The sequence below is a fragment of the Spermophilus citellus genome (assembly GCF_964194105.1).
Source record: "Spermophilus citellus genome assembly, chromosome: X".
Lineage (NCBI taxonomy): Eukaryota > Metazoa > Chordata > Mammalia > Rodentia > Sciuridae > Spermophilus > Spermophilus citellus.
The window spans coordinates 3,116,348-3,260,526 of record NC_138190.1 but is presented as its reverse complement, the minus strand read 5'-3'; the positions used below and the strand labels follow the sequence as shown (position 1 = coordinate 3,260,526).

Here is a 144,179-nt window from a genome sequence, read left to right as displayed (position 1 = left end):
CCGAGGTCCAGATGGGGCAGACGTCGGGTCAGCTGAGGCTGCTTCCTGCTCCCAGAGGGTGCCTTCTCCTGGGTCCTCCATGGTGGAAGGGCAGGGGGCTCTCGGGGTCTTTGATATCATTGTCTTAGGAACTAGGGATTGAGTCCAGCAGTCCTCTACCACTAAGGGACATCCACAGCCTTTTGCCATTTTTATTTTGAGGCTGAGTCTTGCTCGTGGCCTTCAAACTGGTCATCCTCCTAGCTCAGCCTCCCCAGTAGCTGGGATTACAGGTGAGCCCCACTGCACTTGGCTCTGGGGTCTCTTTTTATAAAAGATTTTACCATTTGAATTTGGGGAGGTGCACACATTGGAAGAAGAGCACCATCCATGCCCTGGGACCCTATCTGGGAGCTCCCACCTGCTACCAATTCCCCCCGAGGCTTCCTTACCCCCTGACCACCAGCCCCAGAGACGTGGCCTCCAGCCTCCAATTCAAAGTCAACAGCTTCACGGACCTCGACCAGGTCTAGGGATCCGAGTGACATTCCTACCACGCATTGCATATTACGGAGGTGTCCTTAGTCGACTTGGAAAAGTCTGCAAAGCTCCAAGTATTTTTGCTACAACAAAGAGGAAAATGACGCTTGTTTCCTGGTGCCAGACGCGAACCTTTGCTCACTGCGGACACCAAATCGGCACCTTCTGTCCACTGGGTCTATTCTCGCTCACTTTGCGCAAAAGAAATGGCTCCCCGTCGAACCCTAAGTTGGTCTCCTCGTTTAACAACGATCCTCGAAAGAAACGCTAATTAAATTGTCTAAAAGCACGCACACCCTTCCCCTAGTTCACACTCTTTAGATAGAAAACAGTGAAGAATAGAATTTTCTCCCTGCTGCTTTATACAGAAACACACAGTAAACCTACGACAATCAGCAATTTTTGATCAGATAAAAATCAGAAATTGCAAAGCAACGATGAAACTCTTTGGAGATTTTCATCTTTTTTTGCAATTCTTAAAAATGAAGCTGGAATTAGGGAAGGAGGTGCATATTTCAGGACCGGAAATGGCTGCAACATTTCAGAGAATAGCATCCCATTTCTTCCCAAATACTCATACCAATGGGTACGTGATTTTTTTTTTTTTTTTTTTTTTTTTTTTTTTTTTTTTTTTTGCAAATGCACGTTGCATAATAATCCTGGGTTGGCTGCTGACATTTATCGTGTCCTCCAAGTTCCTTGCCAATTACGACACTATTTGTTCCCCAATCGTATTTCCAGTTGCATGAATTTAAAGACCTGCGGAGCCATGGATTCCTTTGGTGTATTTCTTGGTGAGCGTGCGACGTGGTGCTTACCTCTTAGTGTAAGGAGCTCCGGCCTCTCAGGCTGCATCTTCCTGTCCCCGTGGAGAGTCTGTGCATGATGCACGTGGTTTTAATTTTCCTCATTAACATTGCAACCAAGAATCGGTGACACTGAGGAATAGCTTGGTTGCAGACGCAGATGAGATGCACCTTGCAACGTTGTATCGGTGACAGATGGGACACTTTCATCTCCATCCTTCAGCTAAGGACCCAGATTCCACGCTGAATACTCCAAAAGAGGTCACCAGGGATGGTCACAAAATTGCGCTGGATGTCGAGGCTCATCGTAGCCTCACTCTGAATTGCAAACCAAAGCTGAGTTGGTCCCGGATAAGACGCTAAGTTCGTTTTGACACTGAACAAATTAGAAGCAGAAGCATTCAAGATGGGAAGAAAAATACAGCAGATTTTCCATATAAAAGCCATTTATAAAAGTCAGGACACGGCACAGATTCAAGAGCAACCCTGATGCGTAGGAAGAAGTGACTGAGTCAAAACTAGAAGTGAATCCAGCCGAGCCTGTTGCTGTCACGATTCAGATTGGACCACAGAACAGGGGTCCCCGTCAGCATGCCTCGGCAGAAACACAGACCACCCACCCCCTTTTTTGTTAAAAAATTAATAAAGCCATGAGTCCCATATTTTCATATTTTCTAAGTAGGTAATAGGACACAGTTATAAAGATCATTGGATGGAAAACTGATCAATCTGATGATCAATAATCGATGATCAATCCACCTACGTATCAATAATCTCTCTGTCTCAAACATCTGTGGTTGATTTCTTAACTACCGCTCCACCATGATCTCTTCTACACATCTGTCACCTGTCTATCTATCAGTCTGTCTGTCTATCCATCTATCCATCCATCTATCATCTACTGATCCTGTCTAGGTATCTATCCATCTATCTCTCTGTCATCTACCTATTCTGTCTATCATCTGTCAATCATCTATCTGTCATCTATCCATCTATCTATCATCTATCCATCCTGTCTACCTATCTATCCATCTGTCTATCTATCTCTCTGTCATCCACCAGTTCTGTCTATCATCTCTCTATCTTCTATCATCTATCCATCCTGTCTACCTATCTATCCATCTGTCTATCTATCATTTATCTGTCATCTACCCATCCTGTCTGTCCATCTATCTCTCTGTCATCGACCCATCCTGTCTGTCCAGGGGGCTCTCCCACCCTGGGTGGGGCTGCTCCTGGCTCCTGGTGTGTGGGGCCCAGAGAGGCTGCTCCACCTCCTGCAGCGCACAGCACAGCCCACCCCAGAGCACCCCCAGCCCCAGGGGCCCTTTTGGAATTAAGATATTTTGTTCTCAATTAAGAAATCTGGTTTGATTCAAGGACAGCAAGTTCCCCTACCTGCTGACTCCCGGGAATTCCTGATGAGCAGCCCTGACCAGGACATGTCCGGTCCCATTTATCTCAAAAAGGACGGAACAACCAGGACTCATCACGGCTAGTTTTCTAAACTTTATAGTCGGGCATTTTCTCAGAAGGGGACAGAAGCAATTCATCAGAGAATTAAACTCTATTTGTCTCCCTATTTTCCCGGTGACAGAGCCCCTAGAGTGGATTGGCTTAAAGCCGCACAGATTCATTACCCGGGCGTCCGCAGGTCAGGACGGTCACAGGACGGGTCTGGCTCAAATGCAAAGAGCTGGGAGGTTCACTTTCCTGTTGGAAAGCGGAGGAGAAAACCCATGGATCCCATAGACAAGGACAAGGTTCAGAGGTGAAACGATTAGACTATGAGAGGTGTAGACAAAAAGTGGATTAATCCACTTGGATGGACTCACTGGGTGGTGACTGCAGCAGGTGGGAAGTGGCTGGAGGAGGGGGTCCCTGGGCTGTGCCTTTTGGGTCTCTCTCCTGTCCCTGGTGAGCACAGCTCTCTCTGCTCCCTGGTGTAACCTCATAGTGGATTAATCCACTTGGATGGACTCACTGGGTGTAGACAAAAAGTGGATTAATCCACTTGGATGGACTCACTGGGTGGTGACTGCAGCAGGTGGGGTGTGGCTGGAGGAGGGGGTCCCTGGGCTGTGCCTTTGGGGTCTCTGTCCTGTCCCTGGTGAGCAGAGCTCTCTCTGCTCCCTGGTGTAACCTCATAGTGGATTAATCCACTTGACAGCAGTGAAAAATGAGATTCAAACAGTGTTGTTATCTACGAGTCGGTGAATTTCTGTGCACCTCCTCCTGTTATCCCCTCATTCCTCACCCGGCTCCTTCCCTGGGACGCCCTGGACGCTGGATTATCCCCGGAGGAGACCCATGGGCCAGGTCACAGGCCCTTCCTTCTATGATTCCTACCTGATCAGACTCCTCTCCAGAACCAGGAGGTGCCTGAACCACGTTCTCTTTGCTTTTTCGAGTATTTCTAAGCCCTTGTCGTGGCTCAGAAAGGAAACTCAAGACACACCCATCAACACTCCGCAATTAACACGGAAGCTCTTTGACGTGACTCGGATGGAATGATTTCTACCGTTTTCCTGTATCAGCTGCCAAAATTTCATTTCGCGCACAAACACGCTCTTGTGGATGTATGTGCTTTTAAATGGAAATCGGATCACGCTGTAGATGTGGCGCGTTGACCTGTTTTCCGAGCTTAGAATAGCGCCCAGTTCCCTCCGTGCTTAAGGCCTCACTAATTTTCTGAGGCTGGCCTCTAACGTGCAATCCTCCTGCCTCAGCCTCCTCAGTCGCTGGGGTTACAGGCATGGGCCGCTGTGTCCACCTGTATTTTTTATTAGGACTCATTTTGACAGAATCATAAAAGCATGGAGTATAATTTACTTGGATTCAGTTCCTAATTCTTCCTTTTCTCTCCTCTCTTCTCTGTCTCCCTGTGCCCTTCTGTCTACTCTGTTGATTTTTTTTGTTATTTATTTATATATGTACTTTTAAAAAAAATTACTGCCCTTTAGATGAACATATGCATATGGACAGTGTCGTGTGCACATACGTAAAAGTTAGTTCACATTCATCATTTTCTTTTTCCTCCTGTACAAAGCAAATTCCTCCAGATGAATTTTCAGACATTTCAATCAACAACTTTGATATTTTGAATGGATTTGCATCCACTTGTCCTGAGGGGAATTGAAATCTTTACAATACTCAATATTTATCGTGTTAAGGTGTGTTTTCTGCAACGTCTGCCCGTGGAATTTAGGGATTCAGCATTTCTTCACAGAGATCCAAAACCTTTCCTATGGATACTGGGTGAATCCAGGGAGAGGCTACTTGGCTGAATTGTGGATCCTGTTTTCTTCCTTTCTATTTTTCTATTTATCATTATTGTGCAAAAAGGTATTTCACCATTCAGTTTCTCCAACTGGTTATCATTGGAATAAGAAAAACAACCATGGTGATGAGTTTTGCAGTGCTGCACGCTGGTAATCTCAGCAATACGGGAGGCTGAGGCAGGAGGATCGCCAGTTGGAGGCCAGCCTCAACCGCTGAGTGAGGCCCTGAGCAACTTAGGGAGACCCTGTCTCAAAATAAAAAAAAAAATAAAAATAAAAAGGGGCTGGGGACGTGGCTGAGTGGTGGATTAATCCGCTGGTGGATTAATCCATTGGCGGATTCCTAACAGTCTGTGCTATTGGGAGGTTTCAGGATTTGCAGGCAACTGGTCAACCTTCCTCCGCGCCATGATTGCAGTCAGCCCAAGACCCAGGGCCCCTCATCCCCCTCCTCCCATCCTGGAGCTAATGCAAAATGTCCCAGAAGCCGCCGGACAAGTGATAAGATCCCGAATGGGAGGCAGAATCAGGTAAGGGACCCCAGCTGCCTCTAATTAGGATCTCGGCAGAGATTGGCACCACCGCAGGACAGGACCCTCCATCACCAGAAAGAGCTGTCAGAGGGCCAAGTGCCGCTGTGTCCGTCATTTCATAGAAATGTTTGTATATTAGCTATTTTAATTTAAAAAAGTTTCAAATAGTTGCTTTTCTTAAAAACGGTTTGCATGATTCGGGTGTTTTAATGAAATGCTTTCTATCAACGTGCACGGGATTGATCTGTCATATGTAAATTTCATATTATAATAAATAAATATGAGTATTCCCAGGTTATTTTAGTGAAATGTTTTATATTAACATGCCAAGGGCTGATGGGTCATATTTTGCATAAATCTGATATAATGATAAACACATATTCACAGGATATGGTTGTTTTAATGAAATGATATTAACATGCAATTACTTTTTATATTGTATTACCTGATAGATAAATTTAATATGACAAATGCTATTTGATGTACTACTAACTAAATACTGTGACGTGGTTTTTATTTCTAAATGGAACTGGCATTCAAAATGTTTTGGAGTTTCTCCGCCGTCTTCGAAATTCACCTTTATTCAGCACATAATTGTGTGTGTCTATGGGATACGGGATCAGGATCGGACACAGGTATATAATAAAATCAATTAGTATTTTCATCACCTGAACCTTTTATAATTTAATTGCATTTGGAGCCCACAAATTCCCTTTTTCTTTTTTAAAAATATGTTATAACGCGTGATACATTGTTATAAACCACAGTCCTGCTCATCTTCTGTAAGAGACCAAATTTTTTTTCATACCTGGGATTGAACTCAGGGACACTCGACCCCTGAGCCCTGTCCCCAGCCCTATTTTGCATTTTATTTAGAGACAGGGTCTCCCTGAGCTGCTTTGGGCCTCCCTTTGGCTGAGGCTGGCTTTGAACTCACGATCCTCCTGCCTCAGCCTCCGGAGCCGCTGGATAACAGACATGTCCCTCCGAGCCTGGCGAGACCAGATATTTTGAGGGCTGCTGAGCTCAAACATTCCCCCTTGCTCCCTCCAACAAAAAAAGAAGCATGAAAGTATCCTCTTCGCCTGCTCAAGTGTGTGGACTTGAGATTATGGGTAGACCCTGGCGTGAACTTGAGGGAGACCCTCGCTCTTTGCCTCTGGGGATGCTCCAATCTCGAAGGCAGAAAGAACTTGCAGAAAACTCGGAAGATTCGAGCATCTGTCTCCCGCGCTCTTGGGGGAAGGTCAGAAAGGACGATGAGCATGTATCCAGCGAAGGCAGAAGCTGAAAGGGAATTGGGAACGTCCTAATCCAGCCCATAACACTTGATGGGATACCAACGATACCAGGGAGGTAGCATATACCGGGCGGAAACATTGGCCTTTTTCTTCTGCGGTAAGATAATTGCAGGTGTAGACGGCTAAGCCGCACGGCAGTGCCACTTTCACAGAGTGTTAGAATGACACGGATGGGTCATCACATCAGATGACCCTCTGACTCCAGAGCTCAGTCGAATCTGCCTTTGCTTCTCGCGCCTGCAAAAATGTCCGCGGGGAGACTTCTGGCATTTCCGTGAGTCCACGGATGTTCTATTAATAACCTAATTATCTTGCACCATGAGACAGGGTCTGGCTCAGCTGCCGAGGCTGCCTTCAAACTTGCCATCCTCCTGCCTCAGCCTCCTGAGTCACTGGAATTAGTTTTCAAAAGACCTTTGGGCTAAGTGGTGGCGCCTTTTGTGTCAAACACGCTTCTAGTTTGTCAAACATAAAAAATAATGCGATTGATCTCTAAAGAGGGCATTTACTTCTAAATTTATCGAAATGAAGCTTTAAAGGATTTGCATTTTATTCTGCTCTCTAAGCGCCCAGAGATTTGATTAAAATTTGATCTTCTTTGCTATCTGCCAATTTTTTGCAATTATTCTCCTTTTTTTTTAAAAAAAAAATCCTTGAAAAAACAGAACGACGAAATACGTGGATAAAGTTGAAGGGGTTTTATAACCTGGAGATCTTCTCAGCTGTGTGAAGAGACCTATTTTCCCTTCAAGGAAACAACAACAACAACAAAAAAACATGCCTTCTATCGAGGAGTTGCAGGATTACAGGAAAATACAGTTTCCTCTCAAATAAATGTTGGCACAAAAGCAAAATATCTGTGTCATGAAACAAGAGCAGACTCCAGGCAGCGGAACCCACTTTAAATGAAAGCCTTTTGACACTCCAGGAAGGAAACGCACACAACTAAGATCATTTCCAACCAAAACAAACCATTTCCCAGAGACAATCTGTCAATATTCCCAAGAGAAAAAGAAAAAAAAAAGCAAAAACAAAAATAACAACAACAAAAAAAATAGCATTGTTGGGACAGAATAAAAGGTAGCCCAGATGCTCCGTCTCCTGTGAAGAGAGTAAACAGGAACTGGGTGGGGGGAACGGAAGAATGGAAAGTGCGTTAAAATCCTTGAAAATACCCAACATAGGCAACCTCCCAGTGCACCCCTGACGACGTTGTATGGCGTTGGGCATAGGAAATTGTTCGCTTGTGAAACTCTAGAAATCATTGAGGGTCTCACGCCGGCGGGCGCTTCACAGTTACTCTCTGATTTGGTCCCCTCCCTTCAGAAGGGCACACGCCCGTTGGTGGGCATAGCCCGGTGCCACAGGGATTCACTGTCCCTCACGGGCCGTAGGACATCTCCGTCTCAGGAGCCACACGTCACACGTGATTGGCAGCAAGTTCTGTTCCATTTTCTAACCTTGAAAGAAACGGAATGGCACAGGGCAAAGCCCGTTGGATATTTGAAAGAAGTTTCTCAGCCTCACTGTGTCGAGGGGCGGCCCTGTCAAAAGGTCCCCATTGACGGGCAGATAACGCGGTTCACTGGGAGCTCGCGATCCTGGAGGGTCCTGAAGGAGGAGAGCACCAGTCGGCAGAGCCTCAGTAGAGATGCTCAGCTGGGGAGACGTGCCCGTGTGGATATTGAAGACAGTTGGACGTCCATGTGCCCGTCCGCGTGACATCACTGTAACAGAACACCAGAGAAAAGCAACTTAGGGGAGAAAAAAAAAATTCATTTTGATTCCACTGTGTGGGACCTTAGCTGAGGCAGAACACCATGGTGGAGGGGTGGAGAGTAGGAAGAGTGCTTAGCTCTTCCAGCATCTCAGGGTGGTCCCCTTCACACGTGAGTCGGGTCTGTGTGTCACGTGCACATTCCCATTGACCTTGTTCGACTTTTTGTGTCACGTGACTATTCCGGAACCAGTCTCTGTGCTCAGGGTGGGTCCTCTCCTGGTTGTCCAAGGTCTAGGTGGTGAGTCACACTCCCCAGTTGTAACCGGAGCCACATCCCCAGGAAATGCATTCTCCAGATCCACCCCTTCACCGGCAAATGTCATAATCGACCCAGCTACGCCACTCCCCGGTCTATACCCAAAGGACTTAAAATCAGCCCACGACAGGGACGCAGCCGCATCCGTGTTTATAGCAGCTCAGTTCACAAGAGCTAAACTGTGGAACCCACCCAAGTGCCCTTCAGCAGATGAGTGGATAAAGAAAATGTGTTGTAGATACACAATGGAATATTACTCTGCCATGAAGAAGAATGAAATGATGGCATTGGCAGGTCAATGGCTGGAGCTGGAGACTCTCATGCTCAGCAAAATAAACCCATCCCCAAAGCCAAAGTCTGAATGCTGTCTTTGACGTGTGGAAGGTATCAGCTCCAATCCTATATCTCAAGCAGGGCTAAACGAGGAGGAAACTCCACACGGTGTATGAAATGTCCGAGGACTGACGATCATCGGGCCTGGAGTTTCACGACTACCATTTAAATTTCCCCATCAAAGACTTTAAAATACTGCGTGCATTTCCAGGCTCCCGGAAGAAGAAACCGGAACCCAACTTAATGCCACGTGAGGTCGCCCTCATTCAGATCAACACGCACATTAGGTTCTGCCAACATCGTATTTTTCTCCCGTTATGAAGTCTCAACAAACCGGAGCCTGTGGAGTCTAAGAAGAGGAAGGAAACAAATTCCATGGGATTCTATCAGCTTCTCTTACTGAGTCACGGGCGGAGGAGCGGATGGTGCACTCCCAGCCCAGCCAGGGAACTTTTTCCTGAGTGCCTTATACTCCTCCATCCTTAGCAGTAAGCATGTGGTGGACTTTGTTCAAGAAAACACTGGGTCAGAAAACCAAAATCCACGTGACGTCCCCCATCGTCCTCAAGTCTTGGGGTTTCTCTCCATGGGTGCATCTGGGTACCAGAGAGATCCATGTGGAGCTCAACTATGTGGATCGGCTGAACGTGGAGACAGGATCCATGAGAAAGTAGAGAGAGTTATTTCAGAAACAAAATGGCACCCTTGGAAAAGGTACTGGGATCCCGCCCTTTCTGTCTGTCTCTGAAGAGCGGGTTTTCTCGACCACATCCCACCCGCCATGGTGTCCTTCATTACATGAAGTCCAAAGGCACAGAGCCACCACGAACACCCTCTCTAAAAGGATGATTCCAAATCAACCTTTTTTTCCCTTACAGTGGATCTACCTCAGGCCATCTGTGACAGTGCCGGTAAGTGGCCCAGCACACCCACAAAGCTATGCCCTTCACTCTCCTTCATCTGCTCAAACCTGCGAGTCCTGTTGTTCCTCTAGGGAAGCCCTCAACCGCTGAGCTCCACCCCAGCCCCTCAATCCTCTTGTTTTTCTGATCCTCGTTTGTATTATTCTTTGGGGGAAATGGGAAAACCCCGGTTCTTGCCCTAAATCCATGTGGCCAAATATTTCACTTATTGTTATGGTCTACAAGTCAGGTGTCCCCCAAAAGCTCATGTGCGGGACAATGTGAGAGGGGTCAGAAGTGAAGTGATTGGGTTATAGAGAGGTGTAGACTCATAGTGGATTAATCCACTTGGATGGACTCACTGGGTGTAGACTCATAGTGGATTAATCCACTTGGATGGACTCACTGGGTGTAGACTGAAAGTGGATTAATCCACTTGGATGGACTCACTGGGTGGTGACTGCAGCAGGTGGGGTGTGGCTGGAGGAGGGGTCCCTGGGCTGTGCCTTTGGGGTCTCTGTCCTGTCCCTGGTGAGCAGAGCTCTCTCTGCTCCCTGGTGCAACCTAATAGTGGATTAATCCACTTGAATGGACTCACTGGGTATAGACTAATAAGTGGATTAATCCACTTGGATGGACTCACTGGGTGTAGACTCATAGTGGATTAATCCACTTGGATGGACTCACTGGGTGTAGACTCATAGTGGATTAATCCACTTGGATGGACTCACTGGGTGTAGACTAATAAGTGGATTAATCCACTTGGATGGACTCACTGGGTGTAGACTAATAAGTGGATTAATCCACTTGGATGGACTCACTGGGTGTAGACTCATAGTGGATTAATCCACTTGGATGGACTCACTGGGTGTAGACTCATAGTGGATTAATCCACTTGGATGGACTCACTGGGTGTAGACTAATAAGTGGATTAATCCACTTGGATGGACTCACTGGGTGTAGACTAATAAGTGGATTAATCCACTTGGATGGACTCACTGGGTGGTGACTGCAGCAGGTGGGGGGTGGCTGGAGGAGGGGGTCCCTGGGCTGTGCCTTTGGGGTCTCTGTCCTGTCCCTGGTGGGCAGAGCTCTCTCTGCTCCCTGGTGCCCTGTCCTGAGCTGCTCTCCTCCTCCAGGCCCTGCCGCCATCTTGTTCTGCTCCCCTTGGGCCAGAGCCATGGAGTCAGCCACCAGGGACTGAACCTCAGACACCAGGAGCCCCAAGTAAGCTTCTCCTCTTAAAAATTGTTCTTGTTAATTTTTTATATCAAAACAGTGAAAAACGGACCGAAACTATTAGAAAAGACAGATTTGAGCCATTGGACCCGCCGTTCTTCCCGTCTGTTCCTGAGTCCCACCTGCTGAGTAGATTCCAGTGGGTCTCACAAATTCAGTGATAAATCATATGGAGCAAACCTCGTCATCGTAAAGCAGCTATCCATGGGTGGAAATCCTGTATCAAATAACCCAATCAACAAATGGGCCAAGGACCTGAACAGACACTTCTCAGAGGAGGACATACAATCAATCAACAAGTACATGAAAAAATGCTCTCCATCTCTAGCAGTCAGAGAAATGCAAATCAAAACCACCCTAAGATACCATCTCACTCCAGTAAGATTGGCAGCCACTATGAAGTCAAACAACAACAAGTGCTGGCGAGGATGTGGGGAAAAGGGTACACTTGTACATTGCTGGTGGGACTGCAAATTGGTGAGGCCAATTTGGAAAGCAGTTTGGAGATTCCTGGGAAAGCTGGGAATGGAACCACCATTTGACCCTGCTATTGCCCTTCTCCGACTATTCCCTGAAGACCTAATAAGAGCATGCTACAGGGACACTGCCACATCGATGTTCATAGCATCACAATTCACAATAGCAAGACTGTGGAACCAACCCAGATGCCCTTCAATAGATGAATGGATAAAAAAATGTGGCATCTATACACAATGGAGTACTATGCAGCAATAAAAAATGACAAAATCATAGAATTTTCAGGGAAATGGATGGCACTAGAGCAGATTATGCTTAGTGAAGCTAGCCAATCCCTAAAAAACAAATACCAAATGTCTTCTTTGATATAATGAGAGCAACTATGAACAGAGCAGGGAGGAAGAGCATGAGGAAAAGATTAACATTAAACAGAGACATGAGATGGGAGGGAAAGGGAGAGAAAAGGGAAATTGCATGGAAATGGAAGGAGACCCTCATTGTTATATAAAATTACATATAAGAGGTTGTGAGGGGAATGGGAAAATAAACAAGGAGAGAAATGAATTACAGTAGATGGGGTAGAGAGAGAAGATGGGAGGGGAGGGGAGGGGGGAAAGTAGGGGATAGGAAAGGTAGCAGAATACAACAATTACTAATAGGGCATTATGTAAAATTGTGGATGTGTAACTGACGTGATTCTGCAATCTGCATTTGGGGTAAAATTGGGGGTTCATAACCCACTTCAATCTAATGTATGAAATATGATATGTCAAGAGCTTTCTAATGTTGTGAACAACCAATAAAAAATTAAAAAAAAAAAAAAGAAATCCTGTATCCATTTGAGCATTTTATTCAGGGTTTAAAAGACATTCACGCTGGGCACCATGGCACACACCTGTGATCCAGCGGCTCTGGAGGCTGAGGCAGGAGGATCGTGAGGTCAAAGCCAGCCTCTACCAAAGGGAGGCCGCAAGCCACTCAGGGAGACCCTGTCTCTCAATAAAATGCAAAATGGGGCTGGGGACGGGGCTCAGGGGTCCTGCGCCCCTGAGTTCAATCCCTGGTACCCCCCCTCCCCCCAAGAAAAGATTCTCTTGCATCCAGGACCCAGCCACCCCGTCAGCTTGTGGCTTCTGTTCATTTTCTTTTGTTTGTCTGCACACGGTCTTGACCCAGAAAAGCAATTACCACTTTCCCTCTGTCTCTTTTACTCTTGGCCGTTTTTAAATCTTGTCTCTTTCCTGCAGAATCGGGGCCGTCCAAAATGCAGGAGAAAACCAGGGACCTCCGACGGTTTGGTTTGCAGCCCTAGATATGGGCCCCCTCCTGTGCCCACCTCAGCCAGGGCTGGGCTTGCAGGGAGCCAGTGGAGCCTGGGGAGCCTGGTGGCCAGGATCCTGACCCACAGGCACCTGAGTCCGATGACCTGGATGTCCCTGGCTCCTGGAGATGCTGGGGGTGGGATCCTCAGAAGAAAATCAAGGGGAGGGAGCCCTTGTTGCATTTTTGCAAAAGGGACTTATGTAATTCTGCAGGTTATTTTTAGCCTCATTTCCACCGCGTGAAAAATAACCGGGGAAGGGACTGAATTAATAGCGAGCGACTCGCTTCCTGGCAACACACTGAGCTGTGCACGGGGCGAGGTGCCTTCTGTGGGCTGAGGGCGGCTCTGGGAGTGGACAGTCCCTGCCTGACCAGGTCCCCCTTGGCCACCCAGGTGGCCTGAGAACCTGCCTGTTGTTGCAGCCAGACTCATGGTGAGGGGGGAGGTGCAGCTGTCAATCAAGTGACTTTCAAGTTTGATTGTTGAGGGACCCAGCGACGCTGCTTGCTGCGTGGCGTTTGATGAGTGTGAATTCCGTGCAAGGACGGGGCTGCTCTTGTGCATCCTGCCGCAGGGGGAGCCTCTCTTTGCACTAAAAACATTCCAAATCCTTGCTCGGAGGTAGGTTGGAATACGCCATGCAAGATTCCGACCCAGGCTCGCCCGACTGAGCTATAAAACACTGGAAATTCTTGTACAAACTCATTGCAATTTTTTTTTTCTTGCACTGGGGAGGGAAACCAGGGGGTAGATAAGCCCTAAGCCTCCTCCTCATCCTCTCCCCCCCCCTTTTTTTTTTTGTATTTTTGAGATAGGGCCTCACTAAGTGGCCCAGACTGGCCTTCAACTTTCGATCCTCCTGCCTCAGCCTCCAGAACGGCTGAGAGTACAGACAGGCACCATCACATCCGGCTCTTATTGCAATTTTGAACCGTTGGCCAATGTCCCCCAATTGATGAGTCTGCACTTAGGCAGGTGCCCATCAACCCAACTATTCCACAGCATTTTTTTTTTTAATAGGATGTTGCATTTCCATAAATGCAAGGTCACTTTGAGCCTGATTCTTCGAAACCATCACGCCTTTAGCTTCACATTGCACAGAAGCGGCCTTGAATTCTGCAAGCGGGTCACTTTCCCCATGCTCTGGGGTCTGGCGGAAGCACTTGAACTTCAGCGTGGCCTTCTGTGGCCTCTCACAATCAGGTGAAGGAGACTCATCGCGAGTTGATTTGTGCAACTCAGAGAATGTCAGGTGTCACTCAAAGGGAGCAGACCATCTTGAAAACACCTTAAAACCCCTCATGCATCCTTGGGATGAGCACCGGATCTTCTGCAGGTGGCGTTGAAATCCGCCCCGGGTCCGCAGACTTTTCTACAGCGGGCGACTTGATGACGGAGCACACCATAAATCTCTCCCTTCCCGTCACAGAGGGACCTGGAGTTGAACGTTTCACCTCTGGATTCCAGCGAAGCCGCTTCCCAACCATCTTGAGATTCCAAGTTATTTGCAGAGATTTATTTCTTGCAGAATTCAAGTGGCCTGACTTCCCACCTTATCGTGCAGGGAGTTGGAATCATCCTTCAAAACTCGGAACTGGCTTTGGTCATGGAATTGGGACATGATTACAATTCGCTTATTATTATTATTATTATTATTGTTATTATTATTATTGTTATTATTATTATTATTGTTATTGTTACTGTTATTATTATTGTTATCTGGAGCAGGGATGGACCCCAGGGGGGCTTAACCACTGAGCCACACCTGGAGCATGTTCATTTTTTATTCTGAAACAGGGTCTTGCTAAGTTACTTAGGGTCTTGCAAAGTGACTGAGGCTGGCCTTGAACTTCAATCCTCCTTCCTCAGCCTCCCGAGCCGCTGAATGTAAGGAGTGCACCTTGGAGCCTGGCACAATCATATTATTTCTAAAGAAGAAATTTTAAAAATATGTCTACATGTATATTTATATATTATATAAATAAATATATACTTGTATATCATATAAACACATAGATTTGTATTATTTTAAGAAATAGTATATATATTATTAGCATATATTTATACTTAAATTAGTCTATGCACTTTATTTAAATCACTATGTATAATCATATTGTTATGTATATTTAAATCATCACATGTAATGATAATTTAAATATAAATAATAATATATTTAACCTCATTTCTCGAGGTTGATGATGAGAAATGAGTTTAGGATGGGAACTTGGAAATTGAGCCTCAGGTCAAAGTGGACCTTATTGGCAAGCATCAAAGTCCCCAGAAGATAGGCACGTGTCCCCCCCCCCCCCTCCCAGAGTAGAAATCGATTCTTTCCCCTTCCTTTTGGATCCATTCCTTCTGGTGGACACAATGTTACAATGTGCGTGAGACAAAGTTTCCCATCGACATGAATTTCTCGTCTAGGGAAACGGGGAACAAAAAAGTGTTCTAGTTAGTTTCTTTTTCCTGTCATCAAAATAACTGACAAGGACAATTTTACAGGAGGAGAAGTTGATCTGGGGCTCATGGTGTCCGAGGTCCAGTCCCTGGTGGCCGACTCCATGGCTCTGGCCCAAGGGGAGCAGAACAAGATGGCGGCAGGGCCTGGAGGAGGAGAGCAGCTCAGGACAGGGCACCAGGGAGCAGAGAGAGCTCTGCTCACCAGGGACAGGACAGAGACCCCAAAGGCACAGCCCAGGGATCCCTTCCTCCAGCCACACCCCACCTGCTGCAGTCACCACCCAGTGAGTCCATCCAAGTGGATTAATCCACTATGAGTCTACACCCAGTGAGTCCATCCAAGTGGATTAATCCACTTTCAGTCTACACCCAGTGAGTCCATCCAAGTGGATTAATCCACTATGAGTCTACACCCAGTGAGTCCATCCAAGTGGATTAATCCACTATTAGTCTTCACCTCTCCTAACCCAGTCATTTCTCCTCTGAAGGTTCTTGTAGTGTCTCACACATGAGCTTTTAGAAGAAGAAAGTTTACTTGGGGTTCACGGTGTCTGAGGTTCAGTCCCTGGTGGCCGACTCCATGGCTCTGGCCCAAGGGGAGCAGAACAAGATGGCGGCAGGGCCTGGAGGAGGAGAGCAGCTCAGGACAGGGCACCAGGGAGCAGAGAGAGCTCTGCTCACCAGGGACAGGACAGAGACCCCAAAGGCACAGCCCAGGGACCCCCTCCTCCAGCCACACCCACCTGCTGCTGTCACCACCCAGTGAGTCCATCCAAGTGGATTAATCCACTTATTAGTCTACACCCAGTGAGTCCATCCAAGTGGATTAATCCACTATGAGTCTACACCTCTCTATAACCCAAAGTATCTCCATCATAACAAAAAGCAAAACATAACCAGGAGGACCCCCACCCAGTGGGTCTCATCCCTGTGCTGAGTGTCTGGGGACAGCCCATTGTGACCCCTGACCCTGGAATACTATGCAGCAATGTCTACTACCCTGACCATTAACAACCAATGCTTCTTATGGACACATCTGCAGGAAGTTCACCCCCGATCCCAACCCAAGTCCCTCTGCGCAGGTGGTTCCACTCCCCTTTGGCTCAGGTAGCCCAAAGAAGGGGCCTCGGGGGACTGCAAAGACAGGACCTTCCCCGGGAGATGCCGGACTCTTCTGCTGGCCGCCCTTGGCCACAGGACCCTGAGCCCCTGGCCCCGTGTTCCCATTGCATCTTCTCAAAGTCACAGCGGCGCTGAGCTCCGGGGGTCCCACTTTGCTTTTCCTTACGAAGCCTGCTCTCCTGCCCGACCCTCCTTGGAAGCCCATTACCTGAAGCATTTTGTGACAGCAACGGACACCTGAGCAATCCAAAGTGGAAGTTCTCCCTCGCATCCTCCCACCTTGTTAGTGCTCCAGAAATTCAGCCTGAGCCTGACGGACAGGTGTGTCCCTCTGGGGCTCTGTTTCAGGCCAAAAGAGATGGGTGCCTCGGGAAAGGACTCACAGGAGTGGCCCTGAGCCGAGAAACAGTGGCCGAGGGCCCAGGAGACAGTCGGAGCTGGAGAGGGAACCCAGGTCGAGTCACAGTTTTTTCCTTTACTTTCTTTTCTGAGTTCGCTCTGAAGCTGCCCCACATTCCCACATTTAGGTCATAAACCAGAATCTCTCTCTGGGTGACAGCGAGGCTGGGTTGACATGAGGTGACCTGGTGGCATTTACCAATTTTTTTTTTTTTTTTTTGTGATTTTAACTGACTCCATCATTTTTTTTTTTAAATGTGGCAGATAGAATCTCTGATACAAAATTGCCCTGAAAAATGCGAACGTGAGGTCAGCAGGGTCACACCTGCCCGAAAACTCAGCACCTCGGGAGGCTAAGGCAGGAGGATAGCAAGTTAGAGGCCAGCCTCCGCCATAGAGCAAGGCCCGAAGCAGCTTTGAGAGACTTTGTCTCGAAATCAAAAAGGAAAATTGCTGAGGATGCGGCTCCGCGGTCAAGGTCCCCGTAACCCCAACAAAAACAAAAAGCGTATGTATATGTATCACACAGAATATTCCTGAAGACCACGGCCACTTTGAAACAAGTATATAACAAGGTTTTTAAATAATCAGAACTTAGTACGTCATGGATCTAAGTAATTGGCATCGGTCCATCGTCCCTTTTTACCTCCAAAACAACCGTTTTAGGTTGATGTGGTAAATCAGTATTTCCTTGTGTCTCATGTAAATGTTAGCAATGCTGAGGTATGAAAATGAGAATTTTGCTACCTGATTTATGATATTAAAAGCGATGGCTGTAACCCTTGGTCTTTTGAAGTCTCTATATGTTGGGAAAAGACATCAGTTGACATATGAATCCTACGTAAATACGAATAAATATACAGCACATACATGCATTTATATGTTTCTATGTAGATATTACCTAGATACACACACATGTGTTCATGCATTAATTGACAGACATTTAATCGAAATACGTCTCTATATAAATACATGAATACATATATGCATATATTCATATATGAATTTATTATTGTGTATTTCTATCTGCATATATGCAAATATTACATGTTTCCATAAATACAGATACATGCATATATAAGTCATCTACAAATGTGCATTTATATATTAATGCTTGTATATTTATGTATTTCCATATAAACACATTCTGTATTTACAGATCAAAAATTCCTTTATCCATACTTCTGTAGGAATTTATATAAAAATGCACAAATATATGTTTGCATTTAGATTTATATGATTTTTAGAATGATTTAGATATGATTTTAGATTCATTTAACTGCATTATCCTCTCTCCCTCCCCCTCCCCCCCCCAAAAAAAAAAAAATTGAAAAAGAAAGAAATCCAGGCAGTGAACATAAACAAATGGAAGTCCGTCCTGATTGGGACCCACCTAGACCCATGTGTCCACCGTTTTGTGCAGAAACAATCGATATATTTTATCGGTCTATACTTTATCAGCATCTCGTCCAGCCAGTCTTCAACACCCGCTGACCAGGGGTTCCTTCCCTATCTGGCTGCTTCCTCGTGGCCAGAGCCCACCTCTAACTGAGAAAGTGAAAAGACGAACAATTTCCCCCCCTGAAATTAGTGTCCCAAGTCAGTGGGACCCTGAGTTAGCCACAGGCGACATCATCCCGGGTGGGCCTGGATTAATCAAGCGAAGGGCCTGACGTGGTTTCCTCTCTCTCTGAGGTGAGAGACTATTTACAGGCCTGAGAAATTGCGGGACCAGGTTCCAGACACCCCCCGGGGTTAGGGTTTAGATATGAGGTGCCCCCCCGGCCCCCCGTAAAGCTCTAGTGATATTTTTCCCAAATAGGCAATTATTCTGTGATCCAGCAGCTCACCTCACGCTGCAAACGCGGCATAAATAGCTGCTATATTTTCATTATTTAGGGAATGATGATAAGAAAAAATAATCCCTGTGCATATTTAATAGAAGCTCTACATACCTATAAATATGCATATATCGATATTTTTATTTTTTTTAAATATTTTTTTTCCTGCATTATTAATTTTTTAAAAAGATTTCCCGGCAGAAGGGTTTGCAAGCGTGAGCGACTCAGCCAGAGGGAACGAGGGCTCAGAGTCACCGCTGCGGGCCACCTACCCCGGGGGGGGGGCCAGTGCACCCCTTTCTAGTTGGATCCCTTTAGATACAAGGAGCTCACCCCATGTCCATCGGGTGTCCAGCCTTGGGGGCCTGCAGGGAGTGCTCATGACTGACAGGTGTCCGTCAGGGTGCCCAGAATCCTGGACCTGCTTTTGGAACATGGTGACGTGGCCGGTTGCATCGAGCGAAGGAGAGAACTCTTTCTGGATTCTTTCTGATTTCAACGCCAGGTGCCCCCCCGCCCCGGACGCTCCTGTCCGTCCCGGTGATGTCTCAATATGGTCACCGCCGGGCGACCTCCGTTAGTTCCCACAAAGGCCACTTGGCTCATTGATTCAAAGCCTTTGGCATTGTTCTATGACAGGGACAGAGAGAGAGAAATCAATGTGCTCACTTCCAAGATCGATACCCGGCCGAGGTTTGGGGGTGAGCGACCAGAGCGTGTCATCAGAGAGATCTCAGGAAGAGAAAGATGTCGTATCCGATCCTGTCACACGACCCAGGCGAGGTCAGAAACTCCAAGGCCTGCGTCTTTAAAGAAGCCTTCTCCCTTCTAAGGACAAGTCCATATTGGGCCCAAGAAGGAGAAGGAATAAAAAATACAGCCAGGAGCGGGGGTGTGATCTCAGCCCCTGGGGAGGCCGAGGAAGGAGGATCGAAAGTTGGAGGCCAGCCTCGGCGACTGAGTGAGGACTTTAGCAACTCGGCCAGAGCCTGTGCACAGCAGCTGGCCACCGTCATCTGTGGCGAATGATCCCCCTGTTTTTACCCACCGTGTGCACTTTTCGCGGGTCGGATCGCAGCGTGGGGCCGTCTCTGTGGAGAAGCGGGGCGCGGTGAGCTCAGCTGCAGACTCTGGATCCTGGACGTCCCCCTTGTAAACGGGCGCAGAGCTGACGAACATCTATTTATTTTTAATTTTTAAAAATTTGTTCTAAGGAGTTCTGTGTGACAGCGTTTGTGCACCTTGATGTGTCACACATAAATGGGGTGTGATTTCTCATTTTTCTGATTGTACATGTTCTACACTCACCCTGGTCCTTGGTCCTTTGTGCACACAGAGTCACAATGTCCATTCATTCTCCTGTCCTCCCTACCCCACACCCCTCCCCTCCTTCAATCCCTTCTGCCTAATCCAAAGCACCTCGATTCTTCTCTAGTGTCCCCCCTGATTATGAATTAGCATCTGCACAGCAGAGAGAACATTTGGCCTTTGGTTTTGGGGGGACTGGCTGACTTCATTTAGCATGATCTTCTCCAGCTCCATCCATTTACCTGCCAATGCCATCATTTCATTCTTCTTTAGGGCCGAGTAATATTCCATTGTGTAGATATACCACAGTTTCTTTATCCATTCCTCTGTTGAAGGGCCCCTGGGTGGGTTCCACAGCTTGGCTATTGTGAATTGAGCTGCTATAAACACGGATGTGGCTGTGTCCCTGTTGTGGGCTGGTTTTAAGTCCTTTGGGTATAGACCCAGGAGTGGGACAGCTGGGTCACATGGTGGTTCCCTTCCAACTTTTCTGAGGAATCTGCATCCTGCTTTCCATAGTGGTTGGACCAATTTGCACTCCCAGCAGCAACGTAGGAGTGAGCCTTGTCCCCACAACCTCACCCACCTTTATTGTCACTTGTATTCTCCATAACTGCCATTCTGACTAGGGTGACATGGAATCTCAAGTAAATATCTGGGAGGGGGAAATAAAAAGACACCCTTCTCCACTTTAGCAAATCAGTGTTGCATACTCAGCAAAACAAAGTAGCCCAGACCTGTTCTCCACAGCCTCCCTTTGGAGGCTGAGGCAGGAGGATCACATGGAGGCCAGCCTCAGGAACTTACCAACACAGACAGACACACACAAAAAACCAAGAATGGCTGGGGATGGGGCTCGGGGGTAGAGCCCCCCTCCATTCAGTCCCCCGTACTGGGAGGAAAAAAAAAAAATCTCGAGCGATTTAAACAGATGAATATGTAAAGTCAAGTCTATTTCTGACTTTCGTGGTCTTAAAAGGATCCTGCAGTTTCAGTCCCGGAATCGCTCCATGGCAACTTGAAATCACAAATTGACTCCTGACCCGGAGGACGACCCCCGGCTCACATTGGCTGTGTTTGGTGAGATTCAAGGAAGACACAGATGAGGAAAAAAATGGAAAAAAAAAAAAAAGGTGCTTTTACGGGCTACAAAGGTGACCTTCTTGCTGCTCTTCCTCGACAGCATCATTTCGTCTCAGGCTGTAATAATAATTGCATTAGAATCAGCAGCTTCCCGTGTGACCCCCGTTCTCCTAATAAAAGGCACGATGAGAATTCAATGAAAAGCTGAAAACCAGCAACGGAAGGCCCCTTAGATGTTCTGCGTGAAGCAATTAAAGAGGAAACCACGTGGGTTTGATTTTTTTCCGCTGAAATAAGATGATCTTTGGAATCCGTGGGGCGATTTTTGAAAACATCAGGGTTTTTGACAGGATCCTACACAGTCTCCTCCACCAAGATCTGCCCGCCCCCAGGACTTCAGACCTCTAAAGAGAGAGTCTTGCAAATGCTTCTTTGCAACATTGTAAATATTTGGGAGTCCCGGTGTCCTCCCTGCAGCTCAGGAGGCTGAGACAGGAGGATCGCCAGTTGGAGGCCAGCCTCATCGGGTGTGCACTCCGCCTGCAGAGTGGAACTTGTTTCAATGAAGGACTCCACTGTTGAACGACTGGCGGGTCATTTCTTCTCCTCTGATGTGCAGGGGGGGGAATTGCATGCACCAGTCCCCGGGGGAGAGGGGGGTGGAAGAGCTCAGATGTCGACGTGCAAAAATAAACATTTTTAAATTGACTTCTTCCCGGCGTCTTTTGTATCTCGAGTTTCCCAGGAAACACTGTGAACGATTATTATTTTTTTTTTATCTTCTATTATCAACAAATAACTCCTTCTATCCCAATGCCAAACCAGGGATCTTGGCAAGTTGTTTAAAAAGGGGAAAAAAAAAATGGAACCCGTTAAAGCGGGTCTTGATTCTTGCAGCAAATCGAGACCCGATTGCTGGCTCCATTTCAAGATCTCACGACACAAATAGGGTGTCACGGAGTCGCGGACCCATTGGGATCACCCACCCACCTGCAGGAAAAAAAAATAAATAAAAATAAAAACAAGAGAGAAAACAGAACTCCAAACCGCTGTGTTCTCTGATTTAGCCGCAAACCAATCCGGCAATCCCCTGTCTCTGTTTTTTCATTAGGTACCTCACAATGTCTCTCATATTAATAATCAATTCTTGCCCACGAATCGGCGTTGAAAGTCCCAAGGGCTGCACCCAGGACCTCGAACTCATGTCCCGACAGATGGTCCAACGTTCAGGTGAGGTGCACCGCCTTGTGGTTTTTGGGGTGTCTGCAGATCTTTCTATAGTTCCCTCCTCTCTGCCTTTCCCTGGGGACAGGTGGGGTTCAGATGCTGGACGATGATGGACAGAAAGAGTCAATGCTTCCAGAGAGAGAAATCCATCCATCCATCCATCCGTCAATCAATCAATCTAAAACCCACCCAGGTCGACAGGAAAACCAACTGCGCACAACTCAAAGTCACCCCCGGGCACGTGGGCACACGTCTTCCTTTTAAGCCCCGTGACCAGGAAACCTGTTGGACAGGAAGGAGCTCAGGGCTGCAAGTCGGCTCTGAGCCCTGCAAAGGGCCGTCCCCCTGGGGGGCCAAAGGGAGGTGACGTGATGGTTATCCACATGACACCCCCCCCCCAAACAACCCGCTCCCTGCTCAGGGGCGACCCACCCCTCCTGACAACCCAAACTCGGGATTCACTGAGATGCCGCAGGGTTGGGGTGAAAATGACCAAAAGTGCCAAGTTAGGGGAAAATATATAAACACTTACATAAATATGTACATTTAAAATATATATGAATATGTGTGATATATTACGTTTATATGATTAATAGATATTATATAATTCTTGAATATTCTAGAAATATTCTATATTTATATAATATAACATGATATACTTATATTTTAGAAATATTATATATTCACATAATATATTTATATTTTAAAATATTATATATTTATATGTTATAACATGATATATTAATATTTTATAAATATTACATATTTATGTAATATAACATATACTTATATTCCACAAATATTATATCTTTATATAATGAAACATATATTTATGTCATATAAATATTTATAAAATAAATAGGAATCATATTTATTTTATAATTTATTTATATTTATTTATTTTATGATTTATTTATATTTATTTTATAATTTATTTATATTCATTATTTATTTTATATTTATTTCATAGATGTTTATATAATCAATATGAATCTACAATATAATACAATTTATATTATATTAATATAAATACATTATATATAAATATATAATATAACATAGTTTATATCATATGATGTTTACATGCATTTATGTGTTTTTTTATATAGGAATAAAATATATCTCCAGTTACTAGATAAATATAATATGTAAATATATAAAGTTTTAGAATCATACATATTACATATTTAGATGATATATATTCATTGATCTTTCATATTTCTAGATATTATATGTAGTGTATAAATATTGTATTTCATATAATATGTATGATATCTAGTAAATGTGTCTAATAAATGTCTTTTGTATATTAAATATGACAAATCTTTAAATAATATTCTATTTATATTATGATGTTTAATCCGCCGAATTCACCACGATTTCCCACTTGTCATATTAGGCTATTTGATAGTATCAATTTAAATAATATTCTATTCATATTACTTATGTATGTAAAGCATATAAATATGGATGATATTTATGTTGTATAAATATATCATGTGTAAGTATATCATATATTTATAGGATAAATCCAGTAGGTAAATAGATATATAGATACGGATAATTCAATATCTCAATAAATTCTCGAGTGTGCACATAGATCCTAGCGTGCAGTTTTATCTTATCCCAACGACCTTCGATAATTTGTCCCTTGGCTCATTCCGTCCGGCCTCCAGGGAGTCTCTTCAACGTATTTTTTCTGGGTTGGGCCTCGCTGGTTGATGATTCTCACCACAGATGTTTTCTACCTGCATTTGTTTGCACATAAAAAGGTACAAAAATAAAAAGTACAATTGTGCTGTTTTTTTTGTCATTTTCCTATTTATTTATTTGATACTGGGGATTGAACCACGGGGTGCCTCATGACTGAGCCACATCCCCAGCCCTTTCTATTCATTTATTTAATTTTTAAAATTTTGAGTCAGAGTCTCGCTCAGTTGCTCAGGGCCTTCCTAACTGGGTGAGGCTGGCCTCCAACTTGCCATCCTCCTGCCTCAGCCTTCCTCCCGAGCTGCTGGGATTATAGGTGTGCCACCCGGCGCCTGGCTGCCTATTTATTTTTGGCCGCTGACAGTCCCTTCTTTCTCCCCCTGGCGGATGGCATTACTCCATGAACAAGTCACACCTAATAGCTTAATTGATGGATGAGTTTGCGACCATGAGGTGGGACCTGGTGGAAGGAAGTGGGTCCCTGGGGGTGAGCCCTGGGGGGCTTGTCTCCTCGCAGGAAACCTCCTGGCATTTCTAGTGTGGATAAGAGAGAGCTGTGACCATTCTGGAAGGCTTTCAGGAAGGGTCCTATCAAGGAGACACAAAATGGGATACCACCAAGAAAAGTCTCCGAGGACCGTTTCTGAGGTCCTAAAAATTGAAAGGTAAAATATACGAGCCCTCAGCTTCTGCCAGGCAGGGTTGGGTGCATGAGTCAGCTTTACGTTCCTGTGACAAAATACCTCAGGTGATCCGTTTGCAAGAAGGAAAGGTTGTTGGGCTGGGGATGTGGTTCAAGCGGTAGCGCGCTCGCCTGGCATGCGTGCGGCCCGGGTTCGATCCTCAGCACCACATACCAACAAAGATGTTGTGTCCCCCGAGAACTAAAAAATAAATATTAAAAAATTCTCTCTCTCTCTCTCACTCTCTCTCTCTCTCTCTCTCCTCTCTCACTCTCTCTTAAAAAAAAAAAAAAAAAGAAGGAAAGGTTGGTGGAGGCTGATGGAGGCTGATGGTTCGAGGAGGTTCAGCCCATGGCCGGTTGGGTCTGTTGCCTTTGGAGAAAAGTAGCTCACCTCATAGTATCTGGGATGTAAAGACGAACTGGAAGGAATGGAGGCCGTTTTCTCTTGGGGAGGCACGCCCTCCCGGAGCTAACCTCCACTCATGGCCTCCACTTCTTAAAGACTCCACTGTCTCCCCATAGCACCCAAGACTTGGGACTAAGCCTTTAATACGGAGGCCGTTGGGGACATTGAAGACCTGAACCACAGCATTTGCGTTCTCTGCTGGAAACATTTTCATGAGCTGCAATCAGTCACCATCGAGGGCTGGAACCTCTCATTTGAAAGCTCTTCTGGAGAAGAATCCACATTCAATACGTGTTCATAAATGATGACTTTGCACACTTACAGTATAAGACAAAATATTATATAAAAAAGACTGTGCAAGATGGACGCGGTGGCGCACACCTGTCATCCCAGCGGCTCAGGAGGCTGAGGCAGGAGGATGGTGAGTTCAAAGCCAGCCTCTGCCAAAGGGAGGCCCTGAGCAACTCAGGGAGACCCTGTCTCTCAATAAAATGCAAAATAGGGCTGGGGACGGGGCTCAGGAGTCGAGTGCCTCTGAGTTCAATCCCTGGTACCAGAAAATAAAATAAAATAAAATTTTGACCTATTGTAGCTCATCTTTAGTATCATATATATTTTTGCATATTTCATACATTTTTGCAGGTGCAAATTTTCAAATCTGGTTTTCTGCAGCCCCCTCCCACAGAAGGCTCAGAGATCAAGCCAGCCCCCGCCGTTACCGTGACAGTTTGTTTACTGCATCTGAACATTGGACTCTGTCACAATTTCTTGCTTCGTGTTGGTGAAGAAAAATATAAAGTCGATTTTCCTAGTCTCACCATCTGTATGCAAGAGCCACCTCCCGTCATCATTCTGCAAAGGTCAGTTTGACAATTATTCTATTTTTTTGCCTTTCGAAACTCTCTGTTTTAACAAGCTTTATCTCGAGAACAGCTTTAGAATGAAAGAGGGAAAAAAAATAATTCTGTGCATAGTTGAGACGGGGGCTGCCTACGGATTGCTGATGGGTAGCGTCTTTCCATCAACATCCTATCGGCGCGAGAATCCGCCACCCGACGTGGACATTTCATAGATATTAAGCAAGATCCGCACCCGAGTCCCTCATTTTTATATTTTATTCATTTATTCTGAACCCAGGGCCTTGCACACGTTAGAAAATCACCTTCATATTGAGCTTGATTTCTAGTCCTTCTTTAAATATATATATTTTTTTTGATACAGAGTCTTGCTGAGTTGCTTATCTCGTGCCTCAGTTCACCAAGTAGCGGAGATTACAGGGATGCACCCCTCTACCCCGGCTGCCTGGCTGAATTTTGACTGAATGCCCTTCATGTGGTCCGGCCACCCACGTAGGAGTCCATAACACACAAAGGCACCAAGAGTGCATCAACTGGAACCTCTGACACGGGGAGCCCCAACCGACCTTTTTACTTGATAACTTGATGGTCTCTGGTAGTCCTTATAGTCACGCAAAGCTGACTGACACCGTCAGGGTGAAATGATCTCCTGGGAGTGAGATTCCCTCCCCATCTCGCAACAACGGGTCGATAGTTCTGCCGTGTCTTCAAGGAAACGAGCGTGGCCTGTTAGCGACTGGGCGTCAGATTGATGGTGCTCAACCTTCTTTGCCATGAATCCAATTAAGTACAAAGCCCCAGTCGAATGCATTTTCTGTTTTTTTTTCCCTCCAAATTCAAGGCTAAGTGTGAGACCCACATATCAGAGAAAACATTTGGCCTTTGGTGTTTGGGGATTATCTTATTTCCCTTAGCATGATACTCCCCAGCTCCGCCCATTTTCTAGCAAATGCCGTCATTTCATTCGTCTTCATGGCTGAGTAATATTCCATTATATATATATCACTGTTTTTTTTAATAGGCTTTCAGATGACACCCCTGCGATTGGAGGAAGGGACCCCAGGAACTTCCTAGTCGTTATTGTGCAGGGAAAGAAGAAGACCCTGTGGGCTTTCCACTGTCCTGTACAGAACGCTGGCCCCAGGTATTTGACCTAAACTAGGGATAAGGAGGTGTTCCTCTGACCAGAGGGGAACCGTCCCTCCCAGCTGAGCTGATGATGTGGCTCATTAGGAAAAGAGAGATTTAACCCACAAAGCCCATCTGTTGAAGCTGAGCCGATTTTGCTAAACTTTCTTTTTTAAAATATAGATTTCCTGAAATATCCTGTAAGGGGAGACAATGAGGGAAGATCACAGATTTTCCCCGTAGATCTCCCTGGATGGGTTTGGAGCGATCCTTCCCGTCTCTGTAGGCAATCATCCATCTGCCCATGGATCTCTGTATCTGCCAATCATCCATCTACCAATTTCTCTGGATCGCCTCTGTCCATCCGTCCGCCCATCCATCCATCTTTGCACTAACTGTTCATCTGCCACAGGTGTATAATATTCCAGTCCACCCATCGATTCTACCTAATCACGTATCCATCTATAAGTACGTTTGTGTCTCTCACCCATCGATGGATATCTCCAACACAGGATTCCTGCCCCAACGGGGACCATTTTACCCATTTCTCCGACGCCCCGTAGAGGAATTAGGGGATTCCACAGCCTCCTTATTGGAAAATATACATTTTAACCTATTTCCCTAAAGCTTTAAATAGCTTTACAAAATGCTCTAGATAGAAAACTCGTGGGAACAGAGAACTACGTCCCTTCTGAGTCACTATTTGCACATATATAAAAAAAAAAAAAGGACGTCCATTAGCAGAGTTTGAGAAAAACCTCATTTAAGTGATTGACGCTCATTTGAAATTCATGATCATTCAACCTCGACCGGTTCCACGTTTGCTTTGGATCATTGAAAGGGGGGAAAAAAAAAAGGTTTGTTTAGCAACTTGGGGGTATAAAATGAGATAGAATGAAATTTGCTCAACCTTAAGAGAGCAAATACGCGGAGACTCCGGTTTTATTTCTCTTATTCGGTCCGTGTGATTAATTATCCGATATCTTCATCTCGTGGCGAAATCCAGTGCGGGAACAGAACCATTTAAATATTTTCTGATAAACTGAGAATGTCCTACGCCCTGGTCATGTCTCGGCTGCATGGGGTCGACGGATAAAATCGGTAAACGGGTAAATATGAGGCAGACATCATACGTTCAAGGTTGTTTCCGTTCTGATTTCTTCTCAAATTTACTGAACTGCATGCTCAGAACTTCGGGTCTCATGTCAGGATGACTTACAAAGATACTGATCATCAGCAAGTAGCGGAGATTTTCCCCCCAAGGATCTCATGCATGAGCCAATCCCATATGAGTGCGTGTTTCCTGTCTGTACATCTGGCTCCCCCAATTTATTGCTTCCTGTGACTGTATTACACATACCTGAGATCATCAACTTACAGAGACCAAAGGTTGATCTGGGCTCACAGTCCACAGTTTAGGTCCTGTTGCTGCCTAGTATATAGTAGGAGGGTGTTCAGAGGCAACATCTCACCCCATGGACACAGAGGACGACACTGTTCCCACAAGTCCTGCTCCAAGGGCAGACAGCAAAGGTGCCATCCAGCCATCGATGGATCCGTCCACTGATGAGGTGAGGCCCCTCAGGATCCCATCACCTCCGATGAGCTTCACCTGTGCACCCGGAGCAAGACTTCAACACAGGAGCCTTGGAGGGACAGTTCCGGGTCCAAATCATAACCTGGATGAAGGACGCAGTAAGATGGTAGCACCCGGGAGGGTGGCGAGCGTAGCCCAGGTGATTCATCACCTTTCTCATCTTCTGTCCCAGGAAAGGTCTCTGCTACCCAACCGACCGGCCACATCAACCTCTCAGGTTTACCCACAACTCTCCCTCCCAGGGGCCCCCATGAGTGTACTCAGAAATGACCCCTTGCCCATGCCGGGCGCTCTCTCTTCCCTTTCTTCTCTCTTTCATTCTCTTCTTTATTACCCTCCTTCCTAGCCCTTCTTCTTCCCCTTCCCAACTCTTACTCCTCCATCTCCACCTCCACCATCTCCTCCTCCACCTCCACCATCTCCCTCCTCCACCTCCATCATCTCCTCCACCATCTCCTCCTCCACCTCCACCATCTCCTCCTCCACCTCCATCATCTCCTCCTCCTGATCCATCTCCACCTCCACCATCTCCTCCTCCTCCTCCTCCATCTCCTCCTCCTGCTCCATCTCCTCCTCCTCCTCCATCTCCTCCTCCTCCTTCTCCTCCTCCTCCTTCTCCTCCTCCCTCCATCTCCTCCTCCTCTTCCTCCTCCTCCATCTCCTCCTCCTCCATCTCCTCCTCCTCCCTCTCCTCCTCCTCCATCTCCTCCTCCATCCTCCTCCTCCATCTCCTCCTCCTCCATCTCCTCTCCTCCTTCTCCTCCTCCATCTCCTCCTCCTCCTCCATCTCCTCCTCCTCCTTCTCCTCCTCCTCCTTCTCCTCCTCCTCCATCTCCTCCTCCTCTTCTCCTCCTCCATCTCCTCCTCCTCCATCTCCTCCTCCTCCATCTCCTCCTCCATCTCCTCCTCCTCCATCTCCTCCTCCTCCTCCTTCATCTGCTCCTCCTCCTCCTTCATCTCCTCCTCCCCATCTCCCCCCTCCTCCTCCTCCTCCTCAATCTCCTCCTCCTCCTCCTCCTCCTCCATCTCCTCCTCCTCCATCTCCTCCTCCTCCTTCATCTCCTCCTCCTCTATCTCCTCCTCCTCCTCCTCCTCCATCTCCATCTCCTCTTCCTCCATCTCCTCCTCCTCCTCCATCTCCTCCATCTCCTCCTCCTCCTCCTCCTCCTCCTCCTTCTTCTTCTTCTCTCTCTCTCTCTCTCTCTCTCTCTCTCTCTCTCTCTCTCTCTCTCTCTCTCCTTCAGGAATTCATTTCTCTAGGGCATGCATCCTTTCAACGTCTCAGGAATATTTATTTTCTCTGCTCTCATCCCTCCCTGCCTCCACCTCGCTCTCCATATCTCACCACCAAAGCAAACGTCCTAAAATGTAAATCTGATTTTTTCCTCCTTTTCCCACCGACATAAAATATGCTATTAGCTCCTCAAGGGTAACTGGAAAAACCCGAGCTCTCCCGCAGACCTTCAGCGCTCCACATAATCCCACCTCTGTAAATACTCATCCCTTCTCCCAGGCTCAACTCCCCCGGTTTCCAAACACCCATCTAGATCTGAGGTTGAACAATGTCTATCTTTCCTTCCTTTCCTTCTGAACGCAGTTTTCCTCTGACAATTCTCCTGGATCATTTCTACCTTTATGGGCACCAGTGAACCCATATATCACCCAGGACCTCCTCAACATCTTGAGATCCTGATACCTTTTCGTGGTTCCGAGTCCATTATCCCCCGGCTGTATGCTTTCTGAAAACCCTGGGTTACAGTTTAGATGTGAGATGGGCCCCCAAACCTCCTGTTGGGGACAATGCAAGAAAGTTCAAGGGTGAAAAGACCAGATTATGAGAGCCTCCACCTAATAAGTGGATTAATCCACTTGGATGGACTCACTGGGTGTAGACTAATAAGTGGATTAATCCACTTGGATGGACTCACTGGGTGTAGACTAATAAGTGGATTAATCCACTTGGATGGACTCACTGGGTGTAGACTAATAAGTGGATTAATCCACTTGGATGGACTCACTGGGTGTAGACTAATAAGTGGATTAATCCACTTGGATGGACTCACTGGGTGTAGACTAATAAGTGGATTAATCCACTTGGATGGACTCACTGGATGTAGACTCATAGTGGATTAATCCACTTGGATGGACTCACTGGGTGTAGACTAATAAGTGGATTAATCCACTTGGATGGACTCACTGGGTGTAGACTAATAAGTGGATTAATCCACTTGGATGGACTCACTGGGTGGTGACTGCAGCAGGTGGGTGTGGCTGGAGGAGGGGGTCCCTGGGCTGTGCCTTTGGGGTCTCTGTCCTGTCCCTGGTGAGCAGAGCTCTCTCTGCTCCCTGGTGCCCTGTCCTGAGCTGCTCTCCTCCTCCAGGCCCTGCCGCCATCTTGTTCTGCAAAACTTAAGTCTTTCCCCTTTTCCTTTTGATACCAGGGATTGAACCCCGGCCTGTTTCACCTCTGGGCCACATCTCCAGCCCTTTCTATTTTACTTAGAGACAGGGTCTCACTGAGATGCTGAGGCTGGCCTTGAATTTAGGATCCTCCTGCCTGAGCCCCAAGCCACTGGAATGAGAGGCACACGCCCCCATCCCAAGCTAGACGGAGGTTTTTGAGATGAAACTGGGCTCTGATTCTGCTGGAGGTGGGGTCTCTGCAGCCGGGAAGTGTTGGGGGGGCTCAGCGTCCGTTTCTTCTTACTGGATTCTTATGAATTTGCAGAAGGACTCCACAGACCAGGTGGTGTGCGTGCAAGAGGAGGATTTATCCAAGAAAGACACAGGAACAGAGCTCTTGAGTTTCAAGAGAGGACCCCATAGCGGGTTTCCCCCACCTGAGCACGCCAGGCTAGGGGTTGAGTCAGCCCTGGGGTCTCTGCTACTGGTCCAGATTTGGACTAATCGGCTGTGGCAGTGCATGAATGCTATCCATCAGCTCTGGAGTCCCGGTTTCCATTCAGGTCCGCCCCACTCCCATTTTCTCACTGCAGGTCAGGAAGCAGGCTTGGTGGCCTGGGAGCTGTGTCTCTAGGGTCACGGAACGGGTCAGCCATGTATGGATCCAGACCTCTGAAACCATGAGCCTGCAAATGAACTTTTCCTCTCCAATTGCTCTTATCAGCCAAAAAAGCTGAAAAAAATATCCAGCAACTCAGGAGGCTGAGGCAGGAGGATCCCAAGTTGGAGGCCAGCCTTCGCAACTTAGCAAAATAATAAAAAAATAAAAAAGGGGCTCCCGGGCATGTGGCACAGTGGTTAAACACCCCTGGATGCAATCCTTGGTATCAGAATGCAAAAACAATTGGGAAAAAAAAAAGGTTAGGTCACAGATATATTTTCAGTTCTCAAGACTGTGCAAGAGTTTACAAAGTACTGAAGGAATTTTTAAGTCAGTCAGTGAATTAACACATTCTTGCAAAGTTAGCGTCCATATTGGTCATCTGAGAATGTCATTGCTGTGCAGGGAAAGCCGCACTTCTTACATAATAATACATTTATGATGGCTTTATTTATTAATGTGACATTACCACGTCAGTGTACCTTGACTATCTATCTATTAGAAGAGAGATGACTTTAAATATCTAATAATAGAAAAGCAATCTGCACTAGATGTACATATTCAAATATGCATATGTTTGTGTTATACAGAAAAGCAATAGGCGATTTTTTGTATATATTCATATAAGCATACACATTTGTAATACGCATATATTTATAAATATTTATGTACATTATTTGTTTTTCCATTATTGGATAGATATCTACATTTATATTCTTGTTTTTGGTGAAGAAGGTTTTTATATTGTGTGAGCCAGCTTTCTGGCACTGTAATGAGTTACCCGAGACCATCAACTGATCAAGAAGAAAGGTTGACCAAGAATCACAATTGCTGAGGTTTCAGTCCCTTGGCCCCCATTGCTTTTGAGGCTGTGGGGAAGTAGCTCATCGTGGCTGGAAGTGTGTGGTGGGGCAGAACCACCAGGGCTGCTAACCAGGTGACCTACCTTGTGGCCCGGAAGCAGAAAAGAGGATCCTACAGACCTCTCCAAGGCCACACCCCCAAACACCTAAGCTCCTCCCACCAGGCCCCACCCCCAAAGAGCTCCCAGGTGGAAACCAACCCTTGAACCTAGGGGCCTCCTGAGGACATTTCAGGTCCAAACCACAGGGGAGCTACATGGGATCTCTGTAGAGGTCTCTCCCCTAAGATCCACAGAAGGTGACCAGCTTTCCAAGGAGGCTGACCCAGCAAGGATAGAGCCCTGGACACGAACCTTACAATATGGTGGACCCTGCGACCCAGGAGTCCCTCTTGCAAGAATTTGCAGGGAACCCCCCCCCACCACCACACACACATGATACCATTATATCAACTCATTTTTGCAGATTGGATGCTTCAATTCTCTGTTCTCAACAGAGGCAATTGTGTATTTCCCTTCTATAAATGAATTACTGCACTGTCAAAAAAATTAAGAAAATGTGACCTTTATTAAGACTTGCCACATCCTGTTAAGTATGCACTCAGCTAATTATCACCACCTGGCTGCGTGATTCACGTCACCCCCTTCATTACTTGCAGATGCAGGAAGGAAAAGAGCCGGAAATCATTTAAACGCACCTCCAAGGTTATCGGCAACTTGGACCCCAGCAATCCAGCTGAAGCACCTGTGTTCATTCCCCCAAATCGGATAATGTCTGCTTCAACAGCTTCTAAACCCACTTCATATGGTGTCCATCGGTCGTCAATTTCCCGTGACCCGACATGAAATTCATTATTCTCTCTCCCAACTGGAGATTGGCTGAAAAGGAAGAACTCTTTAGACCTTGAAAGTGAACTGGGCGATGTTTCAAAGTAGGTAGCAAGCCAGACCAGACGTGGTGTTACTCGCCTGTCTTCCCCGAGGCTTGGGAGGCTGAGGTAGGAGGATCTCAAGTTGGAGGCCAGCCTCCGCAATTGAGCAAGACCCTTTGCAACTTAGTGAGACCCTGTCTCAAAAATTTAAAATAAATAAATAAATAAGTTAATGAATCGATTTTAAAAAAAAGGGGCTGAGGATGTGGCTCAGTGGTTAAGCACCTGTGCGTTACCTTCTGACCACCAGGACAGCCGGGGACCCTGACCACCGACAGTTCAAGATGCCCAGTACAGAGGGTATTTCGAGGTTGCCCGGTAGCCCCCCGGCTGGCTGGACGCTTTTGCTGGGTGGCTTGCTGTGTGCCTGCTCTGTGCCCACCTGTCTGCCACCCCGGGCTCGGGGCTCTCTCTGTCACAGCTGGTTTGCACTGGGATTAAGCTGCTCTTGGCGTGAGGTTGTAGCCGGGTGGCTGTGTCTCTCTAGTGATGGAGGCAACTGCGCGCCTCTATTGGCTGGGGCGTTTGTAAATTTCATTCAGCCTGGTCCAATGGCTGGAGGAGAGGGCTGCAGACAGCGGGACCTCTCGGCTCAGTCTCTCTTTCTCTCTCTCGGAGCCGCTCCTCTCGCCCATCTCTGGCTCTCAGCACAGAGCCTGGATTCAGCCCCGGCTCTCGGCTGCCCGCCTGCTGCCTGGACTCAGATGCTGCTTTCTTCTCCCTGGTCACGGAGGAGGAGGAGGATGGACAACCCAAGCCACTGAGTCTCCTCCCAGGGTGCTGCCCGTGGCCCTCGAATTCCTTTGGATGAGCAGATGGAGTGGCTGCCCTGGCTGCCTACCGCCTCCTGAATCAGAAGCCTGGTTCCCTGGAAAAATCTGGATGTGCCAGGAGAACCCTTATCAGCCAATGCAGCTTCCCCAGCCCCAGGTAGGTACCATTCTAAGATGTCTCTCTCTGTGTCGAGATGTGCCTGGGAACATTTCAACTTGCGTCTCTTCTTCTCCTGCCACAGGAAGGTGGTGGTGGTGGTGGTGTGGGCAGACTCTCTGCGGACGTCTCGGCGGCGTCCTTTAACTGGGCATTTTCATTTATTTCCTTCCCTTCCCTGGATGGGGAGGAGAATGGGGACAGGAATGTGTCCCCATCTGTCGCTCCATTCCTTAGGTGTGGGTGGGTGTGTGTGGACATGTATGAACAGCTTCTCATGGGGAAGGAAGGCTGCAGGCATGCAGCGTCTCCATAGAAATATTTGCTTTTATGGGGGACTGGACAGAAAAAGAAGAAAATGTGTATTATGTGTTTTTTTTTTTTTTTTTTTTTTTGGACCAAGGTTGTTGGGATGCATTTTGCTGCAATCAGCTCTTGGAAGGGCTCTGCTTGGGGGTGTGTGTGGGGGGAAAGGTTGTGTGATGTGTTTACAAAGTGGCAAAAGCCTGACATACAAATAAACACACGCGTGTGGCGGAGAGGAGGGGGAAGTGTGCGTGTGTGTGTGTGTGTGTGTGTGTGTGTGTCTGCAGTACAGAAGCGAGGACCGGAGCCCAGCGCCAGTTCTCTGCAAGCCAGGACTGGAGGAGAAGGCTGAGGCTTGTCTTGCAAACTGTGAGCCACCACGGATGGGGCCTTTCTCTTTCTTGAAGAAAACTATCAGCTACCACCGCCTGGGGTGCCTTTGGCGCAGGGGTTCAGGGGCGGGGGTGGGGGAGGCTAACTAGACAGAAGAAGGAAAATCAGGCTTGGCTGGGTTTGCATGGAGCCATCTCCCCCCCCCCCCCTCCCCTGCTGGCCTCAGTTAAGATGACGGCTGGTGTGGTGCACGGAGTAGCGCACGTGATTGATCCGGACCTGGCTGGGCAGCCATCCCGGGGGCGCGCTGGAGACCGAGCCCAGGGTGGCTCAGCGCTGGTTTTTTTTTTTTTTTTTTCAAAACCGGGGAGCAGGATCAGGGACCTTTCTTTCCGTGGGTGTGGGTGCGCGCGCGCCAGGGGGTGGGGGGTTGGGGGGGAAGGAAGCAAGTCATGGGAGGGTGTCCAGGGGATTGGGGGCAGGTGGCTGGTGGGGTGGCTTCTTTGCGAGCCTCGGAATCTGGCCTGGACCCCCCCCCCCTTTTTTCTTTTCTTTTTTTTTTGGAGGGGGTAATGCAGCTACCGCGCCGAGCAGCCTCGCGGAGAGGCTCTGAAAGAGGAGAAAAGTTGGAAGCGGAGGGTGTCGGCGCCGGGGTCTCCAGGGAGCTGGGGCCACCGTCCGTGTGCACCCAGCAGCTCCGCCACCAGTTGGCAGGGCGCACGATCCGCCAGTCCCCCAGGCGGAGAAGGGGAGGGGGTCTCCAGAGGTGGAACCCCTCCTTGGCCTCGGACCACACGACCCACAACCCCCCGTCGCAACTGTCCCGTGCTTCCTGTCGCCCCCACCCCCGCCCCCACCTGGCCTCCCGGCCTCCCCCCCCAGCCTTCCCCCGCCGGCCTCCCCCCAGCCCCAATTCCCGCGCAGCTAGGCCCCCGCTGCTGGTGGCGAAGATCCTGGCGGACACGGGGTGGTGGCGGGGCGCGGGCTGAGGAGGGACCACCCGGAGAGGCGGGTCCCGCAGGCTCCCCCAGGCCGAGGCCGCGGCGCGCCGAGCCTGCGCCCGCACTCGCGGGGCCTGACCTGCGGAAGCGCGGGCGGGGGCTGGGGCGGGAGGCGGGGGAGGGAGGTGTCGCTCGGCTGCAGATGATGCGGGGGTGGGGGCCTCGCCGTGGGAAGAGAGGCCCAGGTCCCCGCCTGCGCGGCGCCCCCCACCCGGAGGCGGCTCCCCTCTCCAGCTGGACACCGGTCGCCTCCCCCCCTCCCGGGGCCACTCCAGCCTCCGAATCGCAGCCCCGCTCGGCTCCCTCCCCGCCCGCAGCCGGTCCCAGCTCGGTGGCCTCCGCGAGATCCGGTAGGCTCGGGTCCCCGGGCCCCCCACCCCGGCTTGGCGCACGCCCCCTCCCCGGCCCGGTCGGGCCGAGCGCCCCGCGCAGCCCTGGGCCCGGGCGCGCGATCCCGGCGCCAGACACTGCGCCCTTTCTTCCCGGCGCTGCGGGGGCGGCAGCTGGGGGACCCGCGGAACCCCCGGCCCCGAGGCCTGGCCGGGACCACCCTGGGGACCGAGGCCTCGTTTCCAAGGCGAGGGGCGCCCGAGGACGTCCTTGACTCCCCTCTTTCCCTTCCCCAAACGCGATTTTTTTTTTTTTTTTTAATTTTCTGGCTGCGGGTCTTTTCCTCCGGCCTCTTCCTGCGCCTGGCCCCGCAGGTGTGCGACTCTTTTTTCATTCATTTTGGGACCCGCCGCGGCGCCGCTGTCCTCGGGAAGGCCGGGGAGGGGGCCGGGGAGGCTGCGCGTTGGGGGTCCGGCGGCGGTGGCGGAGGCAGGTCGGGCCCCCGCCGTGCGCCCTGCTCTGCAGCCTGCGCGGGCGCCGGGCGGGCGCGCAACGGAGACTGACACCCAGCGCTCGCGGAGCCCGAGGTGCGCGGGGAGAGAGGATCCCCATCTGTCATCTGTACCCAACTTAAGACCTGGGGGTGGGGGGGGGCGAGGGCTGCCTGGGGAGGGGGCTGGAGAACTTGGCAGGTGCTGCTCTTGCCGTCCGACTCCACAAGGTGGTGGTGTGGCCTCTGCATTCGGTCAGTTGTGCGGAAAGGGTCCTCGGTGTGCCCATCCTGGGCTTTGGACAGGGTCCCCCTGCTCACCGTGTTCAGAGGCCAGGAAGGAGCTGCCCCCTGGGTTGTCCAACCGCGGGGCAGGGCGCGCACGATGGATCAGCCATTACCGTGATTTTTTTTTTTTTGGGGGGGGGGGGATGAACTGCAAAGAGACAAGACAGAAAAAAAAGGAAAAGAAAAAAGTTTAGAGAGACCTCGTTACCCGCAGGAAGCACAATTTTGAGCCATTTGGGTGGGCGTCCTGCGGGGGAAAGGAGAGGGACGTGCAGACCCCCCTGGGCCACACTGCGCGCACGCACACCGCCCAGCTCCGGGGCCTTGCAGAGAGAGAGCAGCCGCATGGTCTGAAAGGAGACGGGATCGCGTTTTCCTGAAGGTTGGCACAGCCCGCTGCGACCATCAGATGGCGAACAGATCTGCATTTTCGTGGGGGCCGATTTGGCCAGTGGAGAATTAGTTCATGCCTTGAGTTGGCTGCGGGGAAGACGCTAACAGTAATCCTCTAAATCCCGAGCGTAGATTTTCTCCCGGTGCGTGGAATAGAACCGGGGGTGGGGGGGTGGGGGGTGGTGGCGTGTGGGGGTGCTCATGTACAGGGTTGCACGAATGCTTTAAAAAAAAAAAAAGATTTTTCTTGCTCCTGCAATTCAGGACTTAAGAATTTCCCCCGAGGCTTCTGCAAATATGCATGTACTCAGTGTTCTGTCACTCAAAAGAAATGCAGGGTGTGTGTGTGTGTGTGTGTGTGTGTGTGTGTGTGTGTAACAGTCTCTTCTCCAACATGCAAGAATATAATCAGGGCCAATTGTAGCAAGTGGAAAATTACTTCATCAGTTTTAAATCACTGGATTAAAATCAGAGCTGGGATTTTTTTTTTTTTTTTTTGGAAGCTAGAAATGATTTTTTTTTTTTTTTTTTTTGAGTATGGGTTGAAAGAAAATTGCATTTCGGTCATAATGGCTGGGCTCAGATGCTGTTGGGAAGGTGCTTGGATGGATGATTCTGGGGTGGAGAAATGGTGGCTGTCCTTTGTATTTTTCATAGAGTATTGTGGCATATGCCCCGTTTGTCCCTAAAGCCAGGGCACCTGCTCCTTCCTTCCTCAGCAGAGCAGAGATTGGTGATAACTCTGGGATTGCTACCTCAGGGAGAGGCAGCCGATTTCTGGATGTTTTTTAGAAAAGTGAAAGTAAATCGACTTGGGTGTGTTTGCAAGCTCCTGGTTTTTGATCTGAGATGTGGGCAGAGGATGATCAGCATGTGGGTTTTGTTTTTTTTTTCTTTATTTCTCAGTTTAGGTTTTACTCATTTTTTTTTTCTTTGTAGTAATCTGCAGAAAGCTCCTTGATGACCGGTGCACAATCTCGGGAGGGCCTTGTGGATTGGCACACAGCCGCGCCTTTAAGAACTCTTTACAATCTTGTGCTTTTATTCCTGGACCCCCGAGGAGAAAGGTTCTCAGAAAAGCAAACATGCAGAGGACCTCAGTTTAACATCCTTCTTTTTTAATTGGAAACCCTTCTTGGATGGTTGGGGACATAAATATCCACTCATCCAACTTGTTGACTGAATTTATTGTTTTCTAATGACAAGACTCTTACACTGAAAGCAAAGTATCCGGTTAGAAAAAAATGATCTTTTTTGCCCAACACAAGGAGAGTTCATTTCCGTATATGAAACTCAAGTGTCAGTTAGGCATATGATCTGTCTGTCTGTCTGTCTATATTTATTAGGACAGGACATTTTGGTATACAAGCCACAGGGTCTTCTTTCTGAATCACATTTTCCTTTTGACAATATATATATATCATCAGACCAAGTGGGAAAAATAACCTTCAGTGTAGTTTGAATCTGTTTCCTTTCTTTTGCGTACTTTTGCAACTGATGGTTTTGAAGAAATACTTAGATCCATGGATAGGAAGGGTTTCCTTTGGCAGAGGGTTACGTTGAATAAATTAAAGGACCATTTTAGCTCTCCTAAAATCAACTCACCCATGGACAGGGGCTGTCTTTTCTGACTTCAGTCACTCTGTGATGAGCTCACCTGTCGGGGTGTGTGGGCCGCACACCTGGGCTGGGCAGAGGCACACCTGTCCATGGGGATTGATTGGCCCATTGCTTCTAGACTGCACCTCCTTGCATCTGAGCAGATATTAGGCTACTCTTCCTCCCAGAAATAGTGTATGAAGGGGAGAAAATGAGACTCGGCAACATTTAAAAATTATCTATCTATTGATCCATCGATCTATAGATCAATGTGTATATAGGTCTAAATTTCTATGTATGGATCTATCTATGAATCCATGTATCTATCTATAGCTCTAGGTATCTATGTATGTTATCTGCAGATCTCTATATAGTTCTATGCATCTATATATTTGTCTATCTATAGATCTATCTGCTATCTATTGATACATTGATCTCTATAGATCTGTTATCTATTTATAGATCTGTCTATAGATCTATCTACTATGTAGGTATGGATTTATCTATCTATGTGTCTATAGATCGATCTATTACTTATCTAGGTAGGGATCTATCCGTCTATGTATCTATGTATTTATCTATAGTTCTTCCACTATCTGTTTATAGATCAATCTATCTACAGCTCTATCTACCATCTAGGTATGGATCTATCTATCTATGTCTCTGTACATCTGTCTACTATCTATTTAAAGATTGATCTCTATAGATCTATCTCCTATCTATCTAGATAGGGATCTGTCTATCTATGTGCTTATAGATCTATCTGTGGTTTTCTTTAATCTATTCCTGATGGTTCTACAATTTCAGCAGGTGAAACTATACAATGCATCTCTGGGATCTCCCTGGGTGGAGGATTCCAATTCAAGGACTCCAGTGTATCTTTTTGGATTTTGCTAATGAAATGGCTCTTTAAAAATGGGGGAGCGATGACCCAGAATCTTCTCTGGGTTGCTTTATTTAAAATGCATTTTTTAAAAATAAATAGTGACTTGGCACCATATCAGAGCACCATTTTTGGGGGGTGGCTACCAGGCCTTCTTAGCCTCTCCTATTAGTAGGGCATCTTTTTGGTTTGCAGAGCCTGGCTGGGACCCAGAGCTTAAATTGCTCACCCCAGACCTGCAGCTGGAGGAACAGCATCCCCAAGGCCTCTGCCCTGGGCTCCCTGGGACCCCTGCACCCTGCTGCTCTCTGGCCTCTGTTTGGTACTTGCTGTCCCGGTGCGGGGGAGGGGCGCACATTTGCAACACAGAGCTCCATTCTGGGGCCTGAAATCGGAGCCCCGTCATTTTGAAACCGCCAAGAAACGAGGCTGGTTGCAAGTTGCCTCCCTTGATGGGTTTTTGGAACGTTTACAGGAGGGATCAGAATTCAGAAATCCATGATTGGCACCGGTAGGAACAGTCCCGCTGACTCCAAGTTCCGCTCTGCAAAGTGCAGACAGGGCCCTCTGTGTATTGTGATGCTGGCCCGAGGAAACGGTCCTTGTCTAACATTTCAACACCATCAACACTTGGTCCCCCCGGGTTCCAAGGTGCATATCACATTTCTTGATGTTCCCACTGCGGGCCTGTGCTAATGTCAGATTTTTGCTCCTTAAACAGGGCAGGACTCGGAATGCAGGAGCTAACTCAGAAAAACAGACTTTATTTATCTACTTATTTATTTATTTTTATTTTTTTTTTGCACGAATGAGACATGTCACTGAGCATTGCTTTCCTAAATAAGTCAGCTCTGCACATGCGACATCAACGCGTGTCCTCAGCAGGGCGTTACATACGTGCAGGTTGATTTACACACCTGCATGCACCTGTGGAACAGCTAGAAGGTATTTCTGGCATGAAATATTTTTTTTTTCTCCACCATTGCATCACATCAGGTAAACTCAGAGTGTGTATCAGAAGGAAAATTAATTAATTTAATTAATCATTTTTTTTCATCTTTATCCACCCAAAGTGTGATACTCAGAGATGTCTCCCATAGATTGTGTATGATTGACAGGTGTGGTCCTCATTTAGCAGAAAGATCTCCGTTCATTCATTATGAGCCCTAAACAGAGTTCGAGGGCTTAGGGACATGGAGGCATATATAACGCTGCGTCTCCTTTGAGCATTCTCTTTGAATATTTTTTTTAGATTTTTTTAGAATTTTTTTTTGATGTTTCTGGACCTTTATTTTATTCACTTATTTGTATGCGGTGCTGAGAATCGAACCCAGTGCCTCCCACGTGCCAGGCAAGTGCTGTCACTGCACTGAGTCACCACCCCAGCCTGAGTATATTTTATACAAAATACAAAATCAGTGAAAAAAAACCCCATTTATACTGTTTATTTAATCCACTTATAAATAAATAAATTTACACACAATTTACAAACTTGATGGCAGCGTTTATTATCCATCGACTTATTTTTGCAGGATTGAAGGCAGAACTTTGCCTTTTATCTTAAGTAGCTGTGCATCCAGATTCTTTGCAAAGCCTCCATATAATAGTCTAGTTTATATACATTTAAATATTTAAATGTACATTTCCTTTAGAAACACGATTATATGTAAATGTCCAGCACATGCAATAAGACTTAAATACCATCACACACATGCATCGTATTTAATTATAGTGTATTGTGTCAAATAGAACTTATCTAGACATAAAGTGTCATATGCAAGCATCATATCCTGGGTAATCGCCTATAAATATAAAACAGTACCATTCACATCACTATTATTGTGTGTATATATTCATAATATAGAAAAACAACAAACTTTGGAATAAATGTGTAATCAAATGGGTATACGTATAGTATGCAGATGTATAGAGTTAGAAAACTTATATAAGGAACAAATAAAATCTGAGTATATATAATATGCAGAAAGATACAATTAGAGGGATTTATATAAGTATGTAGTGAAATCTGAGTATACATAATATGTGGATGCATATAAATATGCAATAAAATATATGCATAAAATAAGATATATCTATGTGTGTGTATATACATATCTCTATATATACATATGTTATATATATATTTATATAATATATAGATATATATTTATAGATATTTATAATATATAGATATATTTGTATATATAATATACATATATATTATACATTTTTTAATATTTATTTTTTAGTTGTAGTTGGACACAATACCTTTATTTTATTTTATTTATTTTTATGTGGTGATGAGGGTCGAGCCCAGGGCCTCGCACCTGCCAGGCGAGCGCTCTACCGCCGAGCCACAACCCAGCCCTGATATGTACACATAATATTCACATCATATATAGATGGTGCCAAGACGGACACTGTCATGCACTTTGTTAAAAGACCCGTGCATGATGGATGGATAGATGGATGGACCCCTTTGTGGCTACAACTCAAGTTTAAGGAGCCCCCAGAGATTAGGAAGGACTGACCAGGAAGGAGTGGGCACAGCAAGCCTTCAGTGGCCCCGGTGTGCAGGGGATGCTGGTCCTGATAAGCCTTCCTGGCCCTCTGCTGGACAGAGTCTGCTGGCTGAGTCCATTCTGGGGCCTAGCTCAAGATGGAAATTCAATATGGCGGACGTAGGGATGCAGTTGCCTGGCTCTGGCAAGGAGGAGTCCAGTGGAGGAGGTCCATTTACCCTGATGGAAACAGCTTCCCACTCTTGCATCTGTGGCTTTTTTTCTGAGCATCGTTTCCAATCCAGTGACAGCCCAGGGAGCAGACTCCAGCGCTGCCCGCATAGGAGTGACCGGGTCCCTGGGCTTTTGAAAATCCCGCTGCTTAAAGTTGGTGAGGTGGAACGTCTCCCAGGAAAAATTCTTCATGGTGATCCCGTGAAAGAAATTTGAAGGCACGGTCGTGATTGGTGGAAAGGGCTCCCCCAATCAGGAGTTTGTTCTGAAAGGGTCCCCAGGGTCACATCATCTTGGAAAGCATCCTATGACATCGTCCTGTCTTGAATGTTACTCCGAAAAGAGATGCTCTGGGGAAGGGAGGTGACCTGTGATAATGGCTTGAGCAGATACGTTCGAATTAAAATGAGTTTTCTGTAATTCATTCATTCCCCATTCGTTGTGGACCAAGCAGTAAGGTTTTGAAGGAGACTAAACTACTTACCTTTGGTCCATTTTTAACCATGGACCAGTGCCAATGGGTCCCTTCTTTGTAGCAGAAAGAGAAAGAGGGACAAACAAACAAAAAAAAATTAAATCAGAATATTGTGTCTTAGAGCAAATACGTTTTATCAGGATTTATCTTCCATTGAGCATGTGAAGGGGGATATGGGTCTCATCTCTTGGGCGCCATATTGAATATTGCGCCATATTGAATATTCAGGAAGATGGCGGCTCCTTTTCCAGTTCCTAAATCTTGTTTTTAAATAGTTGGAGGTGGAGGCCATATTAGCTCACGTAGCAGGGGTTGTGCTCATCATTTTCAGAGAGTAATGACGTACGGTTCGATTTTAACTTCTTTAGCAACACTGGCTGCTGGGTTTGGTTAAGTCAAGATGGTGTAGCCTGTCGTGGTCCCAGGGAGGGAGGAATGGCGCTACCTGGCCTCCTGAATTAGATCAGAATTACACATATACACATATGTAATATCGTATATATGCAAAAAATGCAAATACATACATTTGCATTTTAATGGGTTTATCAGGGGCATTATATTGTACTTAACAGTGGGATTCCTTAGACCTTATGGGTACAGGCACGTAAATCCATCAATCTCTGTTCCCAGTAAGTTTCCTTCTCTTTTCCTGGTCAGCTTGTTGTAATGGATTGACCTCCCTTCTATCACGAATATTTCCATTTTACCTGACGTGGACCATGTATGCGCACAGTTCTTGAGGGTTCGGAGGGACCAGATGGAACCCAGTCGGTGGGGACCGAGGATGGAACTTCTCGCCGACTTCACCAGGGAGAAAATGGAGCACTTGCCCAGAATAAGAAAGTGGAACAGATTTTTGGGAGAAAATAGTTAAATGTGTGGAGACAAAGAGCATTTAAAATAAAGGCTCAAATGTAAAACGAAGCCCAGGGAAACTGAATCCACTGTAGCCTGAGCACAGATTTTTGGAAAAAGAATAACTCAAGAAGCCAGGTACCAAGGGCAGATCAGGTACCTGATCTTCCCTGAGTGGAAAGGAAAGTTGGTGTGTGTGATGGTGTGGATGCGAGGTGTCCGCAGAACTCAGGTGAGACACGATGCAGGGGGGCAGAGGTGAGATGCATAGATTATGAGGTGTAGCCTAGTCAGTGGATTAATCCACTTGGATGGACTCACTGGGTGTAGACTAATAAGTGGATTGATCCACTTGGATGGACTCACTGGGTGTAGACTCATAGTGGATTAATCCACTTGGATGGACTCACTGGGTGGTGACTGCAGCAGGTGGGGTGTGGCTGGAGGAGGGGGTCCCTGGGCTGTGCCTTTGGGGTCTCTGTCCTGTCCCTGGTGAGCAGAGCTCTCTCTGCTCCCTGGTGCCCTGTCCTGAGCTGCTCTCCTCCTCCAGGCCCTGCCGCCATCTTGTTCTGCTCCCCTTGGGCCAGAACCATGGAGTTGGTCAGCCACAGACTGAACCTCGTCTCCTTTACTTTGTTCATTTTTGGTCCTTTGGTCACAGTGAACAAAAATGTTGTCTAAACCAATCTCCTAGAATATTCAAGTGGAATAGAGGGTAAGGAGCAGGGAGGGAAGCAGAGGAGGTGGTTAATTTGTCCAGAACTGTGGTTGGAGAGAAAGGAGAACTTCCAAAGTTCTACAGCACAGTAGGGTAACTATGGTTATTAACTAATTGCATCTTTTTTATGATAGTCAGAAGTCAGGGTTTTGAATGTTCCTCGCCCAGAGCATAAAGCTCTGAGGTCCTGGGAATTCCCACGATCCTCATCTGATCATCACAGTGTGTACATGCACTGCCATGTCCCACTGTACCCCATAAATGTGGACACTGACCACGTGTCAATTAAAAAAAATATTGTTGGGGGTTTAAACTAGTCAAAGACCAGTTAGAAAGTAATTGTGTATTTGTATGAGTGTTCACCGTGAATCTTTTTAAAGATTTGTTCTTTTTTAGACACTCAGGACAGTAGAGTGTATCTCGACCTGTTATATATACACGGAGTGTAACTTTCCAGTCTTGTGGTTGGACCCGACGTAGACTTTCACAGGTCGTGTGTGTTCCTATAGGAGCATAGGAAAGCGATAGCCAGTTCATTCCACCATCTATCCCATTGCCATCCCCCTCCCTTCCCTTCATTCCCCTCTGTCTAATCCAATGGAATACTTTCTTCCCCTCCTCCCCTCTTTGTGAATTAGCATCTGCATATCAGAGAACATATTCAGCCTGCGGCCTTTTTTGAGATTAGTTTATTTTGCTTAGCATGATACTCTCCAGCTCCATCCATTTATCAGCCAATGTCATCCTTGCATTCTTCTTTATGGCTCAGTAATATTCCATTGTGTAGACATACCACAGTTTCTTTATCCATTCATCTGCTGAAGGGCACCCAGGTTGGTTCCACAGTTTAGCTCTTGTGAATTGAGCTGCTATGAACATGGATGTGGCTGTGTCCCTGTCGTGTGACGGTTTTAAGTCCTTTGGTTATAAACCGAGGAGTGGGATAGCTGGGTCAAATGGTGGTTCTGTTTCTAGTTTTCTGAGGAATCTCCATCCTGGTTTGCAGATTGGCTGCCCCAATTTGCAGTCCCACGAGCCACGTAGGAGGGAGCCTTGTCCCCACGTTCTCACCTACACTCGTTTTTCTTGTATTTTTATTTGTCTAATTGCTGGAGATGTTGAATATCTTTTTTTCCCCCATAAATTTGTTGATCAATTCTATGCCTTTTTCTGTGAATTATCTTTTTATCTCCTTAGCCCATTTATTGATGGGGTTATTTGGAGTTTTTTTTGGTGTTGAGTTTTTTGAGTTCTTGATATATCCTGGAGATGAATTCAGCATCTATCTCAATAGTTTATATACACACGTGTGTGTGTGTGTGTGTGTGTGTGTGTGTGTGTGTACATGTACACGCACACCTCAATTTTCGATTTTAAAATTCCGTCTTCAACTGAAATCGCCCAGGTCATGATTAATGTGGAATAGTTTTTATTTTATTTTATTTTTGTGGGAGAGTCTTTGACCGGAGGAAGGACAGAACTGGGATTTCCAAGTGTCCACGAACATATTAGCAAATGCACCCCAACCCAACTGCCACCCTCAAAAATGCATTTAAACACAAGGTTTTTTTTTTTTTTTTTTTTTTTTTTTTTTTTTTCGCAAACCTGCAGACACACGTCAGGTGCTATAAGAAAAGGCTCGGATTCATAAGGATGAACAACTAAAAACTGAGGTGCCTGAATCTATTAGAGGATAACCACAGGCATTTGAAGGCTGCATCGTGTGCATTAGCCTTACTATTCATGTATACAAACGGCTCACCTGTGTGGAGCCTTTGACTCCCTGGGAGGGTGTATCCAGCGTTTTCCTTTTATATTGTGGATTGAACTCAGGGACACTCGACCCCTGAGCCCCGTCCCCAGCCCTATTTTGCATTTTATTTAGAGACAGGGTCTCCCTGAGTTGCTGAGGGCCTCGCTTTGGCTGAGGCTGACTTTGAACTCACGATCCTCCTTCCTCAGCCTCCCTGAGACTCCAGGAGTGCGCTAGGGTGCCCAGCTCCGTCAAGAACCTTCCGGTTCTTTTGCTGAATCTTTGCACGGTACGCAGTTAACTTTTCTTATGGAAAGGAAAAAAAAATAACATGCAAAGAAAGTTGCAGTAGCACATTTGAAAGGATTTCTGTTCAGGGTGAGGCTGAGACGGCCATTTCCATACCCAGGCTCTGCCTTGCCCTGAGCTGTGCGACCCGGAGATCTCTGATACTTAACCTGGTCCTCTGTCCAGGTCTGTGCTCTGTAAAATATTCCAGTGATTGCAAGTTGGTCAGTGCGGGCAGGAAAGGATGGTCCAGGAAACTGGCCTCTACTTCAGCGAGTGGGTGTGGTCACTGCTTCTGTTCTACATGTCACGGGCGAGGACCAGTCAGCCTCCGTTTTTCCCTGAGACTCCATATCCTGTAAGAAATGCTTCTTGGAAAGCCCCGTCTCTGCACCCCCTAATAGTCACCTAGCTCAGTCAACATCCTTGGCGACGCAAACAGCAACTCTTATACAATGTAGAATCGTTCTCTTTGGTTTCCGTTTTTTCCCCGGGCAGTGCACCTCGGCGGAGACTGATTAACCATTCTCTAATTTTGATCCACTTCCCTTTTGCTGGCTTACTACTATGCCAATATGGACAGTCCCCTGGGAAACCCCAAGGCACCCATTGCATTGTCTCCTTACCTGCCCAATGCAGCTGCTGCACCTGCCTCTTTGCGGCTACGTCACCCCGGGTGTGGGTTTTGCCTTGAAATATCCTAAAATGCTCAGCCTTGGGGCTGTTCCTTGCAGAGACAGTTAGGGGTCCTGCAGGGAGCCGTGGTCAGCTGGCCAGCTAAATAAAACCTCTTCCATCTGGAGAAAACTGGGGACTTGGTGTGTTTCCTGAGCACCTGCCCCGCACCGTACTCATGAGCATATTCAATGTGAGCCCTCACTTGTGTTTAGTCGGCTACTATTTATTCCTGTCGACGCATTGCCACGGGAGAGCTGCCCTGTTGCACACCATGCGCACTGATCAACCTGGATTCAGTAGCATTTCACCTCCTGCCAATCCCCACGTGTCCAGCAGCTCTGGACTCTTGCGCAGCTCTGCTGAGACGCATGATTGACCTGTCCTAGGGGTAGACTGGTGATGGCTCTAGCGAGATCCTTTCTCCCAAGTTCCTATATTTGCATTTATTTTTAATCCCGGTGTGTAAGGCTGCGTCTATTGATTTGATTGATTCTCTCTGGGTCGACGTGACGTAGGGTGCACTTGGACACAGCACATAGGTGCAGTGTGACTTTCCAGCCTTGTGGTGGGGCACGACGTGGGCTTTCTGTGGTCCTGTGTTCACATGGGGACGGAGAAACTGCTGGTTTATTGCCCTTAGCTGGATCGTCTCCCACGTGTACTAGAATGAAATGCAACCCCGTCTCTGTCACCCTGCCCTAGACTCAACTCAAGGTGCTTCAGGGTCCTAGGAATCAGGCCAGAGACCCTGGACCTTCTAGAAGAAAAATGAGGCCCAACTGTCCGTCATGTTGGCTCAGGGAGAGACTTTTTTTTTTTTGTACCTGGGATTGAACTTGGGGGGCACTTGACCCCCGAGCCCTCTCCCCAGCCCTATTTTGCATTTTACTTAGAGACAGGGTCTCCCTGAGCTGCTTAGGGCCTCCCTTTGGCTGAGGCTGGCTCTGAACTCTCCATCCTCCTGCCTCAGCCTCCAGAGTCACCGATGATAGGAGTCCGCCCGGCAGCGTCTCACCATCTTGCAAAATGTTCATGAATTTCACTTATTTAAAAGGCCCTGCTCTCTCTCTGACCCTCTTAAGAGCCCTCAGAGTCTTTATCAGGGAACCTGCTTCTCTCCCAGCTCGGGGCTTCCTCGGAGATGCCAGCTGTATACCTTTTATGTCTGCAAAAACGACTGAGTTCTTCATCTGTCTTCCAGTTCTGGTCCTCAGAGGAAAGAAAGACCCACTATGACTGGATCAGAGGTCCAGCCGGCAATCTCAGAGGCCAAAGGGGACAGATTTGCATTCACTGGGCAGAGATTGGACTGTGGCTCTTTGTCCAAACCGAGGGATTTGCATAAGATCCTTCTCTTCTCCAATAGGTCGGTCAAGACTTTTTTTTTTTCTTTTTTCTTTTTTTTTCTTTGATGATTGGTTTATATCAGGTCGCTGGACCACGGAGAAACAAAGATCAGAATTAAGAAATTAAAAAAACAAAAACAAAAAAACAAACAACAAAAAAAAACACCTGTTATCTCAGTGGCTCTAGAGGCTGAGGAAGGAGGATCACAAGTTAGAGGCCAGCCTCGGCACTAAGCAAATCAGGGAGACCCTGCCTCTAAATAAAATGCAAAATAGGGCTGGGGAGGGGGCTCAGGGGTCCAGTGTCCCTGGGTTCAGTCCCTGGTACCCCGTCCACCCCAAACCTTGAATTTTTTTCATGCCACAATTGTCCCTGAGATGACGATTTCTAGTCACCCGAGAACAGCCTCCTATTTGACAGACAGATGGGCCTTTCTGCCCCCCCCCCACCTGGGGGGTGCCCTGTGGGTCACAACTCTGGGTCACCTCCTTGACTTTCAAGGGGTTTCATCCTAAATGTCCTTGAAACGCGCCTTTTCTTACCTGGATGGGAGCCAGGTCAGCATTTTAACCCGGGTGACGTTGCTCGCCTACGTGGGGGACTTTGTTTCTGCAGAATTAAAATGAGCAGCAGAAATTTCAGGGTTGGAAAACTGAAGCCCGTGGGATTCAGAGGGGATGATCCCGGGAACCCGAGCTACGAAATTTAAGTCGGTTTTTATCTTTTTCATTTTGTTTTTTGGAGGATCTTCTTGCAACAATGTTTCCGTTTCTCTAAAGACAGGAAGCTTCCGTTTAAAACACTTGGAGCTTTGCAGAGAGCTTGGTGGGCTCTGCGCCCATTGCACAATGTCACCACTTTGCATGTTTTAAAGTGAAGGTAGCGTATTGGTTGTGCATGCTCATCGGGCTCCCTGTGATGTATGCATATGGTGGTTATATATGCACAGAGCAGGCCGGGATCAAATCACACCTTTTTTTCTTGGTACCAGCGATTAAACTCAGGGGCACTCGACCCCTGAGCCCCGTCCCCAGCCCTATTTTGTATTTTATTTAGAGACAGGGTCTCCCTGAGTTGCTGAGGGCCTCGCTATGTTGCTGAGGCTGGCCTCCAACTTGACATCCTCCTGCCTCAGCCTCACTGGCCATGGGGATTACATGGAAGCCCTGACTTCTAAACATGAACCGCGGATACTAAACTATTGTTGATTAAATCAATTATCATGAAAGGGTGCTCTCTAATGCAATGTTCGGACGTGTAGCCCAAATGCATCTTCCTCCCAAAACAAGATAGAGGGACCTGCGCCCGAGTCCTTGAGACATGCTTGCTGGTCAGTGGCTCTCTTGCATGTCACCGGTGCTAGGCAGCCTCTCTGGCACCCACCCTCTGAAGGCCCCTAGGAGCCCTATCCTCAGGTTTGATGACCCAAAAGGTCTCAGGACATTTTCCGATAGCTCTTGGGAGGCCAGATGCACCCAAATTAGAAATCTGTGTTTTAAAATCAGGGGCTTTTCCTGCCAGGTTTGACCCAGGGAATTTCACTGTCTGGGGGGATTCTCTTAGGCACCATAGATATGGTGGCATGGCCGGATCAATCTTGCAGACGGTGCAATGAGAGATAGCAACGGCATCGGATCGGAATTTCCTTTTTAAAATAAAAACAACAACAACAACAACAACAACAACAACAAAACACGGGACTCCATGCATCCCACCAGTTGTAAAGAGAAAAATAAAATAAAATAAAAAATAAATCCCGCAAAATTGTCGATGAGAAAATGCACACTTGATCGTCACTAGGTTATCTAAGATCGGGCCAGATGGCATAATAAGTAGAAACAGAGGACAGGGGACGGTAGCGTCTTGGGACATGGCAGCGTGCGACTTCCAGACTTGCACCTGTGAGCCGTGGAGGTGAGCTGTCAATCACTCGGAGCCAATAGCTGCACAGAAAATCAAATCTCAGACTCTTTGAAAACGGTGTGATGTGGTCGGAGCCGTTAACGCTGATGGATTCCAATGAGGTTCTCCGAGAAAATAAGATGTTTTCCTGTGAAGCGAAGGCAAGATGGAGCCGTGTGCAAAGCGTGTTCTAAAACCCCGTTATTTGAACCCGGGAGGCTCTGAATTCAAAGCAGCCCCCCTCCCCCCACTATAAGGTGATGTGACCTTTGCCATCGGTGACTTGGGAATTGGTGATTCTGCATTATTCTCTCCATTTCCCCGATAAATGCACATTTTTTTTTTTTTTGCATTTCTTGTTTGCTCCCGTAGGGAGGTGTGAATCTGATTATTTTTAGCCCAATGGTGACAAACTTGGGAAAAAAAAAAAAAACTATTTCATTTAAAGAGCCAAGTTGTCCTCCGTATGCAGTTTTTGTAAAAATCCTAAACAGATGCAGAGACACTAACGAAGAAGCATTTAATGCACTCAAACTGGATTGGGATCCTGACTGCTGTATTCTTTTTCTATCCACGTTGCTTTTTACGTTTTGCAGAGCGATCTGCATTATTTCGATAAAAAAAACACTCAAAAACGTAAATGCTCTCCTTGAGTACGTTGTGAAAACTTTGCTTATATTTTGGAAACAGGGACAGTAGTGCTAACATGTTCAAGCCAATGGATGCCCAAGGTTGGAAACCACATTTTGCTTGAATAATACTTTTTAAAAAGAAAAAAAAAAATAGCACTAGACTCTTGTTAAATGAAAGAGGAAAAGAAAAGTCAATTTAGTAAACAATTAATCCACACCATGTTTATTTAGAGACAGGGTCTCACTGAGTTGCTTAGGGCCTCCCTTTGGTGGAGGCTGGCTTTGAATTTGCGATCCTCCTGCCTCAGCCTCCCAAGCCGCTGGGATGACAGGCGTGCACCATGATGTCCAGAGACTAGTGTCCTTTTGAGAAAAGACACTCAGTGTTGACACAGTCACATGCAGAATGCAGATGGTCCCGTGGCTATGTAGACAATGGGCACAGTGATGTGTTCCCCAGAATGGAAATTCCAAGATGGCGGCCACCACTTGGAGGTGAAGGATACCAGGAAGGGTCGTCCCCTAGAGCTGTCCCAGGAAGACTGCTCTTTCTGACACCTTGAACTCGGACTTGTGGCCTCCAGGATCTGGAGAGAAGATGACACACCCAGCTTGTGGCTCTTGGTTCCATTCACCAACACCTGCAGGATTTTGCTTATAATTTCATTTTGATTTGAAAACATCCGATTTTCGAGTGGAGACCCCAGAGCTTCATGTTGTGTGGGGTGGTCCTCGTCGGTAGGCATCAGGATTTGGGGACCTTCACTGTGGTGTGCTGAGGCACCCACTCAGTACAGAGTGCTTTCTGGGGACGAGGGGGGTGTCTCCCATTTTTTTTTTAGTTTAATATTTTTTATTAGCTACACATGACATGACAATGATCCTGGCAATTCATACATTTAAATCATTGGGGTATAATTTCTCGTTTTTCTAATTGTGTCACGCACTGACACACTGATATCCATAAACCATAAAACAGGGGCTCCTGGTGTCCGAGGTTCAGTCCATGGTGGGCCAACTCCATGGCTCTGGCCCAAGGGGAGGCAGAACAAGATGGCGGCAGGGCCTGGAGGAGGAGAGCAGCTCAGGACAGGGCACCAGGGAGCAGAGAGAGCTCTGCTCACCAGGGACAGGACAGAGACCCCAAAGGCACAGCCCAGGGACCCCCTCCTCCAGCCACCCCCCACCTGCTGCAGTCACCACCCAGTGAGTCCATTAAAATTATGAATCTACAAATGGATTAATCCACTGATTGGATGACAGTTCTCATAATCTGATCATTTCCCCTCTGAACATCCCTGCGCTGTGTCACATGAGCTTATGGGGACACCTTATATCCAAACTCTAATAGCAACCGATGATCAAATTACTCAACCCTTTTAAAGTGGATCAATACAACTCTCTTGAGCTTCTGCTGGTGTGTGATGCACTTTCTGAAATGCAGCCATAATGATGAACACATTCAGCCCTCGGCGCCTTACCTGACGGGCATCAGGCAGCCAGCCCCCTCATGAAGTACGTGATCTTGTGTAGGATTAAGTCACTTTCAACCAGTGTCCTCAATGTGTGTGTGACATATGACTTTCATCAACATGGCTCAGCCAATGTGCCTGACACTGGAGGAACATGAGAAATCCTAGTAGGGGATGTGGCCTGAAACTCAGGGCTCATGGGAGGGTTACAAAGGAAGCTAGAACTGAGAGTTGAGGGAAATGGAAATGAAGAAACAAAATGGCGGCATAGAGGAGGAAATGAGGGTAATCACATTGTGGTGTAATTTTGGCATCTTCCACATATCACAGAAAATATTCAGCCTGTGATTTTTTGGGGGGATTGCCTTGTTTTGCTTAGCGTTGTATCTTCCAGATCCATCCATTTTCCTGTAGACGCCATAATTTCATTCTTCTTCAAGGCTGAGTAATATTCCATTGTATATATGTACCACAGGTTTTTTTTTTTTAATGCATTCGTCTGTTGACGAATTTCTCTAATTGCTAGAGATGTGGAACATTTTCCATATGTTTCTGGAGCATTCACATTTGCTCTTTGGTGAAGTGTCTGTTCAGTTCCTTTGCCTGAGGGAAGTCACTTCCATGGGTCACGTCCAGGGATCACCCTTTGAGAACTGCTGTGCACGTGGATCCTTCAGTGTGTTTCCAGAAATTGTCGAGGTCTGTTTCATGTTGTGTCCCTGACTTGGGGGAAGGAGGCTTTAATCACGTCTGGATCTCAACGTTTGCCATGTTTCCTTTATTGATTTATAGGTCGTCTTTATGTTTGCTGATGACCGATTCTTGAATATTTATCGGTCCTCTGCTCTGTGCGATGGATGGAGAGGGATGTATGGATTAATAACAATGATCGTAAAACTCATCAACGGTGTGGGTGATATTTATTCCGCTGCAGCCTCCCGAGGCTGCCTCATAATTCAAAACACTAAAGCCACTTAGAGGTGGCAGATCGTTCCTTTGTGCAAGGATTCTATCCGTTCCAGACCAAGGTCTGGCCACTCCTGGACACATGCAGCTCCTGCAAAGACTTGGGAATCTCAATGCACAGACTTCAGGAGCATGTTGTGTCCTCTGTGTCCATTGGGAAATGAGGACTGGGGATGGTGGGCGGTTACCATTGAGGGTTCTGCATGATGTTGCATCCAAAATGGTTTCAAGATGGTGTTGTAGAGTCTCACGCACGGATGGGGTCCTTGGCCAGGGATTTGGGTTTTGGCCACAGTTGGCTTTCTAGAAAACGAATTTTTAAATGATTTTGGAGGGGACACATGCTCACTTGTCCACCATGCCACTAGCCCATCAGACTTGACCCACTTCCATGGACCTTCAAGACTTAATATCTGCAGACCGCATGCTCATGGGGACCCATCCCGAGGGCCAGACTGTCTCAGAAGCTTTTCCAAAGGAGGTGGCTTATTAGCTATGCCTTTGGGACCTATGGACCTTGCTCAACGTCCAAAGGAGAAGCCGTGGGCACATGCCTGATGGTACCAGGTGTGGAGTTGATGATGCATATGGTGGCTGTTGGATGCATGCCGTTGGCGTTGGCCCATGGAATGGAAATCATTCAAGATGGCGGAACCCAATGGTGGAGCACGCAGAGGTGGGAGAGCATCTTCAGGCTTTTGAGGAATTCATTCGTTGATGAAAAATCGATGAATTCATCCATTCAATGTTGGTGAAGGGGGAGGCAGCAGGTAGCGGCGCCCGTTGAGATGGAAGGCAGGAAGCTCATGGTGGATGGAGTTGGAGGTCCAGCCGTGGATGCAGCTGTGGCCGACAGGTTGGGAATGGGGAGGGCGCGTCCCCTTCAGAGGCTGCAGAGCAACGTCTTGGCTGGACACCAAGACAGCGCACATCTGCGGGAAGTTGGGGTGAGGTGTGCAAAGTTCACAAAGAGTGCGGAAGGCCGTGGAGGTCAGCCTCGGAACCTGCTGTGAGATGGGACCAACTGGATAGATTCCTGGTTTTCAGGAACGTGTGTGTCTTCTGAACGTGGCCAGGTGACGAGCACCAAGCCTTCTCCAAACATTCTGGTCACCCTTCCGCGAATACGTTCACGTCCCAGCCCAGAACCTTTGGGACAGGAACTCGGAACTCTAACTGAGAAACGTGGACTTCCTCGCCTTCAGATATAAATTGCAATTTAGATAAATCTACGTCCAAGTAACTTTATATCCGTTAATTCCTCCCACTGTTTAGAGATAAAGAAATATACTATTTGTGTATACGTAGATAACATGAAATATTTATATCCTTATATAAATATGGCTATATAAAAATATGTGAATGTATATTGTAAAATATTCATACACTTGTATATATGTATGTAAACATATCCTTATATATAAGTGTGTAGATATATACTTCAAAGTGTGTAAATATATACTTCTAAGCGTATAAATATATACACCTAAGTGTATAAATATGTACTTATGTAAGTTCATAAATATACGCTGCTAACTCTATAAATATGTACTTATATGTGTGTGTGCATATAAATCAGTATATTTATGGTTATATATACTTATGTAAGTATATGATAATTTATAATTATATTTAAATAGGAATATAAATATATCCTTGTATAAGTATATATCATCATACAAATACATGTACATACTTAATAAGTATAAATATAATATAAATTTATATTATATAGTTTAATAAATATGATTTATATTATGTTATTTTATAATAATTTATATTATATAGTTTAATATAATTCATATTATATTATATTATAATAATATATATATAGTTATATATATAATAATATATATATATATTATATTATATTATAATAATATATATATATATAGTTTAAATTAATCATATTATAAATATATATATATAAGTAACTACATAGTGCTATGTATGTCCTTATTTATTTACTTGAAATATAATATATATTATGTACACTGATGGTATTTAAATATATGCTCTATAAATATTTACTTGCAATCATATAAATATAGACTTATGTGAGAATATAAGTATATATGTATTTTTTATCCCTTAAAAATATAAAAATATCTAGTTATTGTTTTACATCATGAACAGAAACACACATTGGCTATTAAACGTGTTTTATTTTATTTGCATCCTATTTTTTCTCATGTATATCATGGGTGACAAAATGACCATCGTATTATAAACTCATGAAAATCGCGTGGTGGGTTTTTCCTTGTGCGTAGACTTTGGATCAACGTGTCACTGCATGTTTTACACATGGACCTTCTGACACTCTGGGTCCTTGACTCCCACCCCGTCTCTGGTCTCCTTCGGTTCTACTCATGGAATTGACTTCTGTGACCCTCTGCTCCTCCTGGGTCCCCCAGGATGGTGCACCCTGCATTCCAACCTCAGTCACCGCCGCCTCCTCCTCCTCCTCCTCCATCTCCTCCTCCTCCTCCTCCTCCTCCTCCTCCTCCTCCACCATCTCCTCCTCCTCCATCTCCTCCTCCTCCTCCTCCTCCATCTCCTCCTCCTCCATCTCCTCCTCCTCCTCCTCCTCTTCCTTCTCCTCCTCCTCCTCCTCCATCTCCTCCTCCTCCATCTCCTCCTCCTCCTCCTCCTCCATCTCCTCCTCCTCCATCTCCTCCTCCTCCTCCTCCTCCTCCTCCTCCTCCTCCTCCTCCTCCATCTCCTCCTCCTCCTCCTCCTCCTCCTTCTCCTCCTCCTCCTCCTCCTCCTCCTCCTCCGTCCGACAAAGCTCGGCCCGACTTCCCTCTGTGCTGGGTCCAGCACTCCAGTGCACCCTCCTCCCGTCCCGGGCCAGGCTCGCCCTGTCCACTGCACACTCAGTTCTCACAGATGCTGTCCTCCCCACTGGGTCTGCCATCTTGGATCCGCACCCTCTCTCTCTGTTCTGCTCCTGATGTGACCACTTGGGACTTTCCACCTCCCTCCGACACCTGCGTGGCCTCTCTTAGGCTCTCTTGCCATTGTCCTTCAGATGACCTTGGCTGCTCTTGACCGTCATTCCTCAAAGCCATTCTTGCCTTCATCCTTGGAAACAAGAGATAGTATCAGGCCAGTTTGCCATTGAGAAACCATCAACAAACCTCCACCTTTTCCTACCCCTGGTCCCGACCCGATGGTCACACATTTAGACACAGCTTCCTGAATTCACCAAATTGCTATTTCTCAAAAACTCTTCTCTAACTTTTGCATGAATTATTCAAATTATTTATTTTTTGGGGGGGCATAATGGGTACCCAGGATTGACCCCGGAGCCCCCTCCCCAGCCCTATTTTGCATTTTATTTAGAGACAGGGTCTCCCTGAGCTGCGGAGGGCCTCCCTTGGGCTGAGTCTGGCTTGGAACTTGCTATCCTCCTGCCTCAGCCTCCTATCGAGGACTCTACTTCCAGGAGGCTTGCACAATAACTAAGTGCAGCTTGTAAAGTCGCTGTGAGAGGCAAGTAGTTATTTCTACCTGTTTGACATTCCTCACGGTCTTGTGTTTTTATCTCTGACCCATCTTCCATTTCTCCTTGTCAGTGGTAAATATTTCATCTAGGACAGTTTTGCACTGTGCTAACCACGAGCCCCAATTCCTGTCTCTGACCTCTTGGTCTTTGCCCGGCGAGCCCCCTGACCTGTCCCCAGCCCTGTCTCCTACCTTTCTCTCCTGCTAGACCCACCCTCTTCTGGTTTTGAGGTCTCAGAAGCCGTGCACCTCAATGCAATATGTGCATGTGGCACCTCTCCTCTGGTCCAAGGGAGGCATCCGGCCTCCGCTGTAGCAATCTCCAGATGCTCCGTAGATAGTCACTGAGAAAATGAGAAAGATCAAAGTGTGTGCTCTCAGGACAACCGTTAAAAACTCAGCCATCCGTTTTCCCAGCCACACAGCCAAGCCACAGAGACCGGGGGAGAAGCCGCCTTTGATCATTGATCCAGCGTGTCCCCTGTCACCTAAGGGGACACAGGACCTTTGTTGATCCCTCAGGGTGGTGTTGGGTAACCATCGGGACCTACTGGAAGTGTATGGATCCCGGGGGATTCATTTCTCAGTGCCTCCAGATGGTGTCTGACTTCTCACCCTTTGATTTTTCTGTTTGGTATTTTAAAGGCACAAGGACCTTTCACCATGTTGCTGACTCCATGCACGGGTTAGGAAGGACCCTCCTCGCAAACTGATGGGCTTCTGTGATTTTCTACTCAAATTTATTTTCATCGACGTTTTTTTTTTTTAAAATTATCTATTTTTTTTCTATTTTGTTAAAGAGGGTGCTAGAATGATTTTGTCATGTGGGTCCTTCTAGCCCAGGTCTAGATTGCTGAAAGTGACCCATCGGAAGAAGGTCAAGGATTCTGCGCTTTGCATCGTTTGTATTTTATAAAGGACCTTGCGTCCCCCTCTCTATGTGGGTGTGCATCAGTGTGTGCAGGTGTGTGATGGCGTGTGCACATGCAGACTTCACGTAGGTGTCCGTCACGGGTGACATTGGAGGCTCAATAGCATCATGGCAAAAATCATCCTGTAGGTTCAATATCCCACTGCAAATATCCAAAATCTTAGAGGCTACAGAATGAAAAAACTTTTGAGCTCTGACTCGACTTCACAAGTGCATAATTGCACACCAAGAATCTCCGTTTCATGCACAAAATTGTTGCAAATATTACCCGAAATTAACTTTTGGGTTTCTGTATAAGGTGCACAGAGAACATAGATTAATTTTGTCTTTGGATGCATGACTCAAATCCAAGATATCTCAGGATGTATATGTCCATTTTCCTAAAACAGAGTCCAGGCAATCAGGAGCATGCAAATACTCAACATTTTGGATAAGGGACGGTGCACCCGTAGGGCTATATGAAAAGTCCACTTTATATGCATGTCCTCCTGTGTGAAAATACTGATTTTTGTCTTTCTCTCTTGTGTTGTAGGAGTCTTCCTAACCAGCTCCCGGGGGCGAGTTGGAATGGCTGTGCACATCTCCGTGAATCCCGCATGCTGGGGCAGTCAAGATGAAATTATATGGAGAGGCTTATTTGAAACCTTATCGTAGGTGGGACACATCATTGCTGGCCTCCACCTGTGAAGGTCCTCTGCAGGTGGGTACCACCGTGGTCATTCCCCATACACAGACTTGCCATGAGAATCCGCGGACCATCTGACGGTCACACTGGCTGATGTATTAGTAGTTTGTACATAGTGGATGAATTCCACCTTCTCCCTCAAGTGCATGGAGACTTCAGTTGTGCAATGGCACACGATGCAGGCTGGATTGAGAGCGTGCTTGTATGCATAAATCCGAAGCTTTTTTTTCTTATTAAATACATTGCAAATGGGATGTGTGTGGCAAAGTACAGATTTTGTGTGAAAACAAGAGATTGGAAAGTGTGCTTAGATATGCACTTTTAGGCAAGCGATTACATGGTCAAATCTATCTGTCTCTGGGGGTTCTCCAATAGGCTACCAAGTCCAAATGGCTTAATAAAATCCACGAGTCTTTTATTCTAGAGAATTCATCCTTCAGCCTTTGGAACATTTTGTTAACGGAGTCTAACAGCTTAGCTCAAAAAAAAAAAAAAAATCAGTATTTGTGGTGTAATGCCACGGCGTGTCCCACCCTGAATCATGTAGCAGACCAAAAGGAAGGTGACACTGTTTGAACGAAGGAGTGTTGACGTGAACACTGAGCACCCAAGTGTCAGACCTATAAGGACAAAGAAGACACTCTCTGACTCTGGTGTTTGGGGTTTTCCCCACACATAGAAATCATTCTGGAAGAAGGTCCAGAATGTGTGAGCCAGTTTTCCGTGGCTGTGACAAAACACCCGACGCAGTCAACTTAAAAGGACAAGAGGGTTCTTTTCATTCATGGTTTCAGGGATTTCAGTCGCTGACCACTTGGCACCATTGTTTGGTTCTTTTTTGTTGTGGAACATCATGGTGGAGAGTGTGTGGTAGAGAGAGCGACTCATCTCATGGTGGCCAGGAAAGAGAGAGAGAAGAAGAGGAAGAGGAAGAGGAAAGAGGGCCCTGGAGGGAAGGGCCAGCATCCCACAGTGCCTTTATAGGCCACACCCCCAATAACCTAACTTCCTCTCACTAGGCTCCGCCCCTTAAAGGTTCCACCATCTCCGCATAGCACCAGAGACTGGGGACCAATGTTCAATACAAGGATTATGGGGTGCATTTCAGATTCAACCCCTGAATTCCCACGAAGAATTATCCTTTAAGAAGAAACAAACCACAAGAGAGGATTTTGAATGTTCTCATCTCCAGGAAATAATAAATATAGGAGGTGTTGTAGAATAATTACCCAGATCGGACTATTTCAAACTGTATATATACATGTGTCAGAATAGTGCAGTATACCTCACAAATATGTGCAATTATTATGTGTCTACTAAAAATGAAAAAAAAAATGCACATGTATTTAGGAAGTACTTGAGCACATGTATCAGGGAAATGAGACCCAACTTCAGTGAGAATAGTCTAGTACCCTAATGAGCAACAGAGAGGGATTGAGGTAGGAGAAGTGGAGGATTTCCTGTCGTACAGGGTAAACACTTTGAGGTTAATCCTTCCAGAGAGAAGTTGTGTGCAAGAACACGGTTTTTTCTATGGAGTCTATGTAGACGGCACAGCTAGACATTAAGCTGTGATGAGCACATTTTGTTTTAATTTTTGCAATGTCCCATCTGAAAGTAGAAGAGACACACACACCAATGTGGTTTTCATTTCCAGCCAATGTGGGTACTTAGGCCAAGCTATAAGCAAAATCAATCATGCCAAGAAATAGAAAGTCAAGCCTAAGACAATAATTAAGGCTTTCATCCATCCGGCACAAATCATGCCCAATCTCATTTTTTTTTCTTTCCTTTTTGGTCCTTGAGATTGAACCAGGGCTACTCTGTCAGTGAGATCCATTCCCAGCCCTTGTTTATTTCTCAGTCTGAGTCACCGTCATGTCAAATGGTTGAGAGCCTTGGGAAATCAATGAGGCTGGCCTCACACTTGTGATCCTCCTGCCTCAGACTCCCAAGTCGCTGGGATTTCCGGCATGTGCCTCTTCACCCGACCAACTCACACTAATTTTTATAGAACTTTTCTGAAATACCCATATAGCATTTTTTTTTTAACTTGATAACTTGGAGTTTAACACCATCCTGTGGTTAGGAACAGAGTGATGTGATAAAATGGAAGTAGAAGCAATTTCTAGAGATATTAGGAATGCTCTTATATTTATTTAGATGAAAAGGTCGCTTGATATCTTGAAAACTCCAAGATCCTCGTTAGGATTCTCTGTTTAGACGTAGAAGGTTTCGGGGTAGCAAAAACATCCTCTGTGCAGAGAAGATTCCCCGGTGAGATGACCAGGGAAAGCGCTCAACAGTTGTGGGACAGGTACTGGACAAACAGACAGCATTTTCAGTGCTGTGGATTGCAGAGAGCAGGACTGTGTGCGAGTGGGCGCGTTCCCATCCACCACCCTAGGGAGACCTCTCTGCCATCCAGGATCAGACCTGGGGATGTGTGAGGGCTCGGGTTTGCATCGGCTCTTCTTGCTAGTTTTCTGAAGATGATGAGTTCCTCATTCAAAGTGGCTGGAAACAACATAGATATACAGTATATTCTAAAGAATGCATTCACAGTGCCAAAATCATGATGGTGAGCCACTTGTGTGGCAATGACTTCAAGGTGTGCTTGCAATCTGTGCGTGTATGTGCCAATATTGTGCAACAAAGACCGCAAAGTAGGCATGGCTCTGTCCTTTCTCAAGTTCCTTGACGGACTGAGGTCCCAGTCCAGAATGACCAGCTGGTTCCTCTTCAGCAAACCCTAAGAAAATTCACAAGGAACCCAATATCGGCTTTGAAGCAATCATGGAGTGCAGAAACTATGTTCCTCTTTTCTTTTCTTTTCTTTTTTTTTTTTTTAGGGAGAAATGTGGTGACATGGAAAAGATCATCAAGTAGCCTTCCATGAAGGCATTTTGAAAGGCACCCAGGCTGAAGGACAGTGTCATGGTGAGTATTCACAATCCGTGGGGGCCAATCCAAGATGGCGGCCACCATGGTGCTGGCTACCCTGTGGGGCTGGAGAACCAGTGCCCATCTGGACTGTGGGCTTTTTTGGGGGGTTGATTATGGACAGGTTTCTGCATGGAGCTGAGGCCAGAGAGTTGTGTGCTTTTTTACTGTGACATTGACCACTTCCATTCTTCTCTTGGGTTGGGAGGAGAGTTTCCAGAATGTGACCTTGACCTTGGGTGTTTATTATTTTTTTTAATATTTTTGCTTTCTTTTCTTGACAAGAGGAGATAATTGGATACCTAACCTGTTGCCTCCTAAGAATTGAAAATGCTCTGCTCCGGGTCTGTGCTCATGTTTCTATGACACCCAAGTTTTCCAGGGAAGGGGAACCATGCTTGAAGAATTCTATCATATCCCTGTGAACGGGAAATTACCACTAGTGCAGAAAATGCCTGATCTGAATTAAAATACGTTGGACCCTTTGTATCCAATGTTTCTGCTCCAGATGACGCATCCAACCTCAGATCAAAAATATCTGATAAAATTGCGTTCATACTGAACACGTACCACAGTTGGTCATTATTCCCGAAGCGGTACAGAATGATGATATTTACGTGGCATTTTTAATACATTATTATAAGTTGTCTAGAGATGGTTGAGTGTGTTCTGGAGGATGTGTGTAGGCTATGAGACTGTGTCGGCTGGAAACCCTCGGTACTCAATAATTGCATATGGCAGGTCTTCCAGATGAATCTGCTGGCTGGAAGTGTACACATGCATTTCACTTGAATCCCACAGAAATCCTCATAGAGGTACTTCTTTTAGGGTCCGTAGCTTCTTCCCGCCAACCCTGTTCCCTGCAAATGAGTCTCAGTGCTTTCCATTTCAGAGGGATCCAGAATGTCAGACACATGTTTCTGATGCAGGCTGAGGTCCACTGAGACCTCAAGATCCTTTTCGCGATCTAGAAATCTGCAAACAGCATAGAACCCAAGCAAAGAGAGCTGGGTAGGAAATGTTTATGGCGTACTCTTGTTAGCCATCCGTAGTAGAAATATTTCATGATTCAAATTCTGGACTCTTTTCCCCAAACTCAAATATTTGAAAGGATCATGTTATGTTTTAATCTATTCCAAATCAGTACTCACGGCTTTTCATGGTTCAGCTGCCAACTCCCACCCTACACAGGCAGCATCTATGACTGTGTTGCTTAAATATGGGTTTCTGGCCAATTTTCTCATCAATTTTTAGGCTACAACTGAAACATACCTGTCAAAATGGAGACGTCCAATGTGAGAAGATGATTCATCATCTGTTTTTTTTTGTGTGTGTATTTTGTATACATTTTTATAAATTTTATCAAAGGTATTTATTGAGAATTCCACGAATATAGACATTCTCATCAGAATATTTATATATAGAGAGAACCAGGAATTTTAGGAATTCCACTGTCTTGATGGAATCAGGCTGCCCCCATACAAAAGGAAAATGGTAGCCGTAATTGGAAAAAGGGGCTCTGCCCCATGGGTGAGCCATGGCTCCTACTTTGAGACCTAAAGGGAGCGTCACATAAAGTGCACAATCAGGGAAGCAGAGAGGATCCTCTGCATCTAGAAGGGTGCGTTCATTGTTAAACCTCAGGCACGAGGTTGGGATCTGCCGTTGAAACCAACTGGGTTTGATCAGCCAATGTCCACAGAAGGTTACTTGCTGCTTCTTGGTCTCCGCTGTGATGGGTCTCACCTTAGGGCTGTGCGGTGGAGAGGCTGTTGTGACGTTCTGAGTTGAGCTTTGGTTAGTAATGGGTCTGGATGGACAGCCAGTGGACGGACAGCTCAGCTGGATGGACGGCCAGTGATAAATGATGTGTTCTTGCCTCTCAATCTTTTTGTAAAAAAAAAAAAAGTGTACATGTTGCAGAATCATCTTGGTCATGCATTCACACATATGCATACAGTAACAATGTCTATGTCATTCTATTACCTTTCCTATCCCCACGTCCCCTCCCCTCCCCTCCCATCACTTCCCTCCACCTAATCTAAGGTAACGCTATTCTTCCCTAGTGCCCCCCCTCCACCTTATTGTGAATTAGCGTCTGCATAGTAGAGACAATATTCAGCCTTTGGTTTGGTGGGATTGGCTTATTTCATTTAGCATGATATTCTCCAGCTCCATCCATTTATTGGCAAATGCCATCATTCCACTCTTCTTTAAGGCTGAGTAATATTCCATTGAGTATATATACCACATGTTCTTTATCCACTCATCTATTGAGGGACACCTAGGTTGGCTCCACAGTTTAGCTATTGTGAATTGAGCTGCTATAAACATGGAGGTGGCTGTGTCCCTGTAGTGTGCTGATTTTAAGTCCATTGGGTATAAACCAAGGAGTGGGATAGCTGGGTCACATGGTGGATCCATTCCCAATTTTCTGAAGAATCTCTATCCTGCACTAATTTGCACTAATTTGCAGTCCGACCAGCTGTGTGTACCAATCTTAAGAACCTCCTTCAGTAAGCACCCAAAACTCCCTGACTGTTTAGTTAGAATAACTTCCATTCAGCGGTCCCCAGATGGTTCATAGCATCAAATTGCACAGGAGGAGCACGGAGTAGGGAGAAAGCGTGAATCTGCATCTTCTGATCTCTCTGTCTCTCTTCTTTCAAAGCCACTGGTGCTCAATCATGGGGGATCCAGTCTATAATGTATAGTGTGTAGCAGAAAAATGCATGTAGCTGTGGGTGAGGACATCCACGTCTACTAAGTCTGCTCCCAAGTGGCTGAATTTCCATGACTAGATTTCCAATTTGTGTAAATCCTAAAGAGTTTTGATTCATTCCCTTGTAATGTGAACAATCAGAGGTTATAAAATCAGAACAAAAGCAGCCTGAGAGTTGCAAATAATTGACTCCACGAATACTTGAAAATTTCAACTTATGCCATTTTAATAAACTTTTCTATGCACAGTCGACCAAACACGTTCTGATTTCATAATCACTGTTTAGGGAGTCAATTTTCCCTGGGTTTCTATGGTAGTTTGGAATAGTCTTGGAATTACCTTTTAAGATTAATAGTTTGGAGTATTTTACTCATTTTTTTTCATTGCTGTGAACAAAAGACCTGATAAGAACAACTTAGAGGAGGAAGAGTCTCTCTGGGGCTCACAGTGTCCGAGGTCCAGTCCCTGGTGGCCGACTCCATGGCTCTGGCCCAAGGGGAGCAGAACAAGATGGCGGCAGGGCCTGGAGGAGGAGAGCAGCTCAGGACAGGGCACCAGGGAGCAGAGAGAGCTCTGCTCACCAGGGACAGGACAGAGACCCCAAAGGCACAGCCCAGGGACCCCCTCCTCCAGCCACCCCCCACCTGCTGCAGTCACCACCCAGTGAGTCCATGCAAGTGGATTAATCCACTTATTAGTCTAAACCCAGTGAGTCCATCCAAGTGGATTAATCCACTATGAGTCTACACCTCTCACAACCCACTCATTCCACCTCTGGACCGTTTATATGGGCTCATGGTTTCCAAGGCTCAGTCCCTGGTGGGCTGACTCCATGGCTCTGGCCCAAGGGGAGGCAGAACAAGATGGCGGCAGGGCCTGGAGGAGGAGAGCCACTCAGGACAGGGCACCAGGGAGCAGAGAGAGCTCTGCTCACCAGGGACAGGACAGAGACCCCAAAGGCACAGCCCAGGGACCCCCTCCTCCAGCCACACCCCACCTGCTGCAGTCACCACCCAGTGAGTCCATCCAAGTGGATTAATCCACTATGAGTCTACACCCAGTGACTCCATCCAAGTGGATTAATCCACTATCAGGTCACATCTCATAATCCAATCATTTCACCTCAAAACTTTCTAGCTTTGTCTGACACTTCATATCCAAACCACAACTGTGATCTTCTGTTAGGATTAATTTTATTGTAATGAGAACATGGTCTGATTCAAAATTGATGGTCAGGGAAAAAAAAAAAAACATCCCTTCCTGGTGTTCCTGAAACCCTAGCTTCCATTTCTAAGTCAGGGAATCCAAGGGTGTCCCAGGAGAGAGGACGTCCAGTATTATATGGAGCAACATGTGTGCTGATGTGGAGGATTCTGGGGAGAAGGCACTTCTGAGACCAGCCAATTTGAATGTTGAGATCCTTTATAGTGCATTTAGTTGCACACATATTACCCAATGACGTCTTTTACTGAACCGTTTGTGATTTAATGTAGCTGTGCAAATCAGTCTGACACAGGGACCCTTGAGTTGTTTGGAATCCAGCGACTGAATAAAAATCTGACCGTATTCAAATGCTACTGCAAAGGCATCTAAGATGTGAAGGACATTTCCAACTCAGAAAACGGGATAAATTGTGCTTGAAATATCTGTCTGGTTCTCGTGATAAATCCCCTCCACTTAGTGGGAGAAAAACACATAAATTCAAGAAATGAAAAAAAAAAAAAAAGATGTTTTCTCTTTTCCTAGCTGTGGAGTCTGTTGGAATTAATAAGAGTATTTTGTGTTCTTGGAAATAGAAAGACAAGTTGAACACAGCTTTTCAGCTAAAGTGAAGTTTTCATAGTTACCTTTTAAAGTTAGCACCCCATGGGCATTTTTTAAAAGGTGTAACTATCAGGAGCTGGGGTGCAGATCAGGTGTGGAGCACACAGGCTGCACAGTAGGTGCAGGGTCTGGGGTCTATCCCTAGCTCTGCACAGGCAGAAAAAAAAATGTGCACAATTACAAAAACTTCAACATTTAATCTTTTTTATATAAACCACAGAGGCTGGATGGAGGCACCCCGAGGTGGATACGTGATCCTTTTTCTCTTTCCTTTACTGACACCCCATGAGGATAGCAGTCCCACATTTGAAAGCTGAAAAATGTTTGCCAAATAAATGGGAAGGACACTCTGAGATAATCAAAAAGATACTGATGAAATGAAAAGAGAAAACAAATATATTATTCCATTCATTCTTCAAAGCATTTCCTCCCACTATTTCTCATTGTTTATTGCACTGAAATGAAAGCTCATGTGGCCATTGTTTATTTGGCTACCACGAAGGAGAGTTTCATGTCCCTTGGTTGATGATCCTGAGGTCAAAAGTCCTGAAAAACCAATCCTTTGGGTCTGTCTGCTCCTCAGGGACCATTTCTCACAAAATCCCAGAAGGAAGATGGCGGACACAGGACTTCTGCCAGAGCAGAGGAGGCCCAGGATGGAGGCCCCTGGATTCCCTCAGGCCCAGGCCTCTGGGGGTCAGGACCTTGGGATGCTGTGTACAGGATGGAGCGAAAGGAAGACCATCCTTCTCAAGGGGGTGACTCTCCTTAAGGGGAGACTTGGCTTTGTTCTTAGCCCCTCCCACTAATGAGGTCACTTCCTATCTGCCCTGTTTTCTTTTAGTCCCTCCTACTAATGAGGTCACTTCCTATGTGCTCTTTTTTTTTCAGTCCTTCCCATTAATGAGGTCACTTCCTATGTGCTCTGTTTTTTTTCAGCCCTTCCCACCAATGATGTCACTTCCTGTCTGCTAGTCTCCTTAGATATGTTGCATCTGGGAGAAGGTAGAATGGAAGATGCATTTAGTAGCTGATTGTTGATAGGTGTTTTCATCCCATGCAGAAGCCCAGGTAGCCTTTGTTCATTCAGGGAGGAAAGAATGGGTAGTGAGAGCTTGAATTTATCCTGGCAAACATTTTAAACTGTGCTAAAAGCCAATTTCCCTTTCATTTTCCTTTATTCTTATAATTATGATCATTACTACCTTGGAATAATAAACTTTATTAGACCTAAACACTTAAAAGGAAAATCTGTAGGTAGCTTTGACTGAACAAGATGGGGTTAAATCTGGTATTTTTCTTCTCATTTTGATTGGAAAAAAAAAAAAAAAAAAACTGTTGTTCCTCCTTAGGAGGAGCAAAATATTGACAAAGATGCTCTATAATTAATATAAATGTTATGAGCTCCCCCCCACCCTGCCCAAAGATTCAATTAGGTGTAAATGTGTAGCAAATGTTAATATTGCTGCCCATGGTTTGTATTAAAACCATCTATCCTGAGCCCATGGTAATCCAGTTAGTAAGTACAACTGATGTCTTGTGTCTCTTGTATTTTTGCAAAATAAAATAAAATGCTTTTTATGGTGTGAGTCCCCACCCGCCCCTGTCCCCAGGCAAAGGGGTACATATGAGAATGGAAATTTAATAAATAGGTGCATCTGGTTAAATGGATCATCTTGCACTTTTTATAAGTCATTTATGCATAAGGTAATTTTGTTTGATCGCCGGAGGAGAAAAATGAGTTTGACTTTGAGTAAATGCTAACGTCCCCGTACATATATAGGATAAGCCAAATGTGGCCTGATTGGCAACCCAGCTTTTGCAAAGAAATTTTATTTTTTTTAAGAAACCAACTATACTCTCTCATTTGTGTTTTCCTGTGTCTCTCTGTCACCACAGTCCCAGAGTTGAAAAGCTTCCCTAAAGACCAAACGATTTTCCCATCCCAAGATGTTTATTATTGACTGTTTACAGAAATGTTGGCCAATCCATACTTTCTGGCATGGTTGGATCTTTCTGTGGGTGTGAAGCCGGATCATGGTGAACCTCTTGGGTTCACAGACTAATGCATCTATGCATGAATTATTAAGTGAGTCAATATTATTCACAGTGAAATCTATCGATTCATCTACTCTAGAGCTCAGATAAAGAGGGAATGTGTGGATGAATGGGGTCTCCAAAGACCCTGGAATCTTCCATGTGGATTCGTATGCACCAGTTTCAGATGTGGTGGTCTGGTTGCTGTTCACTCTTGCTGGAGACTGGGGTTCATTATCAAGCAGATTGGTCATGGGGCGCCATCTTGAATCTTTTCTTCTTGCTCCAATACCCTTGTTTGATGATGCAGAAGAAGGGATCCCATCTGTGATGAAGTGGAAGCAGTCACTGGGAGTTTTATTGTGTTTTGCTGAACTGTTTAATGAAGCCCATGTCGCACAGTTAAAAATCACAGGGGTTCCCTCATTTCCTTTCTTTGTGAGAATTGGAGAGAGGTGATTCTGACTCAGCAGGCGTCCTTGAAGAAGATAATTAGTATCAATGGGGAACCGGGTGGTTTTGTCTTTGCCTGGTGTGTGTGGTTCGATGTCTCGCCTGGTGTGCGGTGGACCTGTAGTAAATATTAACTAAATATATTACAGATACAGATGACGGAGGATCAACTACCTAAAAATCTTCCCTTCTTTCTTCACTCTCCACAATGAGTCTGGAAAACACACCATCCAAAATATCGTGGGGTAATGGGGAATGCCACTGTTAGGACTTTGCTGAAGCACCTTGTAGCATTATCTACCTGGAAAACATGAATTTGTTCTTCCTGGAATGGGGGTCCCTCTTTCCCTTAGGGGAACCTCTGCTGTTTTCTTTTTTTAGGGAATTGGAAATTCTGATAGAGAACATTCATGCTGTCACTCGGTACCATAGGGCCGTCCATGTAGGAGATTTTCTCTGAATGTGTTGGTGAAGGCCAGCTGACCTCAACTCAATCATTTAAGGGGAAGTAGAACACATTCCACTTGGGGACAATTTGCCATGAAGTTCATGTCCTGGCCGAGCAGCTCACGTTGAGTTAGTGACCTTGCACTAGTTCCCTAACCTCTATCCAGCTGAGCAGGGAATAGAATGAGCCTGGGCAATACCAGTTTTGTCCACCAGGGGCATGGCGCCATTTTGTGCTTGAAGCTTAAGGTTCTGCGTTAAGGTTCAGAGATGAACAACCACATGAGTGGAGTCCTTTCATCTTCTTCAGAAAATCCTTCTGAGAGTCTTTCCCATTGGGAGGGGAAATAGAATCATGTTGACTCGTGTTACTTATATTTCTGTTCCCCTTCATTGTATAGTCATAGGAAATTTTCTTCATTGAATATTGAGAATCTGGTTGGAGAAGAACCTCAGTGCAATATTTTAGGGCACATTTCTGGAGGTGATTTGGAGCAAATGAGAACTGAGTCTGAGACCTCTCTCTTGCCACCTTTGTCCTGGTCCCGTATGTGCACAAATGAATATTACGCTATTTAGCATTGACTTCTCTGTACTTAACTCTTCTGAGCGGACTACAATTTTAGCTGCTGTATTTTCTCTCTATTATTTAGAATATGCAAACCTTCTTTGGGGAATGCTTAGTCTTTCACTTGTCTTTAGGGGTAATTGATTGGCTTTTTCCAGATTATGCCATTCTTGGGAAAAGGTTAACCAATAAAATCTGGCCAATTAAAAATCTCAACTAATTTAATTCTTTGGATACAATGTCATAGGCTACACTTTTAAATGTTTAAACCAGGTACACATGCGTCTCCACTTAAAATTGGGTATTCTCCTCAGGAAACCCATTTTAAATTGGAAATACCATCTGTCTATGGCTCAAAATGAAACTGAATACCAAGCTGAAACAAATATTTCTTGCTGGTAATCTCACACTTAGAAAAAGCACATTATATTTTAAACATCTTATTCACAGTGCAACCACAGAATTCATCTTCTGGTTTGACCACTCCTTGGCATTCTTTAAGATTTCTTTGGTTAAGTCTTAGAATAGTTCTCTGAAGCCAGGTATGGTGGCACACACCTCTAATCCCAGCAACTTGGGAGGCTGAGGTGGGAGGATTACAAGTTGGAGGTCAGCCTCATCAACTTCGTTAGACTCTGTCTCAAAATAAAAAAGTAAAAAGAGCTGGGCATATGATTCAGTGTTATTTATTTATTTATCTATTTATTATTATTATTATTTTGGGGAGGTACTGGGCGTACCCCCACAAATAATAATAATAAATAAATAAATAAACAGGAACATGTCTCTGAAATGATGTGGCACCAACCATTCAATTATGTATTTCAAATGTCTTTAAAGAGGAGAAATAGCACTGAAATCGTAGTGACTGCTGGAATATCCAACCAGAATCTGACACTTTCAATGATCCATTCAAGTCAACCTCACCAACTTGCCAAATGAGCAGACGATACTTGAAGTCATTCTCGGCAGAGGTGCCATCTTGATTTTCTGTAGTGGAACCAATTGGCTGTGACAATTCCTTGAGAGGGAATTGAAGTAATTTGTTCCTGGGTTTGCATGATGTGGGGAAGCAATTTCAATATTATTGGACTGATGCTTTGCAAATTCATGCACCAAGTGGTATGTGCTCTTTCCCCAGGTGTCTTCCACCAGGTGCATTTAGTGGATCCCTCCAGGGGGTGACCTTCAGTTGAATCCTCTCTCCTCTTCCTTCTTGGTTGCTCTATCTCCCCTGTGACGTCCATCCCACCCTCAGTTCATGGTGGTCCGTGTTTTTGGAAGAGTCACCCATGTGAATACAGATGACGCCTTGGATGGCAGGTCCCGGGGCTTCCTTTTCTAGTTTATGCATGGCCTTTCTCTGGGTCTCTATGTTCTCTAGGAGGTGGGTCGAACCACAGGGTCTTCTAGAACCAGAAGTACTCAGTCTCAAAGTCCCTGTCTCTGTCAATGCCATCCCCTGTCTCTTAGCTGCCCTTTCTTCCAGTGACTGAGCTCTTCAGGACTCCATGCACAGCCGAGGGTCACATGTCAGGTAGAATTTAATGACTCAGGTGATTATAGAGACAATTCCTTATTCAGGAGAACACCTGCATGATAAATATATTAGTGTGTGTGTGTTTTTTTTTCTGGTTGTAATAGCACAATACTACAGCCTGAATGAATACAAAAGAAAAAGAGGATTATTTGGACTCACTTGGAATTCCAACATCCTTATGGTTTGGATCTGGAATGTCCCCAAAGCTCATGTGTTGAAAGCATGGTGCCCAGTAGAACAAGGCTCCAAGATGAGATTTTGAGCAATGATTGTGTCCCAAGGGCTCTGACCTCATCAGTGGATTAATCCACTTGGTGAATTAATCCACTTGATGAATTAATCCATTGATGATGGAATGGACTTCTGGGAGGTGGGACCTCGTTGGAGAACTAGATCATTGGGGGTATCCCTGGAAACACATTTTTCTTCCCGAATCTCCTTGTCTTCTGCTGCATGGCTTCATGAGCTGAGCTGCTTTCCTTCTCCACACTCTTCCGCCATGTTGGTACCATGGAGCCACCAGCTGTCTGGATCCACTGAAAGCATGAGCCCAAATAAATCTTCCCTCCTTCAGGTTGTGCTTCCCAGATATTTTGGCCACAGAGATGCAAAGCTGATTGAGACCAATGTCAAGGGCTGTCTGGTGATGTCCTTCTGAACAGACAGGTGCCTCTCCTGATGTGGGGAGAGGCAGGGAACGTGTGTACCTGTGTCTCTCTTCTGCTCTCCCTCCTCCCCCTCCTCCTCCTTCTTTTTGGTACCAGGGCTTGAACTCAGGGGCCCTCGACCCCTGAGCCCCATCCCCATCCCTACTTTGTGGCTTATTTACAGACAGGGTCTCCCTGAATTGCTTACGGCCTCCCTTTGGCTGAGGCTGGCTTTGAACTCACGGTCCTCCTGCCTCAGCCTCCTGGACCACTGCGATAACTGGTGCGCCACCATGCCTGGCTCCTCTCCTTCTTTTAAAGCCACCAGATGCTATCATGTGGCTGCACCCTGATGACCTTAACTAACCCTAATCACTTCTCCAAGACCCTTCCTCTGAAAATCAGTCAAATTCACTTAAATGTCTTAATCTGTAGGTAACCGGTGGTCAATACCTCGTGGTCAATGCTTTCCTGTTGGGTAGCGAGTGAATTGTGTGCCTAATGGTAGGATCAGGGATTCCTGAAGAAGGCACTAAATGCTCGAGGGTTCTTTGTAGCATCTCATGAAACGTTTAAACACCCCCAAGACAGGTCCAGTGTTCCCAGCACCCTTAGTGCCCTTCATGGTACTAGCCACCGATTCCCAGGGCCAGGGAGAATTCCGTCCCGTCTTGAGCCCAGAGACAGATGGTTGCTGTCATTTAGAGAAACAGCAGCAGCATCTGGATGCTCCTTAATGCAATATTCTCCCCCCACCCCCCGCCGTGAAAGATGCTTTCCTTTCACCTCCGGAAAAATGTAGAGCATCGTCGTCGACACAGACAGATAAGTGGGTGCTGCTAGATCTGCCTCGGCTCCGGGGAGATGCTGAAGACGAATGCTTTGCAGACAACATCCAGAAACGAAAGTTTTACATTTTCTGTTTTAAAAAACGCTGTTGGCTGTTTGGACCTTGGGAAGGTCACGGGAAGAATCGCTGAACTTGGGTTGCTTGCAAGGTCTGATCGCTCTCTCTCTTAAGGATAGGCAGAGCTGATTTCTTTTTCTTAGCCCAATTCGGTGGTTGGTCTGTGTGTTTATGAAGAGCAAAAATGTGCATTTGTGGACAGCAAACTGCAACCAACTCTCGGGCATTGAATCCCAGGGTGTTTGATTTGCATTTTGGAGCTGATTCTGGAAGAAGCCATGGTTGGCATTGATGGTCTTCAGGGTCACTCACTTAGCCCCTTTATTCCCAGTTAACCTCGCTGAAGATCCACAGCCACCAAAGGGGGACCAGTTGGCTAAGAGCTCACACTGAGTGGTCTCCAGCTAAATCTGGTGAATTGATGGAGACCTCCTTGGGGCTGGACATTAATTTGAGCAGGTGTCCACTAACAGCTGGACCAAGGAGCTATATGCAATCAGGGGACAAGGACCAAGAAGGAACTAAAGAAAGGGGAGGGAGGACAATTTGGGGACCTCATGTCACCGCAGTAGGAGTTGGTAACAGCCCAGCTGCTTCTCCATCTTCTGTCCGCAAGGGACCACTCTCTGGAATCGGGGTGCGGCTGCCATTTTGGAATTGGCTTCTTGCTCAGTGAAGAGACCACCCGCTTTCTCCAGCTGGGGGTCCTGAGAGAGTTTGCTGCGGGGGTCCCATAAAAATATATCATACAAATGTGTATATTTTACTTAAGATGGACACTCGGTAATTGATCTTGCATTTTGAGGGACTCTTGTGATACCGTTGGAGTCACCCAGATGACCCAGCGTGATCCCCCCACATCAGGGTCTGTTGATTGGCATATGAACCTTCTTTCCTCTGTGTCACATGTCGGGAGAAAGGGGACGGCCCCTCTGCCCTCTGAAGATTCCCAATAGGCTGGTCCATAAGAGAAACTGGCACCGAAATCCATAGGATTTCAATGACCTTCAATTTCCATGACCTTCAACAGGGTCTTCAATGACCTTCACTCAAACAAGGCAGGTGGGAGGACCCCCGTTATGATCAGCTCCACACACAAAGTTGGGTGGGAGAGTAGGACTGTTAAACCATACGGCCGGCTTGGGGAAAAGGGACTTCTGGATTCCCTGACCACGTTGGAGAAGATGAATCCAAGCATCCATGGCTTCCTTCAGGGGTCTATGAGAGTCAGGGTGTTTGGTTCGTCAGCTTCTCGTCACCGTGGCTGAAATCCCTGACAAGAATCCTATAGACAGGGAGGAAGATTTATTTTGGCTTAGGGTTTTGGAGCTTCCATGGTTGGCTGGCCCCAAGACAGAAACAATATGGCGGGCGGAAATGATGGAGGAAAGCTACTCAGCTCAGGGTTGAGAGGGTGGGGGTCTGTAGAGGTTGGGGACAACGTAAACCTTCCAGGGCACATGCCCAGGAACCTGACTCCTCCACCTCTGTCCCAGTTCTCAGTAGTCCATTCAGCTGTCAATGGATCAGTCCATCAAGTGGATTAATCCACTGACGAGGTCAGAACCCTCAGGATTCAGTGTATTGCAGTGGAATCCAGTGTTTTCCATATTTGAACCTTGGTACCTCAAGGACCAAGCCTTCAGCCTATGAGTTTTCAGGGGACAATCCAAATGCAAACCATCCCAAGAGAGTTGGAGACGTTGGGGGACCGACTTTGATTCCCAGCCCGCCTCTGAGTCCCTTCCTTTTGGGATACAGTTTCTGAGTAGGCAGGAAAGAACTCCGTCACGGGATTTGGGGATTCATAGGTGGACATCTCTGTAGGATCACGATTCTGCTTAGCTCACGATTGCAATCTTCATGAAGCTGATAAAACTGCACCTTGGGGGTTCAATGAGTGAGTTAGACATTGATGGGCAGCTCAGTGACCTTGATGGGCAAGTCAGTGGGACAACAGGTAAAACTTGGAGCCTACATGTAGCCACAGCTAGGCTGGGACTTAGGGGTGTGCATTTGGGGCTGGACCTGCGGGGGACAGCGCTTCCCACTACAGTCTTGTAAATCCCAGCCTGGGAGGTTGCCTGCTGACCTTCCTGGGGAAGGAGCAGATACGAGACATTGGGCAGGAAATAAGGCGGAAAATAGGGTGACATGAATCTATAAGCCCTGAAACCATAACGTGCCAAAATGTTGAGCAATTTTGGTACAAACACGAGGCTCCGTTTTCTTCAAAAATCGAATTTGCATTCCTTCCCGTTAGTTTTTTAAACAGACAGACCTTGGATAATGCTGAGAACTCAAGATGTCCAGAGAGTGGTCTGCTTGGGATTCCTCATGGAAAAATGTGTCTATATATTTGCCGAGGGCTAAGGGTCATGCATGGCTTGTGAGGGATCGCATCCTACCAAAGGGCAGAACCTACCGTTCTTGAATCCTAAAACAGAAGGTGCACTGGGAGAGAGAGAGAGCCCGTGTCCCAAGTTTTGCACTTAGCAAAATTATGCTGCAAGATGCGGCGGGCGAGGGTGTGCTTGCCAAAAGGGCTCCATCAGAGCTATTTTTAGAGTGGCATTTCCAGTTTGGAAGACTGGAAGGTGGAAGGAGCGGCTTAGAAGTGCCCATTTCTCTGCAGACCGGCCAACTGCAGTCAGTTCTTTGCTCAGGGACCTTGTAGGAAGCCATGCAAACTTACATGGGATTGGGTAGCTGGACGCTGCCCGTCAATGTCACTGGGTTGCCCATTGAAGTCCCTTTATGTAGGGTAATGTACCTTTCAGGGCTGAGACCATTGTAATAGGCAATTTGTGTCAGAAAAACGTGCATCTCCTTCTTTGCTCTGAAGGTAAATATTTTCAACACGTCGGCGACCCCTCTCTGCTGGGGAAAATCCATAAGGTCTCATTTTCTGTATGTGAAACCCTAAAATTGGAAACTGAATCCCATGATAATGTTTAGAGAGAAACTATTGAGTTTGGGTTTGCAGAGGATCTTGCTGCTAGTTTTGTGTTTTAAATCCAAGGGTCTAAGACGAGTCGGGATTCAGATTACAGTGTTGGCTCTTGTTGCAAAAGAGGTGTAATAGGAATTCTTTCGCTTTGATGGGCAACTGTGTTTAGTAATTTCTCTTCTGTCTTCTCCCGAGTCATTGTGTTCCCTTCCGTTTACCGATAAAGAGGGATAAGCATCGGAACTGGTCGCATATACATGTATGCGGCTTTCCCACCAAGGTGAACTTTGCTTGTGCCACCTCCCAGCCAGGAGCTGTGGGTGGGGGAAATGTCAATCACAAACTACCTGAGGCAGGCGAACTTCCTAACCAAAGAGGTTCACTCAGCTCACACTTGAGAAGGTTCCAGGGCACGATGCTGGCCTGGGCTGAGAAAGAGGTCCCACCTCGAAAACAGGAAGCCAGAGAGACACTGAGGTCCAAGCACCCCTTCACAGGGTGGCATCCAGAGAACCTAAGTACCTTCCACTTAAGGGCCCAACCTTAAAGATCACACCTCCCCACATCTCCATGCTGAGGACCAACCCGAGGACCAACGCTTGGGCACATACCCCAAACCCTATTCCATCCATAACCACAGCTACATGCACTCATTTTTTTTTTCTTGCATTGAATTTTGAAAACAGTGTCACTCCACGGTCCCACCCCTGGTAGTACCTTAGCGTGTTCCTTGACTTTAATTAGAAGGCAGGGGGGACAACTGGATGCCATTCAGTAGAGTGGAACGTTCTAGTTCCTACAGGTTTAAACCAGAGCCTCTTTTCATCTTTAGTTCAAAGACTCCTGGCTGGAACATGAAGCAGCAGTGGCCCTTATCGGCCCTTTAGAAGAATAGTGGACCGCAGAGACTCACACTGTGAACTTGAGTGGATTGGGCGGTAATTAGTGAGGCAAGCCCAGGAGTTAATTAAGGGAGGTTCCGAGATGGAGAAGGGCCACTTGTGGTTAGTTAGCTTTATGACACTGGGATGAAAATACCCGAGGAGTCCAGCAGAGAGAAGGAGCCGTTTATGAGGGTTTCAGAGATTCAGTCCGTGATTGGCCGACTCCATGGCTCTGGCCCAAGGGATGGCAGAACAAAATGGCGGCCGGGCCTGGTCGAGGGAAGCTTCTCAGCTCATGGTGGCTAGAAAGGAGGCTCTAAGGAGTCCCTAAGGCACGTCCCCTGTGACCAGTCTCCACCAGCCATGCCCCACATGCTAAAGTTACCACCCATCCGTTCCATTCACATGGATGGAGTGGTTCGGTTGTAGCTCTCTCGGTCCAATCATTCCACCTCAGGGTCTAAATCATAACACCAATATATTCTGAGTCCTAACCTTCTCTCTTGGCTCCTCCATTTATTTCCCATGCATTTAAAAATGGTTTGCCTCAACTCTACTGGAAACATATTTGCCAGATAAAAATGAAAACCAAAGGCAATCATTTTACACCAACATGGGGGAAGATGGAGCCCAACAGCACTTGGTGCCTCAAGGTCTCTCTGACAAGGCTTTGGGTGGTGTTTCATGAAACTTGCTTTTTAAAGAAAATCTGAAGGGCTGAGGATGTAGCTCAGGAGTATTGCACTTGACTCGCCTGCAGGAGGCCCTGGGTTCAATTCCCGAAAACTACCACCCACCACTCCACAAAAATAGAATTTGTTAAAAATCTCTGAGCTCCGTTGAGCTGGCGAGAACCCAGGTTTTCATTCATTGTGGTCAAACTTTACCTTATTCTTCAGGAAACAACAACAACAACAACAAAATGCACTTTGGAGAGAGAAGACTCTTAGAAGAAGGACCCAGGGATCTCCCTCTTGGGAAGCCTGAGTCAACGTCAGGTTGAAAATGGAAATAATTACAGACGCTTAGACCAGGAAAGGCGAGTTAGCACCTCTTCCCTCTCCTTCTCAATTCCAACTGCAAAGTCTTGGACGATCTGCAGGTCTAAATGGGATGATCCTTTTCTTGGTAAATGGAACTTTCAGGGACGTGAATTTTGTCAATGGTGTTTGAAAGCCATTTGAGTAAATTACTCCTGCATGGAACTGAATGTCCTCCCATTGAGGGAGGAAGCCAGTCTACCCACATTGAGCTCAGGAGTCAAGAAAGACAGACCCACGCCCTAAAACATTTAGGGATGCTTCCAGTAAGAAACTCGATTCAGTAAGTATTGGGGGAAAAGAAAAGTTATCTGGAGGTAACACAGATAGTACCAATTAGAAGCAAAAACAGAAACCTGAAAAGCAACCCCAAACCCTGTGATTTGTAATTTGTAAGAGATACAAAGTACCAATCCATTAAAAAAGATGGGATTTACAGGAAGGTAGATTGATCAAATTAAGTTATGAATATGGCTTAATGAATCCCATGATTATGCATAATTATGATGCCCCAAGAAAAGATGTAACCATTTAAAAATCAGGATGGGATTTTCATAGAAGTGTCACAAAATAGCCAGGTTTAAAGACGACATTGGATAATTAATGAGACTATCTTCCTCGATGAGATAGAAACCAAAGAATTGCAAATAAAAAATTGTAAGGCTCAATCTGGGAATTTGATTGATTCCCACAGTGTATTTCAAAACAACGATCAACTAGAAAGCCAAGAACCAGAAATGATTTACGTTCCACTTTTTAAATGTTCTCGGAATTAAATGATCTATGGTTCTGGGCTGTAGGGCACACCATAGAGGCCCACCACAGCAAATGGGAAAAGACACATCCCCTGTGACCAGCCTCCACCAGCTGGTCACATGGTTCAACCACATGGTTGAAATTTCAAAATGGCAGAGAGTCATGTTTTACACATTGAGGCTTTGGTTCATAGATGGTCGGCTCGTTCTAGGATGTTCCCATAAGATTACAGCATATAGTGTGCTTTTAGCTGTCTCACATTGTGCAAGTGCACTTCATGTTGTTTGCAGAAAGAGCAACATGAGATCACAAAGTGTGCCTCAGGACATATCCCCATGAAGTCACACATTGGGACTGAGAAACTGTGGTATTAGGAGGAAGAGAGCTGAAAGAACTCAGGTGCCCGTTGAGTATCGGGTGCATCCTGGAAGGAGACTGGAGGAAAATTTAAAGAAAAGGAAGAGACATTTAATATTATATATTTAAAAAAAGGTAATTGAGATGAGCTTTAGTTCTCTTGGAACATTAAGAATAATTGGAGCAATAGACAAGCAGAAAGTATGCAAATGAAAATGTGCACTGGTGACTGTCTTCAGATTAATTATAATTAGCATATTACATGTGGCTCGGCAGTGATTGATCATTAGCTTCACTGGGACAATAGAGTTAATATGGAACAGTGAGATTGCCAGAATAATTTTATGGCTGTATTGGAGAGCTAGAGAGGAGGAGGATTAAAGGGTGGTGGGTGCCCATTAATAATTTTTCGATCATATTTTATAATAATAGACCAAGTAAAAGTAACATTGCTTAGAGGTTAAGTGGAGGACATTTATTTTTGCTTTGGTCTCCTTGTTTGTCAGTACTGTGGATTGGACCCAGGGGTTGCTCTATGACATTTTATTTTGAGACAGGGTCTCCCTAAGTGGTTGAGGTTGGCCATGACTGTGAGCTCCTCCTAGGTCAGCCTTGAAGGTTGGTAGGATTTCAGGGCACACCATGGTTTGGATACGAGGTCTACACTGAAAACCTCTTGTGTTCATGCAGGAACGTTCAGAGGTGAAAAGATTGGATTTGGAGAGCCCTGGCTTCATAGTGGATTAATCCATTTAATGGATTAATGGATTAATAACTGAATATGCTACTCAGTGGTACCTGTGGGCAGGTTGGCCATGGCTGGAGGAAGTGGATCACTGGGGGTGTGTCCTTGGGGACTATATCCTGTCCCCGGCTCCGGGTTCTCTCTCTGTTTCTGATCCTGGGCTGCCAGGAGCCTTCCTCCTCCATACTCTTCCACCATGAGGTTCTTCCTCACTCAGACTCAGAGCAATGGAGCTGGCTGATGAAGGGTTGAGATTTCTGAAACCAGAAGTCCACCTGACCCTTCTGAAGGCTTTTGGCTCCTAAGGACAGATGAGGTCCTAGGGGAGGGATTTGTCAACCTGGAACTGCTAATTATTTATTGTTTCAATTCCTACGTGGGCTTCTTTATGGGACAGTTTTATTCCAAAAAGGAAATAAAATGAAGCGAGACCCAGATTTTTTGGGGGTGTATGAAAATATCCTCCTAAGGACACTGTTTCCAAAATTGGCCTGCCTTCTGGATGCACCTGGGCTAGATGATAAATACCCAAACTTGTGTGTTTCCCCAAGAATCTCTGAGTTGTCAGTGACATTAGCCAAGTGACATTTTTCTACAGATGCTCCTAGAGTTTGAGAGTTTGAGTTTGAGAGTTTGAGAGAGTTTGAGGACCGCAGACCCCGGTAGCTTGTATGCTTGAACTTGTGTCCCATTCTCTGCCCCTAGATGAGGTGCTGTCAGGATAATAACAGGGACTTACGTTGAGCACACTCTGTGTTTTCCATTGGATCATGTGATATGCTCTTTAGGGAGGCCACGTGGGTGGCTGTCAATCACAAGTCTTCTGGGAGCTTTGGCTCTTGTCTTCCCTCTGTTCCACGTCTCCTCCTGTGCCTCCTGCTCTCCAGGTGGTGAGTGGACCGCAGTGTCCTAGGCTGTCAGTCTGAGTTTGGAGCAGTGGCCTCCCAAACAGCTCCCTTGTGATGAGTCATCTGCATCCTGAGGCAAACTCATCATCCTCCTGCAGGGCTGACGTGAGCAGCTCGCACTGTGGCCACTGTGACGTGGTCTCATCCGTGAGGCTGTTCCTCACGTTGCACATCTCAGAAGAGTTTATCCTCCATTCCCGTCAGGGCTGGAGACGCCCTTCTTCCCTCCCACCCCAAGGACCACCCCCTGGCATCCCCACATCCAGACACTTTCCCCCATAAGGGACCATCTCATGGAGAAGAGTCTCCATGATCCTGCTCCTCAGGGGTCTTCACCATGTGTGAGTGGTGTCCACCCATTTTACCTCCTTAGAAGGACCTGGAAGCTCATGCATGGTGGCTGTTCTTTCAGGGAATTCCCCCAAAGCTCCAAATCTTACAAAATAAATGGAGCTAAAATGGTGAAATATATGCAAAGCCCCATTGAAAAATGGTTAGTCATTTTAACGACCTGTTATGATTGGGTTCGGAAATGTCCCCAGAAGGTCATGTTGGAAGGCATGGTCCTCAGTGTAGCTAGAGTCCGAGGATTCATGGAATTGGCTAAGATGCTGTCCTTCTCGGTGGATTAATCCATTTTCCGTAGGAATCCACTGGTGGCTGAATGGACTTGGTGGTGGTCACTGTATGCAGATGAGTATTGGCTGGAGGAAGTAGATCACTGGACACTGGTCACTGGGGGTGTGCGTTTAGGACTATATCTTGTCCCTGGATTCTTTTCTTCTTCTCCTTCTCCTTCTCTCTCTCTCTCTCTCTCTCTCTCTCTCTCTCTCTCTCTCTCTCTCTCAGAAGGTTTAATATGACATGTCCTTCTGCCATGTTGGTTTTGCCTTGGAGCTAGCCCACTGTAGACTGGATACTCTGAAACTGTGAGCCAACATAAACCTTTCGTCTTGTGAGTTGTTGTTCTCAGGTATTTGGTCACAGCACTGAAAACTTGAGCAACGCATGATATGATAGAAAAATCACCTTCTCCATCTCCCTCTCTCCTTTTCTCTCTTACCCACACCAGCACAGGCTTGAAGGGAATGAGTCCACACAGACAGAAACCAGCTGTTTCTAAATGAGAGTCTCGGTCCTGCCACAAATCCACTAGGTTTTCCCAGTGACCTAATTAATCCAAAGGGCACAGAGCAAGGCGGCAAATCCTTTTATGGGTTTTGCCTCAAATCCTTTTAGACTTCTTCAGCCTGGCCGTGTTCCAACCCTTGACGTCCCAGCAAGAACGGGTTTTAAAAATGGCGCCCTCCCTGTGGGCACATGTCCACGGAGTGGAATGTGACATCAAGGTTTTCTCCATGTGCACCTTGCGCAGTCTGGGGCTGTCCAATTGCACAGAACACGCAGTCGCAGAGACGTGTTGCGGGCTCATTAAGCATGGGGGACACCGGACCATCATGGCAGAGGATTTAATTGGGTTTAATTGGGTTAAGAGCAATAGGCCAGGGTGAGAGAATAGCTCTTAATAAGGGGTCTGAAAATAGCCAAGGAGAAGCATTAATTGCATAAAATTTGTGACATCTGCACAAAAAAGAAAAAAGAAAAAAAAAAACCTTTTATATCATTCTGTGTGCAGGAAGGGGTGACTGTGTCTTTAAGAAAATCAAAAGGGTTAATTTAAAGGGACCTGCTCCCTCATGTGGACACCAGGATTCAGCCCCACCCTGTGACCTCAGCCCCTGCGGCCCCCAGAGGCCCCGACTCTGAACCTCAGTGAACCAGGTTCCGTGTTGGGGATCAGATGTCCGCACAGGGAACCTGGGTGCAGGGGACAGGCCACCACACCGTCACCATAGCAGGTGACTTGGTCCCTCCAGGGTGCAGTGCTCGGGAATGCTGCCTCTCATGTCCCCCTGGGTGGGGGCTTAGAGGAGCAGCAGGTGGATGGGGGCCTCCGTCGATTCTTCTCAGTCCCTGGACCTCCAGTGGTCAGTGGGTCTGATGGTCACTCGGGCGCACCTGCTGCTTCTGACTGTTCCCTTGGCCTGTTAATTGGCGGAATTCGGGATGCAATGGTTCACAGGGTGTTTGTGTGAGATCGAGTGATCATTTTGCAGTTTTAAGCACGGTGTATAAATAAACGCCTTTTGGTTCATGGAAAAAAAAAAACAAAAACCTAGCATCGTCCCCAGGATCTCTGTAGAGGGTAGCCATCTGGCCTGGGACAAGGTCCCCGTCACATTGCACAAGTGACATGGGTGCACGTTCCATTTCCTGGTCAGAGAAGCCCCAGAGTTCTGATGAAGTCTCCCATGGGGACCTCTTTGGGCTGTGTGGACGGTCCCCGTGCGGTGGCCTCGGGTCACACCCAAGTGACCTGCAAAGGCGGTGTTAGGGCTCAGGCGGGGTGTCAAGAAAGCTCACGCAGGAGACAATGGACCGAGTCCTCTGCAACCGTGAGCCCTGAGTAAACCTTTCGTCCTGTATAACTGTCCTACTCGGGTCTGTTTGGTCACAGCAACGGAAAAGCCTCTCCTACCTGGAGGAGAGTGGGCCAAGGCAAGACGGGCCAGCGTGGGCCGTAGTCTCCTTATCTCTCTTCATTTAAAGAAATCTGCGTGGCCTGAGTGTCTTTGTGTCCGTTATTAACGGTTATTTGCTGCAGATCGGGGCCAATGTACGCTCCTTCCAGTGAGTTTTGCCTTGTGGACACCTTTGTGTCACCGATTTTTGGACTTTGCCTATTCCATTAGGAGACGCTCTGAACGTTGGGAATGCAAACCTCTTTATAATGATTCTCAGAGACGCACTGAACACTGTTACCCACGTGGTATCTGGGGGAGATCCTACACCTGGGAGTAGACACGTAATCTCGTCCTCATGGTCCCCAAAATATCTAAGCCGGGTGCAGTGGCGCACGCCTGTCAACTCTAGGGGCTCGGGAGGCTGAGGCAGGAGGATCGTGAGTTCAGAGCCAAAGCGAGGCCCTAAGCAACTCAGGGAGACCCTGTCTCTAAATAAAATGCAAAATAGGGCTGGGGACGGGGCTCAGGGGTTGAGTGTCCCCCTCAAAAAAATATGCATATATTCAGGTGCCAACCACCTTCAGCTCCCGAGTCCCTCCATCTCCAACCTCCCAGGTTAAGCTCCAGCCCAGCTGATGCTCAGTGGAGGCTCCCCAGGTGGGAGGACTTGGCCCTGGGTCTCCAATATTCCCTTTGGGTCCTCAGGATCAGCCCTACCCACCTGGTAATGGCTCCGGGAAAGTCTTTTACGAGGAAACCCTGGGCAAAGGGCCGGCCATCTGGGACGGCTCCTTCTGTTGGCAGAGGGGTAGGGGGACAGAGCCCCTCGTCTTCCCAACGGGCTCCGTAAAACTGGACGCCGTGACTTTGCCTGAAACCAGCCAAGTGCAAAAATACAAGTAAAAAAAGGATTGCTTTTGAGTACCCCTCCTGTGAGGGACAGGCAGCGCCCAGTCGCTCCTCTTGATGGAGTCCTTAGTGGGCGAGAGGAGGGTGGGGTGGGCTGGCAACGGTACCTGCCCCGGAAGCTGGTCCGACCATGCCACCTGGACATGTCTCCTGCTAGATTCCTGCGAAAGTCTTTCTGCATCTTTGTTCCCCCTGGTGATTGGATCCTGCTGCACAAAGGCCGTCTCCACGCCGAGTGTCCGTCATCCGTGACCTCTGCCCCTTGGCGGCTCAGAGTCTTGCCGTGATGCAAACATTTAGGGAGGACCCAGCTGGACTGTGAATGCCCCTCTGTGAGCGCCCCTCAGACTGCGAGTCTCAGACGGGTCCATCTCTGGCTCGCAGCCCCTGACCCTTCTGCCGCTCTCCGGGCAGAAGCCCTGTCCCCTGGCTCTGGTCAGCTACTGGACTTGTTCATGCATCATGAGGGCCCTCGATGCCCGGATCTGCCAGCCACGTCCACTGTGGCAGGAGAGGCTGGGAGGAGACGGGCGAGCGACTGAAGTGGCACCCGACTGGGCGCTTTTGACCAGGGAGGTCCCACTGATGTCCAGTGCGTCTCCTCCACCCACACGGTGGCACCTGCAGTACCATCCGCAGCGTCTGTCTCCCCATGAGGACGTGCAGGTGTTGGAGGTCGGGACCCCTCTCCGTAGCTGCCCCGGGAGCCGAGTCTAGGCCAGGGCTGCAGATGGTCAGTCTGACCATCGTCCCCTCCTGCCTCATGGTATTCCATGCATGGACCACGTTGGGTGCCACTCTATGCAGGTGGCAGGTGGCCCCCCGCACACAGCTCCTGCCCAGGCCACCTGGGGAAGCAGAAAGCCAGCGTCCTGTGGAAGAGTGGCACCTGTGTGCACACCCAGAGTGGGTGTGACGTCCACTTATATACATATAGTGTGTGTGTGTGCATATGTGTGTGCGTGAGATACGTCTTTATAAAAACTAATACGAAATAATGTTGTGTCTTACATGGATACAGCACAGGAGTTCTATGTACAGTGTATGGATATATGTGATGTGTATATAGGATACAGAATGGATACATTGTATCGTGTGTGACAGATACAGAATTACTTCATGTTTCTTTATACATAGTTTATTATACATATTAATTTATATTAGTTCATACATATAAAGAATTACTTCATATTAGCTTATACGTATATATATATATATGGTAGTCATGCACATTGAAAAGTGTACATAAGATAAATTTTAATATTTTGTGTGTGAATATTTTGGGTGAATAATTTATATGTGTGTATGTGTGTGTATGTGTGTGTACGTGTGTGTAAGTGTATATGCATGCGGTGTGTGTGTATACATGTGGTGTGTATGTGTGTATATGTGCATGTGTGTACCTGTGCATACATGTGGCATATACGCGTGTATACATGTGTGTATGTGTGTAAGTGTGTATGTGTGTATACATGTGGTGTCTATGTGTGTATGCATGCGGTGTGTATGTGTGTGTGTATGCACGTGATGGGTATGTGTGTGTGTATGCATGTGGTGTGTATGTGTGTATGCATGTCATTGTATGTGTACGTGTGTGTATGTGTGCATATATGTGTGTATGTGTGTATGTGTTTGTATGTGTATGTGTGTATATATGGTACAAATATATAAAAAAATAATATGCAGTAATGCTGCATGTATATATGTGCCTATATACTCAGGTACCTGTACACACATACATATATGCATGCATTTGTACATATGTGTATACATACACATGCATAAATATGCAAACACACATTGACCAATATAATAATAAGCTATTGGGCTTCTTTTCGTAATATACACCTAATATACTACAATACAGTATGTGTAATTAGTTTTTATATTCACACATATTTGCACTTTAGGTATACACACCCACATGCAATATATCAAAACTTGCTGTATGTAATTTGCACATGCATATGTAGATGTACTAAGTTCAAGTGTATATATGTGTATATGAACTAATGTGAATTGTATACATATATGCACACGACATATGTATGTATATATGCACATGTATGCACTATATGTGTATTGTGTACATATATGTGCACTATATATAATACATGCCCGTGCATTATATTTAATGTACATATTTATGTATGCATATGTATGTGCGTGTACATATATTCACACACACACAGATCATGCTAACCACTGGGATACCACACTTTGGGGCTCCTATATATAAGACTATATAATATGCAAATATATCATATATAATAAGTGATTATACATCATGTATAATGTGCACATAGAATAGTGTATAATGCAGCAGAGACTTTCTATATCTATGTATCTGGATGTTCGTTTGGGTGTGCAACACAGTAACGTATCCTGGTTCCTTTTCTCTATGGACTGTGCATGCGCCTACGTGATAAATTCACTTGTAAAACCTCGCGCACTAGATCCACGGAGCTGTGTGAGCAGAAGGGACTGGGTTCCATAAGGGGTGCGATTGGGAACTGGGGACAAACCCGTGAGATTTCTCTGGGCGCCGTGTGTGGATTCAAGCTGGTTTAAAAGAACAAGCGGGTTTTCAGGGACACGGAAGCCTGGGTCCCTGTTACCACTCTCTGTTGCCGTCCCCTGTCTCTTAATTATGCAGAAATTGGATGCTGGCCTGGCACACATCCAAACGTCGCCAAGATGGACGGATGGGAGGGTTCAAAGATAGAAGCGAGCGCGCCCGTCAGCCTCGGGTGGGAGGCTATTTTTTCACTTTTCGAGTTGCAATCCCAATTCTGAGTCCGTTTTCATTCAACCCCAATTAACCAGGTCTCGGATGGCGGATACCCATGCAGTCACCCTATCCCCAGGGTGAAGTTCTCAAAGAATGCTATTTAGTTGGGCGTGGTGGCTCACGCCAATCATCCCAGTCACCCGGGAGGCCAAGGTGGGAGGATGGCAAATTGGAGGTCAGCCTCAGCTACTTTGTGAGATCCGATCACAAAAGGAATTGGGGAGGTAATTCAGTGGGAAAGTGCCTCAGATTTCAATTTCTAGTAACCCCCCAATATATATCTGTCTGTACCCACACATACATGAAGGTACTTCTTGCAAAAATTAATGAGCTGTTTTCCATCTCTAAGACACCATTTCCGTTTACAGTACGGTTTACTGGTGCACAACCTCATCAACTGTCTTAAGAATGAGGTAATCAAATTATCCAGGTCCAGACGAAGGAAGCGGGTGCGATGGGCACCCAGCATGTCCGCCATGTTTTTTCATGGCTTCTTCAAAGCTCACCATGAATGTCATCCAAATCCACCCTCCGTTCTTTGCAGCGTGTGCAGTATGAAGAATTAAACCCTCTGACCACACATTGATGTCCCCAGAAATCGGGATTCAGGGGTCAACTCTTTGACCAATGGCGTCTCCCAGCCACCAGACCTTGGCATGCTCTTGGGATGCGCCATCTTGTTTAGTGACATCCAAAGAAGCTCCGATTCAGGGAGGTGAGACGGGATGTCCATGTGTGTCTGCCACTAAGTACCCCAAGGAGCATTCAGGTCCCCATGAGGGGATGTACCTTTTGTGGCAGCTCATCAATAGCCACACGTCATGGCGCCCGATGGCCCTGGGTGTACGCTCCCATTTCTCCCCACAGTGGAGACACTTGGAGAGAGATTCCCTTAAACACTGGAGCAACGTTGGGCACCAGTCCACCCACTGGACCTTGGGCTGCGGGTCCTTTCTTAACGTTGAGGGATTTCTTTGCTCCTTCGACGATGACGTGTTGAGTTCACGGCTTGCGTTTGGGGCTCGCGTCCAGCAGACGGGGTGGGTGTCACTGTGAAGACCAGTGGCCTTGTTGCTAATCTCTACTCGGGGAATCTGCTCTGAGCTGATTCTCACCGAAGAAGAATTTCCGACAAGGACCAACCAAGGGTAGAGGCTCACAGCCTTCTTTCTTTAACCTTCTCTACTTTCTCTCTTTTTTAGGTTGCTTTGGAGTCTTCGTGAGGAGTTCTTGTTGGATGGTCACCATTGCCCTGGACAGCGTCCCCCCTGTGGAAATCGGGCTGCAGGATTAAAGGATCCTTGCCCCCTGGCGATGGGCACCCAACATGTCCGCCATGTTTTTTCCTAACCTTGGGCTTCTCCAAGAGCCGTGAGTGAGGTGGCCTCTCCTGGGTGGCCTCTCCTGGGTCCTGACTCCCCGCCAATCCCTCTCTCCCCAACTGGCGTCCCGTCGTCACTCTCTCTCCCTGGACACCTGTCCCTTGAACACGCTGCGGATGTGCCCGTGAGCCATGTCGAGGCCCAAGGGATTGTTATGGCTCCCGTTGTTCTTCACCCCTGTCTGCGTCATGCTCAACTCCAACGTCCTGCTGTGGATCACCGCCCTCGCCATCAAGTTCACGCTCATCGACAGCCAAACCCAGTACCCCGTCGTCAACACCAACTACGGCAAAATCCGGGGGCTAAGAACACCGTTGCCCAATGAGATTTTGGGTCCCGTGGAGCAATACTTGGGGGTCCCCTATGCCTCGCCTCCCACCGGGGAGAGGCGGTTCCAGCCCCCAGAACCCCCTTCCTCCTGGACCGGTGTCCGGAATGCCACCCAGTTTGCCGCCGTGTGCCCTCAACACCTGGACGAGAGGTCTCTCCTGCACGACATGCTCCCAATATGGTTTACAGCCAATCTGGATACTTTGATGACGTACGTTCAAGACCAAAACGAAGACTGCCTCTACTTGAACATCTACGTGCCCACAGAAGACGGTAAGTGCTTTTCTTATGGCCCGTCCATGCGAATTTTCCTCCAACCTTTCTGCTTAACTACGTTTCCGATGCAGGGTGTAGTCATTATAGCAACGTATCCCAGGTCTCATGCACATTTACTGAGTCACTAATGGACCAGCCAAACTGGAATTAATGACTGTGATTATTTTAATGTATTCATTTCCAAGAATGGTTTACAGGCTTTCACTACCGGTGCTAATTAGCATGAGCCTAGAATGTTCTGTGCTAACCCTCCCTGGGTCATCGGGGAAGAGATGAATCTATTGTAGCGTTAAGGAAATTATTATCCTTGTGTTTGAAAAAAAAAAACGGAATGAGACAATGGATGTTTGTTTCTGCTCTGAGGACGTAAGATATTATGATTGTTTTTTGAGTCTTGGGAATGGATAAAAAAGATGGTTTTTACTATCCAAGAAATGGGTAGGACATAAAGTGGTTATTGTTCACTGTTCAGGATTCATCTCATCCATGTGAATTTGGATTGTTTTTTACTTTTCTCCTGTTCACCACAGTCGGATGGCAGATGTAGGTATTCAGAAGATTCCCCGCTACCTTAGGTAATAGTGGGCAGCTTTGAAGAAGGACTTCCCTTCCACAGAGCAGCAATAACAATCTGTGAAAAATAGAAAACAAAAAAAAAATAAAATAAAATAAATTCAGGCGACTAAAATGCGGGCACCTCCATATCTGTGTGTCTTCCAAATCCACATTTTCTCCGGAACCGCGTTCCCTGGCTACTTATTCATTTATTTCCGTGCGCCATTTCTCAGGAAGGAGAAGGTAAAATCGATGGAGATCTTCTTGGAGCCGCAGGAGTTCGCTCATGGGGCTCGTGACGCGCGTTGGTCTCCATCTCGTCCTTGGGTTCTCCGATGGAGGGTGCGTTTTCCCCACTGTCTCTGGGAAACATTTGGCGGACGGTCTAGCGTCCACGTCCCTGGACACTGTCCCTCCCTGGTCCCCAACGTCCCTTGCTTGAGTGCTGCGGTTCTTCCCCCATCGCGATGCTAGGAAGCGAGTGTCCCCAGGCTACAGGAAAGCCAGGTTGTGGGTCCCGGGTGTCACCAAGAACGACCCACAGGGACAATCGAGAGGACCGTCCCTCGTGCCGTGAGTGCTCTGTGGCTTCTCGCCCTTGTTGTCACGGTGACAGACGCGCAATGACCAGGTCTGAATGTGACTCGGGGCTCAGGGAGCTGAGCCTGGAAGCCCCGGTGTCTCTGCCCAGACCACCTTGGACCCAGCAGGACACCCGGCGAGAAAAGCCGGCAGCCTCCTGGTTAGAGAACCCGTGTCCACCACCATCTGACCGGGACCCAGAACCTTACGGCCGTCGTTCTCAGGTTCAGCATGGCCCTGGAGCTGGGGGGAATTTTTTTAAAAAGACAGGAGAATGCGACCTTGTGGAAAAGCAATTTCTAGTTCACACGAAACCCGGTTCTGCTCACTGGGCGCTCTGCTCTGCGCGGGGCCATGTGCGTGTAGGGTCCCGACCCGGGAAATGGAAATCTTATAAGGGCCCAAGAAGATGAATGGGTTTCCCCAAACTATGTGAAGCGTGGACTTTGGTGAGAGTTCAGAGCCAGAATATTTACACACACACACACCCAGGCCCCACCAAAAATCCACACAGTCTATCAATCAATCCATCAATCAATACCCAATCAACTTTTTTGCTCCTGTGAGCAAAAGACCTGAAAAGCACCATTTTTAGAGGAGAAAAGTTCTTTTTGAGGCTCAGAGTTTCAGAGGTCTCGGTTCAAAGATGGCGGACTCCATGGCTCTGGGTCCAAGGTGAGGCAGAGCATCATGGCGGAAGGGAAAAGATGCTCAGGACGTGGCCACCAGGAGACAGAGAGGTCTTTGTTTTCTCACCACAGGGACACTTGAGTGACCACCTCCTCCTGCCCGACGCGACTTGTGCACTTGAGTTAATCCACATCAGTGGATTAATCCACTTACTGGATTAAGACTCTCATAACCCATGTACTCCGTTTTTTTTTCTGCAAAAACAGAATGATTGTACCAAGTTCCCTTTAAACTAAAGCAGGTCTTGCGGAAGGGGGTGTTCACTGGTAAAAATCAGGACCTACTCAACTGAGGCTCGATTCTTGAAATTACCCATTTTGACGAATTCCTACCTTCTAGGTGTCGAGACGTTATTCGCGTTTTTGCAGATGATTCATTTCTCCTTGGGGGCCAAGGGGCAGACGGACTAATTAGCTTTGAGTCACATATTTAACCTTCTGATAGTTGTGCGGAGAAGGTCACGGTGCATCAGCCCCACGGGGTACAGAGGGGCACATGCGAACACTGCTGTTAACAAGAGAAGGGATTTAGCCAGGATCCGCTCAGGGTATGGGGGACAGAAGAGTGACCCCAGGGGGGCAGGAATTCAGAGGACGGCTTGGACGTTTGATTAGCTAAGCTCCAAAAGTCTGAGTCTCATGTGAAGAAGAATAAGTCCCTTATTAGTTCATAAATGAGGGGTGCCATTGGAACTCCCAATGACTGTCAATCAAGAGGTCGATGAAGGCAGACATGTCAACTATAGGGACTTCCTCATTTTATTGGGGACTCTTGCTTTGTTTAGAATCAGAGTTAAAAGGTAAAAGAGGAATATACCAGGTGCAGAGGTGCACACCTGTCATCCCAGCTGCTCAGGAGGCTGAGGCAGGAGGATCTCTAGTTGGAGGCCAGCCTCAGCCAAAACGAGCCCCTGAGCAACTCAGGGAGACCCTGTCTCTAAATAAAATGCAAAATAGGGCTGGGGACGGGGCTCCGTGGTCATTTAGGGGAAAAGTGTTTTCCAGAGAAGTGGATGGGGTGTCCACCTGGCTGAGCCGTACCCTGATGGCGTTACGAGATCCGGACGGGTGATGCGATCAGTGGACATTGTGAATGTACAGGTCTAGGAACGTGAACCAGCTGGGTCCGGATCCCTGCTGTCCTGACTGCGTGTTGGAAATGTGCAACATGGGAGTCATGTTTCCACGCCTGCAAGATCCTCCAAGGTCAGTGGCTCTGGCTGGAAAGGTCTCTATGGCTTGCAAAATGGTGACCGTGAAAGGGAGGCCGCAGGACTCCAGAGAGGTTGACCAGCAAGCGTCCACTACATCAAGGCAGAATGAGTTTGGGTCTCATCGACGGCATTAGATCGACAATCAGGATTCAATTTCTAGCACAGTATTCATCCTTTCAAACCCCCCACCCTTTCTGAAATCCCTACGAACATCAGATCATTGGTCTCCAAGGGACCGAAATCTACCCAGACTCCATTGGCCATGTGGGGGAAAAGATGACCATTCGTCGGAGGGCCACTTGTTTGCTGTGACTTGTTGAGATTTGGATATGAGGTGCCACCCAAAAGCTCTTGGTGAGACCATGCAAGAATGTCCAGAGGTGAAGTGATCAGGTTATGAGACACTTAACCTGATCACTGGATTAATCCACTTGGATGGACTCACTGGGTGTAGACTAATAAGTGGATTAATCCACTTGGATGGACTCACTGGGTGTAGACTAATAAGTGGATTAATCCACTTGGATGGACTCACTGGGTGGTGACTGCAGCAGGTGGGGTGTGGCTGGAGGAGGGGGTCCCTGGGCTGTGCCTTTGGGGTCTCTGTCCTGTCCCTGGTGAGCAGAGCTCTCTCTGCTCCCTGGTGCCCTGTCCTGAGCGGCTCTCCTCCTCCAGGCCCTGCCGCCATCTTGTTCTGCTCCCCTTGGGCCAGAGCCATGGAGTCGGCCAACCACGGACTGAACCTCGGACACCAGGAGCCCCAAATAGACTTTTCTTCATCTAAGTTCTTCTGCTGCATCTTTTGGTCCCAGCCATGAACAAGCTGAGTAAAGCACAATTCATTGCAAATTTAGAGAATCCAGATTCGGGAATGTTATGGGTGTGACTTAACCAAGACGTGACTGGAACCAAGAAATCCAGAGCCCCCCACCTCTTCCTGCCTGGTTCGTGGCTTCTCTCCTTTGAGGGCGGGTTGAGCCTCTGCCCTACAGGAGCCGAGTGTTAGATTCTGTGGTTCTCAGCTGCCCAAGTGGGGGACACAGTGTTTTTAATTCCATTATAAAAATTCCAGGAAAGAGTGAGTGTGTTTTTTGAATTGGGGGTTGAACCCAGGGGCTCTTAACCCCTGAGCCACATCCCCAGCCATTTTTTAGTTTTATTTAGGGTCAGGAACTTGCTAAGTTGCTTAGGGCCTCGCTAAATTGTGGAGGCTGGCCTTGAGCTGGCTGTCCTCCTACCTCAGCCTCCTGACTCACATGGAAGAGATTTGATTGGCCGGTTGGCTCAGGCACCCACACTGGGCCAGAGAAAGAGTGGGAAATCTGGGGTGCTCGGGTGGAACAGATGGAGGGAACATGGGTGGGTGGGGCCGTTCTCATGATAACAAGGAACAGGGTCGATTTAACTTCACCACCCAAGATATTTCCTAGCACCTATTCTGTGCTGAGCATGTGGAGCTTACATTAGACTCAGAAATCCCTAATTCTGAACAATACCAGCCGAATACTAGTCCTGGGAGGGTGTGCAGATGTCCTGAACCCTGTGAAGGTCACCTTTGATGGCCCCTGGCCTTGGAATACTGTGATTTCTGTAATGATCTTAAGCAGCAGAAGGAGAAGAAGGTTGCGGGTGGAACTAACGTGTGTCCATCAGCTGAGCTCAAAATCAGGACGCGGTGGTGCCTACGGGTAATAGCAACTCGGGAGGCTGAGGAAGGAGGATGGCAAAGTTGAGGCCAGCCTCAGCGACTTACCCAAATCCTGTTGATAAAAAGATAAAGAAGGGATGGGGGTGTGGCTCAGTGGTTAGGCACCCCTGGGTTCAATCCCTGATACCACAAAAAAAAAATGTTGATAGCATGAATAAGCATTTCTACCTTATTAACCTTGGTTACTTAACAGTAGGTGTTTGCTTGAAGCTCGTGAAGGTCAACTGAATGTCAACTTCACAAATGATCGTAGCAAAACCTTGTGGGCAGCCTAAGTCCCCCTTCTAGACCTAATTCCTGGGACCTTTGGGGGCAGCCTGCTGTTGGGAGTTGGGATGGGGGGTTGCAATTTAAGTTATCCGGCTTCTTCTCCAAAGCCTCAGTTTCCCTGAGAGTAAACTGAGTTGGATTTGGTGGCTTAATGGGTTCGTCCCCCTAAAGCACAATCAACTACTTTCCAGACACACAAGCCCTTGCTAATTGGATGTTTGTGGAGTGCAATTACCAATAAAAAAGGGGATTCCCCCAATTCCACCTAAGCTGCCCGGACGGCCCCTAGTTTCTAATTAGGTTGCTTAATTCATTGCAGGAAAAAAAAATGTTCATGATTTTTCAAATATAGCAACAGAATGACAAGAAATGAGACCAAAGGCGTTTCATCTTGGAAGTTTGTGTTTTCACAAAAACCAAATTAGGGGGGATTCTCATTTTTTTAAAGGAAGCTGGGTGTTATTATCATACTTTTTTTTCCCCCTAAATCGGGTCATTTTTGCGTTGTCGAGTGGATTTTTGGCATTAGGTTGGACTTAGAGAAGTTGATCGTGAAGACGGCGTTAAGATGGGTTTCTCGGAAGGCAGCCCTAGAGCCCAGAGGGACCGAGTGGCCAGGTCTCTCTCTTGCAAAGTTTTCATGAGCAATGAATTTTATTTTTCATTTCTGTGAAGTCTCGAAGAAGCCAGTGTCGTGCGCTCGGCGGCAAAACCATCGTGAAAAATGAAGAGGTCACCGTATCGGCAGGAGCGAGCCTGTGTTAGCCCATCAACATCCACAGGAGGTTCTGCAAAAATTGGAATCAACCAAAGTGACCCAGAAAAGGGACGGTGCATGTCACCGTCGACCGCGGGTCCTGAGACACGTTGTTCTAGAACACGGCTCCAGATACGGCGCTCGGGACAGTGCGTCCTCTCGGGTGCAGGCTGGTCTGCAGGATTGAGTGACTGAAGAGGGTTCCTTTCTAGAACCTTCTGTATGACTAAGTTGTCAAAGGGCACAGCTGGCTTGGACGTCGACATTCATGTTACACATTCTCTCGCTCTTTCGGCATTTTAAAATATTTACAGTTCTGAGTGATTAAAAATAACAATAATATTATACGTGTTCTGGGAAACTGAGACAGCGAGGGTCCCCCACTGCAAGTCTCAATTCTTGGGACCAAGTCGGAAAGATGTCAGACCTGTCACTCAGAGTGACCAGCAGGAGCGTATTGAAGGGGTGGAAAGGGGAGGGGACACTCTCAAGGGACAGAGGGGTCCTCTCAGAGGGGACAGGGACAGTGCGCCCCTCCTGGCCTCCAGTTTTATTGGGGTCCCAGGGAAGTCCCCAGAGAGCCCCGCCCAGGTCCCCTCCTGACTTTGACGGACAGCAGGGTGACCTCCGACTCTCCAGTCCCCACGGCCATGGCCACTCTGGGTCCCCCTGGCCCCTGCTGCCTGGTTCTCAGTGGCACCTGTTCTTGCAGATTTTAGGGTTGGAGGAAGGATCCTCCTCCCCCTGGGTCCGGACCTGGTCTGCGTCAGGGTCCCAGAAGTCCCCCCTTCGGGGTCCCCTGGCTCCTCTCAGGGACATGACTTCCCGCCTGCATGTCCCCTGCAGGTCACAGGTGGTGTGTGAGGAAGGTCGGGGAGGCTGTGCCCGGAGGCCAGGCAGGGCTGCAGGTCCAGGGCTTCTGGGAAGGAAGCTGTGGGGTCAGCACGGGGGGCCATTGATAGAATTGTTCCCTGAACCTTGTATCCCACAACCCAGGTCTGTCTGTCCCCATCACTGTGACTGGTTATTAGAATTCTCGTGACTCTGGGATCAGCTGCCATGTAATAAATCAGTAGACAACCACAGCACCCTCCCATGGCTTCCGTTTTATGTTGATTGACTCTTCCTCTCAGGACCTCATCTTGGGTGGAAGGTGGAGGATTAGAAACTGGTGGCAGATAGATTATAAGTAAAAATAGTGAAAGATTTCTGACCCATCTTGACACGTATGTGCAAGAAGTCGTCTCCTACAGTCACAATGAGCCCATTCTCGCCAACCTCCTGGACACCCCGATTCTTACTTATCACCTCTTTAGATTCACCTGGATATAAAAAGTGCAAATTGGGAAGCGGGGGAGGGATCCATGTTGGATACAACATGAGGGTGACCCGAGTGTCATTGACGGAGCACAGCACCTGCTTGTGCATATCAGCCTTGTGAGCTGGCAAGATTCCTACGTGAAATTTCATGCAAAATAAATTGGGAGGTGAGCTGTGCCTCTCGGTAGACCCTGCAGTAAGTAAGGTTCCATCGAGGGACAGGAGGTTCCGCTTGGTGACATCTTCTTGCCTGCCATTTAAATTGTCTGTCCAGCTGCATTCGACCCAAATGCTTCCTGACTCCGTGGGCAGCACCTTTGTGCATGAGACTCACAGGAAATCAGCCTCCACTGAGACGATCCCCAGTTTCCAACACCCAGTCTCCGTCTGAAGTGGAGAAATCGTCCTCCGGGACATCAATGGGGACTTCAATAGCAGAAGCCGCCCGTCTTCCAAGAGGAGGAGCCTCAGGGGGTCTTTCAATCCCGTCCTGTTCACAGACCGAGTTTCCCTGCTCATTAACCCTGGGGTGCTCTCAGCAGAGATGAAATGTCTCCCCCCCCCCATACGGGCCACCAAATGCTGCAGTCTGGCTGGGCACAATTCAGGAGCCACTTGTCAAAAGAAAGGAACTTTATTTTTAGAACCACACACGCCAAACAAAACAGCTCCTCAGGAAAAAACCCTCAGAGCCCAACTGCCACCACCGGCTTCCCACAAGCCTCTCCACCTCCTAGACTCCTCCTGCTCTTGAGGCTGATTGGCTGGGTCATGTGGGCGGAGTCATAGAGTCACCCAATGAGCAGCTCCTTGGTCTGAAAGGGCGGGGAAACAGCCCAATGAGCATCACCACAGAGGAGCCAATCAGCTGGCAGCTGGAAGTTTGCTGGGGCGCTGTGAGCCAATCAGCTGGAAGTTTGCTGGGGCCGAGGTCAGCCAATCAGCTGCAAGTTTTCTGCAGCCGCTTTGGCTGTGGCTCTCAACAGAGCTTCATTATAATCAGGATTTTACAAGCTGCTCTTTGCTCCTGGAGATGAGTGGCTTTGAAGACCAGGGCGTTTGCAGAGGAAGGAGGAGGTCCTCTGTACTCAAAGGCACTTGGATTGGTGGCTCTCTTTGAACCAGAGCCATGGGCATGTTTTGCAGGGCGACGGATACATCCCCCTGGTATTTTCCCCAACAGCTGCGGATCTTCACCCGCTCAGCCTCATGGCAGAGATGGAGTCTACGGGCGTCTTCCCTCAAGATGCTGATTTGTGACTCTGGACAAATTCCACCTCACGCCCCTTCCAGGTCACCCTCTGCAGCAGGCTGACCCTGGTCACTGCATGGAATTGCACAAAGCATCCTGATGCCCCAAATACACATGTTTTTATCCCCTCATTCGTCTCTTTAAGTCATCAGTCAACTCAAGAGTTCAGGCGGGATTTTTAATTTTTTTCCGACATGCCTAAAACACATACTGATTTTTTTTTTTTTTTTGAGCCAGAAGCCACATGCTTCTGTCATTTTTTTTAGGAGATGATCTGATTTGCAACCTGATGCAGAAAGCAAGAGCAAGTGGATTTTCTCTACCTGCCATCTGCACACATGAAGACAGAGCCCTTTGTGACTGAGATTCCAACCTCAGGATTACCAATGCACACTAAGGACCCTCCCCACACAGGACATGGTTGGTTGTCCCCACATGTCAGGAACCTCAGGTGTTGGGATGGGAGGTGGCTGAAAAGTTTGATGCAACTGGCAACAGGTGAGAAATGCAGTGGAGAACACGTTGACCACTTGGAGAGGGAAACATTCTCCCTCCCCCCAAAATTAGCAAAATCTCATAGTTTGGATAAGAACAAAGTGTATCTGTGGAAAAAGCTTCCTCTGGATGGAAGAGACATGAGCGGCTATGATGCAAAGTCCCATGGCTTGATTGCACCTGGTGGTGGTGACTTGTTCTAGGACCCTGTCCAACCTGGGGGATGGGTTTGGTTGGTGGATCCCCAAGGTGGGCTTCTTCCAACTAAGTGACATTACTCTTGTGGAATAACCCTCCCCCTAAAATGTGGCCAGGTTCTAGGCCTTGATTCTAACCTGTGGGACGTTTATTTGGGCTCATGGTGTCCGAGGTTCAGTCCCTGGTGGCCGACTCCATGGCTCTGGCCCAAGGGGAGCAGAACAAGATGGCGGCAGGGCCTGGAGGAGGAGAGCAGCTCAGGACAGGGCACCAGGGAGCAGAGAGAGCTCTGCTCACCAGGGACAGGACAGAGACCCCAAAGGCACAGCCCAGGGACCCCCTCCTCCAGCCACCCCCCACCTGCTGCAGTCACCACCCAGTGAGTCCATCCAAGTGGATTAATCCACTTATTAGTCTACACCCAGTGAGTCCATCCAAGTGGATTAATCCACTTATTAGTCTACACCCAGTGAGTCCATCCAAGTGGATTAATCCACTTATTAGTCTACACCCAGTGAGTCCATCCAAGTGGATTAATCCACTGATGATGTCACACCTCCAATAACCCAATCCTTTCCCTCTGGACATTCTTGTACTATTGCACACATGAGCTTTGGGGGGACACCCCATGTCTTTCTCAATCACTGAAATTTCAATGGGGATCCCAACTCTGTTCAACACTGATGCTTCATGGGCAGGACTCAAAGTAGAAGACCCAGAGAAGGTTGAGCCTCGACTGGTTACACTGAGATTCTACCTTCAAACCATTCCCATCAGCATCCTGTGAGGACTGACATTTTGAGACCTATTAAGTGTAATCACTTTGAACGGTTTGGTAGCCAGTGGAGGAAACTCGGGTCAAATTCATAAAAGGGGAAAGAAAATGTTCATTCCACCAACTTCCTCAGAGTCCTGGAGTCTCTGTGACTTCAACATGGAGCCCAGAAGTCCCATCCTTGCCCTTGGTCACCTGAGTTGGTCCATCTCTCTTGCTCTCCGTGGGCTTTCTCAGAGAGACTGTGTCCAGCTGGTGATCCAGATGGTCACCTGTGTTCCTTTACAACATCATCCCTGAGCCCACAAAGGGAAGGCTGCCCATGGTGCACTTTGGGTCACATGGCAACTCAACCAAGGTCAGTTTCCAGAGAAAAGAGACCGTTGGACGTGAGTTCGCTGCCCAGTCCTGCATGGAGAGGGGACTGGGTAAGTCCACCACGATCTAGCTCAGGGTAGATGAGGACGAGGCAGTTCCCTAAAGGAAAATGGAACACTAATGTCACCAACCACACAGTTGTCATCCCAGCTACCTGGGAGGGTGAGGCAGGAGGATGGTAAGGATGGCCAGCCTCGGCCACGGAGCGGGACCCTGTCTCCAAATAGAGTTTTTACAAAGCCTGGACATGTGGGTCAGTAGTAGAGCCCTTGCCTTGTGTGTCTAGGCCCCCGGTCCCAATTCCCAGGAAGCGGGGAAGAAACGGATGGATGGAACGGTGCAGGAAATGAGTTTGGGGGGTGGACATTACCCAGGCGTCTCTTTCAGTTAGAAGTTAGGAAATGAGAAAGTGGCTTGGGACTCGATGTCACCGTTTAGTAAATACCTGGACCTCGCGGTGGCTTCTACTGGGACATAATGAGACCATGCGGGGGATCAGGGCATTTTCATTAGACCGTTACCCGGGCTGCTCTGTGTTGAGAGCTGCACTCCCGGGTTGAGGTCACGGGGGACAGGAGAGCCAGCATGCGCCGCATCTGCAGATGGAAATCATGATCTCGAATCCGTGAGGCTGTTTAACACTGAGTCCCCTGCTGGGCCTGCCGTCTTGTCTACCAGTTCTTGCTCAAGGGTGGGTTTACTGAAGCATGAGTCAATTCAGAGAGTCCGTCTTGGGGAAGAGAAAAATGAACTTGTGCAAATTGCGGTCGAAGTTGTCAGTGGGGTGAAATGTCGGGCTTCAGGGCAATGCCTGACCTCCTGGTGGAGGGGCTCCAGGAATGATGCGGGATCCCCAGGAGGCTGCCTGCTGCTCACTGGGTCGTAGAAACCAGTCTCCCTTCTTATGCAGTCGTCTAAATCCAACACTGTGCACCATTAGCGTTGTGCTGGGTTCAATGCGTTTTTCTTAGGATTTCTGCTATCATTTCTGTATAAGTCAGTTTACTGTTGCTATGTTGAAATGCCTGAGAAAAAAACCACTCACGGAAGAAAGGTTTATTTGGCCTCACAGGGTCAAACATTTCAGTTCATCCTGGCTTGGTCTCCTCCCTGTGGGCCTGTCCTGAGGCAGAGCATCATGGCGGAGGGATGTATCACAGCTCAGCTGCTCATCTTAGGGCATCCAAGAATCAGAGGAAGGGCAAAAGGTCATAGACCGCATATACTCTTTCAAGACCTGCGACCTACTTCTGGTCACGCCACTCTGCCTATGTTTTCCACCACTCTCTTTGAAGTCCATTAATCCATATCAATGGATTAATATCAATGGGTTAGTATCAATGGATTAATATCAAATGGATTAATCCATATCAATGGATTAATTCACATTAATGGATTAATCCATATCAATGGATTAATTCACATTAATGGATTAATCCATATCAATGGATTAATTCACATTAATGGATTAATCCACATTAATGGGTTAATCCACATTAATGGATTAATCCATATCAATGGATTAATTCACATTAATGGATTAATCCACATTAATGGGTTAATCCACATTAATGCAGTAATCCATATCAATGGATTAATCCACTCATGAGTTCAAAACCTCATGATCTAGTCACTTTCCTACTTCATTATTGCATTTGGGGTCGACCTTTCAACCCATGAGCTTTTGCAACGGAAACCTTAATAGCTTGATCTCTGGCTTGATGGTGTTGGTAGGTAGTAGCGCCTTGTAGGAAGGAGTTGGAAGAAAGTTTTAAGTGTTTGGAGCCAGACCCTTGAAGGATTTATGGAACCCTGTTCTCCTCCTCTTCCTCCATCATGAAAAATGTCCTTCTGTGTGAGCTGCAGAGTAGCACCATGGCAGCCCCTTTGCTGATACAGGTGCATCTTCTTACAAGCCTATTGGAGGAGACGGGCGGGCAGTGGTTAGCACCGTGGACTATGACTAATGTGATGATGTAGCCAGTTGGAGAGAGATGGAAACATCTCTTCGGCCCCTGCCCCCCGGAGTCCGGGTGGGAATGGACTAAGGGGAAAGGTGAAGGATCCGTCATGGACCTAGTGACCATTTGCGGGGAGAATTGACATGGAGAAAAGAGCCTTCTCCCCAGTGAAGGCCGTGGGGCCGAGCTCGTATTGATTTTCCCGGCTGAGCCTCTCTTAAGGAACGGAGGAGCTGTGCATGGGGAGTGTGTGCTCAGCCGAGCAGCTAAAGGGCAGCCGCTGCTTGTGGTCAGCTAATGGCACAGTACTGTGCCCCAGGTACCTGCTGAGGTAGAGAGAGTATCGACGGGTGGGATGAATGAAACCCGAGATGCCCAACAAGGTCCAGCACTCAGCTGGAAGAGGCTTTCATCTCCTCTTGGACAGGGGAACAAGGGTGCGGGGTATAACCCGTGGACTCCCCCTAAACTGTGACATCTAATGTGTGTATTGCCCAGGGCTATTTCAGCACTGTATTGACTCACAAGTTGCATCGGGGGCCATATAACCCTCAAAACCTAGAGTATGCCCTACGTCTGCCCTTTATAGAAAATGTTTCCTGACCCCTGATGGGAAGGGATACTGTCTGAAGTCGTGAGGAGATCGTCTAGTTAACAGGTGCACATCAAGGGTCGGTGCAGAAGGTCAATGCCAGAGAGCTGTTGCTGTCAATCAAGTCGAGAACTTTCTCAAATGCTGGTTTCTTGGCTCCCACCAGGTCCCCACTGACTTACCATTTACAGAACTTGGTCCCAGGCATCCACATTTTAGTGACCCTGGAGGGGATCACGAGAAAGAGGATCTTTCTCTCTCTCTTAACAATGTAAGTTAGACTTTGGATTAACGGATAAGAGCATTTCTGAACCAAGCATAAAAATCACTCCTTAGATACTTTGGGTTAGGCAGCGGGGAGTGAAGGGACAGGTGGGGTGTGGGGTAGGGGGACAGGAGAATGAGCAGGACATTATTATCCTGAGTGCACATATGACTCCAGGACCAGGGTGATTCTACCTCATGCACAAGCAGAAGAAGGAGAAGTGACACTCCATCTATGTAGGATGCGTCCAAGAGCAGTCCACTATCAGGTGGGATTAATTAGAACAAATAAGGAGACCACTCCTTTCTGTCACTGGAAATCACCTGAAAGAGAAAGATGATACCAATTGAAGAAGCAATGGGCCATAGAGCATGGAGCAAGGTGACTTTCTAGAATGAGGGTGGAGATGACGTAGGTGAGCAGCAAACCTGTGGGTGAGGAGATTGAGGAATGTGCAACAAGGGATCTTCAGCTTTAGATCTTTAAAATCCCATCAAATTAAACAACACGAACAAGCCATGGGCCAAAGGGTACAACCAGCTCATAAGTGAATGAGATCATCATAATAGATGATGATGATGATGATGATGATGATGATGATGATGATGATGATAGTATCAATGATGATTTTTGATGACAGTGGTGATGATGGTGATGGAATTGAAGATGGTGGTGGGGATAATGATGATTTTGAAGATGAAGATGGTGGTGGTCACAGATGATGATGTTGATGGAGGTGATGATGGTGGTGATGATCATGATGTTGATGGAGGTGATGATGGTGGTGATGATCATGATGTTGATGGAGGTGATGATGGTGGTGATGATCATGATGTTGATGGAGGTGATGATGGTGGTGATGATCATGATGTTGATGGTGGTGATGATGGTGGTCACAGATGATGATGTTGATGGAGGTGATGATGATGGTGGTGATCATGATGTTGATGGAGGTGATGATGGTGGTGGTGATCATGATGTTGATGGAGGTGATGATGGTGGTGATGATCATGATGTTGATGGAGGTGATGATGGTGGTGATGATCATGATGTTGATGGAGGTGATGATGGTGGTGATGATCATGATGTTGATGGAGGTGATGATGGTGGTGATCATGATGTTGATGGAGGTGATGATGGTGGTGGTGATCATGATGTTGATGGTGGTGATGATGGTGGTCACAGATGATGATGTTGATGGAGGTGATGATGGTGGTGATGATCATGATGTTGATGGAGGTGATGATGGTGGTGATGATCATGATGTTGATGAGGTGATGATGGTGGTGATGATGATGAATTTTGATGACAAATGGTTGATGATAGGGAGGGAGATGTTGGTGATAGAGATGATAATGGTGGTGCTGATGATGGTGATCAGGTGATAATGATGATGATGGAGATGTTGATGAAGATGATTATAATGATGGTGATAGACATCATGATAATGGGGTGATGATGGTGGTGATGATGATGGTGATGGTTACGGTGATGATGGTGGTGGTGGTGATATTGGTGATGGAGATGATAATGATGTTGATGATGGTGATGATGATGGTGACCAGATAATATGATGATGGTGATATTGATGATGATGATAATGATGGTGGTGGTGGTGATGGAGATGGAGATGGTGGTGGACTTCATGATGATGAGGGTGATGATGGTGGTGAAGATGATATTGGTGGGGATGAGAATGGTGATGGTTATTGTGATAATGGTGGTGGTGATGGTGATCATGATGGAGATATTGGTGATGGAGATGATAATGACGGTGATGATGGTCATAATGGTGGTGGTGATGGAGATAGAGATGGAGATGGTGGTGATTATCATGATGATGGTGGGCATCATGATGATGGTGGTGAAGATGATGTTGGTGGTGATGATGATGGTGATGGTTATTGTGAATAGTGGTGGTGATCGTGATGGAGATATTGGTGATGGAGATGATAATGATATTGATGCTGGTGATATTGATGATGATGATGATAATGATGATGGTTGTGGTGATGAAGATGGAGATGGTGGTGATTATCATTGTGGGTGGACATCATGATGATGGGGGTGATGATGGTAGTGGAGGTGATGTTGGTGGTGATGATGGTGATGATGGTGATGATAATGATGATGGTGGTGGTGATGGAGAAGGAGATGGTGGTGATTATCATGGTGGTGGGCATCATAATGATGAGGGTGATGATGGTAGTGGAGGTGATGTTGGTGGTGATGATGGTAATGATAATGATGATGGTGGTGGCAGAGATAATTTTCATGGCAGTGATGATAGTTATTGTGATGGTAGGGTTTGGTGGTAATGAGGATGAGGATGGTTGTGATGATACCATCGATGGGGATGTGGCTTTAATGGTGATGATGGTGATGGTGATGATGATGGTGGTGGTAGTTGTGATGATAGTGATGATGGTGGTGATGGTGGTCCTGGTGATGGTGACGATAGTGGTGATGGTGGTGATGGTGGTGATGGTGGTTATGATGGTGGTGATGTTCATGATGATGGTGATGGTGGTGATGATGGTGGTGATGGTGGTGGTGATGGTGATGATGGTCCTAGTGATGCTGGTGAGGTGGTGATGATCAAGGTGATGGTGATGGTGGTGGTGGTGATGGTGGTGATGATAGTGATGGTTATTATGGTGGTGATAGTGATGATGATGGTCTTGATGGTGATGATGGTCTTGATGGTGGTGATGGTGATGATGGTTATGATGGTGGTGGTGATGGTGGTAGTTGGGATGATATTGATGGTGGTCCTAGTGATGGTGGTGACGATGATGTTCAAGGAGATGATAGTGACGATGATGGTGATGACGGCACTATCATTGGCAGGTGGTGGGTTACCATTACAGAAGAAAAAAATTGGTGGATGGGGCACCCCCCCCTCCTGAGAGTTGAAATCCTGAACATGATCTTTCTGAGAACCAAGGTCCCAGTCCACAGCCCCCTTATCCACCTTGGTTCTGTTGAAATAGGAGCAAAGCAGGGTGAAGTCCATGTTCAGATATGACGTCAAGCATTGGCCTCTGTTCTCCTTGAGATCATCAGGAGTCAGTTGTAGGCTTTTGCTGAACACAGTGGTGCATACTTCTAATCCAAGTGACTCGGAGGCTGAGGCAAGAGGATCTCAAGTTGGAGGCCAGCCTCAGCAACATAGTGAGATCCTTCCTCCAAAGGAGATTGTAAAAAGGGCTGAGGGTGCAGCTCAGTGGTACAGCAAGTGCCTAGAATGTATGAGGTTCAATCCCTCGTACTACATGCACAACATACGGAAAAACATAAATGCACACGGTGAGCTCCTTACAGTGGTAAGGATCTGTCAATGTCCATTATGGACCCCCTCAAGCCAGGAGCATCTAGGTTTAAATATCAACAGGTCCAGGGTCCAGGGAGCCCCGGAAGAGACTGTTGGAATCTCTAGAAGGAGAAGGAAAACCGAACACTGTGTTGTTTCTGCTTTTATTTTTGTAAGACAGTGAAGAATGTTTGGGACCAAATTGCAAGAGGTCTCCAAGGGGCAGAGGAGCAGTCTGACCGTTCCTGACCCTCTGCTAAATGCCGCAGACGGGGTGAGGCATCGGAGTCTGTTGTCCTGTTGATCCTGTGCATGATCCATCATCCTGACAGCGGAGTCTGGCGTCTGGAGTCTGGAGCTGTGGATTTCAGCAGAGCAGTGACAGCCTGGGTTTGGCCATGGACATTCACGGCTCTGACCCCTGTGATCTGCTCACCTGCCCGTCTGGCCTAGGCAGCCGTCTAGATGGTGTCATGGGATGCCATTGCCCTTATCTTGGCTTGGCCCCCTGCCTGCTCCATCGCCGGCCACCGAGGGCTCATGGCTGGAGTGGATGGAAGCTCATTTCCAACTGTTCCAGTGAGGGATCCGGTGACCAGTGGGTTCTCTGCTCAGAGGGGGAGTCTGCCCGGCCAGTGTCTCCAAGCACGGCGTGTGCAGGATGGGGAGAGGGGCTGGACAGGGACAGAGCAGCTGCCTAGCGTGTGTGGAGCTCTGGGTTCGTCCTTCAGCACCAAACACACACACACACACACACACACACACACACACACACACACTCACACATTGCACCACGCGAAGAAAGTCTCCCACCAGCTCAAGCACAATTAATGAGCACTTTTTAACACGGAATTGGTGACATATTCTGCTTGTTCTCGATGATTTATTGAGAAAAACAGGCTCTTATTTTTGTGCTTTTAAGATAATAACCATCTCTGGCTAAATATGAGCCAGGAAGAAAAAAGGGGTTTGAATTGCTGCTTTATTTTTTTTATTTTTTTGCATTTTACTGGAAAATAGACATAATTGACAGGTTTAATATGTTTTTCCTACATAATTAATGTCATGGTTGCGAGGTTTACACGAGAGACAGGAGAATCAAGCTGGTATGACTTATGGACAGTGCGTGAGAACCAGGCGCTGTGTCCCAGCCACTTGGGAGGCTGAGGCAGGAGGATTCCAAGTTGGAGGCCAGCCTCAGCAATTTAGTGAGGCACTAAACAACTCAGTGAGACTCTGTCTCTAAATAAAAAATAAAAAGTCTGGGCATGGGGCTCAGTGGTTAAGCACTGAAGGAGCACCGGATGTATACTGGACCCTCATTATGTGTTCAATTTGCACAAACCCCAGCCCCTGTGATGACACTGGCCTCTTTTTTCCTTAGGAAGCGAAGCTTTCTGTTCTCTCTGTAGCTGTTGAGGAAATAGAATTATTATTTTTATTCTGTCTTAACAATCACTGTTATTTAGAACCCCGTTAGCTGTGGATGGGGAGATGTCCACTTAGGCAGGGATTTGGGGGGCTACCTGTTGTTATGGTGATATTGGAGCCCACCGAGCAGCCCTGAAGGACCATTCGGGCTGACCGTGCAGAGGACGTAATTGGGGACATGCAGGAGACATGGTCACATTCAGGATGCTCATCACCTCTGATCTACCCCAGCCACAACCATGCAAACAAAGAGCATTTACAACAAACAAGCTTTTTGTAGGCATTTGGCCACTGAGCATTTGACACATATCATCTCTATCTGTCACCCGTCCGTCATCCCAACTTCTGAGTAGAACAACAAGAGAAAAATCCTTTGGCTGTAGCAAAAATCCACCTACACTATTTTTTCTTCCTTAGGTCTTTCCCTAAGTGATGCCTAGTCAAGAAATCCTCTTCTACCCCCAAATCACAAAACTCTTCTCCTGGGTATTTTTTTGTGCCTTATTTTTAGCTATTTTTTTTAAATTTTTTTGTATATGGGGTGAGGTGGGGATCCAAAGATATTTTTCACCCAGTTAGGCTAAAACTTGGTTCTTCTAAGTACAGTTGTGCTTTTTCACATGTACTGCTATAGTGAAATACCTGAAGAAGTTAACTTATGAAGCAAGAAGGTTTACTTTGACTATAAATGGGGGAAGTTGGAGTCAAAAATGGGGTGAACCCATTGATTGGCACTTGTGGTGGGAGGGCAGGATGGTCATGGCCAGGAGCGGATAGTAGAGAAAGTAAGAGATTATGGCTTACATGTGAGGTGTCACTGGGTGGTAACTGTAGGCATTTGGGGGGTCATTGGAGGAAACAGAGCACAAATCTTCCTAAGTTCAAGTTGCCTCCTCTGTTGACCATTCCCCACTTCTTGAGGCCTGATTTATTTAGAGACAGGGTCCCACTGAGTTGCTCACCGCCTTGCGAAGATGCTGAGGCTGACCTCCAATGTGTGATCCTCCTGTCTCAGCCTCCCGAGATGCTGGGATTACAGGTGTGTGCCACTGTGCCCGGCTCAGTTTTTGAAAAGATTTTCTTTCCATTGTCGAAAGAGATTGAATATGGCCAGGATATCTACAGTTTGTTATCTGATTTTCTTTTTATTTTATTCATGAATTCAAATAATGCAATGGAAGATTGTTATTGATTTAATTCAATTCCATTGAATAAATGGCTAATGTCATATTAAGTTGGTTCTCTTTACTATTCCACTCAGATTGTGTAGATCTACATTCCCAGGTGAATTTCATTTATAATTGTCTTGAGTTTTTCCATTTTTTTTTGATATCCAACGATTCCTCCAAGAGTCTAGAGGCATTTTTCTTTCAGTTTATATTTTCTGAAGAAAAGTTCAACAAGGATTAATACATATTATGTGAAAAGTATCTCGACTGATGTGTCGTGGGGGACATTTTTCTGACACGTTCAATGGTATCTACCATTTTCCCTTTATTTAAATCTACTTCAGATTGTCTTCAATTTTCCTTTAGTAACTAGCTCAACTATCCTTTTTCTGTGTCCCCGGACTAACTTTCTCATTTATTCTTAGGTGTATTTTTGGTTGTCTCTTCCTCTGGGTATTTCTTTGTAGACCCTTTGCACGGATGTCCATATCACAGTCCGTTATAGACTCTGAACCCTGAAGGATCCGTGTGAAGATCCATATCTGTGCACATGCACATCCGATATTCGGATTTTAACAGTTCTTAGATAAATTGAATAATCGAGAATTTGGCAACGACATTCTCCTGTAGGTGGATTAAGGAAAGATCACCGAGTAAAATTGGATGGGATGGGTTTGCGAGCTGCCATCATGAAGTATCCGTCTGTCTTTGGAAAGCTCTGAGGGGCCAGTCTCTAATCTGATCGCTGTGCGGTGAGGGAGGGGATGATTGCACCGCGTCTGTCTTTTCAAAGCACCACTTATGATTGGCGTGTTCTGTAAGAATCCACTTCTGTTTGGAAGCATTTTACATGCACAAAATCTTAGCGATATTCACAAACATTGGTTGAATTCTGCACTGAAAATTTCGAGGACTAGAAATGTTATCCATTTTGGATTCTTTCAGGTTCTGGACTTGGTGCATATACAGAGTGGGATTCCCTGCAGACAGCGCCCAGTTCTAATCCAAAAAATAAAATAATGAATGAATAAAAGTAAAAATGACCCAACAACAACAACAACAACAACAAACCAACAGGTTTATATTTCCCATAGACCTTATATTCTTGGTTTTGTTTGATATTTTTCATAATCTTGGGCACACAGCAGTGTTTCTTGGTTTGGAAATTTCCATTAGTGACATCATGCTGGTGGTCAAAAAAATGTCACATCTTGATGCATTTTGGATTTTGGAAATTTGATTTAGGGATGCTGAACCTCTGTGTGTGTGTTTATATTATTAAGTTTTCACTAAATTAGCATCTCTCTGTCAACTCACACTTTCTTAAATTCTGAAGGAATTTTGGCCCTAGATCATTTTAAAATTTCATAGATAACCACAAACATGTTCTGGTGAATACAGATTCTCATAGAACTCGGGGAACCTCGACCCCTGAGCCCCCTCCCCAGCCCTATTTTGCATTTTATTTAGAGACAGGGTCTCCCTGAGTTGCTCAGGGCCTCGCTTTGGCTGAGGCTGGCTTTGAAGTCATGATCCTCCTGCCTCAGCCTCCCGGCCACTGGGATAACAGGTGTGTGCCACCAAGCCTGGTGACATGCTTTATAAATGCTTTGTGACTTTCTTCTTAGGCTCCTGTGTGAAGTTCTCAGTGGTACCTGTCAATCTTCTCTTTCTTTCCCAGTCTGTACTATCTAATTTTTAAATCACTCAAGTTTCTTTGGTATGAAGTTGGCCTCCTGATTTTTCCCCCACAGAGTTACCATAGAGTTCACACTTTTAGCCTCTTCATTCCTGCCCAAGTTTATGTACCTTTTATTTGCAGCCATCCTTGGCTGCAGCAGCCTGAATTCACACTGATTAATCAGTTAATATGAATTCTATTTCTCCAAATATCACAAAAGATGTCAATTTGTTAAATTTTATCTTTGGCTTTTCTTACATTTAAATGTAGAAGTTTCCTTTATGATTTTATGGCTACACTAGTGTTTCCCCTTGAGCCTCCTTCCCTCCTCCTCCTCCTCCTCCTCCTCTTCCTCCTCCTTCTCCTCCTCCTCCTCCTCCTCCTTCTCCTCCCCTCCCCCCTTCTCCTTCTCCTCCTTCTCCTCCTCCTCCTCCTCCTCCTCCTCCTCCTTCTCCTCCCCTCCCCCCTTCTCCTTCTCCTCCTTCTCCTCCTCCTCCTCCTCCTCCTCCTCCTCCTTCTCCTCCTCCTCCTCCTTCTCCTCCTCCTCCTCCTTCTCCTCCTTCTCCTCCTCCTTCTCCTCCTCCTCCTCCTCCTCCTTCTCCTCCTCCTCCTCCTCCTCCTCCTTCTCCTCCTTCTCCTCCTCCTCCTTCTCCTCCTCCTCCTTCTCCTTCTCCTCCTCCTCCTTCTCCTTCTCCTCCTCCATCTCCTCCTCCTCCTCCATCTCCTTCTCCTCCTCCATCTCCTCCTCCTCCTCCATCTCCTTCTCCTCCTCCTCCTTCTCCTCCTCCTCCTCCTCCTGCTCTTCCTCCTCCTTCTCCTCCTCCTCCATCTCCTTCTCCTCCTCCATCTCCTCCTCCTCCTCCTCCTTCTCCTCCTCCTCCTCCTCCTTCTCCTCCTCCTCCTCCTCCTGCTCTTCCTCCTCCTTCTCCTCCTCCTCCTTCTCCTTCTCCTCCTCCATCTCCTCCTCCATCTCCTCCTCCTCCTCCTCCTTCTCCTTCTCCTCCTCCTCCTTCTCCTCCTCCTCCTCCTCCTGCTCTTCCTCCTCCTTCTCCTCCTCCTCCTTCTCCTTCTCCTCCTCCATCTCCTCCTCCATCTCCTCCTCCTCCTCCTCCTTCTCCTTCTCCTCCTCCTCCTTCTCCTCCTCCTCCTCCTCCTGCTCTTCCTCCTCCTTCTCCTCCTCCTCCTTCTCCTTCTCCTCCTCCATCTCCTCCTCCATCTCCTCCTCCTCCTCCTCCTTCTCCTTCTCCTCCTCCATCTCCTCCTCCATCTCCTCCTCCTCCTCCTCCATCTCCTCCTCCTCCTCCTCCTTCTCCTCCTCCTCCTTCTCCTTCTCCTTCTCCTTCTCCTCCTCCATCTCCTCCTCCTCCTTCTCCTTCTCCTCCTCCTCCTTCTCCTCCTCCTCCTCCTCCTGCTCTTCCTCCTCCTTCTCCTCCTCCTCCTTCTCCTTCTCCTCCTCCATCTCCTTCTCCTCCTCCTCCTCCTCCTCCTTCATTTCTGAAGTTCTTTGAATTTCTAATGCTGAATTCCTTGTGTGTGTCTTTTTAATTGAAATCCCTCTATCTCCCCATTCCTTCTCTCCACCTTTTCAGCCTCTGGATCTGTCCTGGGGGAGGTGACCATCCACACTGCTCTTTCCTCTTGGCTTTCCCACGTCCGTGTCCTCACCCTGTGAAGGATTCTTAGGGAATCTCAGCTCCCGATTCCTCCTCAGTGTCATTAGTTTCGTGGCTTCTTTGCCGTGACATTTCATGATGGCTTTTACAACAGGGCTCTGCCCTCGGTTGGCTTCTCTCTGCGCAGAAATAGGTCTTTCCACCATTTTTTTTCATAGAAGGTTTAATACCTTAGATTCTCCGAGGAAACGTCTATCTGAAAATATTGCTCCTTTTCTTTTATATTTTAGATACACTTTTCCTGGACGTAAATTGTGGGCTGAGTACCTTTGCCTTAAACATAGTAAAAAGCACACACTACATTTTTACATTTTTACCCAATTTCCATTCCTTTGCATATAATCTACTTTTTCCTGATTAGAAGACTCCACTCTGCATTTGTTTTTGAATTTGAAGTAGCAAAAATTAGGATAATGTGCCCAGAGTTCTCTTTTTCTTTTATGTTAAATTAGCCTGCACTTTTCATTTTGCAGAACAAAATGGCGGCAGGGCCTGGAGGAGGAGAGCCGCTCAGGACAGGGCACCAGGCACCCAGTGAGTCCATCCAAGTGGATTAATCCACTTATTAGTCTACACCCAGTGAGTCCATCCAAGTGGATTAATCCACTTATTAGTCTACACCCAGTGAGTCCATCCAAGTGGATTAATCCACCCATCAATTTAATAATCTCATAATCGACCTCTGAACACACTCTGAGCTTTTGGAAAACACCTCCCATCTGAACTGTAACATCTCATGTTCAAATTTTAAGTTTTTCTCCCTGTTACGATCTGCATCTATAAAGTCTCTCCCAAATCTCATTCCCCATGTAGCCAGACTCCAAGGTGGACTTGAATCCTAGATGCTGTGCCTTCATCCGTGGATTAATCCATTGCTGGTTGCATAGACTACTGAGAGGTGGGACCTCTGGAGAAGGGGTCATCTTCTCCTCAGCCCCTTCCCCCATGTCTCCACTCCCCAACTCTCCTGCACTGGTTTCCTTTACCCTTTCCTTCCGCCATATTGTTTCTGCCTTGGCGCCCACTGACCATGATCTGAATCCTCTGATCCAATGAGCCCAAAGGAATGGTCCCTCTTTCAGGTTGTTCTTGTGAAGTTTCTGGATCCTGTTCATGAAAAGCTGACAAACACCCCCCCACCCCCGCCCCGTCTCTCTCTCGATCTGCCTCAAAACCATTTTTCTTGGAGTCATAATAACTCCTTGTCTTTCCACCCATTTGGGGACATTCAATGTCCTTGGTCTGAATTCTTCTTCTGTTTGCTTGGGTCACTCTTCTTGTGCACCTCCGCCCTCCTCCTCGTCTGATACGAGTTGACCCATTTGTTTTAATGGCTCCTTCTCAGCTCTCTCCTCAACATATGATTGGAAAAATCAATCATTCTTTTCCTTGGCTCCAGTTAACAATGTTTGTAGGTGGTATATTTCCAGTTCACTATCGAACCCCTGCCTCTGGATCAAATCCCTCGGGGTGCTTTAGAGGCCAAATGGGACCCTTCTATGAGATTTTCCTCTGCAAGAGACCCTCCAGTGGGTGGTGATTCCAGGGAAAAAATACCAGGGATCAGCTTGAGCTCCAAAACCGAGCCAGGAATTCTGGTGTCTTGATGAGAAAACCAAGAAGAAAATGGTAGGACGGGAGTCGTCGGGAAGCACCCCGCATTCTGTAAATAGAAAGGAGCCCAGGGTCCAAGACGTTTTAAAAATAACAACGAAGGAATCACTTCTGGCTGCAGGAGGAGACTCGCACTTCTTCCCGCCTCCCCGTCTGCCGTCCATACATGGCGGCCAACACACTGACTCCAGGCGGAATCCTGCCGATTGCCAACCGTTCTCCGGTTGCCATATCTGTCTGACGTCTGTGGGTGCCAATGAGCCTTCAATTCACGACAAAATAACGCCCCCAAAGCCCCAAATTGCACCCGGGAATCTCTTTTTCTCTTTGATTTTTAAAAATCCTATATGCAACCCTGCAGCAGATGTTTGCATAGGATCCTCCAAGTGGAAATCATTCAGAATGTTCTACTATCTTCCAACTTCAACCGAATCCTCAACATGGGATATTAAGACATGGGACCCGGGCGGACCTTGGAAAAGTCATGGAACCTCTACCGTCACGAATGGATCATCCGTCCCTGGGATGGTCAGCTAATGGATTAGGAGTCGACGGATTATTTTGAGAGTGCGTCTGGCATAAATTTGCGAGTATGGCCACATCATTTGGTGTTTGTTCTTTCACCCTAGATGAAGTCCACCAGCCTGGGACTTGGCTTTGGAGTAAGCCAACACTCGACGCAACCCCTGGAGCGCGCCGTACCTGCATTCCCTGTAAACCTTTTTGCTCAGTAATTTTCCTATGGGGTGGGATTGTGTTATAGAAAACAGGCTAAGACAAGATCTATTTCCCCCCCCCCAGGAGGTTAATTAATTCCTTTTTTTAACGTTTCCTTGTGATATTTTATAAGTGTTATTTAATCCTCATGAATCCTGCTAAATGCACTGACACTCTGTCCATGGTGATAAAATTGTGTCTTAATAATGTCACGTGTAGGTCCCGTCTACGTGACTCCGTGTCCTTTGAATCCCGTACCTGTGCTTGCTCTCAGACAAGTATTGTGCAGGCTTCTGCCTTCTGGTCCTAGTGAAAAACGGAAAAACCGTGGCCATTTGCATCATTTTGACAGTTACATAGACCCAGCATCAAGGGAGTTCAACGTAGGATTTCTTGGACTTTATGGTGGTGTCAAAGTGACACATTTTCAGTGGGAATATTTCTTGCATTTTTTTGGGGGGGGGGTACCAGGGATTGAACTCAGATGCACTTGACTCCTGAGCCCCGTCCGTCCCCAGCCCTATTTTATATTTTATTTAGAGACAGGGTCTCCCTGAGTTGCTCAGCACTTGCTGTAGTTGAGGCTGGCTTTGAACTCACGATCCTCCTGCCTCAGCCTCCCGAGCCACTGGGAAGACAGGCATGTGCCACCGTGCCCAGCTATTTCTTGGAATTTTAAATATTTGCATTTTTATGGTACATGTGACACTCTCTTGATGCCAGACATTGGCAGCCAGTCCCATGTTCCTGTCAATCAAGCCGTCATAAGGAGAAGCGACCAGTACTCCCCTGATATTCTCTTGATGATCTACGATGTGCACCAGACTCGGCGTATTCAATGTGCCTCAGCCAATGCCCTTCTCAAGCTCTAATGGACTCTTGGGACGTGTCCCCATCAAACCTCTTGAAACACCTGAGTTCATGAGAGTCCCAGTCTGCTCCTCTTCCTGTTAGATTTTCGTCTTCGCTCTTTGGACGTTGCTATAACAAAACACCAAAGGCTGGGTGATGTACATAGGAAAAAAAAAAAAAAAGCTGTGTTTAGCTCACGGTTTGGATACTGAAAACCCAACGTTGGTGGCTTCGTTTGTCCGGATCCTGGTAAGGGTCTCAAGGTTGAGGGTGTCCTGGTGGGGAAAAGTCCCCGAGAAATCCCTTGCCAAACAGGAAGTCAGCGGCTGGACAGGGAGAGGTGAAGGTTTTTGATAGCAGCACCTTGGGGCCAACTGGGGTCCCATCTTCTCAGGTAGAACTTCTAATGACCTAACCTCCTCCCTGTAGGCTCCGCCTCTTAAAGGTACCACCCCATGCATGTGCCACAGGGTTTTGAAGGAGTAAAAACTTGGAGATCAGGATTTTTCTTTTTTTTTTTTTTAACAAAGCGCATCTGTGAACCAAATTCATCCCTTCTTTCACAATTGGGACCTGATGTCCCTGTGGGACCCGTTGACACTGTCTCATCTGAGTTGGGTCATGGAGTATTTAGCTCACATTATGCAAAAAAAAATTCATGTCTTTCTGTCATTGATTTCGCACTAACACAACCCTGTATTTTATTTGATTCCATGTTTTGCTTATTAATTTTATTTTATTTTTTCTCATTGAACCCAGGGACACTCTGTCACCGAGCTACACCCCCTTCCTATTCATTGTGAAATCGTTTCTCACTAAATGGTAGAGGCTGGCCTCCATCTTGTGATCCTCCTGACTCAGCCTCCCTAGTCTCTGGAATTACAGGTGTGGGTCACCACTCCCGGCCATTTGATTGAACATGTGGTGTGACATTCACAGTGTCACTGACAGGTGTTTACATGGCCTCTGAAGGTTTTTGACATCCAGAGAGTGCTCCTCAGAGACCTCAGATGAAGCATGAATTTACGATGATGCAGAAGGTTAGTCTGATGCGGCTTCCCTCTGTGAGTCACTTGGGAGACAGAACTTTTATAAATGCTCAGCACAAATGACAGACCAGGAGAACTGACGAGGGGCCAGTCCTGGGCACAGGGACAGAGGTAGCAGCTCTAGAGGGCAGCATCTACCCCAGAGCTGGGGCAGTTTCTAGGCCCCCCACTTGGGGTTCTCCGAAACCCTTGTTTCTGTGTCTCAGGAGCCTCTGAGGGTCCAGGTGCTCATTCATCCACCCTCAATCTCCTGGAAACACTCTCCAGACATGTTCCCTGTAGTTTTTATTTAAATTAGTTTTTAAATTTGTTTTAATTAGTTCTATCGGACACTAGAATGCATTCATGCCCTTGGATAGAACAGACGTCGATGGGGCATAATTTTGAATTTTTCTGATTATGTGTGATGTAGAATCACATCGGTCCCGCAGTCCTGTGTGTGCATAAGGTAACAAATAATGTCTGCTTGATTCTTCTGTCCTTCATAACCCCAGATTCCCTCCCCTCCCTTCACTGCCCTCTACCTAATCCAAAGTGCCTCTACTCTTCCCTACCTCCCACCTCCCATATTGTGAATTAGCATCAGAATATCAGAGAAAACTTTCAGCCTTTGGTTTTGTGGGATTGGCTTATTTCACTTGGCCTGATAGTCTCCAGCTCCATCCATTTACCTGCAAATGCCATCATTTCATTCTTCTTCATGGCCGAGTAATATTCCATCGTGTAGGCATACCACATTTTCTTTATCCATTCATCTGTTGAAGGGCACCTAGGTTGGCTCCACAGTTTAGCTCTTGTGAATTGAGCTGCTATGAACATCGATGTGGCTGTGTCCCTGTAGTATGGGGTGATTTTAAGTCCCTTGGGTATAGACTGAGGAGTGGGACAGCTGGGTCACATGGTGATTCCATTCTGAGTTTTCTGAGGAATCTCCATTCTGCTCTCCAGAGTGGCTGCACCAATTTGTAGTCCCACTAGAAAGGTAGGACTGAGCCTTTCCCCACATCCTGGTAGTTTTCACGAGTGTTTCCTCGCTCATATCGGAGAAGCCGTGCAGTCTCTGTTGGTGTCTGGGCAGCCTCAAGAGTGGGTGGAGGAAGTCAGACTGAAACAGCTTTTGTATCCATGATGGAGCTGGGGTCAGAGCCCACCAGAGTGTCCAGTGCTTCTTGGACTTTGATCCAAGCACCTCATTTACTTGACCTCGAATCTGTGAGGCCGTGTCTACACCAGCGAGGAAGGATTAAAATAAACCAGCCTTTTAGCATTCAAGTGGTGTGGACAATAACGGATCCAGCTGGTCTTCTGTTTTCTTCCAAGCATCTGCACGTTTTTGCCTGCAACCATGTGGCTGTTTGTTCTCGGAATTTCCAGGTGAACGAAATGTTCTTCCATAGGAGAATGGAAAAATAAGCTGTGTCATGTCTGTTCAATGGAATATTATACTGCACTGAAAAGGGTGAGCTACAAGAACATGCAAAGAAATGACCGCAATGTATAGTGCTAACTCAACCAAGCCAATCTGAAATGTCACCTGCTACTAAAAGCAAAACTAGATCCAGGGGTCCCGAGGTTCCTCCAGGCAACCCACTCTCGACTGGCACAGAGGAAATGCAAAGTCTCCCTTTTCCTTCCCACAGCCTCCAGGAGGGAATTCACCAAGGACCTCATTAAGGGGTTGGTAAAATATTCGTGATCCTTTCCATGGAAAAAAGGAGACAGTATTTGGGGTAACGTGTAGTGGAGACCTGATCGTAGAGTGCTTTACCCCTGAGCCGCAGCCCCAATTCTCCTTTTTATTTTTATTCTTGAGACAGCATCTCCCTACATTGCTGAGGCTGGCCTCCAACTCAGGATCCTCCCTCCCCAGCCTCCCAAGCTGCTGGGATGACAGGTGTGCACCCCTGCGACTGGCTAAAGTGGTTAATTTTTAAATTAAAATTTGTTCTGGGATCTGAATGATTTTGGCAGGGGATGCAGCATGGAATCTACCCATTGACCTGGAACCCAGATGCTGCGGTGCATTTGGGTGTCCTACTTGTGCAAATGCAGACCAGAGCCTTTGTCTCCTTCCGGGATGTCGTCTGAGCCACCGGGGAGACAGGGACGGAAGCCAACTGTCGCGCAAAAATGCCACTTTGCTCCTGACTGGAGCCATAAGGTGTCATTTCTGCATTGCTAGAAATCTGCCGTCACTTGCGATTCCAGGATTGCTTTCTGCCGGGTGGTGCTCCTCCTCAGTGGAAAATAAACGCTGCCCATGGAGCGCGTCTGTGGAGGAGGCGACAATCAGAGTCAACAGTGGCATTTGGGAATGCAAAGTGCACATTTGCGCAGGATCAGAATGAAGCCTTGGGGTCGATTTCGGAGTGAGCCTGGACGGATGCACCCGTGTGCACAGCGCTCAGCACAGAAACGGGTGCAAAACCACCCGCCCTCCTCCTCGGTCCCCACCCACGCTGCCGCTGCGCCAGCCTAGGGAATCGCACACGCACCTTCCTTCCGGCTCCTTCTTTGCTGAGATACGCCGAGTTCTTCAGGTTCACCTGTCACACAGTTGCCATGTAGTTAGCAACAGCGTGACGGTGCACAGCATCGGCTGACATCCTGGGGTTTTGCAGGATAACCGTGACCCATTCCTGTTACAAAATAAAAGAAAAATAACATTGTGCCATAAAATACCAACGGATTGCAGCTTCGCGCTTTGGAATCAGCTTTCCTGGGGGGGTGGAACTGTCCCCAGGCAAGCCGTTTTTTCCGGGGTCCTACTAGAATTCCATGCATCCATAAAGACCCATTCCTAATTCAGTGTCAGGACTCTGAATTAGTTTTTGCATGTGCTATTTAATAATGCAAAGAGAAGGAAAACAAAAATAAAGGTGCGTAGGTTCCTTACGCAATGAGTTATTCCAACTAGTTTGCACCAGTGATGAGTTCAGTCGGAGCGCACAGCGCCTGTGAACGGGGTTGCAGGGTTCTGCAGAGAAGCCAAGGTGACCCGGGAGCATGGATGATTGGCAGGTGCTCATCAAGGGGCGGAGTCCGGGCTCCTCCTTCTGAGAAGTGGCCTCTACTCGGAAAACCAGCCTCTCCCTCCCTGTGCAGATGGATAGATGGCGGGTGGGTGGATAGGGAGGTGGGTAGGTGGGTGGATGGATGGATGATGGATAGAAAAAATAGATGATAGACGGATACGTGATAGACAGACAGAGGCATGGGTGGATGACTGGGATTGATTGACAGATGCAGATAACAGGGAAACAGAGGAGAGATCCAGATGATGGATGGACGGACGGGTCCATTGAAGATCACGGAGAGGTCTTTCTAACACTTTCGGTGGCTGATTTAGTGACAGGTCTTTTTGTGTCAATTAGGAAGAATTCACACGCAGTCACACACATGCACATGCACAGAGATACCAGAAGTCCCCCGAGATCCAGGCAGGGCTGACCAGGGTCAGCTGAGGCCGGTTCCTGCTCCCAGAGGGCACCTTCTCCTGGGTCCTCCATGTGGGAAGGGCAGGGAATTCTTGGGGTCTCTCTGATAAGGACCCTCGTCCCCTTCATGGGCTGCACCCTGTGACCTCAGCCCCTCCCAGGTCCCCCCCCCCAACACCAGCACCTGGGGTCAGGAGTCAACACGGAAATTTTGAATTATACAACTACCAACCATCATCCACCCCATTGCTAGGATGCTGAGGCTTGGCCTCCAAATTGCGATCCTCCTGCCTCAGCCTCCACAGTTGCTGGGACAACATAAGTCTGCCACAACTTCTGCTGTTTTTTTTTTCTTAATTATTCTCCGTGTCTCACTGGGATTTAAGAGGAGAGGACACTTCTGACAGATGTCAATAGAGGCACTCTGACCCGCCCTTGACGTCCACAGTTGCAAATGTTTGTTTTCCAGTTTTCTGTGATCACGTGTTTAGATTTTTTTCGATGCCTCCTATAGATGATATGATGCTTCTGCCTCCGGGAGGTCCCACCATGATATATATATCTCTCTCTCTCTCTCTCTCTCTCTCTCTCTCTCTCTCTCTCAATGCAATCAATCTCTCTTCTGGTTCAAGTGCAAACTTGACATTTTGATACCCACCGAGAGCAGATCCATGTGCCCAGAGAACCCAGGACCGAATGCAGATGGGCGTTCACCCGTCAGACTCCGGCTAGAGTCCAACAAATAAGAATCTATTTCTGATTCAAAACTCATAGAAGGGAATCCCATTGACTTGGGAGGCTGAGGCAGGAGGATCGCAAGTGGGAGGCCAGCCTCCGCAGCTTAGCGAGATCTTGTCTCTCAATAAAAAACGCGCCCCGATAAATGATCATCGGACCCCCAATGTCCACAATACTCAGGTGGAGGAACTGTGGTGTCCTGGTCGGCAGAGAAAACGTGATCAACTGCTCACTCCCAAGAGCAGCTGCAAAGTGAGCGTTTGATGTTGGTCGAGCTCCTCCTCGCGGGGCTCGGGGTGGTCATCAGGCCATGCACAGACATGGAGAGGAGGACTTTGCAGGCATCGGGTGCATCGGGAGGGAAAGACGGATGGAGATGTGCAGAAACCCTGGGGTCCGTGCTCTGCAGGGTGGAGGGGTGCAGCATGGCGGCCCGATGTCCAGCCTGGGATAGTGCAAAATTGGAGGTTGCAAGGGTTTCTTGAAGGCTTAGGGCAGAGGGACCGCAGACAGGGTCAGAGCTTGGAGAACTTGGCAGAGAAACCCGTCAGCCCTCGACGTGCACAATCAACGCGACTCTGTGACTGTTTCATCCTTGACTCCTTCCTTTCTATGCCTTGGATGCAGCCTCTAACCCAGAGGTCGACTTCTGAGGTACAAAGGCACCTTAAAAGTCGTGCTTGCTGTTGGGAGTTGGCATTCCCAGCAGGAGAAGGGTCGCTGGGCACGATGACCAGGTGGACGTCAGACTCTTGCATTTCAGCATCCAATTGGCTTTTTCCCTCGGAATTATTCATCATTCTCGGGAGGGGGATCTGTCCCTTTTTCCTACTCGTCAGGGACACTCGACAAGGCCTTTCCCCTGAACAGGTCTGTGACATCGTTAAGCAACCATTCCTAACGTCCTTGTCCTCCAAACACAGAGGGTCAGAACCCAAGGACGTGTGCTCTGTGTTTATTATGAAGTCTGAACGGGTCGGAGTGGGATGCGGTTGCTAAGCAACCCCGAGTGGGTGCATCCTGGAACGTCTGAGAGACATTGATTCCTCTGCCTCTGGGAAAATCCGTGTGACAAAGGGATCGCTGTTCAGGACACCAAGGTCAGGGTTTTTTTTTGTTGTTGTTGTTATGAGAGGTGTAACCTAGAAGTGGATTAATCCACTTGGATGGACTCACTGGGTGTAGACTAATAAGTGGATTAATCCACTTGGATGGACTCACTGGGTGTAGACTAATCACTGGATTAATCCACTTGGATGGACTCACTGGGTGTAGACTAATAAGTGGATTCATCCACTTGGATGGACTCACTGGGTGTAGACTAATAAGTGGATTAATCCACTTGGATGGACTCACTGGGTGTAGACTAATAAGTGGATTAATCCACTTGCATGGACTCACTGGGCGGTGACTGCAGCAGGTGGGGTGTGGCTGGAGGAGGGGGTCCCTGGGCTGTGCCTTTGGGGTCTCTGTCCTGTCCCTGGTGGGCAGAGCTCTCTCTGCTCCCTGGTGCCCTGTCCTGAGCTGCTCTCCTCCTCCAGGCCCTGCCGCCATCTTGTTCTGCTCCCCTTGGGCCAGAGCCATGGAGTCGGCCACCAGGGACTGGACCTCAGAAACCAGGAGCCCCAGATCAACTTTCCCTCCTTTAAATTTTCAGGTATTTTGGCCACAGCAATGAAAAAAAAAAGTGATTCAGTCTGATTTCTTTTTTTTTTTAATCAGAAGCCTTTTAAAAACGAGAGTTAAGGAAACGTGGTTTGTAATGAGCGTCTCATGAGGGTCTTTAAAATGTGTCCACCCTTTAGACATCTGAGAGTGTGGAGCATGAACTGAGAAAAATGAAAGCTCGTGCCTTTATATGAATATCAGGAAAAGTTTCCCTCATGATAAAAAAAAAAAGTATTTGCATGAGAAAAGAGGAGCCCCCGTCCGTCATGATATAAGGGACGGATCATCCCAAAGTCCTGATGATTTTAACGGATGCTCGTCACGTAAGAGAAGTAAAAAATGAAGGGAAGTTGGAGGAGACAGCCATCGTGATCCTTGGAAGACGGAGCATCCAAGAAATCACTGAGACCTGGAGAGGGACCCTGGACCTCGGGTAGGATGACCTTCGACGGAGCCATGGACGCCCTTGATCTAAAGGACAGAGGAGGACATCGGCAGGCGGAACTGTGTACATTGCATTGATTTAGGATGCACACCCATGTCTTCCAGCCCTGCTGGAGCACTGCAGAGGTCACCTTGGACATCACCCTGCGTCCACTAAGTTGCCGGGGAATTAAAGTATGCAGACTTCAGAGCCATCCTGTGGGAAACCCCTGGATCCAAAGCACCCACCTCAAACTCGTCCCAAAGACAAAAAAAAATATAATAATAATAATAATAATAAAATAAAAATCTCAGAGGAAATGAGTGAATAGGGAGAACTGAATTATCAGGGAGCCAGTGGCTGCCGGTTCATGAGGCATCGTGAAGGACACTCAGCAGGGATTTGTGGCCGTCCACATCGTCACTGAATAAGCAAAGAAATTATAGAAAAATCCCGTTTATGCAAAAGAGAAGTGTGGGGTTTCCTATGAGGAGCGACTGACTGTGTGCATCAGGGAGAATAAGGGATGACTGTTTCCCAGTCTTTACGCCAATGAACATGTGAAGTGAAATGGACGCATTTAATTCCAAACATGGTTTTTTCTTCTTCTTCTTTTTTTTTGATTCAATAAAATGAAGTAGACGGATGATTCTCTAAAGAGTAAAATTTGCAACAGAGAAAATGCAGGTCAGATGGATGGATTCTTAAGATGAAAATAATTTACCTTTTATCTCAACGTGTTAATCCTGCGTTAGCAGAAGACATGTGTCTGCACATCCGTGTGAGTAGTTGGGTGTGGATGGACAGACTGATAAACAGACCGACACCAGAATATCTGACATATGTAGGTCTGTCCTTCAAACGACGTATTTGTCACACATCATGTGAGCCATGTAATAGGATATCTACTCACTATGCCTATTCATTTAGATGCACTAGATATATACTTATTCTTAAATATATATTTTACACGTGTATTTAAATGAACATACGTAAATATACGAATACATTTATTTAAAAGATACAAATGCACACTTATTTTTAAAATATAAATATACATTTAATCACAATGTGTAATTGTATTATGTACAAATGAATAGGAACGTTCATTTAATGATGATATGTAAATATATAGTAAATACATCTTACTCTAGATGCACATCTCACTACACACACTCACACACACTCACACACTCTCACACACTCACACGCAATGCACTTACACACACTCCCACACTCATACACAACGCACTCACACACACACGCTCTCCCACACTCACACACACACTCCCACACTCACACTCATACTCACACACACTCACACACTCACACAGTCTCCCACACTCACACTCACACACACTCCCACACTCCCACACTTACACACAATGCACTTACACACACACGCTCTCCCTCACACACTCCCACACTCACACTCATACTCACACACACTCACACTCACACACACACGTACTCACACTCACACACGCAGTCACACACACATTCACACATTCACACACTCACACTCACACACGCAGTCACACACACATTCACATTCACACACACACTCACACACTCACACACACACTCACACACTCTAACACACACGTACACACACTCTCACACACACACACACACTCTCACACACACATTCACACACACTCACACACAATGCACTTACACACACACGCTCTCCCTCACTCCCACACTCCCACACTCCCACACACTCCCACACTCACACTCACTCACACACTCAAACACACACACTCACTCACACACACACACTCACACACTCTCCCACACTCACACTCACACACACAATGCACTTACACACACGATCTCCCTCACTCCCACACTCCCACACTCACACACACTCCCACACTCACACTCACACATTCCCACACTCACTCACACACTCTCCCACACTCACACTCACACATTCCCACACTCACTCACACACACTTCCACACTCACACTCACATACAGTCACACACACTCACATTCACACATTCACACACACTCACAGTCACACAGTCCCACACACACTCACACACACACAGTCACACACACTCACATTCACACACAGTCACACTCACACTCACACACACTCCCACACTCCCACACTCACACACAATGCACTTACACACACACTCTCCCACACTCACACAACACTCCCACACACTCACACACTCACACTCACACACTCACACACACTCACACGTACTCACACACAGTCACACACACGCTCACATTCACACATTCACACACACACTCACACACACTCACACACACACTCACACCCACACACTCACACTCACACACACACGCTGAGACCAAACACTTAACCGTCAGCTCAACCCTGACACCATCACAAAATACTCAGCGAAGGACTCCGTCATGGTCACCCTGGGGAACACGGGTCACCTCGTGTCTTTGCTCACTGCTTGGACGATCGCCCGTGGTCAGCTGACGGGCTGCAGGTGGGATCTCTCTGCCATTTCCCTGCGTGTGACCCACGTCCAGCCTTCCTCGTCCTCAGGACCCTGGCCTCGTTGATTCCCCCCATTTTAGGTGAGAGGGGCTCAGGCGCCGTGGGGGGCTCTGTCCTTTAGTCGTCTGCCTGGAATCTGTCACCAGGAAAAGGCCGGGGTTGACCCCCTCCTGCCCACTGGGGCTTGTCCTTGACCACTGAGGAGCACCCTCCAGTCACCTCCGCATCCCCCCTTCCACCCGCGAGCACTGAGCGCCTGCTGTCCCATGCTCAGAATCTATGTCAGGCCGTCTCCAAGGTCTGGGGGAATGTCAAGAGGCTGTTGTTGTTGTTGTTGTTGTTGTTATTATTATTATTCTGTTTCTTGTTGATACACAGCCGTGCCCTAAATTGCTGCAAGTCCACAGAGATCATTGTCACTCAGGAGATCAAGGAGGTTGTTGGGAGTAAAAATGCGTCCTTAAGTGGGATAAAAATTCCATTTAATGACACATTGAAGACTTTTTTTTTCCCACTTAATTTTTATTCCACTTGAGGACACATTGACGATTCTCTTCCCGTTACGGGAAAACATGTGATCGTTGCAATTCAAGGATGGCAGATTTTAAATTGTTCTATGGGATTTGCTTACAGGGATCCTAGACATTAATATATGGAAACGCTGATGGTGTTTCACAGGTTTATTTATATTTCAATGATTTATTTTACACCCTTTACTACGGAGATTTTAAGAGGCACTGTTATGAGCATTTCATGGGGAGGAGGGGGTATTAGAGATTAAGCTTGGGGTCCTTGACCCCCGAGCCCCCTCCCCAGCCCTATTTTGCATTTTATTTAGAGACAGGGTCTCCCTGAGCTGCTTAGGGCCTCGCTTTGGCTGAGGCTGGTTTTTTGACCTCATAATCCTCCTGCCTCAGCCTCCCGAGCCGCTGGGATGACAGGCGTGCACCACCACGTCTGGCTAGCTCTTTAGATTAAAAGATCATGTCTCCTGGGTTTGCACAAGATCCTGAGCTTTGCTTCTATAGCATTTTATCTCTTAGAATGCATTTACCATGGGGGGAAAAAGAAAGTAGGTTGAGTCTTTAACTTGATTTGTTATTTTCAAGTGTCAAAAGAGCTGTTGGGGCTCCGGCCTACCAATTTGCAAGAGAACGCCTCATTTCTTCCCCGTGCGTAATGATTAGTTTGAGCATTTCCACTCCTGGGTTTCCGTTTGTTGGGATAATTATCGCAATTATCAAGATGGGTGCATTTCATGGCCAGTTGACCACGAATCAAAATATGAACATGGGTTCAATCTCAAAATAAGTAAAATAAAAAGAAACTCAGAATGAACATTTTGGAAGAAGTGATTGCCAGAATGGACTTCTCGATATTTTTTCTTGATTTCTAAAAGGGTGCATTTTTAAAAATTTTGTGGAGAATATTCAAATTTTAGATGTCAAATCCATGCTATTTTACATTTTTCAGAATATCAAAAAAGCTATTATTTTAATCCTCAATCTATATGTCCAGAAGTCTGTTTTCCTTACAGATTCATTGCAAATAATGGAGCAATTCAAATATTTGCATTTCAATCTACTTCAGATTCATTCACTCTAAGAATTTTAGAGGTCAATTGTACCTGAATTTAAATGAATGTACACATTTTTTAAATTTTAGATGTTTTGCATTACATATTTATTTCATATTATAAAAAATGTCAAACCCTCAAAATCATCTCCCATTAGTAGAAAGATTCGGAAGAAAAAAATAACTCAAAATCTTTAATTTTCCTGTTCTAAGCCCCATAATATACAATTTTTCTATTTAGGTTTTTAATTGAAGTATCTTTAAAGGTGAAATGATTTTTTTCTTCATTGTAAAGTGTGCACCAATTTATATGATGGTGCACAACATTTATAGAGAGAGATTTTTCTGCTTTCAAAGTAATTATTGTTTTTTTTAATTAAAAATGTCCAAATTCCACAGCATTCATTACTTTGATCAAATATGTAATTATATTATGTTGGGGTGCTTGGATAGATGAAATTTATTTATTTATTTGATACTTATTTAGGTGCCAGGGATTGAACCCAGGGTCACTCCACCACTGAGCCCCGTCCCCAACCGTATTTTGCATTTTATTTAGAGACAGGGCCACCCTGAGTTGCTTAGGGCCTCCCTTTGGTGGAGGCTGGCTTTGACCTCACGATCCTCCTGCCTCAGCCTCCAGAGCCACTGGGATGACAGGTGTGAGCCACCACACCCCGCTAATATATATATATATATATAATATATTTTATTTCTTTTTATTTTCTGCTCTTTTCTGGTTTCACCCATGAGGGGCCCTTGATAGAAGGCTACAGGACATCCCCTTCCCCCGGTTCATACCCCAAGAGGGCGTGACGATTCTGTGCTCCAAACACTCACAGAGAAATCTGCTTGGTCTGTACTACATGACGTCTTATTAAGAGGTGACTGTCACAGTCAATGCCACCGTGGAAATAAATCCAGAGGGGACTTCCACTCCTCCGCGGAGCCCTAGGCATCTCGGATGCATCCCTGACAGCTGGATGCTCCGATATCGATGGTTCGTCCCAGGCACCTTGACAGCCTCATCCCAGGTCCCACCGTGGACCATGAAAAACCGCTTCTGCTCGGGCTGAAGAGGGAAAATGAAGAGCTTTGCCTTTTCTCTTGGCATTTCCTGCTGTGGTGAAAAAGGTCAGAAGTGCCATTTAAAGGGTTCCATGCGTGGAGCATGACAAATGTCACCAAGTCAATTCAGCCGCTCTCCCTTGGCACGCTTTGGCCAGTTTCCAGAAGGACGCCGCAAATCCCTCCACTTTTTTCCCCCAGACGGAGTTGCAAAATTTGGCTGGCGCTAATCGCCTGCCTCACTGTGAATTGCAGTTGGAGAAAAACTTCCTGTTCGATGTGCAGATGGTGTGTTGTAGAGAATTGCAAAAGATGGCAAAATCAAGAAAAAAAAACTGTATTCAGTTTTCCATGGGCCTTCACCAATAAAGAGTATCCCAGTTCACTAACAGATGCCCATTGCAACTGAAATGTCTCTAAGACAACATAAAGACACTCAGTAATAGCTCTTTAGGTCCCTTAAATCTATATGTGGATACATTGTTGCATAGATGTGTGTGCAAATGTGAACACACATTTAAGGCACAGGGGTATCCACCACGGTGCATGAGGGTGTGCCTATTTGTATACATGTGTGCATGTTTGTGTGCATATCTATATTTGCATATGTGTTTGTCATTGTCTACAAAAAAAATGCACAAGACACTTTGAGCTGGTTTTAGCTCTTCACGGTGCAGAATTTCCAGGCGGGGATTTTCAGAGCAACTTAAAACAATTCTTCCCTGTTACACCTGTAAAAAAAAATATATATTTCTGATAAGTGCAAATAATTGTTTTAATATCTGCCCCCTGTCCCCAGACCCCCCACCATGTGTGGGAAGTTGCTCGGCCCCCCCCCAGCTGACCTCTTCACCCTTTGCAGAAAAATAGTGCTGAGCTCTCCGTCACCCCAACCAGGGTGCATGGCTCTCCCAAGACACAGACTCGATTCACACCAGCAACAATGATCCATTTCAGCCTCCGCTGCCCGGCAGGCGCCACGGGCGGACAGTGTCCTTCAAACTAGAGAAACCCTCGGAAGGGGTGTTGCAAAAACGTCGGAAAACATGACCCAGGCTTGGGCTAGACGGGGAACCCTGTCGGTGAGCTCCGGTTGGGGGATCCCACATATGGATAAATGCCCCCAAGCTGCCCGTCACGTAGGGACTCGAGGCAAATGTACTTTATTTAACAAGCAAGAGACGAGGATTTATCCAGCTTTGGCATGGATATTATACAGTTGCTGTGGAGGCTCAGGCACTGACAGGAAGGATCTGGGGTAAAAAACGGAAGGACTTAGCTTCTCGATCCTCTGGGGGGCAGACTTCGTCTTGGTTTTCTGTTGCTATGACAAAATACACCCGGCTGGATACTTTATACACAACACAGGTTTCCTGAGCTCCTAAGTATGAATGTCCACTTGTACAGCATCAGGGACCTGCTTGGCTTTTGCCCGAGTTGGCTGCGTGACAACAACATGGCGGGTGGGATCTTGGTGGGATTGCGTGTGACACACAGAGAGAGAGAGAGAGATCCAGGGCCCAGGGTTGTGCTTTCTATAAGAAACCCGTCTCAGCGAGGACTGGATGAGAGTTGTCTCATTAGTCATGGAGATTCAAGGTCACGGTGCCCACATCACCTTGGGCTCTGGTGGGGACCTCAGGGTGGGCACTGTTATAAGTGAAAACCAAACTTGCAACTTCATAAGCATTTTTTTTTCTTAGAATATACAAGATTAGACCAGTTGGGATTGGCGCGGTCTTAGATCCCAGACCCTCAAATATGATTTTCCTATGACTGTAACTGTTTTATGCACGGCCAATATCTGCTTTCCGACCTGTGAACTCCATGAAGATTCCGAAATTGGTGTTCCTTGTCTCCCTCCAACTTCGTTTCAAGAGGGTGGCAGGAAACAATCCAGTTCCACAAGGAGGATAAAGCATGCGTTTGGGCCAGGCACCTCCTTCCTGCCATCTTATTTTTGGATTCCATTTCGAAAGGCTGTAACACAAGACCTGAGATGGAGAAATTTATCAAGAACAGAAGGTTATTTTCTCCTTGTTCTAGAAGAAGTGCTTCTTTTACCACGAAGATATGGAGATAGAGATTTGGACGACTGAATAAACCAGCCAGACGAGCCCCTGAGAAAACATGGCATCTTGCGATAACACAAGTGAGGAAAATCACAGTGCAAGCCACTGGTGTATATAATTGATAAATTTGAGATCAGATGACCAGATCCTGCCTGTAGCAACAACACAAGATGACCTGTGCACATCTTCGAGGGTTTTCTGTTGCTATTACAGATGGCCAGAGGTTGGGTGATTTATAATGAAAAGAAATGTATTTCTCATGGCTCTGAAGTCTTGGATGTCCAACATCAAGAATATGTGTCCACTATGGGACTTCTTGTTGGTGGGGACTTTGTGGAGTCCCCCGCACCACAGAACATTGTGTGCTCAGATGAGAAGAGTTGGCCAGAGACAGCTCATCTTTAAAGCAGAACCATTGTCTTGATAACCTATGAACCCATCAGTGTGGGAGTGGATTAATCCATCCTGGAGGAAGACCACACTGGACTCAACCATGTGCCCACGGTCCCATCTCCAAGCCCTATTAACACATAAATTGAGGAATGAAGTTTCTGAAACATGAATTGGGGGGGAGGGAGGAACACCCGGTCTGGAATTGGGTGAAAATAAAAAAAAAAAAGAGAAAAGAGATTCAAAGAGCAGGTCGTGCACAGCCCAGACAGAAGGTCCGGCCAAAGTGTCTGTCTTTTCACCTTGTGTTATGGCATAGCCATGAGGAGACCGCCAAAGTCATGTGTGAGACAAAGAAAGAAAGTTTAGTGGTGAAATGATTGCATTCTGAGAGGTGTAGACTAATAGTGGATTAATCCACTTGGATAGACTCACTGGGTGTAGAATAATCAGTGGATTAATCCACTTGGATGGACTCACTGGGTGTAGACTAATCAGTGGATTAGTCCACTTGGATGGACTCACTGGGTGGTGACTGCAGCAGGTGGGGTGTGGCTGGAGGAGGGGGTCCCTGGGCTGTGCCTTTGGGGTCTCTGTCCTGTCCCTGGTGAGCAGAGCTCTCTCTGCCCCCTGGTGCCCTGTCCTGAGCTGCTCTCCTCCTCCAGGCCCTGCCGCCATCTTGTTCTGCTCCCCTTGGGCCAGAGCCATGGAGTCGGCCACCAGGGACTGGACCTTTGAAACTAGGACCCCAAATAAACCTTTTTCTCCTTAAGTTGTTCTAGGAGAAGGTCTTTTAGTCACAGAAAAGCAAAGCTAACTAAGACACCATATAAAGGAATCTTGCAAATTTTAGGTGTCGGGAACCCAACCTTCTTTGTGGATCGTGGGATTCGGAGAGGTTCCATGTTGGAAATACTAGATCCCGCGTCTCATGCTGGGAATGGACGTGAAGGAACCCATTCTCCTCATTTGCTGGGCAACAAACAATATACAGAAATACCTTCCTCCAAACACTTGTCTTTTCCTAAGCAAAAATCCTGTATTAATTTTTCTTTCTCGGGGGCATGGGTGGGTGGTTGGATAATCAGCTGAACATTTCTGAAGTCGGAGTAAGCAGATGAGAGAAAAAGACGTGATGAGCAATTTCATGTCACCCTGATGCAGGGGGAGAGATGGCTCTAACAAAAAAAATAAATAAATAAATAAAAAGCAACATAATTTTGATATTTAAAAACAAGAAAATTTTGCAATGTGACAATATTGATGCTCAAGTAGAGATGGCAAGAAAAATGAGATAAAATATCTTAATCATGATACTGATTCCTCCCTATGTAATTTTTTCCCTCGATTTGGCATAAACTCTTTGACACACACTCACGCACCTGAGTAAATGTCAGCGTATGCAGGTGGCATATCCCACTTTATATTTAAAATGCACGTAGGAGGGAAAGGAAAAAAAATGGTAAAGATGTCCGTATTGAAATACTGTGAAATTCAGAATTCTGATGGGAGGACGTATGGGAAATAGGGAAATGTTATTTGGGGACTTGCTCATTGGTTAGTCTTTGCACAAAGGTGGCCTTTAGTTTGGCCTCTGTTGGGAATGACCACACTGATCTATGAAATGCAATTAAGTTTGGGAAAAAGCAAACAAAATGGGATTTATCTCTCCTCCTCCTTTTAGTATTGCAATAATTTAGGATGCAATGAGTGGCAGCTCCGTGTGCAAACGTGCACCTCCCATTGAATCTTGGAACGGGGTCCTTGGATCCCCAATATTTTAGATCTGAGCTGCTCTCCTCCTCCAGGCCCTGCCGCCATTTTGTTTTGCTCCCCTTGGGCCAGAGCCATGGAGTTGGCCCACCATGGACTGCACCTTTGAAATTATGACCCCAAAATTGTTTTCCCCCGTAAGTTATCCTAGGGACAGGCCGATTAGAGATGGACCCTGGGGACCAGGTAGTGTTAGAGCTGATTTTCCCGGTGACTGTGGGTCCGGAAAGGGGAGATGAATGACCCAGCCTGCCGGTGCTCTGGTTGGAGTGACGAGGAGACGGAGGACTGTCCTTACCTGCCCCCCATCTGTCGTCTTCCTGTGTCCACTCTCTGTGGTCCATACCATGGCCCCATCTCCAGCCATGGGACCTTGGTGGCACCCCAGGAGATCTGTGTGGCAGAGGGTCCATCCAGTGACCATGGGTCCATCCAGTTGGAAACGCTTTGGGAGGATCCCACCACGTCACTGTGAGTGTCATCTCTGGCCCATCAGGTGACCAAGACACAATCCTGAGGCCACCAGGCTGGTCCCTCCTCTGCGGAGCCTCCTGTTCCTGCGGGGGTCAGTGGTTTGCAGGTAGCTCCCACGCGCCCACCGCGGGGTGTTCTTGTGGCTCATATTTATGTGCCACTGTTCCTTCCTGTGGCCACAACAACGTGGTGGGTGGCCTGGCTTGGGACTGTGTGTCCTCCACACAGCACCTGGGGGGAAGCTCTGGTCCCCAGTGCAGGTAGGATTTTGGAAAGTGACTGGATCATGGGATGGGTCTTGGGAGGTGCTGGGAACCATGGCAGGTGGTCAAGAGGGAAGCTGGACTGTCCACTGGGCTGTGCCCTTGAAGACAGTCTTACGTCCAGCCTCTCTCCTCTTGTCTTCATTCCCTTCCATTTTCTCCTCTCCTCCTCCTCCATCTTCTCCTCCTCCATCTTCTCTCCTCCTCCTCCTCCTCCTCCATCTTCTCCTCCTCCATCTTCTCCTCCCCTCCTCCTCCTCCTCCATCTCCTCCTCCATCTCCTCCTCCATCTCCCTCCCTCCATCTCCTCCTCCATTTCCTCCTCCATCTCCTCCTCCTCCATCTCCTCCTCCATTTCCTCCTCCTCCTCCTCCATCTCCTCCTCCATCTCTTCCTCCTCCTCCATCTCCTCCTCCTCCTCCATCTCCTCCTCCATTTCCTTCCTCCTCCTCCTCCTCCTCTCCTCCTCCTCCTCCTCCCATCTCCCCCTCCATCTTCCTCCTCCTCCTCCTTCTCCTCCTCCATCTCCTTCCCTTCCATCTCCTCCCACCCATCTTCTCCTCCTCCATCTCTTCCTCCTCCTCCTCCTCCTCCTCCTCCCTCCTTCTCCTTCTCTTCCCCCCCTCCTCCTCCTCCATCTCCTCCTCCTCATTCTCCTCCTCTTTCTCCTTCTCCTCCTCCTCATCTTCCTCCTCCATCTCCTTCCTTCCATCTCCTCCTCCATTTCCCTCCTCCTCCTCCTTCTCCTCCTCCCTCCTCCATCTCCTCCTCCTCTCTTCCTCCTCCTCCTTCTCCTCCTCCATCACCTCCTCCCTCCATCTCCTCCTCCTCCTTCTCCTCCCTCCATCTCCTCCATCCATCTCTCCCACTCCATCTTCTCCTCCTCTCCTCTTCCTCCTCCTCCTCTTCCTCCTCCTCCTCCTCCTCCATCCTCCTCCTCCTCCTCCTCCTCCTTCTCCTCCTCCTCATCTTCCTCCCCCTTCCATCTCCTCCCACTCTGTCTTCTCCTCTTCCATCTCTTCCTCCTCCCTCCTTCTTCTCCTCTTTCTCCTCCATCTTCTCCTCCTCTTCCTCCTCCATCTCCTCCTCCTCCTCCTCCTTCTCCTTCTCCTTCTCCTCCTCCTCCTCCTCCTCCTCCATCTCCTCCTCCTCCTCCTCTTCCTCCTCCTTCTCCTCCTTCTCCTCCTCCTCCTCCTCCTCCTCCTCCTTCCTCCTCCTCCTCTTCCTCCTCCTCCTCCTTCTCCTCCTCCTCCTCCTCCTCCTCTTCCTCCTCCTCCTTCTCCTCCTCCTCATCTTCCTCCTCGTCTTCTTCCTTCTCCTCCCTCCCTCCATCCCTCCTTCCTGGCTCCTACGAGCTGAGCACTGTTCCTGAACCATATCCTTCCATCATGGTGTCTGATCTCACTAGAGGCCCAGAGAAATGCAATTGCGTAACCTTGAACTAAATCCATGATGGAAAGGGAATCTTTGCTTCTTGCGAGGTTTTTCTCAGGTTATTTTCTCACAGCCATGAGGAACCTGGGTTGCATTGTGCAAGCTCGGGACTTTTGCATAAGGCAACTTCTCCAGAAAAGATTATTTAAATACTAGAGCTCCCTTTGCTGTGGTCCCTCCAGGTCCGTCCGTCTGTCTGTCCGTCTGTCTATCTATCTATTGTTCCCTCTGTATCTTTCTTCTGTACCTTTGCTTCTCTATGAATCCATATGAATATTATGAAACTTTTACTTGTGGAGGTTTCTCTCTGTGTCGCTTACTTCCTTTCTCTCTCCCCCATGGACAAATGCTAACACCTCCCTTCTCTCTCTCTCTCTCTCTCTCTCTCTCTGTCTCTCTCTCTCCTGTCTCTCCGACTCAATTTCATCTTCTCTATTAATGTGGAACATTATTCTTGGCGTCCCCCATGGTGACCTTGGTAGAATGGACTCGGGCGTGGAACACACCTTTGACTCGAATGTGAACGAGGTCTTCACCGTGACCACGAGACTCTGACCCCGTCAGCCCCTCTCTCTGGCCCTGGTCGCTGGAAGAACATGTCATCGATGTTCTTGTCCAAATTGTTCATCAGATCCATGAAATTCCTTGTTGGAAAATATCCTCAGGTGGACGAGGAACCACAAAGAACTAAATCCACCCAAGGAAGGTGTGTCTGCCTCAGCCGGCCCTGACAGGGAGTCTTGGACTCATTTTTCACAACCGTTTTGTTCCCTGTGGAGACCCTCGAAGCCCTTCGTGTGGGGTCCATATAGGACATCTGGTTCCTGTGAAATTTGGGGGTACGCTGACAAGGAGCACATCACCTGCTGAATGGGGACTTTGTCAAGGTTTTTTCTGTCTGTCCCTTGTGTGTACATAGTTCCTGGATGCCACCTTTCACCCTGCTTCTTGTCCTATATGATTCCCGTTGGCTGTCACAGTGGTGGCTGGTGATATAAGAAGATGTGATCTGTATACACGTCTGTGAGTCTGCAAATTTATTTGAGACTGAATTGGGCATTTAAGGGCACCAGGGAGCCCAGACAGAGGCAAAACGTTGACTTAACCATTGCTTCCTCTTCTTTGTTCGAGATGCCCTGTTCTTGTTTCCTTAATAATCACTTTGTGCACCCAGCTCAGCCTCGTGACAACAAGAACTTTTGCCCCGTGTCCTCTTTCTGGTCTTCCTAGAGATGACCCCAGAGTTAGTGTATGATCTAATAACTGCCCTCTGAGCATGTCACCCTCATGGGTCATGTGTCCCTTGGCGGGGGGGGGTGCTCTTTGAGGACATAGATTTGGCCCTATTAATTTTCTTCCTGCACTGCACAGAATTCTGTTCCTGTAGCATCAATAAATCCTTTTCCATTAGTGTCTGGGCTGTTCCGTTGTCACCTCAAGACACCGACTTGGCAGGACGCCATTGGTCCTCAACCACAACTTCACCATGATGAACGAGGCTGGCCTCCGCCGTAAATCCCAGGTCTGAAGTTAATTTTAGATGGATGAGCGGAGCACCGGCCTTGTTGTTGGGCATGATTCATTCATCCGTCCCCTCCTCTGCAGATATTCATTGGGTTCTAAATCGGGACCCAGATTCACAGGACGTGCTCCTAGAACAAAATGTACCAATGCAGATCCTGCTATCAAGGTGATAAAATGTGGACGCCGTCCACTGCAGGACAAGGGAGGGCTGAGGCTGGGCTCGGGGTGTGTGCAGGCTTCGAGGAGAGAAAATGCTGCCCAGGTCGGGGATCTCCCAGGAGGTGCCATTTTAACGGGGGCTTCCTGCAACTATGGCGGCCGAGGGATTGGACGTGGTGGTCGAGGTCGAAATCCAAGCAAAGTGTCGGAAGTGGAGTGGAGGGGACGTCATTGAGGAAGAAAATTGGGTCATTATTCAAGAAGCCAAAGATGATTCATCATGAGGTGAAGGTGGACTGGTGGTCAGACTTGAGAAGGACCAAGAGGCTGAGAATCGAGATCAACGTCTTCAGTTGGGTTGCCCAGTGGCTGGCCCTGGGATCTGTCATCGTCACACAGGGTGACGTTCAACGTCTTGCTCTCGGGGCAGATGTTGGGTGAGGTTTGAAGCATCACTAACATGGTATACAGGTAGTCGTGAGGGTAGGTAGGCGCAAGAGCCATCCCCAAGGTGAACTCAAGGTGACGTAGCATGAAGTGAATGGGATGGGGTGCAACAGACACCAAGAGGAGTTTCACTGGTGGTCTACCCAGATGTAATATATGTGCCCAGTGGAATATTACTCAGCCATAAAGAAGAAGTGGAAGGTTCATCTAACCTGGACGGGATGCGATGTCCCCGGCTCGGACGACCCGGAACCGGCCAATAATCCACAAGTCCACGCAAGCCACCTCCTGGCTACAGTCACTGTATTTCAATTGTCACAGAAACATGAAGACTTTGGTGCCACAGGGTTTCTTGCTGTTGAAGGAACAGATTTCTCACAAACTGAGACCCCAACTGGGCTTCGTGTGGATGCATCATGACTTTCTTCTGTCCAAGAGACCGTCCTCTGCAAGGATTTGTGGAATATGTCCACGGAATGGGAAAACCAATATTTAGTGACATATATTTTATTGATAATTGGGAAATGGCTGAACTTTCTCTATGAAGTCTTCAGCCTTTTAATTTCATAACTTTTTGTCTTTTACTAGTTTTTGTTATAAGGTCTGTTCATCTATAATTTTGAGGGTGATATTGCTTTTACTATTTTAATTTGGTCATCTAGAAATATTTCAGACCCAGGTCATTTTATATGAGCAGCTATTAAGACTGAGTACCACCAGCGCATGGTGGCCCACGCCTGTAATATCATCGGCTTGGGAGGCTGAGGCAGGAGGATCATGAGTTCAAAGCCAGCCTCTGCCAAAGTGAGGCCCTAAGCAACTCAGTGAGACCCTGTCTCTAAGTAAAATGCAAAATAGGGCGGGGGATGGGGCTCAGTGGATTAATCCACCAATTAGGATAAGGTTCTCCTAACCCAATCATTTCACCTCTGCAAATTCTTGCATTATTTCTTGCAAGAAATCTTGGGGACACCTCATTCCTAACCCATAACAAAGTCATAGTCCAGTTTGCACAAGCCTCGGGGGGTCTTGTGTATTTAGGAAGCTAGTGCTCAGAAAGAAGGGATAGGTCGTCTTCCTGCCCACGTAATTTTCCACATGCAGGTTAGCTAGTCCCGTGAACCTGGATTGTAACATGAAACATAGATTCTTGAAATTAAAGCTGCAAATAAAAGATTAAAAAGAAGGATACTGATTTCTTGTCTCCATAGTTAAAATGATGCTACAGCTAACTCCCCGGCTAAGAAAAGACATTTATCATTTGTTCAGTTTCGACCCAAGAGAAGCCGAATACAGGCAGCGTGGGAACCGGTTGGGGGGCTCAGGAAATATTCATTTTTTTAAAATACCTTGGCTGGGAAAATAAGGATCAAATTATATGGAAAAACATACTTGTTTGATGATTAAATTAGCAGAATATGGCAGTCAACTGTTTTCTTCAGGCAGGAAATAACAAATATGATTCTTTTTTTTTTCTCAGTGAATAATTCGGTTACGATTCTCATCACTTTTGGTTTAGATTTTATTTCGGTGTCTTTCTCCAAGGTCGAGATGCCCTCTGCACACCCCCATTAGATGTTGCAAAATCTGATTAATTGCTTCCCAACTGAAAAGAATTGCTGAATATATATATTGTGTCCACTGTGGTGGCTCCGGCCAGTTACCCCTGGGGCTCAGGAGGCTGAGGCAAGAGGCTGTCAAGTTGGAGGCCAGCCTCAGCAACCCAGGGAGGTCCTACACAAATTAGGGAGACCCTGTCTCATTTAAAAAAAAATAATGAAAATCAGAGAGAGAAATAAAATGAAATAAAATAAAATAAATAAAATAAAATAAAATAATAAAATAAAATAAAATACCCACTGTGCAAAGCAGGTACGTGGGTAGATGGGAAAGCCCTCGCGGTTGGTAGGCAGTGAGCTTGGCGCTCCCCGTCTGGAAGGGACAGGGAAGACACGTGGCAATTACAGGATGAGACAGTGTGTAATTAGCTGCTGGCTGGGGTGGCCCCGGCAATTAGGGGAGAAGCCAGCGCAGATGTTGGAAGGTGCTGATTGTGGGTTACAGTCAGCGGCTGCAAATTGGGAGAGAAAAGGGCTGGTGGGGGCCGAGAGGGTGGGGGGCGCGTGGCGGTCCCCTCCGCATCTCCCAGTGCTTCCCAGGGTGATGTGGCTGAGGCTGGCCTCCCATTTCGATCCTCCTGCCTCAGCCTCCTGAGTCTGGGGATTGCTGTGTATACCTTTCTGTGTCCGTCACCCTGAATCCTCCGTGACCTCCCTTCTATGTAACTGGTGCCTTTTATTCTTTGCCACCAGACTCTGCCATCGGCTCGGAACGTCACCATATTTTGATGGCAAATGGCACGGCTCCGTGTCTCTTGTTGTCTATTTAAATATCACTCCCACTTAGTGACTTTAATGACACACCAAGCACCACACACCCCCGATGCCTTCCCCGATCCTTGGTTTCTAAAATCACTGCTGATTTTCTCAAGATCTCATCTCGACGGTCTTAAGTGAGCAAATACTAACTTTAAAAAGTCTCCGCTGGGCCGGGAACGCGGTGCTTGATGGAGTTTCCAAACTTTCTTCACCTCCCATGATCCGTTTTGCAAACACCTCACGCTCCCATCCTGGGGATGCCCCTCAGCGGGGCATAGAGTGCTCAGCTGCATGGACAAGAGTCCCTTTCCCCTCCTGGTCTCCAGGCTGAAGGGAGCTGTTAGTTCCTCCTGTTATCGCACCAGAGGGAGCGCACTTTCTGCGCACGCATCCCCTGCATGAGAAAAAGATCAAACTTGTGGATGCGTTTCAGGTTGGGACCATTGGAAATCGGAAGGGTCATTGAACCGACCCACACAGACCCAGGTAACCCTGAAACCTTGATTTCCACCATCAAACTTGGAAATCTGTCACTTTCCTCACAAAAAAAAAAAATTAAAAATAATAATGATTAAAAAGAAATCAGATTTTTCTTTCCTACTGAACATGTTCAATGTGGGAATGACGTGATTTGTGACATGGAAATGTCGGCCACCCTTCTTCCGTTTTCCATGAAATTTTAACGGTGACAGCTGAGTCTGCCCGCCTCGTATTGTGACAGGTTGACGGAGGATCTGTCCACACCACAGGGTGACGGTGGAGGTGACATCCATTGATTTTACCTTCTTACTGATCAGAAAGTGAAGCCGTCTCATGAGTTTCTGGCTCCATCTCCGTGGTCTAGTGGGAGGCATCCCCCAAAACTCCTGTGTGAAGCGATGCAGGAAGTCAGAGTTGAAGTGGTCACATGATGACAGTCTTAACACAGAAAGTGGATTAATCCACTTGGATGGACTCACTGGGTGTAGACTAATAAGTGGATTAATCCACTTGGATGGACTCACTGGGTGGAGACTCATAGTGGATTAATCCACTTGGATGGACTCACTGGGTGTAGACTCATAGTGGATTAATCCACTTGGATGGACTCACTGGGTTTAGACTAATAAGTGGATTAATCCACTTGGATGGACTCACTGGGTGGTGACTGCAGCAGGTGGGGTGTGCCTGGAGGAGGGGTCCCTGGGCTGTGCCTTTGGGGTCTCTGTCCTGTCCCTGGTGAGCAGAGCTCTCTCTGCTCCCTGGTGCCCTGTCCTGAGCTGCTCTCCTCCTCCAGGCCCTGCCGCCATATTGTGAAATGATTGGGTTGTAAGAGGTGTAGACTCATAGTGGATTAATCCACTTGGATGGACTCACTGGGTGTAGACTCATAGTGGATTAATCCACTTGGATGGACTCACTGGGTGTGGACTCATAGTGGATTAATCCACTTGGATGGACTCACTGGGTGGTGACTGCAGCAGGTGGGGTGTGGCTGGAGGAGGGGGTCCCTGGGCTGTGCCTTTGGGGTCTCTGTCCTGTCCGTGGTGAGCAGAGCTCTCTCTGCTCCCTGGTGCCCCGTCCTGAGCTGCTCTCCTCCTCCAGGCCCTGCCGCCATTTTGTTCAGACTCTACTGAGCAGATGTGGGTGATTTGCCTGTTCCTGAGTGTGACTTCTCTTTCTTTGGTGAACACACTCAACTTTCTGCCTTGCACGTATGTTGAAACACCCAGTGTGCCACCCTTCACTATATTCACTCAACTGTGCAATAGGACAGCAGCGTCATTCCTCCTCTGGGTTCCATTGTACTCACCCATCAATCATTCTGTGTCTGGCTCTTCTTGGATTCTGCTCTTCCACTGTTTGATTTAATGAGATTAAACCTTTCATGTCCCATGTATGAGTGACGTCATTTTTGTCTCTCTGAGATTTATTTAGTTCACTTAGCATGTCTTCTGGGTTGAGTCCACTTTGGCTCAAGTTAGAATCATATCCCTTTTCTTATCTGTATAGTATTCCATTTTGTACACTGATGACATTTTGTTCATCTGTGCACCCACACACGGGCTCCTGGTGGATTCCATTTCTTCTCTATTATGAGTATCATTGCGAAGAACTTGGGAGTTCTGAGAACACAGGCATCTCTTCAATGCAACAATTTTCTTTGGTTGAATACCCATAGTGAGATTCTTGGAATGGGTGATAGTTTTAGTTTTAAATTCCATAAAAATTCTGTGTTTTTTTTTTTATATCCTGTGTGCAGATTTCTTTCTTTTAATATATTTTTTTAGATGTCTCTGGCTCATGTTCATCCTCTGGCCTCATTTGTCCATCATTTTAGAGGAAGAATTTATGCAGTTGTAATTATATTTAATGACCTTTTGAGTGAATCCCATAGCTGTAGATTTTCTGCACCTGTGACCTCGTCTTCGGCCTCCCACGTGGTCCAATGCAGTGGGCATTTCTTTTAAACTGATTTGTTTTATTAATATTTTAATTTGCTCTCATTAGTTACGGTGGACATTTTTTAATTGACCACTGCCCACAGGACACTGTACTCAGGTGGACCCATCTATTGACCAACAGAGCTGACCTACTGAGGTGCCACAGTCTGGCTGGGCACAATTCAGGAGCCACTTGTCAAAAGAAACGAACTTTATTTTTAGAACACACGCCACACCACACAGCTCTTCAGGAATTCCCTCAGAGCCCAACTGCCACCATTGGCTTCCCACAAGCCTCTCAACCCCCCTCCCACTCCTCCTGCTCTTGAGGATGATTGGCTGGGTCATGTGGGCGGAGCCAAAAGAGTCCCCCAATGCGCAGCTCCGAGGTCTGAAAGGGTGGGGAAACAGCCCAATGAGCATCACCGCAGAGGAGCCAATCAGCTGGCAGCTGGAAGTTTACTGGGGCGCTGTGAGCCAATCAGCTGGAAGTTTTCTGGGGCCGCTGTGAGCCAATCAGCTGGAAGTTTGCTGGGGCCGCTTTGGCTGTGGCTCTCAACACTGAGGTGCTCAAGGCCTCCTTCCCACTGGCTGGGTTTGGATTTCCAAGATGGCGGAAGGTGACCCAGAGCTCCATGGATTTCCCGTGCTCCAGAGAGGAGAGACTGGTGCTGAAGAGGTGCTCAGCGCATGGCCCCCATTCTTCCATCTGGCCTTGGAGGAGTGACCACCGGGAAACTGAAGGCCATCGTCCAGTCTGTGCTGTGGGAAAAGTCCCCTGGTTTGCTGCAGAATGGATTCCCAGGCTCCATCTTGGACGGATGCATCTTCCAAACTCAGTTCCTCTTTGACGCCTCCATGGAACACATACCTGTGTCCACTTTCTGTGGACGCCTCCAGAATCCCTGAGAAGAGCAACTTGGAGGAGGAGGGACTTGAACTCATGGTCTCTGTGGGCTCACCCTCCAGGGTTGACCAAGTCCATGAGGAAACATGGCGGACGGTCATGTTGGAAACTCATGTTGGTGTGGATCAGACCGAGAAGAAGCCACCAGATGAAGAGAAGCCACATCAGGACAAACCCCCCGGGACCAATTTCCTCCGTCCACATCCCACCTCCCATCACTCCGTCCACCTAGCAACGGTTTAATCCATAATTAATTGAGTTGCAGAGGCTGGCCTCCAACTGGCGATCCTCCTGCCTCATCCTCCCAAGATGTTAGAATCACAGTCACACGTTAATTTAATCTGTAAATTAATCTAGCAAGGGGGTCGGAGCTCAGGGGCTACCATCTTTCCCAGTCAGTCCCCACTCTGGTCCCTGCAGCTCTGAGGACCTGTGTTTAACACAGGGGCTTTCAGGACATGGTCAGGATCCGGTCCACCACAGTGTCTTCCCTCCTGAAATTCCAGACCACGCTCTTGGAAGAACAGGGACGTTTTTCTTCATTGCTCTGCTCGTTCTAGGATCTCGGGTGCCCAAGCCGACCACGGCCAGCCTTGCGATCCCTCCAGGGGGAACCCAGATTTTAAAACATCTTATTAACTTCGTTTTCCTGCAGCATCCAATGTCACGCCGCGGCGGCATGGACGGTCAGCGTCCCCTCGGGATGCAGGTCCTGGGCGGAAATGTTTCTTCCTCTCTGACTTATTACCCGGGTCCTGGTCCCTGAGGACACTGGCCATGCCTGTGAGCTTACTGAACTGTCCCCGTCTTCCTCCCCATCTCTGAACTGGGGGGACCCAAAGCCGACCTCACTGTCCCCCCACCGCTGAGGTGACAGGGATCCCTCAGGGATGAGACGGGCTGTCAGAGCGCCATTTATTTATGGTACCCGGGATGGAACCCCAAGGGACCTTCACCCCAGAGCCCTGTCCCCAGCCCTCTTTATTTTTAATTTAGAGTCTGGGTCTCACTGAGTTGCTGAGAGCCTTGCTAAGTAGCTGAGGCTGGCCTCCAACTTGTGATCCTCCTGCCTCAGCCTCCCAAACTGCTGGGATGACAGGCGTACACCAGTGCACCCAGGTGACGTTTATTTTTTCAAGTATAATCATACATATTTAAGGGTAACCATCCGTATTTAGGAAGTACATGTGCTGTTTGAATATTCGCGTGCCTTGTGTCCTGTTCATCTCGGGGTAAACGGCACAATTCTTCATGAACGAGAACAAATGGAATCAGAGACACCTGTCCTCCAACGTCACCGTAGCACCGTTCACAAGAGCCAAGCTAGAGAGGCAGCATCAGCGTCCATCACCAGATGAAGGGATGCAGAAAATGTGGTGCACCAAGACACCATGGCATACTATGCAGCTCTGAAAAAGGATGGCACCCTGCCATTGGCAACTCTAGGGACAGAGCTGCAGGTCACTAGGGTACATGAAAGTTAAGTCATCATGGCCTATCGCAGGGCTACGTGGGGCAAAAACTGGGTCTCCGTCTTCAGTATCCTTAGACCTAACACCTGAGAGAATAGATGGTGGGAAGTTCACCTCATCTCCTTCTAAAATCACCATGTGACTCTGGTCAGGTCCAGTGACCCTTCTCCCAAGTGGGTCCCAACGCCCAACTGTCCATTCAGCCATCTGTGGCGTCATCCACGGGTCAGGTCCGTGCCCCGTGACCCGGCCACTGCCTCAGACGGCCACCTGTGGACCTCGCTGTGGGGGACCTGCCCTCCGTGACCACTCCGTATGCAGTTGGGGATCCCCGGTTTCTCGACCAGCTGAGGATCGGCTTTGCACCCGGTGTCTCAGGAAGGGCCTTTGTGTCAACATCAGGCTTTGGTCCGTGGGGACAGTTCTGGTGTGACGTGTTCCCCGAATGCTCCTTCATTTCTGCAGTGACCACCTGAAGTCCTTTTTTAAAAAATTAGTTCTAATTAGGGACACAGGACCGTGGACGGCACTTGGACACAGCCCACACAGATAGAGTGTCCCTTCTCTTCCTTCTGGTTGCACGTGAGGTAGAATCACCAGGGTCCTGGGGTCACATGCACTCAGGGTCACAATGTCCTGTTCATTCTACTGTCCTCCCTACCCCACAACCCTCCCCTCCCTTCACTCCCCTCTGCCTGAGGCAAAGCACCTCAATTCTTCCCTAGACCCCCCTTATTCTTCAATTCCATCCACATGTGAGAAAAAATATTTGGCCTTTCTTCTTTGGGATATTCTTATTTCACTTACCATGACAGTCTCCAGCTCCATCCATTCATCAGCCAATGCCATGACTCCATTCTTCTTCATGGCTGAGTAATATTCCATTGTGTAGACATACCACAGTCTCTTTATCCACTCGTCTGTTGAAGGGCACCTGGGTCGGTCCCATAGCTTGGCTATTGTGAGTTGAGTTGCTATAAACACGGATGTGGCTGCGTCCCTGTCCTCTGGGCTGATTTTAAGTCCTTTGGGTATAGACCGAGGAGTGGGACAGCTGGGTCACATGGTGGGTCCATTCCCAGTTTTCTGAGGAATCTCCATCCTGCTCTCCAAAGTGACTGCACCAGTTTGCAGTGCCCCCCCCCCAGCAGCGTAGGAGGGAGCCTTGTCCCCACGTCGTCACCCACGCTTATTCTCTCTTGTGTTTCTGACGATTGGCTTTCTGTCTGGAGTGACAACTCTTTTTTAGAAAAATATCATCATTAATTTTCATGCGCTGACCTACTGTGTTTCTCGTTCACAAATATCTTAACGCAAACGAGGTCCGTGGTCCGTCCATAAAAGGCCGTGATAAGTCACTTATATGACGGTCTCACCTTCTGCTCTCCGCGTCCTCCTTCCCACCTGGGGACTCTCTGACACCAACTTCTCTCGTCCCCTGGGGGACTTTCCTCGGGTGCAGGTTGTGACAAAAGGTCGTTTCTTGACACCTCCTGGAACCACCCTCCCAAGGGACAGAGCGACGGGCTTTGTCCCCGCGCCATAAATAAAGATAATTGCATTTATTACACATGATTCTCTGTATCACCCTGACGTTTTCATTACTTATAATCGTTGTGACTCGTATCACGACTTAAATAATGTAGCATGGACAATCACAAACACGCTTGCAACATCGTATACCG

The 144,179-nt window shown here is 47.2% G+C and overlaps 1 protein-coding gene across 1 annotated transcript; it reads left to right on the top strand.

The window, feature by feature from the left end:
* Nucleotides 1–36,049: 36,049 nt before the first annotated feature.
* Nucleotides 36,050–91,107, top strand: LOC308638972 (neuroligin-4, X-linked-like; the record flags this gene model as incomplete). Its single annotated transcript, XM_081276900.1, has 5 exons — nt 36,050–36,352; nt 58,777–58,944; nt 61,782–61,869; nt 88,085–88,867; nt 91,037–91,107. Exons 4-5 carry the CDS (start codon nt 88,396–88,398, stop codon nt 91,105–91,107), a joined length of 543 nt encoding a protein of 180 aa, XP_081133026.1. The 5' UTR covers nt 36,050–36,352; nt 58,777–58,944; nt 61,782–61,869; nt 88,085–88,395.
* Between the last annotated feature and the right edge of the window lie 53,072 nt (nt 91,108–144,179).